Here is a 121896-nt window from a genome sequence, read left to right on the forward strand (position 1 = left end):
TATATACATTTAAAAAAATCTTGAATTTCAATCTTGAGTATTTTATTAAGGAATAATAAGCTCATAATTTCTCCATTTAAAGACAGACATATCTAATAAATTCTGATTTATTCTTTTTTGCATTGTTGTTTAAGGAGATCTATAATAGTTCAGAAACATACAAGAGAAAATTAAGTTTATGAAATGTTTGACTACGGCATTTCTGAGAATATCCAAACAACATAATGGCTTATGTTGGACTCTGAGATGATGAATCTGGTATGAACATAAAAATACATACAGGAAATAAGGAGCATTTGTGAGAGACTAATTTATAACTCATTTTAAAATTTACCTATTACCAGTTTAGGCCATTACACTTTCACTTATAAGTGTATCTTAACAGACTTCAAAATGAAAGAGAATTTATGAAGTGTTTAGCTCGGAGCATAAAGCTGCTGGACTTGACAAGTTCATTTTCAATATTTGATTTGAAAATCTTGGTCACAGCAGTAACAAGTTAAGATGCAAATTAAATTCGTCAGGAAACAGGAGAGATGCACATTTTAGTTCGATTTCCTATGAATAAAGGGTTATAAAGCTCCCCACTGGAGAGGAAGAAGCGTCATTGTTTCACAGCCTGAATTTCACTTTGGATGGTTTGGGAGGAAGTCTTAATGTTCTTCTCTTTTTTCTTATTTTGTTCTCCAGTTTGCATTAATGGTCTCCCCTACTGCATCGGGGTATTGTCAGGAAGGACTATACGGAAATAAGCTTTTTAAAAGCAGTCACTTCCTTACAAATGAGACCAGCTGAATGGGTTCCATGTGATTAGCAGAAGCGACTGCTTTGATAAAAGCACTTCCCTGAAGGACCCCTGCCCAGGTAACATTGAGCTTGGGTTTGCATTTAAATGCAATCTACAAATGTTTCCCGTTAAGAGATCTCAATGAGCCTCAACTAAAAATTAAATCCCTTGTCCCTTGACCAACCAAGGGTAACCAACTTTTCTCCTGATGAATATTTAGCTCTTCACAGCTTCATGTTCAACTCTTAAGACACATAAAGGGGGTTTTAAAAAATGCTATTACCAACTGTATTAATGTTGTAATGAATTACCATATTCTCTCCCTGGGAGACCCAGAGGCTCACAGATGATAGGCTCCCATCTGGTGTCTGATGCTTTCACCATAACACAATAGTTATGCAGATGCATATGAGTTTGCTAAGAAAAGATCAGTACAAGAGAAAAATGGTATCTGAGATTAAAGTATGAAAGGGAAAAGATTATCTTGTTCCTTTAATGATGACAGTGATGAGATTTCAGAGTTAAAGTCCCCAAACCACAGGATGCAGGTGAGAATATGTGGCTCGGGCCACAGGAGGTCAAGTTAGAAAAGACAATAACCTCTCTGAGCAAGAGGGACATGGAATTTTATAGAAGGGGTAAACGAGGCTGTTCCTCTTTAACGCTTCAGGGGCTTTTTGTGGTTTTGTTCATTGCAACTGAGGGTTTCTCGAGGTGTGACCAAGAACTCTTGCTGCATATCTTGGTTCCCATGCCATTGTCCAGGAATGTTCAGGTCCGTTGATCATGGGCTACTGTGAGAAAAATACACAAGCCAGCAGGTACAAGCAAGCAGGGAGCAAGACAAGATGGCTTCTAAGATAAGATAGTTTCTGTTCTGTATGTTCCTGGCAGTTTCTCCAGGCCTCAGGCGGTTTCTGCTCCTGGCCTAATAGTCACCATAATGGTAGCTGAGACAAAAGACAAGTGAGGCTGAGAAGCTCCAAAGCACTACAAAAAAGTTGTCTGATATATAGTGATTGATAATAAACTTTGATCCAAATCTGTAAACAATGAGTGCAGAAAATTTATGCCATGCATTTTGTATATTAACTCCATTTGTTTTTAATTTAATTTTTTGGACCTTTCTCTACACTTACTCAATGTTTTTTTCCTTTTTTGGAAGCAAGCAGGACTCTGTAATGATGACCAAATTTATAATCCCCCCACCCCCCCGAATAAAAGAAAAGAAAAAAAAACACTATTGATAAATGTTATGTACAGTACATAAAGGGCAGGCAAAATTCATTGTTGCATATGATGAGCAAAAAGAAAATTTTACATTTTGATAATGTTTGAGATGGTTGAAATTTTACCACTACAAATCTCTAGCATCAGGAGTTTCCTTCCCCTCTTGTGATCAGACATTTAGTAAATTGAAAATATCGTTTAGCTTTTACCTTTTATCTCATTTCTATTTTAGATCACCTTAACTCAATATTCATTTTACTATTTCTGAAATGTTTATAATGAAATATTTTATATGTGTGTAGGACATTTAGAGTATGTCTGTGTATGTACATATAACTTACGAATAGAAATATGCAGGGAGAATTGATGTAAACTTTATAATTTACTGCTCTGATGAAAACATGAAGCTGATGTTTGTATCAATTATTCTAATTAGCTTAATGCTTATCTTAACATATTACATTAAATGGAAAGTCAGTTCCACTTTAAAAATGGCACCATTCTCATTAACAATGATCCGGAGAAGAAATGGCATTTTATCAATTTAGTCTGCAGCTATTCCTAGGAAATGTAAGCCATTACTGTGTGGAATTTTTGCATAGTCAAATATTTATGATTGGCTTATAAATATTTATACTTTAATAGTGCTGTAGATTAAAAGTGAATGAAAACCTGCTATAAGTGTATACTCAAATTGAACAATTAAGTGAATGGATGGTGGGTGGTAGGTGACTGTTTCTCACTGTTGTAATGGGAAGTTATAGATAAGCAAGGGGAAGGAGCTAGAATGATCCATGTGATAGTGGATTACAGTTGGAAACATTAGTATGAACTCATTTAGCTTAAGATAGATTCAAATAGTTGTACATGAAGATATATAGATAGATAGATAGATAGATAGATAGATAGATAGATAGATAGATATAGATAGACATAGATATGTGTATATACTACTTATGTATATACACATATATCTATCTTATATACTTGTATTTACATATACACCATCTTATGTATATGTGTATACACATACATCTCCTTACTTTGTCAGCTGAGAGGATCTAGGAATAACTCAGTAGCAATGAGCACATCTAGTGCCCTAACCTTAGTTGGTAATGCCATTCTCCAGTGAAAGGAACCAGGGATCCTTGGATTGTTAGAGAAAGAGTTGATCCTAATACTGGGGCAGCAATTGTACAAGATGAGGCTAGAGCATTTTGTGGTGACAAAAAATATGAAAGTGCTAAAACATTTTCTTAAATAAAAACTATGCTGATGGTAATATGTTGAAAGAGCGTGGGAACCAAATGAAAGAGTTTCAAATGATCAAAGCTAAACAACAAAATAAAGTAGCATTGGATTATAACCCAAAGCATAAAATAAGTACCAGTGAGTTTGTATTGTTATAAATAAACCAGGTAGACTATAACTCCCCACTCTTTATGTGTATATTGCACGTAGCAACTGTTAGGGGTTTAATTGTATCTCCCCAAACTTCATATGTTGAAGTCCTAGCTCCCAGTACTTCAGAGTTTGACTTTATTTAGGAGGGTCATTGCAGATGTAATTAGATAGGATGAGGCCGCACTAGAGTAAGGTGGGCCCCTAATTCCATAGAACTAGAGTTCTTATAAAATGGGGGCATTTGGACCCAGATACGAGCCCAGGGAGAACACCAAGTAAGCATGAAAGTGGAGATCCAGGTGATGCGTGTACAAACCAAAGCACTCCAATGAGGTCAGAAAACCACCAAAAGCTAGGAGAGAGGCATGGAACCGATTCTCTCTCACCGCCCTCAGAAGGAGCCAGCCCTGCCACCGCCTTGATCTTGGACTTTCTTGCTCAGAACTATGAGACAGGAAATTTCTGATGGTTTAGCCAGCCGGTTAGTGGTACTTTGTGATGGCAGCCCTAGGAAATTAATACAGCAACTTCCTTTCAAAGAGTAGAATACAGAAAGAGAAAATCGTGTTTCCCCGAAAATAAGACCTAGCCAGACAATCAGCTCTAATGAGTCTTTTGGGGCAAAAATTAATATAAGTCCCCATCTTATTTTACTATACGACAGGGAATTATATAATTAATATAATATAATTAATATAATATAATATAATATAAAATACCCGGGAAAATATAATACTGGGTCTTATACTAATTTTTGCTCCAAAAGGCGCATCAGAGCTGATTGTCCGGCTAGGTCTTATTTCCAGGGAAACACAGAAGAAGAGTAACTTTACAGTGGAGAAGGCTGATAAACGCTGTCTCAGTCAGGTGATTAGGGTTAACATTCAAAAAAATGTTTTTAATTTAAAAAATTAAGTAAATAAATAAATAAGATTTAAAAGAATGGGGGGAAAATAAAAAACAGTGGTGAGTGGCATTGATAATACTTACCCCCTAATAGGATATACTGAAAAGGGCACTTTACCTCTATGGTCTTCCTCATAAAAACCCATAACCCCAGTCTCGTCATAAGAAAAATATCAGACAAATTCCAACTGAGGGGCATGCTACAAAATACCGAGTACTCCTCCAAACTGTCAAGATCACCCAAATCAATGAAAGTCTGAAGGACTGTCACAGCCCAGAGGGGCCTCAGGGGACATGACGACTAAACCCCATGTTATTCTGGATGAAAGCCAAGTACACAAAAAGGTTAAAAGTCAGGAAACCTAGATAAATTACAGACTTTAGCTAATAATATTTCAATATTGGTTAATTAATTATGATAAACATATCATATAGTATGTCAATAATGGGAAACACTGACCCTGGATTACATAAGAATTCTCTGTATTTTCAACTTTTATGTAAATCCAAATCTGTTCAAACATGCAAAGTTTATTTTTAAAAATATGAAAAAAAACAATCAGCTGTACAGCTGGTAATGTACTTAAAAAGCATAAAACAAAATCCTGTGAAATATAGGTATATTTTATATGAAACTTAGTTCGCAATAATTCCCCACATGCTCATAAAAGCTAATGTGCAACTTCAATAAAAACCAGTACCATCATAAATTATTGATATAAATTATGCAGTTCCATGAGGCAGGATGTATATTTTAAACATGATCTCAAACAGTTTTTTTCATCCTTTCAAAACTATAGCTAATAAGTTGTTCTTCCCTGTCAGTTTACTAGTTCATTAGGAATCATAATATTCTTTGATGTATTATCCTCGAACAGTTGCATAAACAACTGTGGTTCATTTCATTTTAGTTGAACAACTTTTTATGTTCTTCAGTAATGCCTTAAGAGAAAATAAAGGAGCAGAGTCAAAGATTCATCAGTAATTTTTATTCTTTATATTACATGCAAAATACAGCTCGTCAGGGGTTGTGGGGCAGGCTTGTTCTGTCATTTCTGCCTTGTTAACTTCAGGCTATTGCTTCTTAAAATCAACAGAAGATAAGATAGACCATTTGAAAAAAAATCTGAGTCACTAAAATACCGAGTCACGTGTGGTATATTAACTTTCCCAATAAGACAAAACTTTTTGTTTTCATAATTACATTATAATGACATTTAAGATCTACTCTCTTAGCAACTTTCCAGTATACAATACAGTATTGGTAACTGTAGTCATTATGATGTACATGAGATGCCCAGAACTTATTCATGTTATAACTAGAAGTCTGTACCTTTTGACCAGTATCTCCCCATGTCCCCCACCCCTCCACCCCTGGCAATCACCATTCAGCTCTGTTTCTATGAGTTCAGCTCTTTTATTCCAAGTATAAGTGAGATGGTTGAATATTTGTGTTTGTCTTTCAGGCTCATGTCACTTAGCATAATACCCTCAGGTTCATCCATTTTGTCACAGCTGGCACTTATTCCTCTTTTTACTGATGAACAGTATTCCATTATGTATACATACCACAATTTCTTTATCCATTTATCTATTAATGGACACATGTTTTGGCTCTTCCAAATAATGGTGCAATGAACATGGCAGGGGTGGTGTGCAGATATCTCTAAGATAGGAACAACACTTCCTAAGAAGTGATTAGAAATATTTTTACTGAGAATTCCATATCTGGAAATAAATAATGTCGTCTTGCTTTCTGTTGCACTAATGATTAACATTCATTTTTTTTTTGTTGCTGAATTAACCTATTAGGTTGGTGCAAAAGTAATTGCAGTTTAAAAGGTTAAAAATATTTGGCAAAACCGCAGTTACTTTTGCACCAACCTAATAGGTTAAATCAGTGAAGAAGTGTCAGTCTGAGAATTTTGGAATAAGGGAGTTACCATGGGAAGTAGAGCTTACATAATTTTTGGAAAAGACAGGTCCAGAGGCGGGGGTTGGATAGGTCACCAAGCAGGCAATCAGAGAATGTGATATGAGCCATAGATGTAGAACCATGGAAGGCGAGTTTCTGGAGAAGCCTATGAGTAGCTACTGAATCAGTGAGTCCACAGCCAAGTGTCTGGGGAGAGCCTGAGGTCACTGTTTGTCAGGAGAAATAACTAGATGCAGAGCAAGCACCTCTGTGTGTCTGTCACCATATATGGCTGGGAAAAGTCCTTCAGAGAATAATGGCCCCTGCTTGATTTCAGCATTTCAAATGCACACAAGTCCTTTTGACCAACTCTAATTGAGAAGTATCTAGGGAAATGTAGCTCTCAGCCTAATCGATTTCCGCACATTGAATGTCCTACGTAAGCTCCCTTCTTACAAAAATGAGATAAAAGATATGAAATGTGTGCTTGAAGTCTTAGTCTACTTCTATGCAGGACTTGATTAGAAGTCACCTTTGGCCATTTGAGTACTAGAATATATCCTTTATTAGACAACCGAATAGACGTAGATACTGATATTTTAGTGAGGTTCCTGCAAATGTAGGTTTCATAAAAGCTCTCATCAGAAATGTAAGACAGAAAATAAGAAGCACTAATGGCGCCACTAGGATTATGTGGACATTTGGGTGGAATCAGCAAATGTATTATACCTGTCGGCAGAAATCTATTATGAAGTGGAAATATCCATGGATAGAGCCGACGAGACAAGGTTAGTGGTAGAGGACTAAGGAATTCACAGAACACAAACGGGTATAGTAGGAGACAGCATAAACAGTGCTTACAAGTATTAGACCTCTAGATTATGCAGTCAGGCAGGCCTGGGTCTGCAACTGGCTCCCCGGTTACTGGTTATTGTACCCTGATCAGTTACCTAGTCCATCTAAGACTCATTCTTTTCATTCTATAATTGTAGAATACTTTCCAAAATAAAAACGACCTCAACAGTTGTTACAAGGACTAACAACTATTAATGTCTATAAAATTCAGTACTACACAGTGTCATAAACATAAACTCCATGAAGTCGGGGATTTTTAGCTGCATTGTTCATTGCTAAATCCTCAGCTCCTGGCACCGCTTGGTAACCTTTTATGTGATTAATTAACGGCAACTACTTGTGTTGCTGTTCTTGCATTTGTTGTTATTGTAAGGTCCAGAGGTGTACAATATTCATAAAGAGGGAGATGATTTTTCTTTTAAATCCGCAAACCACTTACGTATGTACCACCCTCACAATGCTTAGGGAAGACAGGTTTGCTGCTGGGTTTCCAGTATCCCCGGGGTCGCTACATTCTGAGTTTAGCCATGAGAATCCGTCTGTACGAACATCCTTATTGCTCAACAGCATTTCCTCCCCCTTGTCCCCCAATTCTTCCCGAGTGCTAAAGGCTTGTGGTGATCACTTTTGACTTTTACTTCTGCCCTTGGGCATTGTGGCATATCTTCGCTGAACAAAATGCTATTATTTCCCAGTTTTCGGAGGCTACTTTGTAACAATTAAAGTCATGTGTCATGCTGTCTCCTTTTTTTCCTGGTAGCTCCTAGGAGTAGCACATGCCGTTGTTGTTTCATGTAACCCTTGCATGAAAAAGTGGGGACAAAAGTGTGCCATTTCTAAATTCTAAAATGAATACCAACATCCTCCCTTTGCTCTTACAAGGCCCTGTTTCATGGCCCTTTTAGCCATGCGTGTATAACACAGTGGAGAAATGAAAATCCAAGTGCTTCAGACCAAGCTGTTGTTAATATTTAATCATATAAAAGGCTCTGTTTATTTTGAGTTGAGTTAGTCTTTGCAGAGATTATTATGTTAAGATATATTGATTTTCTCTGGCTGAGGGTAGGCAGTGAGGGTAGATAAAAAGCTGAGAAAAGATGATTTCATCCCAAAGAAAGAGAATTAAGTCCTAATAATATAGAACTAAGCCAGCAGGTGAGAAAGATGTGTCTAGTGGGAGAACTCAAAGAGAATGGCCAATACATAAAAGGAAGATGGTTATCAAATAGCCAGTTTTAACCTTTCCTTTTCTACATTGTAAGTCCTTTCCTTTTAAGCAAATGAGTTCTACAGCCAAACTGCTGGGGTTAAATCTTGGGGTAAACATTTATTAGTTACATGTCTTTGAGAAATTCTATAGCCTTAGTACTTCAATGTCTTATTTAGAAAATGGAGGTAGTAATATCCTATATTATAGAATTGGTGACAAAAAATGTATACAAGTGGGCACTTTGGTCAACGTTTTTCAAGCAGTAGTTCACCATAATCAGAAGTGTCTGGACACTGATGGTAACCACTTTGAGCACCTCTTGTAACTGCAGAAGTCAAACATGACTTGTATTCATCTTCTATTATCAGTATATATTGAGTATTACAATTTTAATACAGTTTTCCTTTCTTAAAATGTATATACATTTTTTTTTTAAGATTTTATTGGGGAAGAGGAACAGGACTTTATTGTGTGTACTTCCAGGACTTTTTTTTTCCAAGTCAAGTTGTTGTCCTTCCAATCTTAGTTGTGGAGGGCGCAGCTCAGCTCCAGGTCCAGTTGCCATTGCTAGTTGCAGGGGGTGCAGCCCACCACCCCTTGCAGGAGTCGAACCAGCAACCTTGTGGTTGAGAGGATGTGCTCCAATGAGTGCTCCAATCAACTGAGCCGTTCCGGAGGCAGCTTAGCTCAAGGTGCTGTGTTCAACCTTAGTTGCAGGGGCCAGAGCTCACCACCCCTTGCGGGACTCGAGGAGTTGTACCGGCAACCTTGTTAAAATGTATATACATTTTTTGGCACTCTGTGTGTATGTGTGTGTGTGTGTGTTCATTTATTTATAAAATTTTATATATATATAACTATGTATAAAATCTAGTTCTAGCAAGTGCTGACCATGTGATTGTTATTACCAATGCTATGATTATCCCACCCCAAGAGTTAGTAAAATCCTAAACATGAGAGCATTGCTGTAGCTGTGTTTGGGGGCCAAGTCTCATGTTTTAGAATGAAGTATGCTCAGGAATGAGAGTGATAATGGGAAAGCTGGAGGTAAATCAGTGAGGGAGAAAAAGAAGTGACAAGCAAAACGGTGGATTTCTAGGACACGTAAGGAGTGATCACAGAAATATTTGGAAAGAGAATTAGACCTCCCACAATTATCCAGGATAGGAGTTCAGATCATCGTTGCATGTGTATGAAAAGTAATAAACACCCTAGAGGTCTAGAGAACTTTGGGATTCTGCGGTTTTAATTATTAATGTATTAACGATTTATTTGTGTCACAGACATAATGTGCTGATCACCTGTGTGAGCCTGACACTTTACTCAGTGTTGGAGATATAGCTGGAACTTACATTTTGGTTGGGGGCAAAGATCATAAGCAAGTAAACAAAATAATTACAAATTGTGATAAGTGCCATTAAACAGGGCATAATAATATAGAGTAATTTCAGACCACATGCTTTATATAAGGTTATCAGGAATGGATTCTCTGAAAAAGAAGTATTTAGGTTGCAACCTAAAATACATGAAAGAGAAAGTCAGTAAAAAGCCAAGATGAACTTGGCCATAATTTACCAGGCAGAGGGAATAGCAAGTACAAAGGTCCTGAGGCCAGAAAAAGCTTTATGTGTTCAAGACACAAAAAGGAGGTCAGTCTGGCTGGACTTCAGTGTGGCAGAGAGAGTGGTAAGAGATGATGCAGGTAAGAAAGACAGAATCCGGGTCATGCTCAACTCTGAAGGCAAAGATAAAATTTGTAGATTTTCTTCTAAAACAAGGAGAAATCATTTACAGGTTTTAATGGGGGGTAAAGAAACAATATGTTTTATGACTTAAAAATTGACCTTCTTGTTGCTAAAGCCACTTTATCTGTTCTGTCTCTACCTCAGTTGACCTACCAACAACCTCTGCCACAGTTTATGCTATCTCCTCCTGGAAACCTTTTCGTCATTGCTTCCAGGATACTACATTCACCTTGTACCCTTCCTACTTTGCTGGATCCTCGGTCACTTTGGATGGTTCCTTCTCATCTCCTCAATCTTTAAATGTTGCCATCTCTGTACCTCGACTCTCTATACTCCCTAGAATATTTTACCCAGTCTCAGAGCTTTTAAATATCACCTGTATTCTGAGGATTCTCACATTTGTATCTCCATCTTGGGCTTCTACCCTGAACTTCAGACCCACATATACAACTGTCTATTTAACACCTTGCATGTCTAATAAACATCGGATATTTCAGACAGCTCCTGCTGTTCATCTTCCACCCCAACCATGTCTGTTAATGGTCGCTTCATTATTCCAGTTGCATAGGCCAAAACCTTGAGGTCATTTTTGATGCCTTTTCTCTTCATTCATTCAATTTGTTGGCAAAGCTGGTTGATTCTGCCATCAAAATATAGTCATAGTCTTACTAGTTATTATTACCTCCACTGCTACTTCCCTGAAAAAATCACTACTATCTCTTGCTTGGATGTTTACAATAGGCTCCTAACTGATATCTCTTTTTTGTTTTGTTTTTGTCCCCCTAAATATAGTCTAAATATAGCAGCCACAGTGATACTTTTCACATGAAATTCTCATTAGATCTTTCCATCCTTAAAGAAGAGTGATTTTAATGGCTTCCCTCAGCACTCAAAATAAAAGCCAAAGTGGTGTGTTTTTGTTGGTTTGTTTGTTTGTTTTCTATAAGTTTTAAGGCCATGCATGATCTGGCCTTTGTTGATAGCTCTAAATACTTGCTTCTCACTCACTTTGGTCCAATCATAGTGGGTTATTTGCTGTTTCTGAAACATTCCAGGCATGTTTCTACTTTAAGGGCTTTGTACCCGCTCTTTACACTGGCTGGACAGTTCTTCACATAGACATTCACATGGACAATTTACTAACTTGCTGCGGGTAGTTAACAGTCAGGGAACACAAACTGCATTCAGTCCTTCAGAGAAGATTTGGTGTGAAACTGGTGAAGCAGGTGTTGAAGGAAAAGAGCAGTCAAAGTCAAGGTTAAGTTTAACACTAAGTGGTAAAGGCAGGAAGCAGCTACCATCTCTACCACTAGGAGAAACAAATGGAAGGGTCTGGGGTGATTGGAACCCAGCAGCTCAGAGAAGCAGCCACGGAGTGTGGTGCACTGATCGTCCAGTTGTGGGACCTCAGGAGCTCAGAGGAGGAATCCCATAAAGTGTTGGTCCCATATCTCAGAGGAAGGACCATTGCCCATCTGCACTGATGCCTAAGAGGACCTAGTGAGGAGCCTGGAGAACTGGGACCCAGAACTCTCAGATGGAGGCTCTCAGGAGGCAGCATGAGACTGGTTCTGAAATTGCCAATAGAAATGGAAAGCTAGAGTCAACTGTGTCTTCTGGGATTAAAGGGTAATGCAACAGGAACAGAAAGCAAATAGGAAAGAAGAATTTCTTTCTTTCCTCCTCTTGCATTCCAGTTTCCTTCTAGTGAACTCTATTGGAAGAATTGATAAGAAACCAGCTGATGATGGAGAAATATAGTGTGCAGAGTCCCACCATCGATATACAGGATATGGAATCAGAGCGACTTTGTTCCTGGGCCCTGTTCACAGAGTGAAAGTCTGATTCAGTATATATGAAGAAAGCACCAAAAAAACCCCATGGTTTTAGGGTATCCAGATAATTCTGAAGTTCAGCCTGATTTGAAAACCACGGATCTAGAAAAAACCCTTCATTCTATAAAGAAGAAACTGAGCAAAGGGCTGTGACGTGTGTATGGTCTCTTAACACCATAATTTTATTTTATGTGTCAACTTGATTGGGCCGTGGGGTGCCCAGCTATTTGCTCAAACATTATTCTGGATGTTTTGGAATGATTTTAATATTAAAATTGGTAGACCGAGTAAAGCCCTTAAATATGTGGACATACCACATCCAAACAGGCTGATCCCTCCTCAAATAAGAGGAGATTTCTCCTCCCACCTGAATGCCTTCAAGCTGGGACATCGGCTTTTTCCCGCCTTCAGACTGGAACTGAAACACCAGCTTCTCCTGACCGTCAGGCCTGAAGGACTTCGGACTACATCTATTCCATGGGCTCTCCTGGTTGTCAGCCCTTTGTGCTTGGACGGGAACCACACCATCGCTCTCCTGGATCTCCTGCTAGCTGGATGTAGTTATTGGAATTTGTCGGCCTCCATAAATGCATGATCCAATTCTTATTATAAGTCTCTATATACATCCTATTGGTTCTGTTTCTCTGCAGAATCCTGACTCATAAATGGTCTGTAACTCTGAAGTTCTGGCTGCATGTAAGAAAAACATTAAAACATATTCTGAACATTTGCCCTCAGGAAGCTCTGCGTGCTTTGCTTAGATCAATGGTTCTTCCATAATGGGTTGACTGACCCACTGGGTATAAACTGTGTGTTTTACATTACCATGTGCGAAAATACAATCACATATAGTAGGGTGTAGTGATACATTGTGTTTTTTCCAAATAATTAGGAGATGGACAGTAGGGTACCACAAACCCAGTACTTAACCCGATGATGTTTACCAAATTGTTAGGGATCTGGAAGAGAAAGATGATAATAAATTGATAAAATACATGGGTGATGCAAAGCTTGTGAAGGATACAGCTGACAGCAAAGGGAAGAAATGGATGAAGCATACCTGCTGGGGTTGAATTTATCCAGATTGAACAAAGCATGTTTCAGTATGAAACAATTCCCATATTGATGTAGTATGAAATGAAAAAAAAAAAAAAAAAACAACAACAAACAAAAAAAGTATCCCAGTAAGATATAAGCAAGCTTCAGCCAGGATGTGACTGTCTTTTCTGTGTGACGGTGGGAAAGCTCCTTTTTTCCCTTGTTGTTTAACAAGATTTGGTGGGGAATAATAGCATTTCTTCAGTCTAGAACACTGTGTCAGAAATCTATATGATTTAGCTTTAGAAACACCCCAAGCCATTGATCAAAGTAACAAAAGAAATGCCAATGAAAGGCACTATGAATTTACCCTTTCATGCATTATGAAACAGAAAAATCACTAGCCGGTGAGGGCTGGAATACTAGTGGAGAATAATTAGAACAATTGTGTTTTATGATTAAGGTACACATCTGAGAATATCTGATTACTATTCTTCCTGATTGCTTCTTTTCTCCCTAAATGTATGAAATATCTGATTGTTTCTCTTCCCCTCAAACATATTAAAACATAAGCTATTTTTTTTTAATTAAATTTGCTATTTCTTCTCAAAGAGGACAGAGAGCGTTCTTGGTGTTACAAGAACTTTTTTCTTGAACTTCATACACCGTTGTTCTTCTACTGATAACAAGCAGAAAAAGCACATGCATAGGACTTTGCATGACATCTGCTGGTTGAAGGGATGCAGGATGCAAACACTTGTTTCTCTTTGTTCTGAATACGTCAGTGGGTAACTGCACCCAGGCTACCCAGGTAAGGACAATATGCACAGGACTAGAAGGCTTCCTGTCACCCAAAGTGTCCCATAGATCTACTCTTTAAATCATAGGGTTTCCTTTGACATAAATAAGCACTAATAAATTAGAGGAGAAAAGATAGTCTCATTGGGACATCCTAACCTCCTTATCTTCTATATCTGATTTTTTTCTTGAACACTATAGCGTTTCCTCTGAAACACATTCATTCAGTAAACTAGCAAATGGAGCCAACGTGAAAGTTAGAGAATGGCTGGAAGCAACCATGAGTTCTAGTGTCCCACGAGGTCGGTGGTAGGGTTGGCCCCATGTAAGAAGAGATCAATAGTGATCTATAGATCAGGAGGTAGCCCTTATTAGCCATTTCTTAACATTACCTTAAATTTTACTATTAGAAGATTATATCTTTCACTTAAGGTATATCCCTTCATTAATATGCATAGGTCTTGTCTAGGGACTCTTCCTTCAGGTTCAGGAACTTTTCATCATCAGTTTCTGAGTGCCCCAACCATCCTTTGTCATTCCCATAGCTTTCATCATGACTCTAAATAGTAGCTTCAATAATGGCTCTTTATTTGAACCCTATCTTTCATTGCCAGGATTAATGATAACTTTCTCAAGGAGACCCATTGTATATAAAGAGGAACAGACAAAAGAAGGGGAGGAATAGCATAAGAAGAAAGAGGGTAATGAGAGGCTAGGAGGCTGAAGGGTGGCACCTACTGTGTTGTCTGGCCATGGACTTTCCCACAATGGCAATATCTGCTTACGTGGAAGTCCCTACCTTCCAAATTCATATCTTGTGCCTGGAAGTAATTTTTTATGTATTGCTCTATTAGAACTAAAGCTCTAATGTTGCTTTGGGATTTTTGTTTCTTGCTTTTTGATTGCTTTTTGACTGTTTTGACCACTAATAACCAAATACGTAGAACTGAATATACAGTAGCTCATCAACAAGGATTTATCATGTTGGAGAAGTAACTGGATTATTGTTTGAAAGCATAAATGAATGGATGGATAAATAATCATTGATTGATTCTCTATTTCCTTTTAAAAGCCTGCATATTCTTAGATTTCTATCCTGACTATTGCTCAGAGACACAGTGATAGGCACTAAGGTGCAGTCAGGAATACTAGGGGTCCCTAACGAGATGAGCTGTGATAGAGAAGGGTTCTACTTAGATATATTTAACCTAAATATTTATTTCTTTATTGTACAACAATTAATTAATGAATTAATTAAACTTCCTGGTTATCACAAAGATTTAAAACAGGCTTATATATTAATTACAGCCAACATTTTTATAAAGACAATTAAATCTTTGTCCTAGCTTTTTCAGATAAGTTACTTAACCTCTCTCTGTTTCTGTTTCTTCATCTATTTAATAGGATACAGCATAATATAGTGGTTAAAAGCAGTGATGTGTTAGTGTTTCAAAACTGTCTCTCCAGGAAAAAAACATAAAAGTCAATTTATACCATGTGCTGATTTCTGTATAAAGTCTCCCAGTAAACTCCTTCGTTTTTCTATTGTGCCCATAGCAATTTCTTTCTCACACTGCATCTCTCTGACCCTGCTTCTGTTTTTATACCCATTTCTCTGATTACTGGTGGGGAAGATTCTTCACTTTTAAGGATTCATGTGATTAGATTGACCTGCCTGGGTAATCCAGGGTGATCTCCCCAGGGTCCTCAACCTTCATGTCTACAAAATGGCTTTTGCCATGTAAACTAACATATTTACAGGTTTCAGGGATTAGAACATTGACAACTTTGGGAGCCCATTATTCTACCTACAAACACCGACCATGCCCAATTTCAAGCTAATAGTATGACACAAATTGGCTTATAAAATTCCTGAGAATTTAGCAATCAGCTCTTATGAGCTGAGGGACTAATTCCTGGGACCAGAATTTAGAACGTGAGTTCCAGAGTCAGAATTCCTGGACTCTGCAATATACCATGTAACTTTGAGCAAGTTACTTAGGTTCTATATATTTCAATCCTTACCTTAGGTTCTATATATTTCAATACAATGGCAATAAAAAGTAGTAATTCACTGGGTATTTGCAAGAATTTACAAAAGAGGTAATACATGTAAAGTAATTATAAAATGCAAGTACTTGATGCATGTTAACTATTATTTTTATGTTTGTATTGTCTTTTCTATTGATATTAGAATAAATGTTACTTATACGTGTATATAATGCTAAGTATATATATAAACTATAAAATGCTCATGTATACAATGATCAAGTAAATAGAAGGCTTAAAGCACTTGTTTTCTTCCCAAGGCATATGTAGTTTATGTTCATAATATTTATTTTAAAATACGATTTAAAAGGTCTGAGAGGCTCATGGACCTTCTGAAATTTTAAAAGGTGATGTGATCAATTTGGCGATGTTTGTGGTATTTTATACTAACTATGTTCTTGGATATACTGTTCTTAGAATTTTCTAGTAACTAAAATATCAAGGCTTGAGAAATAAAAAGGACCTCAAAGTAGACAGTAAAGCTGGAGTACATGGTTGTACAGTATAGCCTTGAAAGGGAGAAAAAGTTAATTCATTCAGAGTATACTCCTCTCAGTAAAGATAAGGGTGAAAAAGGAGGGAGGGCTGAAGGAACCAGAAAAGAATACTCTTCTAAGTTGTATAGAATTCTGACAAGGCATTATCTTGAGCAAGGACTAAGTCACAACATTTTGTGTATATTATAAATAAGAGGCTCAAAAAAAAAATTGAGAATTGAGAAATTATGTCTCTCTCAAGCCTTCTGAACAAACGAAAAATTTCTCTAATATTTTTCTCATCTCAAGCATCCAAAATATTCCATATCTTTGGAGCCATAACAAGACTTTCAGATGGAACACAGTTCACTCATTCATTTATTTAAATTTTCAGTGGATATTTATTAGGAAGATCCTGAAATGATTCATAAAATAAGCCAAAATAGCACAGAAGATGTACGAGTATGAGACCCAGATGGGATCAGCAAGTTTGCTTGCTGGCTCCTAAATCCACTTGATCTAACTGTAGGAGTAATTCCTGAGTTACCTAAGGTCGTAGAGTGCTTCAGATATTGATTATCTGCGTAGTCCCTGTGATGGCCACAGAAATATGTGGAAGAAGCTTCCCTGATCCTGAAATTTTTCTGAATAAAGTAGGGAAAATATGAGATATGTACATCTGGAAGAGCTAAGTAATGTTAAAGGAAATGCCCAACCATCATAAAATTTAAGAAGATCTGGTTGGTTATTCAATGATTCATTAATCAGGAAGCATCCAGTATAGAAAATAAAAAAAAAAAAAAACTTCAAAGAGTTGTACAAAGCGAAAGAAGTTTATAGACCAAAGTGAGCAGGAACAAGGAGTTTGTATTGGGCATTTGCTGGTTGGTTAAAGATGGGTGACTTTTGTTACGTGGAGCAAAGAGAAGTTTTGGAACCGAATCAGATAACTTGTGCTGAGCAGGCAAATGCTGATAGTTAGGCCACGTCTTCCTCTGCTGGGAGAGCCAAACATAGAAACTTTGTTAAGGTCCATTTTAAGTTTTGTGGGGCTTAGCATAAGTGACTCCATCTTGGGCCTTAGGCTGGCCATTTTAACAGTAACAACAAATGAGTGACCTAAAAAAAAAAAAAAAAAACCACAAAGCAGCATATGATTCAACAGAAAAATGTGTGCTAGAGACTGGGATAGTGAGTTCAGAGGAGATCACGGTGGTTAGACAAGCCATGAAGGAGGGAAGATTTGAGAAATCATTTGGCTAGAGGTCTGAAGGGAAGGGTTTATTCCAGGTACAGATAATTAGGCTGTGTGACAGGCCAGTGCTGTATGTGATGCTTGTGGGATAGTAAGGAGACTGACCTGATGCTTGGACTGACCTTTCCTCCTATTTAGAATATTCCCCTTTCAACCCTATATGTTAGATTTTCATTTCAGTCATCTCACACGTTTCCCAACTTTTCTTATGAAAAAAATCAGAAATAGTCATAAAAACCAACCATAGTTTTATTTTCCTCATGTCACATTCTTGATGTGGCCTCTATTAAAATCTATTAAAAATTTTCTTTTTAAATCTCTGTCCTCTACTAGCAGTATATGGTAAAGGAAACCTAAATTCTAACTGATTTTCAGGAATGCCAAATGTCAGAGAACAAGACAGGTTTCCAGGTCAAAAAAAAAACAAAAACAAAAAAACAAAACAAAACACACAGCTGTGTCACTATTCTATTTCCCATTTGTCTTTTATTATACTGTTTCATGTCATTTCAATGTGAAAAGCAGCGTCCTGAAAGAAATGTGACAAAAAGGGTAAAATATTTATTACTGTTTCTCTATTATTTTCATCAGTTTTATATCTGTAATTGTACTTTCCAAAATTCATTTTGCATTGGACCTAATATATGTTTCAGCATAGCATGCTGATATGGTAAATATATATCAAATTAATCAGTTTATTTATCAGCCTTCATTTCCAAGGCAAAGATTAACTGTCACTCCTTTTCCATGTATTAAAGAGAATTCTCTCTTCTTTCTCATTCTTTAGTTTGAAAAGAATAGGTTGCCCTGCTGGGAGCATTTAGCCTGCTCCCTGACACACAAGCCACAGACAGAAAACTCAGTATGATTTGATTAGTATTCTCAGAAAAGTATTAAAAAATAAATAAATAAACTCCAAAATAATGAGGGCCGAGTCCTGTCCATGCCCGGCTTTGTTTACTCTTATATCCTTAAAACCTAACGTAGTATAGAGCACATGATAGACCCTCAAATAATATATGCTAAATGAAAGAATTAATGAATGAAAGCTTCTCAAGAAAAGGAACTTTTTCACTTGTTGAAGTCACAGAATCTAGCACTATATCTGACTCTGAACTCTTTTATTCGATAGTTAATTTAATTGAAAGCATTCATGAGTAACTGAAATGATCTCCATTGAAAAAATATACAAGTGTTCAAAAGGGAAGGATACTATCTCACATTATCTGCTGAGGTTTTCTCAGATAGAAAAGATGTCCAACAATGTTAATCTATCCACTGACTCTATCACCCTAATACATCCAAATGAGTACATCCCCAGTTTGCCTGGTGAGCAAAGCACTATGGATGCCCCAGTCTGCAAACTGATGAATGGAGAAGTACATTCTCATTGACACTTCCAAACTGAACATGGCAGCCTTGGCTCTGCATCTCTTACTGTTGCCAATGGTGCCAGTGTCACCACAGGTACAATTGCTGACTTTTCAGCTGCCAGGGAAAGTCTCTTTGCAGAGTCTAGGGAGAGAAGGATGTGTATTCAAGTATGTCTCTGGTGTTCAACTGTCAGATTAATGAATGGAACAGATATTTCTGCTAAGAAAAAAAAAAAGATAAAATGGCTGTCCTTCTCCAAAGCGAGAACCACATCCATCAGTCTCATGCTGAGGCCGGAGCTCAGGGCACGCACACTCCTTTTCTTACCTGCTTGGCCTCATCATTGATCCAGGTGCTTCCTATTGGATAGAAATCATCATTCAATTGTAATGCCGTTTAGAGTCAGCCATAAGTTCCGTGTAGTTTGATTCCTAATTCACAAGAAAAGCCTCCTCAGAAATTATTTAAAAAAAAAAAATTAACATTTAGATTTTTTACTCTTTAAAAAAAAAAGTCACAGAGATGTATAGTACAGCATAGGGAATATAGTCAATAATGTTGTAATAACTATGTATGGGGACAGAAGGGTATTAAATTTATCGGTGTGATCACTTTATAAGTTATGTAAATGTCTAATCACTATGCTGTACACCTGAAATTAATACAATAATGTATGTCAACTATATTTCAAAAATAAATATAAAAAAAGAAAGTAAAAAATAAATTCAAAAGATATACTAAATTCAGAAATGCTGAAATGTGAGTCCTAGAATCAGATAAATACATTATTTTTAAAACTGAAAAAAAAATTTTCCCTGAACCCTGGACAAAACTAATTGCACTTCTCATCTATCTATAGAAAACTGGAATAGAGGTATTATATTATAATCCTACCACACTACAGTGTGATCTTCTTGAGGACAAAAATTGATGCATTCATCCCTTTAAGCCTGATAATAGTAGATGCTTAATAAATGTTGGTTGGTTAGTGTGGTGGAGGGATGGCGAGAGATGGGCAGATGGGAGGGACCTGCATGTACCACAGCCAAGCAGCCCTCAACATGGAGACAGTGTGAGTAACAGCAATCTCGTCTATTGACCTAAGTCCCAGGGATGCAAAGATAAATACAACATATCTCCAGTTCTCAAAGAGCTTGTGATGTAGCTGATAAATGATGCAATGGAGAGTTTGCTCCTTTAAATTAGGCTTCTGGAAACACTTCCTATAAGTGGAACTTCTAAAAACCTTTGGGAGAAGTTGTACCTGGTTGGTGATCACAGCAGCATCTTTCTCAGCCAGGAATGAGCAGGGTGGCAGGCGAGGTGATATGGGAGGTAATTGACTGCCTTTGGCTCGGTTGGGCTGAACCAGACTTAAATGGCTTATATGATAAGTCAGAGGTGATTCAGGGCTTCCCCAGAAATCAGGCCTGGGATAATTGCCAGGATACCTGAGAAACACTTTTTAAAGTTGATAGATTTCCTTTGGTCTCTATTCCAACAGTAACAAGAAAAAACCCTATGCTGTAAAATGGAACTTTTCTCCTCTCTGTGTTCATCTGAATTTATTGTCTTTTTCCATCAGTAATCATAATCATGGTAATATATTCTACTCACAATTTTTGTCTAAAAATTGAGTTTCATGTTATTTTATAAAAGATTTTGATGAATACATATGAACAAATGCCAAACAGAACAGCCTCACACATAGGCAAATTTAGTAACCTTCTTTGTGGCAAGAACTGAAAGAAGCCAGGAAAGCTGCTACCTGCCAAAATGTCTGAATTTGCACATAGAAACCTATGTACTTTAATATAACTTTTTCAGGCCGTCAGAGGCTCCTAATGAGTGGTAACACATATTAGTGTCAAGTAGTCTTCAAATTGAACTTGCCAGATGTGTGGCACATGCGTGACCATGGCATAATGATTCTCTGTCCTTCACCCTTAAATTAGTCACAGCACACATGGCCTCAGAATCCTCAGGACAGATTCTGGGCAGCCGTCACCAAGGGATTGGAATTGGTCTGCAAAATGATACCTGTTTGCTCTCCAGCTCTAAGCAGATTTACTGAAAACTGGCACAGATCAAGAGATTCACCTACATTGATCTCAATGTAAGGTAATGCAAGTGATCACAGAAAAACATCCCTGAGGCAATTTTGGGGTTACCAATGATTGACATGTTAGAGTCACTCTAAGGAAAATATAGCAACAATCTAGGCTTCTCCACACTTGAGAGAAATTAGTGACATAAAATTAATGAAAAACACAAAGAAGCATTCATCTTCGTACGAGTTGATTTTGTGAATAAATGCTCCATATCCATGTTGGACATTGTCATACATGACCCCAAAGGAATTGAAAAAAGACCTGCCGTGCCCTACTGAAGCTTCCAATTGGAAGGAAAGTTATGTTGTTGAACTATGGAACCATAAAAAAAATGAGGGAATTGAGCAAAAATGTAGACCCAGGACAAAGAAATTCAGAATTTTAAAAAATAAATTAGAAAACAGCATGGCATAGTATAATCACGTCACTGTTTTAATGCAGTTTCCAAACCTCAATTATTCCCACACCACCTTCACAATTTTTTATCATTTCTTTATACTACTTGTATAATTATTTAAGTGACATTTAAAGTCAGATTTTTTTTTGTTTTTAAATAAACATTTTATTTTAGAGCAGCTTTAGATTTATTAGAAAATTGTAAAGATGGTACCGCTAGTTCCCATGCACCGCACACCTGATTTCCTCTCTTATTAACATGCTACAGTAATATGATGTATTTGTTAAATTAATGAACCAGTGCTGATATATTATTATTAGCTGAAGGCCATCATTTATTTGAATTTGTTTAGTTTTTACTTTATGACTTTTTTATGTTCCAAGACCCCATTACATTTAGTCATCATATCGCCTTAGGCCCTTGTTGGCTGTGACAATTTCTCAGACTTTCTTTGTTTTTGATGACATTGACTTTTGGGGAAAGTATGGGTCAGGTATTTTGGAGTGTCTCTCAGTTGGGGTTCGTTTGATGTTTTTCTCCAGATTAGACTGGGGTTATAGGTTTTTGTGAGGAAGCCCACAGAGGTAAAGCGGCCATTCTCATCACATCATATCAAGATCACATATGTTCGTACTGTCAATATGACTTATTGTTACCATGTTTTCCAGTTCAACTTCAAATAACTGGTAGAATTCACATCATACTTTTGGTGGGCTGTTTGTATTTTACTAATTCATTTTTTACTTTTTTTTTTTTTATCTTAGTGTTTCACTTTGGGCATTTTCTACTGACCTTTTTCCAAGTTCACTGATTCTTTTCTTAGTTGTGTTGGGTCCACTGATGAACCCATGGAAGACAGTCTTACTCTCTATTACTGTAATTTTATTTCTGGCATTTCCATTTGATTCCTTCCCATTGTATCTATCTCTCTGGTGAAATTCTCCATCTATTCATCAATATTGTTCAACTTTTCCACTAGAGCCTTTAACATATTAATTGTGGAATTGTTCTCTGATAGTTCTAACATCTGGGTTGCATGTGAATATGATTTTATTCATTGCTTCGTCAATTGACAGAATATTGCTTTTTGTTGCTAATAACTGGACATAAGCAGCTGCTTCTTTGGGGATGAAGCTGCTATAGTGTTTGCACCTGGCCAATAAGTCTAGTTGTTTGATTAATGTGACCATTTATTCAATAATGATTTATGGGAATCTTATGAACAAATCATCTTCATTGATCCATATTAACATAGTTTTGAGGTGATATTTTCCTTTTCTCAGATAGTAAACTATTATAACTCAGTTTAAATTCCTCTGACTATAGGACAAAGAGTTTGACTTCCTACAGGAGAATGCCTGCTATGTGTAAAAAAGGACAGACATTATATTCACCCTTAGTCATGATTGAGATTTACCAGTGTTTATCCAAACCATTATTTTGAAGTGGATAAAGGTTGTATTGGCTGGCATTTCCTTCAGACCATCTCCCTCCCCACTCTCTATCAAAGCTTCCTCCAAGAGAATTAGAAATATACATTGCCCAGTGGGACGACTGTAGCCAGGGCCTCTGTTACGTGGTCAACATCTGGGTGAAGTCCAGCCTAGCTCACAATCCCATATTGTCCATCACCATGGGGCCTCAACTTTCCTTTCCAGGGTTCTCAGCTGTTTCAGTCTCCTCGGCCTCGAGATAATGATGTAATAACAATTATTCATACTTTGGTGAGAATTTTAACCAGTGTGTTTCCTGTCAGGAATATTTATACTTTGTCTACTTGTAATAAAAATGGCAAACAGCTAAAGGAGACTTGGGAGGAAGGAAAGCATCCTGGCATGCTGTCACATGCCACAGGTGTGGCCACCAGCTCAACCTGTATGTTCCAATCCTGTTTCCATTTCACCCTGTCATTCCTTATTGGACCTTTTTTTTTTTTTTTTCCCTTTAAAATTACTCGTGTTCCCTGTTTGATCTCTTCTCTTTGTTTTGAGTATTACTTTCTGCTAATGAAGATGGTCTTAGCAAATTCCCAAGGAAGAGCCCATTTTTATGTGCTTGGTTCAAGACCTAACAAGGGTACACAGTCACTAATAGAATTTTTTATATTTTAATAATTATATTCTTTGGGCTGTAAATTCTCTAAGGAAAACCTTTTAAGTACAATACCCTTTTCCACTGTTGAAAATGGAAGACCTCAAAGTGCTTTTGTTTATGTTGGTTATATCTTGCTATATTTATCCTATTATAAATTAAAACAGAAATACTTACTGATTAATTTATTTAAAAATAACAATTATAAATCCATTATATCTCAACATAAATAACACATTTTCATTAAAAATGACTATGTTCAAAAAAGAGAAGAGCGACATTGTTTAAATTTTTGCACATGTCTTTATCATCTGGTTTGATAAAGAGAGCTGGAGTCTCATTCTACTTTTACATTTAATTATCACACATCATGTAGCCTCTGGAAAGCTCCACTGCTTACTAAGAGAATGAGAATGAAAAGGGAAAATAATATGTTAGCTATATTGCAAAGAGTTTTTACCTCATCTTCTCAAATACCCTGGAAGAGTTTCAGGGATCCCACTTCTACCACCACTTTTTGAGAACCATTGCACTGATAGTTAAAATAAAAGAAATATCGGTGGTATCTCACTGTAATGCCACCTAGAATGACAAAACGACATGAAAAAGTAAAATTTAACATATAGTTTCATTGGTCCAATCATGTAGCTTGATGTTTATCTGCTCAGGTACAAAGATGAATAGAAATAAATGTCACCCAGCACCTGCCATTCTGTTGCTACCAGACTCTTGACAGTGTTCATATAACCCAAATGGTCCTGGTAAGTAGAATACAACTTGATCTTAAAGTCTTTATTTTGCTCTTCCTTCAGGAAGGTAGTTCATGTCTCCTGCCATGAACCCTTCAGGTAGATAAAGGAAGCCTATAAATTCTATTCAGAATGATGTTTTCTGTGTTCAGAATAAAATACAGAACATTACAAAGGAGAAATTTTATTAAAATACAGGCAACAATATATTTTAATTCAGATACAATCATTGTTTTTTAATTACTCATAAATTTAAACAATCTAATGAGAGGAAAATAACCAATATTATGTCAAAGTAGTCATGTATATACACCATGTTTCAAGATATCTGAAACATGTAAGGTGATATGAAAACATCTCTGGTTTTTACTGTGACAAAAGTCAGGTACTACTTATCATTCTGTTGTTTGTTGCCTACATTCAGAGTAAAAATAGGGTGTAATTTTTTAACCCATCTGTTTTTTATAAACTCTGAATTCTCTCCATAGATGCCATTGAGGTCTATGAACTCTAGGTCAAGTAATGTTCTAGAGAGCAATGGTTCTCAAAATGTGTCTCTTAGACCAGCAATATCGCTGTTACCTGGGAACTTGTCAGAAGGCAAATTTGCAGGTCCTACCTAAACCTACTGAATCAGTAACTGGAGGTGGGCTCCAGCAATCAGTATTTCAACAAATGCTGTTGCACATTCATGTTTGGGAACCACTGTCCAGCAGTCCATTCTACTCAGGAACAAAGTACTTCCTGTATTAAGGAAAGGGCAGGTAGGCAAGCAAGACTCATAGCCAAGAATTGGAGCAAAATGGAGACTTCTTAGAAGCCATGCAAAATACCTTGTAGGGGAAGATCATGCAAAAATTATAGAGCACTAGAAAAGTATAAGAGGAATTGGAGACCATGTATTTCAGGAGTGGTGTATTGTTTCATGTTAAACAATAACTCAGCCACGTTAATAAGTATGTTGAAAACTGCTGAGTTTAAGAATGAATGTTTTGATTGAATTTGAACAAATGAATGAATGAATGGTGTCATGATCAACTGTATTATGGATATACGTAGGGAAGAAAGAAGAATAACAAGCAGTATATATGCTATCCCAGATGTATCCAATTCTTCATCTTTAAATGAAAATTTCATTTGAGATAGAGATATTAAGGCACTTGCTGAAAGTCAACAGTTGAGTTAGCTTTAAGACATCTGACCCATAATTTAATACTGGTACTTCCATGAATGTCACAGGGAAGAGCTTTACATACCGCCCATAGTATGCAATTTTTATGTACTCAAACCCAGACTCTTTTCCAAAAGGCAGAGTCGTTATTCTGCAAGATTTTACAAACTAGTAAATAGCTCCCTTAGAGCTGACTACAGTATTCTATTCAATGACTAGGAGTGGTAATTTAACTTCTTGACATTCAAAACAGTACAAGCCGAAACAGACAAGACATGAACAATTCTCTTCTAGAAACACAATTTGAGACATTAATTGAAATGATGTTACTGAATCCAAATGTTATTACATTCCCAAATACATAAGAAGAAAAAAGAAGAAGGGGATTGTTTTCTTGAACGGAGACATAATTCAATGTTAGAAGTTAAAATGAAAGAAAAGGAAATTGAACCTCGAGGCAGGGCTTCCTGAGAGTAAATATTAATGAATAATGCAGCACACTTCAAGTGAGACACTAGAAGAAGATCCATTACTTAGGAAGCTTAGAATAATTTCTCATGGCAAGATTTGGTGACCAGTTTGCTGCTTTTGTTACTAATGTTCGTATTTGTGAACTTAGCAAACTTTCAAGATCATGTTGTTTAAACCCTTTTACATAGCAGGTTGTTCAAACCACTCTGATAATACCAGGTAACATTTCACATAGATCGTGAAATAGGGAACAAATTCTCTTAAAATCAAGGTTATTTTTTCTCTACATATTTTATTTAATGGCCTTTTATTATAGATACATATTATGAATAGCAAAAATTAAAATTATTCATGAAGTCTTTGCTATAGCAGAATATTAAGGTTAAATAAAAAAGGATCTTGCACAAAAACTGTGAGGACTTGTCAAAAATATGTTAAATGATCAAAGAATATTTAACCCATACTATATAAATAAGAACTGAGGAAAAGCATAAGTGAGGAGAGGTCAAGATTATTGTAGGAAATATGTGCATTGAAATAAAAAACTATAGTAACAAAAGTGACTGTGAATAAACTTATGAGTTTTGCATGAAGGAAAGAATGAACAAGTCCAGTCTGACTGCTGCAGACAACTGTGTAGTCATAACAAGTTTTTAAAAATGGAAATGTTTAAATGACTCATGGTCCTGAAAATATTTTGTGTTCAATGTCATATATTATGGGTGGATCACTACTGCCACAAACCTTCACCCACATTCAACAAATAACTCAATTAATGTATCTAGCAAAATTAATAAAATCCATAAAATAACTTTGAAAAGAAGGTAACTTTGAGAGGTCATGAAATGATAGAAAATACAATCATAAGCTCTGGATTTAGAAGAAAGTTTAGCAATCCTGTATTATAATTATTTCTCATCACTTTATCTTTTCCTTTTTTTTTTTAAACTCTGCTGTCATACTCTGCTACTTTCTCAAGCAAATACTTCTGAACATAAATTATACTTCTATTAATGACTCAAAGTTTTCAACCTGAAGGAGAATGTGTTAGTTTTCTATTGCTGTATAACAAATAATCACATACTCAGTGACTTGAAAAACAACTATTTATATGCACATTGTGTCCATGGGTCAGGAGTCTGACATTTTTTAGTTAGTCTTTTGCTCAAGCTTGGTCTCAGAAGGCTGAATTCAAGGTGTTGGGCAGCTAAGTTCACACCTGGATGTGTGACTAGAGACACTCTTCCAAGCTCCATTAGACTGTCGGCAGAATTCATTTCCTTGTGGGTATAGGACTGATGTCCCCATTGTCTTGCTAGCTGTTTCCAGGGACTGCTTTCTTTTCCTAGAGGCTGCACTTAGATCCTTGCTATGTAGCCCTTTCTATCTCAGGAACTGAGAAAATTTCTCATTTCAAATCTCTTTCATGCTCCAATTCTTTCTAAATTCTTCTGAGACCAGTTTATAAGATTAGCTCAAGTCCACTTGAATATTCTCTTTATTTTTAAGTAAATGTGTCCAGTAACATAACCTAATCCTGGGAGTTAGACTCATTATATTCACAGTCCTGGGGATTAATTATTCCAAGTGTGTATGACAGACAGTGGAAAGTCTTTGAGGTCATCTTAGAATTCTGCCTATCACAGAGATTGATAGAATGGGGAGAACAGAGACATTGGAATCACTTAGGGTTTTAAAAACCTGACTTCACCACATGGTTTATAATATGTGCTTAATAATTACTCATTGATTGGGTTGTGAATAAGTGAACAAGTAAACAAATGAACAAGGGGATATATAAATGAATGAAGTTATTCAAAATCCTGTGGCATCATCATCAAGGAAAGAAAAATAATAACATCATGTGAAGGATACTTATGAGAATAAAATGAAATTATACATAAAAAGTTCTTGGTACATAGTTGGCACTCAATAAATCAGTATCTATTATTAATCTTTCTATAGTGGCATGATATTTGGGCTTATCATTCTTATAATGACTTCTGATTTCTTTCATTTGCTATAGTAGTCTCCTGTTAACAACAACAATTCTGATCTTTGTGTTTTGGTTGCCCTTCTCATTACTTTTTCTTCTTTTTTGCCTTGTTCATAGCTGATGGCTTTACTGCTTTTATTAAAGTATGATAGCACTGATAACCAATCATAGTGTTTTCTTCCTTATAATTAGTAGATTTTATCAATCAGAAAAAATAGAGAGTTACAGCAACAAAAGTATATTTTTTTTACTTGTATTTTTCATGCTTTGTGTGAAAAGTAGACTGTGGATCTCTTCCATGTTCTAGGATCCATCCATGCTGATGGAATAGCCTTCACTGGGACATTGCTGGTCTCAAGGTAGAAAGAAAAGAAACATGGTGGAACTACTCAATGGCTCATAAAGCTTCTGCTCACACATAGCACTCATATTTTCTTGGTACCCTAAATCATTTGAACAAGGGTAACATCAATGTGATAAGAATGTATAATCCTCCAACAAATAGGAACAGCAAATATTTAATACACTCAATCACATTTTAGTGGTCATCCTTGCATAGTCTACTCTTTTCAGCTCTGCTGCTAATTTTTTGCTTTATGTTTAGGGTTGTTCTATTGTCATCACAATGTTGTTGGTTTGTGTTTTGTGATGCTTTGTGAAAGGAGTAATATTCAGCTTCTTTTAGAATTTATCTCAGGAAATATTTTTGTAAAATCACAATTAAAAATGATATTCTGAAAAATACGATTTGACAATTTTTAAATAATCTTAATTCAGAGATCCATTTTTAGTGTATGTTAGCCATTTTTATTTAGTGATAAACCATAGTAATACTTCATTCAGAGCCTTTCAAATTTAGAAAGTAATTCATGAGAAATCACATCAGCCAATAGCATTTTTTGGAAAGTGAAGTGAGTCAGAAGTACATTTATTCCATAGTACTGTCAAGAGTTTATACACTCAATTTCTATTTCCAATTTCAAAGAAATTACACACATCAGTTCCGATGAACAATAATGGATTGCATTATATCTATTGTTTTGACTGAAGGAATAGAAGGCATAATGTAATATAAAGACTTGGTTAAATGCAGCAGTTTCTGTATACTTTGTTTCTTCATGTCAAATAGGAACTAGACATTTCAGAATATTAGAGCAGAACTCAGCTGCAAAATCATGTACTACCGTATTCCCCCAAAATAAGACCTAGCAGGACAATCAGCTTTCATGTGTATTTTGGAGCAAAATTAATATAAGACCCAGTCTTATTTTACTATAACATAAGACCGGGTCTATAATATAATATAATATAATATAATATAATATAACATAACATAACATAATATAATATAATACAGTGTAATATAATACAATATATAATATAATAATATAATATAACACCGGGTCTCATATTAATTTTTGCTCCAAAAGATTCATTAGAGCTGATTGTCCAGCTAGGTCTTATTTTCGGGGAAACACGGTATTACATTAATAACCTATTAACTATATGCCAAATCATGCCTTCCACCCTAAAATAACTTCATAATTTAAATTAGAAATAAAAGAATCATGCCAAACAGTTCTTTGACAACACAAAGGAATTTCTCTGTATTGAATGTTTCCGTAATTTTATCTGAGACACAGATGCCCTCTTGTGGTGGCATATAGGCATTTGCAGGGACTATTTTTTTAAAAAAATGTCAGCTTATCTTCATATATAAAAATAACCAAAAATAAGTCTAAAAAGAATAGAACATAATACAGTGCATTTTAATTTTTTTAGCACACAAAAAATACCATAGAACATAATTGTGCTCTTTAAAATTCGAGAAAAAAATCAAAAATATTAATTTAGAGTGTATGATTGGGTATGTACTTTACTAATGGGACCAGATTTAAAAATATGCAATAATTAGCTTCCAGGAAAGTCAGTCCATCTTTATGATTGTGCCACGGCTATTCTCGTTAGGAGAGATTAATAAAATCTATTTGGTTCCTCTGTCTACAAGGCCTGGGTCATATGTTCCTTCTTCGTAACAATTTGGCCTCAGCTCCCAACTCCACCCTGCTTAGGCCTGTGAACAGATAATTTGTCTCAAAAGACAACTATACACTGGGAGAAAAGGTCTTTTGTATTCAATATAGCACAAAGCCTGCTCTGTTTCCATCTGTTTCTCTCCTGTGTTCCTCCTGGTTCTGTGCTAACCATGAAAAATAAAAATCGAGAGAGTGCTTTGCGCAGGAAGTAAACACCATGGGCAATGACATTACCCTTCCATGGGCATAAACATTCCCTGAGGTAGTCACTAAAAATACAGATTCCTCAGGCCTGTCGCCAGAGGTTCTGATTTAGAGGGCTGAGTTGTGGTCTTATAAAACTGGATTTTAACACCCACTTCAGGGTTTTCCTGGGTCCATTTTGGCTACAGAAATGATTCTTAGATCTGGCTGCAGAACCAACTTTCAAATCTGGTTCCCAGGACACACCTTAGAATACTTCAATCGGCCCTTGTCAGGGTGGGTGCAGGTACCCCCTGCTGATTCTAACCTGCAGCCCATCTGGGAACATGGGGCTAGAGCACAGAAGCACAGGTGTCCCAGCCCAGTCTGCCTAAGGCTACTAGGAACATACCTAAAGTTCAACAAGGTCAGGTTTATTGACTCAACAATGTGGGAGCTTGCCTGCCAAAGAACAGTGGAGTGTCACTAAACAAAGGCAAAGACAGTTATTTTAGGACATAGGAGTTGGGTGGAGTTGAATGATTTAATGGGCTTAAAAGAAAGCAGAGCTTGTGTAAAGGGATCAAATGAGGTCTGCAAAACTGGACCCAGAGTTCTGTTTCTTTGGAAACATCAGTGTGTGGACCATGTGCAGAAACCTGTTATCAGAAGTTCTGCAGGTGGGTTGTTAATCGAGACTGCTTCTGTGTCCACATGACTTGGACAAGGGACATATACTGTTTTTTTACTGGTATGATTTCAAACAACAAAGTTTATGAGTTTCTCAGTGTGTAAAAAAAGCAGCAGTCACTCAAAGAAGGGGACACTGTACAGCTGCAGTGTGTTTGGGGAAGAAATACTGAGTCCTGTTAACTTTGCAGCTGGCTTCATCTGTGTGTGTTATTCCAGTCTGATAAATGGCAAGGTAGATGTTTACAGTTCAAGCTACTTTTTACCTTTTCAGACATAACATCCGCCCCCATAGGTTTGCTTCCAGAAGAAAGATGGAACAGGGAGAGGGGATCCTAGGATATAAGCGTATAGATGTTATTCATGCATTAATTCAACAAAGACTTAATGGAGTGCCTACGATGATAAGTCCTGTGTAGGGTACAGAAAATTTAGTGATAAACAAAATTCAGTCTCTGCCCTCAAGAAACTTACACACTGGTTGGAGAAAACACAGATAAACAGACAATTACAACAGGGTAGAGGTGTGCTGTAACTAGACATAAGGATAAGTACCATGGGAAAATAACCCAGCCGTGGGTATTCAGGGAACAGGAAAAATATGACCCACGGTTATGGAAGAGAGAGAACCATTGGAAGACGTGGGGTGGGGAGGCAGGGGCCAAGAAGCCAGGGGCAGAAATTCCAAAGTAGAGGAAGAAGAACTTTAAAAACAGAATCACCTGGGTTCTAACCCAAACTTTACCAGTGGGTGGGTATTACTGTAACTTTGAGTTTTCTGATTTGTAAAGTAAGAATAACAAAACAGAAACATTCGTTGAGTACCAGACAGAGTTCTAAGCAATAGAATTACATCAATGAACAAAAGACACAAGTTCCCTGACCCTCACATAGCATGCACTAAAGTGGGGAGGTTACAAAAAAATAAATAATAAACATAATTAAAATGCATTTACTGTGTTATGTAATAAATGCAGAGTGAGGGAAATTGGACATGCCGGTGGAAGAAACCTGGGAGAAGTGGCAAGTTGAGGATTAAATGACGTAATGTCTGTCAAAATGCCTAGACATAGCACAGGTACATCTGATGAGGTCAGATCACAAAAGCCATGCTCAGCTAAACCATGGGGAAACATGGGACCTGCATCAATCACTATTTTGACCTCATTCAGTATATCCCTTCACTTCTACCTACAGGGAGCCTGCTCTGGACTTTAGACAAACTTCTTGTTCTACACCACAGCTCTGGATTACAATTCAGAGGGGGTTCCTCATTGAGAATATTTCTGGGCAAGTCATCAGATAGCAGTTGACTTTTCTTGAAAGCCATGACAGCAGTTGGAGAGTTTAATGTAAGGCTCTCTTTTGCTTATAATGTTCTAAATTTCTCTTAACTTATTCTGCCCTCTTTCTTTTATGCCCTGCTTCAAACCCAGAGTTGATTAGAACAGTGGTTCTCAACACCCTCCCTTAAGGTCCATGGCACCCTATTCTTAAGTCCAGTTATAGCATTTCCATACCCTCCCATTCCACCCCTCTCATAACTAGAACTTTGTGGAAGGAATTTTGCTTCTCACACTTATGATAGTGATGGGATTCTCTGTGTGTCTGGTGGACAGAAGTCAGGGATGCTGAATGGCCTGCAATGCAGGCACCAGTTCAGTTTACTTTAATAAATAAATAAATAAATAAAAATGCCAATAACACCCGCACTGAGAAACAGTGGGTTAGAAAAATACAACTTTCTCCACAAATGTTAGCAGTCTTGAAAATTGGATTATATTGCTATCAAAGTCTACCTAACTTATTTGTTAAGGTGCTTCTATTTTACTCTAAAATACTTTGGAATATACAATGTGATACTGGGTATGTGCTTATTTAAGCTACGTTTTAAAGGAATAATTAATTGCTCTAATCATAAATTTATACTCCAGATATGGTAGGTATTTGGTCAAGATAACTATGGTTTAACATCATAAGTTTTGTTAATTAGGATAATAAATGTTAGAATTTATTTATTTGTAAAATTTGGTGTTTAGTAATTAGCAAATTGGTGGTTGTAAAGGTATTTCATTAATGAAATTGTTATTCAAGGTATGTAGATTGGCTCTACATATGGAGACTGGTTGGAGGGGCAGAGACATGGAATGGTCTGGTCCCACACTTGCATGTGACAGTTAAAAATCAGGAGGGATATCTCAGCTTTGGAAGTCTCCCTTGAGGAGTGAGGGGTCCCAGCCCCAGAGCGAGCTCCCCAGCCCAGGTTCCGGTGAGGGAAAAGAAGTCCCCACAACTTCTATCTGAGATTGTGGCTGAGTGAAATGGAGGGCTGCTGAAGTCCCAGGTGCTCCTCTTAAAGGTCCCACACACAGGTATACTTACTGATGGACACACTGGCTCTGAGCTCCAGCACTGGGGCATCAGCGTGAAAGGTGCCGGGGACATATGGGAGGAACTGAATTGTCTGGCTTCAGGGTAAGGTCTGGAGGGGCACCTTTCTCCCAGACAGAAGTGCTGGCAGAAGCCATTGTTCCTTTGTTGAGCCCTCCCTTTACCCAGCATGCAGACTTAGGTGAGTGCCACATGAGTCTCCATCAACTTGGCTAACACCGGTTGCCCAGCCCTGGTGATTTCCTGAGACGCCACCCCACTAAACTTGCAAGCCCACCCAAGCCACTTCCAGGGGCTTTCCCATACAAGTGGCCTGTCTTGGCTCATGTTGTGGACGTTCTTAAAATCTCTCAAAGGTTCACAAAACTCAAACAAGCAGCATCTTGCCTCAGCATGTCCAATACCTCTTACTGAGGAGTCCCAAGCCGGGCACTAGAGGCAGCAAGCCTCGGGTTACACCTTAGCCTCTCCCAGATTCTTCCAAGCCCAGTGTGGATAGTGGCCATCTGCAGATTGCTTTGTGGCTCATTCCACATGGCCCTGGGTAGGGCACAGGCTGCAGTTGAACCTGGCCTGCAAAGCGCCAAGCCAAAACACCACCCAGTGGCCTCCATCAATGACACACCCAAAAAGCAAACACAGCAGGCACCAGAGCCCTGCTAAAGCTAATCCTGCTTCATAGTGTCAGCCTCTGCATCACAGCTCCTCCACTGTAGTCATGGCCAGTCCTCACAACAAATCATCCCAAAGGTTAGCTCCTCCCATTGACATGTAAACAGGAACCAAGGCTCAATTACAAAAGGAGGGCACACACAACCCATGCAAGGGACACACCTGGAGCACCTGGCACAGGTGACTAGGAAGACTGCACTACTGGGTCCTACAGGACACCTATTACATAAGGTCACTCCACTAAGACTGGAAGACAACAGCCTTACCTAATACATAAAACAAACACAGGCAGGCAGCCAAAGTAGGGAGACAAAAAAACATGTCCCAAATGGAAGAACAGACAAAACTCCAGAAAAAGAACTAAAGAAAATGAAGACAAGCAATTTATCAGGTACAGAGTTCAAAACATCGGGTATCAGGATGCTCAATGATCTCAGGAAGAACTTCAGAAAGAGATATAAAACATAAAAATGGAAATAGAAAATATAAAAAAGAACCAGTCAGGAATGAAGAATATAGTAACTGAAATAAAGAACACATTAGAGGGAATCAACAGTAGATTAGATGAAGCACAGGACTGAGTCAGCAATTTAGAAGGCAAGATAGCAGAAAACACCCAATCAGAACAGCAAAAAGAAAAAAAGATTTTTTTTTTTTTAAAAATGAGGATAGTTTAAAGGGCCTCTGGGACAAGATTAAATGTACCAACATTCACGTCTACCTTAAAGAGAAGAGAAAGGGCAAGGAATTGAAACCTATTTGAAGAAATAATGACAGGAAACTTTCCTAGCCTGATAAAAGAAATAGACATAAAAGCCCAAGCACAGAAAGTCCCAAACAAGATGAACCCAAAGAATACATCATAATTAAAACGCCAAAAATTTAAAGACAAAGAAAGAATCCTAAAAGCAGCAAGAGGAAAACACTTAGTTCCCTACAAAGGAGCTCGTATTAGACTGTCAGGTGACATCTCAACAGGAACTTCACAGGCCAGAAGGGATTGGCACAAAATATTCAAAGTGATGAAAATCAGTGATCTACAAAGAATTCTCTACCCAGCAATGCTGTCATTTAAAATGGAAGGGCAGATAATGAGCTTCCCAGACAGGAAAAAGCTAAAGTTCATCACCACCAAACCAGTATTACAAGAAATTTTAAAGGGTGTTCTTGAAGAAGGAAAAGGAGAAGGAGAAAAGAAGAAGATCAAAAATATGAATAATAAAATGGCAATAACTACATATCTATTAACAATTCCTTTAAATAAAAATGAATTAAATGCTTCGATAAAAAAACAGGGTGGCTGAATGTATAAGAAAATAAGACCCTTACAACTGCCTACAAGAGACTCACTTCAGATTGAAAGACATACACAGACTGAAAGTAATGGGATAGAAAAGGATAGTTCATGAAAATGGAAAGAAACAAACAAAAGACAAAATAAACTTTAAAACAAAGGCTATATAACAAGAGACAAAGAAGGACCCAGTAATCTCACTTCTGTGTATTTATCCGAAGAAATCCAAAAAACTACTTCAAAGGGACATGTGCATCCGTATGTTCCTTGCAGCATTATTTACTATAGCCAAGACACGGAGGCAGCCTGGTTGTCTATCAATGGATGAATGGATAAATAAGAGGTTGAACATATACACAATAGAATATTACTCAGCCGTAAAAAAGAAGGAAATTTGCCATCTGCAACAACAGATGGACCTAGAGGGTATTATGCTGAGTGCAGTAAGTCAGACAGAAAAAGACAAATACCATATAATTTCACTTATATGTGGAATCTAAAAGAATAAAATAAATGAACAAATAGAACAGAAACAAACTCATAGATACAGGGAATATTTTGTGGGTTCCCAGATGGGAGGGGTATTGAGGGATGGGTGAAAAAGGGAAGGGATTAAGACGTATAAATTTGTTGTTACAAAATAGTCGTGTGGATATAAAATATAGCATAAAGAATATAGTCAGTAATATTGTAATAACTATGTATGATGTCACATGGGTACTAGATTTATCAGGGTGAGCACCTCGTAAGTTATATAAATGTCTAATCACTGTTGTACACCTGAAACTAATATAATGTTGCATGCCAACTGTAATTGAAAAAAAAGGACAGACATAAAAGATTATATTGCATCATTCCATTTTTTATTTTTTAATTTGAAAAAAAGGTAATACTATAATTATGGCGTGGCTATGAATGGGATTTAATGCAGCTATCAAAACATTTAAAGACATTGGAAAATACTCATAATTTAATAAAAGACAGTAATATTTTTAACTGTGTATATATGACCCCATTTTAGAAAAAAAAGAAGTGTGTAAGTTGCTATGAGAAGTATCAATCAGGGTCTCAAATATAAGCACTCAAACTAAGCACTCAAATTAAGACAAATATAAGCACTCAAATATAAGCACTCAAATTAAGACAATTAGAAGAGTCTGTGTCTTAAAAGGGTAGGCAGATTTGTAGGGGAACCACAAAAGCTAGTGCGGTAATAGAGCTGTTACTACCCCAGACCTGAAGCAACAAGAGGCGGAGCAGTTCCCAACACTCAGGAGAAAGCTGTGAGAGAGGACAGGAGCAGTGGCCTTTGGGTGAGGGATACAGCCTGGCCATGGTGAACTTGAAGGCAGGAAGAAAGGGGAATAATCTGACTCACTCCCCTGCCTCCTTCCAGTCTCCTGCTGGGGCTCCATTACTCAAACCCAGCCTGAAACCAGAGGCATTGCTGATGTGGTCCATACAGGTCAGGCCACCAGACTGAGAACGAGGCACAAAGGTGGGGTGTGGGTGTGGCACACTGGACACACGAGGCATATGCCACATTTAGGAGTGAGTCCTCTGATTAGCTAAGGGAGAGGAGGCACTGAAGAGATGATCCATTTTTTTTTCTTTATATACCTTTATATATATATTTTTAATGTTGCAATAATATATATATAATTTTTTTTTTAATTCTGGGAAAAATATGCTCGACAGAGTGTGTGTGTGAAGGGATGTGTGCCTGTGAGAGTATGTATGTAAATGAGCGTGTGTGTGTGTGTGTGTGAGAGAGAGAGAGAGAGAGAGAGAGACAGAGAGAGAAAGAGAGAGAGGTGGGAGTGGGGTGTGAGAGATGGAGTGTGTTTGTGAGTGTGCATGTATGTAAAGGTATACAGGTAAAATAATATGGTGTGTTTGTGTGTCTGTGGAATGGGTATGTTAATGAGTATTTGTGCATATGAGATGTGTTGAGAGAGTTTGTGGAAGCATATATGAGAATGTATGAAGTGTGATCAAAAATTATGGTGAATGTTTAAATTTAAAAAAAAAATGTTACAGTAAAAGACACATTGCCATTAACTCCCCTCCAAATACTGCCCTTTGCTTTGAACACATGTGTCCCATCGTTCTTGCCATTTTCTGAAGCAGATCTGGAAGTCCTCTTTCGTGAGTGTCTTTAGTTGTGCTGTTGTGGCTGCCTCGATGTCCTGCATCATTTTGACTTTGGTGAAGAGCCAAAAGTCCCATAGTGTCAGATCCGGTGAATAGGGTGGATATTGACACATGGTAATGTTTTTATTCAACAGAAATTGCCATACCACAGTGATGTGTGACATGGAGCCTTTTGTTGTGATCACAAAATATGGTGAATGCTGCTGCCGAGTTCATGCAACGGAAAGGCAGGGATCTTCCATACCATAAGTGGCCCGTCGAACCTTACCAGTGTGTGACTAGTAACGGTGTGTAACTATTTTCGGTGCAGTCAGTCGGGTATGAGCTATGGTTGAGAGAAGGTGTGTTTTAAAGTGTGCCATAAATCATACTCCATCATGACAAGGCTCCGTATCACACATCACTTCTTATATATGGCAATTTCTGTCAAATAAAAGCATTACAGTGTGTCCTCATCCACCTTATTCACTGGATCTGGCACCATGTAACTGACTTCTGGCTCTTCCCCAAAGTCAAAATCATTCCAAACATGGAGGCAGCCATGACAGCACAACTAAAGACACTCACGAAAGAGGATTTCCTTAACTGCTTCAGAAAGTGGCAAGAATGATGGGATAAGTGTGTTAGAGGCAAAGGGGGGCGGGATATTTTGACAGGGATTAATGGTAGTGTGTCTTTTAATGTAATAAATTTGTTTTTATTTAAACATTCACTGTATTGTTTGATTACACCTCGTACAAGTGGATCTGAGACTGTGTGTAAGGGATGTGTGTGGGGTTGTATGTAAATAAGTGTGTTTGTATGAGAGATGGGAGTTAGTGACAGCAGATGTGTGCATATGGAGATGCACAGGTGAATGTGAGTCTGTGTTTGTGTGTGTAAAGGGTATACATGGATATGTATTCAAGGATGTACTTGTTAGAAGTGTTTGGGGGGTGTGTGGGTATGAGGGAGGGCTTCTGGGTGTATGAGGACATGGAGAGGCGGTGTGAGATGTGTGTAAATGAGTGAGAAGGAGATGAATGAGGTGACGTGTGAATGGATTTATATGTATTAGTACATGTGTACATGAGAGCACATAGGTGAGTGTGTTTGCATATGGCTATGTACATAGAACTAGAAATACTGCTTCCAGGAGAAAAGAAAAACTGGAAGAACATACACTAAAATGTTTATAATATTAATCTCTAGTGTTGGGATAAGAGGCAAATTTTATTTTCTTTACTGTTTTGTTATTTTGTAGTCAGAAAAACAATGAAGATTTCAGTCTGTTTTCTCTATTCCAAAAACACATGACAAATATTGTACCTTTCTGGAAACGTAAAAATAATAAAAGTCTTGACTAATAAATGTTTCTTAATAAGAAGGTGTTTGAAAATTGGAATCCCCCTTTTCAATATATATAACCAAATAGATATCTAAATAAGTCCCTGGTTAATTTGTGGAAGGAAATCTTGACTTAAATTTCAGAACTATACAGATGTTTAATTTTTCATAGAATTTCATTAATTTCCTGGTGTTCAATAACTGAAACTAATTGCTACAGTTGTTTGTAAGCCAAGGCCCCGATGGTTTTGCATTAATGAATTGGTAAAACTAATGTAATGTCCTATTCATATCACGTGGCTTTAGGTTTTACAAAGTCTCAGAGCTTATACACTAGATATTAACAGGAATTATCGATGATGGACAGGCCTTGGTAATTACTTTTTTTCTTTTAGTTTTGTGGGATTTTTTACTTTTTTAGAAAACAATGAGCATATAGGGCTTATGTGATAAGCTTTCTGTGAAACTGATTTAAAAATAGTTTGTTTTTTTTCTTGAGTAGGTAAAAGGGCCCTGAATTATTTCACTGATATTTCATTTCCTCTGCACTTGCCTCATTCCACTAATAATAAAATATGAGGCTTTTCCTTTTCCAGGCTACATTTCAATGAAAGAAATGTTTGTAGCAGTAAATGGCTGAAGTAGTACTCTATTTTTAACTCATTTAGAGCTTGTCTGTTTTCTTAAAATAATTTGCTATCATCAGCATCAGGTCCCTGCAGCCCAGTTTATGTGGCATTGTTACCTGTGGGCTCCACTGGATGCACACAATGAGAATTAGTTGCTTGGCATCCTGTTTTATTTTTATGTAAATAAAAGTAAACAACAAAAACAAAACAACAACATTGTTGGTGTAGATAATAATAAAAAAGGGGATTCTGTATATCATATCTTTGCTTTACACTTAGAAAACAACTTCAGCTGTTAAAATGTGAGCAGAGCACATTCCATGACAGACGCTATTAAGTTTGGCTGGACCCAAGACCATCATGTTTGCAGAATATGGCACTGAACCACGAAGGAACACTCAGACCTAGAAATGCTTTCTGTTGTCGGATTGGTGCCTCACCACTTGTCTCAAAAGCACTTCAAACAACATTGCTTGGAACCTGCTAGTACAATGTTGACAATCATAAAATCAACTCTGGCTCCTGGACCTGCATGGTGGAAAGCACTCGGGTCTCCAAGGAGAGGTAGCTGAGCAGAGGTTGCCATGGCTACAAAGGCGGTGGTGACGTCAGAGCCTGCGGTTCTCTGGGTTAGGGATAGTTACTTCCCTCACTGGTACAAAGTGGATGTCAAAAGGAAACCCTGTGAGGAACACTGTCTACTGCAGCACTCTAACAGAATATGTGTCATCACAGTGGCAGGGTTTCATCCAGTTCTTCAAAGTGGAAAAACAATTAGAAGGGTTTCCTATCAAATCAGTAAACTGTAGCAGACTTTAGAACAAGGTCTCTGGGAAATTACATGGGAGGGTATAGTTTCTAAGAGAACTTCTACCTCTGTGTAATATTTACTGCTCGGATGGAGGAGAACACACCATATCAAGCTACGTTAGAAGACGGTTGATGGAAGTAAATGAAAGCATTCTCCAGAAGCCCTCTATTCTTCAAGAGAAGCCGTCCACTGAAAGCTACACAGCAGCTGTGTTGCCCAAGTTTGGGAAAAAAGTAAAAGCACAACAGAAGGGTTACTGACACCAAAACAATATGAAAAAGTCATGGTAAAACTCGTTAATGCCACAATAGCTACATCATGAGGGTTGAGACAGCATAAAAAGCCTCATTCGATCAGTGCACTAAGAAGAACCAGCATATGTGAAGAAGAATACTTCACAGCCAGCCAGCCACAGGGAGGCCTAGTTTTCTTTCCTTCTCTTGTATAACAAGTCTCGGTTCCCATTTTATCTTCAACCTCCCAGATCTGCCCTGCCATGTACTCACTCTGGTCTTCTTTTGCTTTTCTCTAACAACTGGCAAATGAAGGATGTTTTTCTTATTGAAAACAAAAAAGCACTTTGAGGAAAAACTGGAAAAGACAAAAGTTGTAAGTAGCAAAGTGAAAACAATTTACCCATCATCCTGTAATCCACTAGTAAATACTAAATTTTGACAAACACCTGGTTGCTTTTGCCTCAGTGTTCCATCAGTTTGGACATCAACAACTGGCCTTTCTTGCTTGGTCAGCTTCATGGTGACACTACCAAAAGGGTAGTGCCACCCCTTCTGCTCTAATTCCTCTCCCATTAGATTGTAGGGGACAAGCAGAGTGCAGAGTGTACCTTCTCTAGTCCTCATACCTCTGGGATGGCCTTGCACTCTGAAATGAAGTAGAACTGTAACACTATGGCTTCTTAAATGAGGGACACATGAAATGGCTTTGAAAAATACAAAGGGCTTTCCCAACATATGGAAATATTTATAATGCAGTGCAGACATTGTAGTCGTTCTGTCTCATACTCTAGTTACACAATAACCAGCAAAGAAGTTACTGTATAGAACAAAACATTCCCATCATTCAAACTAAAAACAAACCAACAAACTGAATTTATGATTTAAGACTGGATACTTATTTACACTGAGTTCTAAATAAAAGGACTTTAAAATTGTTATTCTTTAAGGGCTGCAACACATGTACATTTCAATACCTCGGTTTTTAATTAGAACAATTATTTAATACAGAAGAAATTAAACAACAGAAACACCAACCCAACAAACAAACAAAAAAAACTGATGACCCTTTTTCTAGGGCCAAAAAAAAAGAGCAACCAGGCTTTACTCTGCCTTATCGAACCACTGCTGTCGTTCGGTGAACACTTTATTTTCCCACTTGAATTTGAGCTCTTCAGAAAGATCACTCCTGCCGATCTTGCGGAGATGACGAGCCAGAAGGCAAAGTTTATCCATGGAATTTGGGAGTGATTTTTTCCAGAAGCAAAGAAGTTCATGGATCTGTTCTGTGAGGTCATCTGGGTTCTTCAGTTTGATGAGCTGAATGGTGCTCCGGCGAAGAGGGAGGGATGAGTAGAGACATGTGGCGTTTTCTTCCGAGAGCTCCTCTGCCAGCCAGTAGAGCAGGTTATCCCACAGGGCTTCTGTCAGTCACACATGGAATACTCAGTGTCAGGACTCTGTCTTGGGGGCTGTGCTTACCTAACCCTCCACCCCTGTTCAGGAAATCTAAGTGCTCTCTGGTTTGGCCTCTGAGCAGGAGGAAGATTTGGGACCACCCAGCTGGACAGTTGAGAGCCTTTGAATTTCTGGGTCTTCAGAGGAAGCCACCTATGGCTGAGGGTTAGAAATGCTTCTCAAATCTTAACTTCCCTGAGATATGGAGGGCTTATTAAAAATAGTTTTTAGGCTATGTCCCTCATAGTTTAAGTAGAACTAGGATAGGGGTAAAACTTAGCATTTTTAAAAGCTCCCAGGTGATGCTGACATGGAGGTCCCCAACCATACTTTGAGTAGCACTATGTTAAAAGATATGTTTCTGTTCAAAATATACTTCTCTTAACTCGCCCTAATCTGATGCATACATTGTACCAGCAGCTATACAGTCCTCACACACACCTCCACCTACAGACACACAGAAACCAACTCACTAAATCCAGTACCCGAAGAGCAGTTCTGTGGAAGGTCCTTTACACCAACATTTCCGCTGGTGTCTGGACTATTTAGAACCACAGATAGCTCCTCTGAATGTACCCTGTATGTTCAGCATACATATCCCTCACCCTGTGACTTTTGTCTACCACTAAACTCATGATTCCATTTTTTTCTGTTATTATTTTCATCGTGTAACTCGGACCCATCACTCAGTTAACCCCTAAGCCCTAATACACCTCTCCTTCCATAGGCCAGCACTAGCCTGCCTCACCGTCACTTTCTCACCCCCGCACAAGTTCCCCTGGTCTGGTATGAACTAAGAATTCTGTGTCTGCCACTGTTTGCTCGACTGTGCTTTCCATCTACCTACTCACGCAAATTGCACCTGATATTTTACACTATGATATTACACTTTTTCTCTGGAGGCTACTCAGGAAATGGAGCCAACACACCCTTGCTCTCCATTGTCTCATGCAAACCAACATTCTGCTTCCATCATGTAGTATATTCATTTTGATGTCCACGCAACATGGGTAGGCCGTCCTCTCCCTATCTCCACCATCTATCTCTTGCCATCAGCAGGTAGCATTATCAGCAACCTGTTGATAATCAGTCATGCTACTGTCCCCATGGTCCCTTAATCTTGTCAACATCAATGACCTGTGCATGCCTCCATAATAGAAACAGACTCTTATAGCCAATTCTCATGTTTCATCATCAACTGGCATCATTCCATCTCCATGGCCTCGGGTTCTCAATATTACTGCCACCACTACCTCCTAAGCTTCCACAGCCTTTGTCCCATTGCTCCTGCTTACCATGCTTCTTGTCCCCTTCGATGCGCACAGCCATTCAGTCATCCCTACCGGGTTTCGCGTACCTCTGTACCCACGCTGCTCCTAATGACCAGCACTAGTGATGGTCTCCCGTCTCCCTTAAACTCTGTCGTCCTCTTAAGCTTTCATTGTTGTCAATTTGTCAATCCCCAATCCTACTTTACTCATGCTTCATTTAACTACTGGGCTGCCCAGGGTTATGAAACTATGCTAAATGTGATCCACAAACTCTGTCCTCATACACCATTTGAGCCCTTTAGCAGCTTACAAATCACTAAAAAATTGTTTTCTTAAATTCAATTAAAAATTTTCCACAGCAATGACCCAAATCTCTCCCACCATCATTAAGCCCCAGTCTCATGCTCATTCTGTTTCACTCAGCCCATGTCTGTTTCTCCTACTTTACCCAACGGCACTTGACCTGAGTTCTGTAACCTTGTTTTCATTCCAAAATTATTTTCTTACAAAATCTCGCTGCTCTGCCTTTACCACATTCCATCCCCCACAGTGTTTTTCATCAAGTAATTTCCCTTCACACCTGTTCCTTAATCTCCTCCTCACAACAGGTTCTTGCCACCTTCTTACATTCTCAAACCTCATTTTTCTTTGCTTCTGCTACTCTTTCAAGCTACTGGGCTATCTCTTCCCTTCCCTTACCATAATTTTTTTTTCGTTAAAGTTTATTGGGGTGACAATTGTTTGTAAAGTTACCATAAAATCTTTAATGCCTAATGTAAACTTGATGCCTCAAGTTCATCACTGCCAACTCACTCCTTAAACCCCTGTTTTGGGGTTTTGTATCCTCTTTTAAAACTCTGTTGAAGCCTTCCTTTCCAACTGTCCTGGAGCCCTCCTAATTACTACTTGTAACAACTAATTCCCAGTCTGCATCTTCTCTGATTTCACAAAGCATTGTATTCCTTCCCTTGGGTGCCATGGCCTGCCCAGATTCTCCTCTTGCCTCTCCTCCCACAAATCTCTTTCCCCTTTGCTGACTCTCTTCCTCCTGATACTGCCGAATTACTACTTCCTGTCTCAGGCATCTGCTATTTCTGTCCTCTCCCCTCAGTGAGTTCATTAACTCTTACTGCCTTAACCATCTCCTCTTTGTAAACTAGCCCTGCTCTACTATATTTTCATCCTTGGCTCTGTTTTCCTAAATTTTGGCATAGCATTTGCAATATTCATCTCTTAATTATCTTTCAGTGTATACCAAAGCCAATTCAAAATCCGTATTTCTCAATTCGAAATCAACTTTGGCCTTTCCCTGGCTCCACCTGATCCTTCATGCTCTTCACTTTCTTAGTAAATGTGACCACGCAACTGCGTAGGCTAAAACGTGTACTATTATTCAAATTTCTCAAAGCCTATTTCTTATCCCATGTACCCAAGTCCTATTCGTCCTAACTCTAAACTTATCTCAGATATTCCCCCACTTTCCAGCCTTACTGACTCCATCTTAATTGTCACCCGCCTCTCTTTTCTGGAGTATGGCAGGAACCAGGCGTCTAACTCGTATCCATGCTATCAGTCTGGACCACCTTTGTGTTCCACACGGGTGACAAAGAGAAGTCTTCAGTCTAATCTGGTCTTATTTGTTTATAAATGTCTCATAAACTATTGTCTAAACTTTTTAACTTAGCATTGAAAACTTTTGATAGTTTTCTCCTGCTCTGACCTCACCTACTATCTCCTTCCTGCAGCAGCTCAGGTGGCATTGGTCGCACAAGATCACATTGCGTAACCACCTGGGACTTCTTGGTACACGTGGGAAAGATCAGGATCCCCTGAGGTCTCTGGTGGTTGTGGCAATAATGAGAATGCTATTTTTTCAACATTAAGTTCTTCACACATTAAGAGACTTGCTGGGCTTTCATTAACTGCTGTTGTTTTGATTGGGTTTGACTTTTGGGGCAATTTTTGGGGAAGGTAGGCAGGGTGACTGGTGCTTTTTGTTTTGTTTTTGCTGTATCACCTGCTCTCTCTTTGAAAACTGTTTTATTGCCTCTGAGAGGGTATATAAGACTAAGGGTTAGTCTCTTCTAATGTGATTCAGTAAAGCCTGCACATTTCCTGTACAAATCCATAAAGGTAAGCCCTGAATGGAATGCTACGTCATGGGGCGGGGGGATCTGACACAGTAGTAGAACACACACACTTACATCTTTTGAAGACCAATAACTTGCTGCAGTAGTAACTATTAACACCACAAAATGAATTGTTTCAAAGGCTAAAATTTTTTTAAAAGTGTCAAATTCTACCCTGAAACCTGCGTCATTGTTATATAGCTGATTTATGCATAACTATAATCAAATATCACAGGTTTCCTTTGTGGTTTCATACCAATATGCCTCCATTTAAAGTCTGTTGCCCTCAAGTATAGATTCGAACTGACCACACTTTAAGATTTACAATTTAGGAGTCAACATTTCAGAACAAACTGTAGTGGCCTATTTACCAAACTGAGCAATTACTAATTATCTTAGCAAAATAACACTTAGTAGGGTTCATAGTTCTTGTAGGTTTTAACAGAATTATGTGTACATTCGAGTATGTTTTGGTCTATACGTGCATGACTTCCAAAGGAAAACTCATTTATTAGGCTGGATAAATCTAATGGTTGTTTAATTGTAAAATTCTCTATTTTTTTTCTTTTTTATAAAGAGGATTCACATAAAATATAAGAGGAAAAAAGTTCTGTTGTAATGAGGACACGGTAAATGTTTGTTACCTCGAGGGTCTGCAGAAATTCTTTTGGTACTCTGTGGACGGTGGATTAATTTTTCATGCTGTTGAGAAAAAGAATATAGAATAAATAAAAGAAATCATTAATTTGCCAACAAACTACAAAGGAAAATCTATTTGAACCTAACCCTGATTTGAAAGAAGTACTGAATTACATACCTGGCAAAAATTAGATTGCACATTTGTGCATGCGTGCTCAACAATTGCTTTCCTAAGAAAACGCAAAATATATTAACCCAAATCTTTCAGAAAACTTAAATTTAAGAATACACATTTAAATATTATCATAGCAGTCACATTATCTGTGAGTAAACATGCTTCCAACTGAAATTTAAAACTATTATAACCAGCAAAAACAGAGCAAGCTCCGCTGATGCTACAAACATAGTTTTTAGAAAAGCCCTCAAGGGGAAAGTACTTGCTTCTACACTCAGCAGGAAACTGGGCACCTAAGGGGCCCCAAAACATTAGTTTTTGTGAATAAATGAATGCATCCATGTGCATGCATGATGCTGAAAATAATCAAGTCTTTGAGCATATATTATTCTAACACCAGTATTTTTATCAAGACGTAATCAAATATATAATCATAATTTTTCTGCACTGTCTGCAGAACAATTTGTTTTCAGTTAATATGGGGCCATTGGAAAGAATACAGGAGATGAAGTAAAAACATCTGGGTTTGGAAACTTGTTCAGTGCTCTGGACAATTTATTTATCTTCTCCATTTCAGCTTTTATTAAGCACACACACACACACACACACACACACACACACAACAAAAACCTGTACACAACTGTTCATAGCAGCTTTACATGTAATAGCCAAAAATGTAAACAACTAAAATGTTCTGCAATAGGTGAACAAAGTATTCTATATCCACACTGTGGGAAACTATTCTGTAGCAAAAAGCAAAAATCATTAATACCTGCAACAACTTGCATGGACCTCAGGGAATTATGGGGAGTGAAAACTTACAGTTTCAAAAGGCGTATGTAGTGGATTGAGCCTGGGACGAGGGCTACACATTGCATCTTTTCTTTATATAAGTAATGCACCCGCCCCCACCCCGTCATTCTTTGTTCAGAGGTATCTCATAGCATATGGAGGTATTAAAAATGATTAAAGTGTTTAAATATATGTATTTTCTTCACATGCATGAAAATGCAAGCCAAGTCCTTTGTCTGGTAGCATAACCATAGAAGCGGGGGATATGGCAGCAACAGCATGGGGAAATTTCTGGTTCCTTCAGTCTCCCAGGCACCATGCCGGTCTCCCACAGGGCCTCTTCATCTGGGATTATCAATGACCCCTTCTCTTTCCCTTCCTTTTTCTTTTATTGCATGATTTTTGCCTTTCACGCTCCCTTTTACGTCTCACTGATGCTCAGGTTCAGCTCCAAGCCAAACAGGGAAGCTTTTGCCTGTCCTGTGTAGTGTCCCCTCCCACAGATTCCCTGTGTCTACATGACGTTTCCTGGGTGCCTTCCTCGGTGGGACGGGCTCTAATTATTCCCTACTATTCTCTTGTCCTTCTTCCAATCAAAAGGTGCTATCCTGTTGTATCTTCTCAGATTCTACTATTTGCTAAAGGAAGATTTGTTATTTCTCTCAGGTAACCTGCTTTTATGTTAATCCCATGATTTCACACACGTTTTGAAATGCTAAGTGGAAATGATGACACAAAGTTATAATATCTTTCAATCCTGTAGTAGGGTTTCCAGGTGGGAATTCCCGCCCATTCTCACGAATTCTTTTCACTTTTCCGTTCCCGAATCCCGAGAAAAGTTGGTCTGGTCGGGAAATCAGGAAAATTGGCTCCTTGAACCCAGTGATACCCACAATAGGACATAAATGTACTACTCACAATGTATCTCTTAGACATTTTTCCTATTTATCGCTATGGTTTCCAGGCAGGAATGGATGTGAATTTTTTTTTGCTTTTCCATTCCCAAAACCCGAGAAAACGTGGTCAGGAAATCGGGAAAATTGGCTCCTTGAAGCTAGGTGGTTGGTAGTATCGGCCGTCACTTGGTGGAAACGATTCATCGTGGAGAACAGAAAACAGTTTATATCTTGGGACTCGAGAACAGGAAAGAAAAAAAATAATTCCTGACAACGGGCAGGAATTCCCACCCAGAAACCCTATCCTGTAGCTGTATCCTATTTTAAATTGTAACTTGGGTGCTCCCTAATTTCAAGGGCACCCACAATAAAACTATTGCCATTTAGCAGACATAGAAATAATAAGTGGTAGAGTTTTCCTCCTTAATTTCTACTTGCCTGCTCCTTTTTTGGTGTCTACTGTAGAACGGGTTGCTGTGTAGTCACATGCTAAGGACCTTCTGACACTTGAAACACCATCTAACCTGGGTGCCACGTAGCATTACAGTGAAACGTCAGTGCAGTACAACCACCACCAGCAAAATATGTCATGCTGATGTTATTATTTTTTTCATCATTTACCCTAAGGCACTTCTGCATGAAGAGAATTTCACAAGTAACCATTATAATATCATGTAGCAACAACTCCCTCATGCAGCCATAACCCCCACATTCTTCCTACCCCCACACACTCACTGTAGATGTGTCTGGTAAACAGATCATCTATTTTGTAGTTAGAAGGTATACAAGTGAAATGGTATGAATAATAATACATAAAGGAAGGATATACAGTCAGTACATTTCTGTGTATCTTTAGCATGGATTTTACCAGATGCTATGACTCAGTACCGGTTTGCACTGCTTACTCTACTCTTATTTGTTTTGCATGGAGGCCTCTTCAGCTAAACAATAGTTGCCGTTTGCTTAATTCGAGTTCATTTATTGCATCATAATAGTAAACTATATATTTTCAGTCTTTATAATGTACAATGCCTATAGAAGTCTTACTGGCTTTAGAGATCAAAATCACTGTAACAGATATGTCGTATGCCTCTGATGGACTTGGCTGAAGAAAGAATTTCTGAACTTGAAGATATCTCAATAGAAACCTCAAATCTGAAAAGCAAAGAAAAAACAAGAGAAAAACAGAACACACAAGAACTGTGGAAATACTACATATGTGTAATAGGAGTTCCAGCAAGAGAAGAAACAGAAGAAAAATTGAAGTAATGAGTGAGAATTTCCCAAAATTAATGTCAGATGTTAAACCACAGATCCAGGAAGCTCAGACTATATAGCAGAATAAATGCCACGAATTGGGCTAGACGTGTAACTATATTACTGTATTTTGCCATGTGTAATGCACTCCTATGTATACTGCACACCCACAGTTTGTCCCAAACTTTCAGGGGGAAAAATATTTTGTTTTAATTTTTTAATTCAAAATTTTATTTGATTACATTTAGGTTCTTGTTTTTTTTTGTATTATAAAGGAATTTTAGCATTTATCTTTTTAACATATTATGGTACAAGAAATTTTATGTAACAAATAATTACAAAACACAAGAACAGATACAAGGTACAAGAAATTTTATGTACCGGTAACAAATTTACTATATTTACTCATCATCGAAGACCAAGAACTCTTCGTTGTTGCAAGTTTGTCATTAAGTTCAACAAAACCAGTTATTGTGTTTCAGGGTATTATTTTGCTATGGGTATCATTATTGATTTCTAGAGTTACACGTTTAACTCATAACTATAAATAAAAGAATTAAAAACATATGTATATACAGATGTGGAATTAGTACTACCCATGTATAATGCACATCCTTATTTTTCCCTCACAAATTTGGGCAAAAAATGCACATTATACACAGCAAAGTATGGTGTTTCATTTCAACCCCCTACCAGTAGTTTGAAGTATGGTCATCTCCTTTTCACAGAAGTAACTTCTCCAATGTAACATGGAACTAATCTTGAAACTCAGTTCTGCCTAAAGCCCTAACTTAAATAATAAATAATCTTGCCTTCAGGTAATATTAGATACTAGTTTTTTTATTATTTACCACATACCACTAATTACTCTAACAACTTAAAGTATATTATATAACCTTGGGGGAGTCTAGTATATCTACAGCCTTATGAGGTAGTTGTTATGCCTACTTTACAAGTGAGAAAACTGAAATTTAAAGAGGTAAGATAATTTGACCAAAAATACACACTAATAACAGATATAACATTTAAATTAACACTTATAAGACTACAAATCCCTTATTTATAACCTCTAAGTTAAAACGTGTATGTAAAATGAAGGTCGTAAAGCAAGACTTTCACTCAGCCATTTCAGTACCTCTTGTACTATATTCACCATTCACATATGTCAACTTTACTGCTCCAAACTTGGAGCCAGTATTATACGAAGGAAAAGAGCTCAACTTCTAACCATATTACTTATTAACCTTGTGATCTTAAAGTGTTCCCTTTATGCCTTGCTTCCTCATTTATAAAATGGGCATCATAGCAGTAGCTGCTTCACAGTGCCATTGAAGGAAGCGTTGTAACATAGAGAAGGGTATTTTATGTCGCAAGTCTGTATTTACGAATCCTGCATCCACAGATTTAACCAACCGAGTGTCAAAAATATATTTTTTTAAAATGTTACATCATTGCTGACCTGGACCATGTAGTTAGGCCTATGATGGTTGTGTTTGTACTGAACATGTACAGTCTGGTTTTTTTTTCTCATCATTTGTCCCTAAAGAATACAGTATAACAACTATTTATATTGCAGTTACATTGTATTAGGTGTAATATGATGATTTAACCTACAGGCAAGGGAGGGTGTAAGTAAGTTATATGCAAATACTACATCATTTTACAGAAGGGACTTGAGCATTCTGGGATTTTGGTATCCACAGGGGTTCTGGAAACAATCCCCCAGGATACCCAGGGATAACTGTAATAGGGCTCAAAATAACAGCTATTATTAGTTAATGTTTTTCTTTAAAATGTCTTATTTTATCTACACAAATATATATTTTTAAAAGAAACTCCTATTTCAGTCATTAATGGAAATACAATTTATCTTGCATAAACACATGGGGACTTTAAAAATAAATACAATTAAAACAATATTTTTAAATTCTGCCAAGTAAAGGACTATGAGCCCGAGAGCTGTTTTTGCTTGTTAACAGGGGAGCTTTGCAAGTGTTAGAAAGATGTGAAAACATGCTTACACTAAACTGAGATCTACTCAAAGGATCAGAGAAAGGATTAAAAAGATAACTTCCTCCATTTTATTTAAAGCAGGTATGTTATTGCCCAAAACAAAAACAAAAAACCACTTGCAATTCCAAAATATGGGAAAAATATAATTGAACAGCTACTTTTACTTGATGAGAATCCTATCTTTTACTATCTTTTACTGCATGGACAGTATTTTTGTTTGTTTTCCTATGTGCTTGTGGCTGTAGTTTATTTTTATTCTTTTAAAACCACAGAGAACACTTTCAGGGCATGTGAGTAATAAGTCATCAACAAACAGCAAGGTACAAGAACTCATAACCTAAGCCAGAGAAAGCTGGACTTCTATCACGTTAAAGGGATGGCTGTCATCTTTGCTGTGAAAATGAGCAGCTATGAGTGATGTCACTATGTGGACAGAACAGAGGAACTTCTTAGGTTGTTCAAAAGTGACTATGCATTTAAAACCAAGATGATAGAGAAAGTCTGCTTCTGCCCCAGGAGCTGAAAGATACCGGGTAACAAAGGAAACCACTATCCACGGCTCTGGCAGGTCTATTCCAAAGCTCAGTTTCAGCAAAAGGTATAACCACTCTGACTCTCTGAATGATCTAGATTTGCCAAACACTCTGAAGGGACAAAGGATACGAGAAGCAATAAGACACGGTGTAAAAGGTGGCAGACATAAGTAAGGATCTGACTTGCTCAAGGGATAGGAGGAGGAGGAACTTTGCCCTGTGAAGTCATGCAGGTTGAGGCAAGCTATCTAAACTCTCTTACTAAACTATCTACCTTGTGAAACAGAGATGATAGTTCGTACCTTTGAAGTATGCTATGAGGGTAGATTGAGATAATGTCTGTAAAGGATTCAACCTACACTGAGAATTCAACAAATGGTGGCAGAGACACACAAACCAAATGCAATGTGTGGGCATTTTTAGGACCTTGTTTTTGAACAAATGAACCATTAAAAAATAAAAAAAAACAAGTATGTGGTATACAACATGTCTGGGTAGTAGATACCATTAAGTAATAACTGCTAATTTTATTGGCTGTAGTAATGGTGTTGTGGGTGTGTTTTTTGTTTGTTTAAGTTCTTACCTCTTCAAGAATTATTTATAAGTACAGTGATATAATAGCTATGATTTGCTTTAAAATACTCAAACAAACAAAACCCAGGGTTATTAGATTGAAACAAGAATGGCAGAAAATGGAGGTGATTGGTCTGTGTAGGTTCATTGTATATTTTCTCTATATTTTGTGCCTTTGAATATTTATACACACACACACACACACACACACACACACATACACATGCTTTTAAAATAAATAAAATAGACCAGGATCAGTCAATAAATATCCTGTTGTTGTTTTCATCATGGGTATTATTATAATTGCACACTCGGTATAGAACTTCCTGACGACTTAGACAGAAATGCTTGGCCCACACAATAAAAGGAAGTGCTTCTACACAGAAAGATGAGAAAACCAGCATAAACCTTCAGAGAAGTTAGATTACTGTGGGATAAAATAAGAACCAAGTTTAGAACAAGAAGAACTGACCCGCAGTCATCTCACTTGGAGATAAATCTGGAAATTAAGTTTTTTGGAAATGAAATCAGGCGGCTACCAATTCCTGGAATAATGAAGATCTACATCTTTGTTTAGCTCGGATCTTTCTTGGTTTTAAACCCATACAGAAAAACTGACATTTTGATTCTTCAATATTTTTTCAGTTGCTTCTTTTATGATCTTTTTGAAACCTTCACTCTGATTATGGCTTTGTCAAGCGAAAGGGATTAAATATCTCTCAGCCTTTGAAGAAGTTTGTCACAAAAGGAGAAAATTTTAGGTCTCTGGTAACCAGATAGAAGAATTCAAGAAACTTCAACTGCTCTAAAGAGCTGGGCCAGATAGAAGAAAGGGGCTGTGAGGGATGGCTGCGGATATTAAGTGAGCAAGAATCTGGATAATTCAGGACATATACGAGCATGGAGTCAGTAAAGACAATTTGTCAAAAGCAGTCTGGAATGGATAAATCTAAGTTCTAAATTCATGTCTCCAGTTTCATTTCTTATCTAACAAACGGGAAAGCAGTAGATATACTACATGAGGTTGCAGTAAGGAGATTAAGTGACATAAACTATAGACAGTACTTAAGCATGTCTGGAATTTAAGAAGCAGTCCTTAGTGCTAACTACCGTTAATATGCTTAAAATTTTGCTCATTATGCCAAGCAACTCTGGCAAAGGCAGATGCCTTTGATCCATAAATGTAGCTATGTGGGCGATACTATTGATTTTAAAAGCAGCTCAACAAATCAAAAATACAACACTGTTAGAACTTGCATAAATGTCCACATCCTCTCTTTATTGTTCCACTTTTAAATTATAATCCCAACAAGTTTTTGTGAATCCTGAAGACCTGTCAAGGTACCTATTCAACTCGGAATATACTCTTTCTAGAATATTCAAACTTTTTTTTTTTTTTTTAATTTCCTGAGGTTCTGTTTTATTTTGCTTTATTTTTTTGGCTTATAGGCAAGCATAGGCTTTTGAACAGAAGCAGTGTGACATGAATGTTGCTCGGAAAGGACTGGACTGCCACTTCTTCCTCCCAGGTCTTACCACAGTGTGTGTGATCCCCATGTGAGTCATTCCTTTGAAGGCATGAAAAGCTTCCGATAAATGTAGCTGTTAGTTGGGGAAGGATACAGGTAAAGCTTGTGTCGGCTGTTGTCTCCACCTTCAACTGCTTTATCAATTTCCCCAGCATGCATTCATTTATTAATTAAATCATCCAAACAATTATTGAATGCATACTAGGAGATGGGATTATACAAATCAGCTGCACTCCCAGCCCTGAGGAACTCAGTCACAAAAGGGGACAGTAGGTATAACAGTTCGGAGCGCCTCCATTGGAATCAGTCAAACCTGGGTTCACACGGCAGCTTTACCATTCTCTCGCCCGTTCCCCTTGAGCAAACCTCTCCTCTCTGTGCCTCAATTTCTTTAACCGTCTACCTTTTCAGTAAATAGTTAATATGTGGAAATGCTTTATCGAGTTACGAGCAGGGAATCACTTAATGAATATTAGTTATGATTATCATGACCATGATTATATAAATAAAAATTATTATAACAGACCCTACAATAATATATAGTCAAAGTGCTGTGACTGTAGTTATAGTGTAATACCTAATTCTGCCTGAATACTTCAAAGTATTCTTTACTGAATACTACATACTAAAAAGATGACATAGACCTAAGTGTGGTGTCAATGCTGTCACAAGAGCAGTTGTGGAGTCTCTGAGGCAGATAAGACCATAACGTGTAAAAGAAGTGAGACCTTACGTGGAACTGGAGCAAAGATGCTAGTCCAGTAAATGTAACATGAAGGGGTTGTGGGTGTAAAATATGGGGGTTTGTGAAGGACCTTATCACAGGTAAATGGCTTGGACTGTGATCAATTGTGCGAATTGAGAAGTCTTAGAAGAGTGATAAAATCCTATTTGTTTCAGACAAAACCACCCTGTCAGTTGTGTGGCCTAGACTTAAAAGGGAGCTGGTGATGGGCCTTCAACAAGAATGTAGAAGTCATCCATTTAGGGGGAGAGAGATGAAATGCAAGTTTAAACACAACTGCAAAGTAAATTCCATGCAGCACAATGTATCCAAGGACCGTAGCTCAAACCGGTGTGCAGGGAGCCACCCTAAGATGCGCCCTCTCCACGTCGTCTATCTCCCAATGTCCTCCGAACCCCTGTACACAGTTACCCTACCACCAAGTCCAGTTGGCCCCAAGTCCTAAATCTCTCACCAACACTGTTCTCCACTTGCTGTTCTTTCTGCCTTGGTCTTACACCAGGCCATCACCATTCCTTCCATGGACTACTTTATTAGACCTTTATTCTACTGTTCTTAAGCTCATCTCTCTCTAATTTTTCCTTATAGGCTGTCACAATGATGTTGCTAACAAAATTTGACCATGTTACCTTCCTGGTCAAAATTTTCCAATGGCTTGCCATTAATGATAGGATAAAATGTAAGCTTAATTATAAACTAACTAGATACCTACTTTTCCAGCCTCAGTTATGGTCATATTCATTCCAAGAATACCAGTGGCCGAGAGAATTTTTTGTTTGTTTACTCATATGCTAAGTAAGGATCTCTGGTTTGAATCTCTACCTTGCACATGATCTCTGTCTCATGATATCAGTCACATTCTTTCGACAAATTTTGACAGAAAGCCCCACCTGTAACAATTTCACAGAGACATTTGGTTGATCTAAACAAGACATTCAAAGCCCTCCATAATCTTTTCCTATCGTATTTTCAATATGATTTGTTCCAAATCTACTCAAGCCATACAGGTCTATTCATTGTCCTTTCTTGAAACAGCTGTACTTTGCTACCTCAAAGTTTCAACTCATGCCATCCCTTTTGTGTGGAATACACCGCTTCTTTCTCTCTTCCTCTCCAGAACTTAAATATTCTCTACACCTATCTTGTTCTGTGACATGTCCCAAGGTCATCTCAGCCCACAGGAATCACTCCCTTCTCTGTAATGGACTAGCACTTACCATCTCGGTCATCCATTTGCAATTAATCATCAGGTTCTGTCTTGCTATATTACTGTATTATTGTATTATCTTTTGCATTGTTTCATAACTTTTAAAATGTTTATGCTTTATTTCCTGAAATGGATTGTAATTTCCTTGAAAGTTAAGACTTTGACCTATAATACTATATTTTTTAGGACCTGCATCATATCTCATATATAGTAGGCATTTAATTAGGATTTGTTAATTGACATGTTGACAGATCAATCTACCAAAAAAAAAAAAAAAAGGTGGTTGGAATTCATGAACTAGAACATTTTTTGAATTAATGAATATCATTTTTCTTTAAATGTTGTAGGTTTAAGAGAATAAAAGTTATTGCCAACTACTTTTTTACTGTTTTCTCAGACAGAATATATGTACTTCCTTTGTAAAAGAATTACTGAAAGCCACGTGACAATAGTGCCCAATTCCTGGTTTAGTTATACTGCTCACGGAGCAGAAAAAAAGTTCCCTTTTATGGATAGAGGGTAAAGGAGGGAGAAGAAGAAGGAGGAAGAGGTGAAGGGAGGGGAAGGGGAAGAGATGGTGGGGAGAAGATGAGGGGAGGGGAGAGGGGAAAGGGAAGGGGAGGGAGAAGATAACCGGGAACGAGGGGTGAAAAGAGAAGGGAAAGATTCTCTTCTGATTAAACTGATGGGTGAAACACTTCCTAAAAAAGAATAAGGATCCTATTTCTAACTAAACCAGTTTGGCTCATTTTCTCCCTTTCACATCTCCTGTACAATATAAAGTTGATATTTCAGTGACATGTTCAAAACTGTGTTTTTGAAGGTCATTCTGACAGCTTAGAGGAAGATTAGACTGCAGAAATAGAGGGCTTCGAGTTAGAGCCAAGGAGAGCCAGAATTGAAACACTGGAAAGGGTGATAAGGCTTTTAAAACTTTCACAGTTTAAAGAAAAAAAAATGACATTCTAACTCTACTTACCAAGATTCTTGTGACTTTCCTCTATAATTGGTAGGGGGTGAAGCATGAAGCAGCATAAATTATTGGAATTAACTCTAGTGTACAAAACATGAAACTAAGTCACAGAAAAGTTTAAAATCACCATTAAGTTCACTATTCCCCCTACACACACACGCGCGCGCACACACACACACACACACACACACACACAATTCCTCTTACAGGCTTTTTTTAAGTATATGGTTTTTCTAATCTGCTTTCTTAATAACTAGCAACAGGGTAATAAATCCCATTTTATTCCTGAAACTTAAGATAATTTTGTAAATTGTTACAACTGAAAACTCTAAGTAGAATTGAAGTGCCTGCAAATGTTAAAAAAAAAAAAATCATTAGCTTGGAATCTTCTCGTTAATTTATTCAAGATTGTTTTTTAGTATTTCATATAATTAAGAAAAAAAGATCACATAGAAGAAAAAGTCACCCCTGGATGGGCAGGGAGACGGCAATGCAAGTCCCGAAGTGGTGAGAAAGTAGCGATTGTGACTAACTGAATGTTTCACCAACCTCTGCATACTTCCTTCCTTTAATGCGACAACCTATTTAATGTGGTGAAAAAGTAAGTGTTGATGCAGTATCATTATTTACTAGAAATCACATGTCATGAGTTCAGTTTAAACAAACAAAAAAAAAAAGAGGAAGTTCAGGCAAAGCAAAACTTGGGTCAACGGATGGCTTACGTAAATATGTAGGTTAGGTATGACTGGGAAAGTGCAGCCTCAAGCAGACTCCTGTAGACACAGCCACCAGAACTGGAGGCCTCGTCTCCTTCAAAGCAAAGCCTCAAAGCAGACAGGAAGCGTAAAAGACAGTCACACTCAAGGGCAAATGACCAAATGGCATAAAGAGTTCCCTATGTGACGTTATTTCAGAAGCATACACACACACCACTTCCTTTCACCTAAATAAAAGCTTTCAGAGTTTGGAAACTTGCTTTGTTTCAGTCAAAGCACAAATAGACATAATGTGAACTGAGGTTACTTAAATATTTGGCAAAAAGAGGACATTAGAAGCACAACTTAGAAAAATTTAGAGACAACTCATGTTTCTTTTCAGCCGTACATTTTCACATATATTGGTGATGTGACCGTTTTCAGAAGATCCTATGGAGATGTGAACTACCACCAGGGCGCTCTATCTTTCCAGTCTCCTCATCTTTCTCTGCCCCCACATGTGCACTTTCCATGATGGTCTCTGACACCCTCATTAGAAGCTTACACCTCTCACGATGTCTGTGTTTGCTGTTCCCTCATTGCAGTGCTCTCCTGGTCACACAGATTCCTTGTCACTGTTTATATTCAGCCCAGAAGTCACCTCCACAATGAAGCCTTCACTGGCCATTCCATTTATACGTGTACACTGCCAATTCTGTCAGCCCTCTGATGCTAATTTATTTTCCTCTTCACGCTTCTGCTATTTAAAATGCAAGCTCTTTATGAATTCTCTCATTCAACAAACATTTGCTAAGCACCTAACATATGCCAGGAACTCATCTAGGTCCTGTGATTCAACATCAAACAACAACAACAACAAAAAATAAAGGCCCCTGCCCTCAAGGAGCATATTTATATCCTAGCTGTAGCGTGGAGGATTTTTTAATAAACATAGTAAATGAGAAAATACATGTTAGAAAAAAAAAAAAGAAAATACATGTTAGAAGGTAAGAATGCTTTAGAGCAGGGGTGTCCAAACTGCGGTCCGCAATCCATTTTTTATTGGCCCGCAGCAAATTCCAAAAATATATTTAGTTTACTTAAATAAACCAGGTGAGGCAATACGAACTTCACCTCGAGTGAGTGGCCAGGCTCTTTGTGTATTTTACCACATATGGCCCATGGTAAAAAAACGTTGAAAAAAGATTGGACACGCGTGATTTAGAGGAAAAAAAAATCAGAGCAAGTTAAGGAGATTCAGGAGTGTCAGGTTGTATGGGTAGGAGTAGTTTGCAATAAGACATAGAATCAGGGATGGCCTCAGAGGGAAGGTGAAATCCAAGCAGAGAGGTGAAGGAGGTGATAGTGTTCGCCATGCAGGTGGTATCTGATGGACATGAGAACATTCCAGGCAGGGGAACCACTAATGCAAAGACCCAAAGCAGATGCATATGTGGCAAATTCCAAGAACAGTAAGAGAGTCACTGATGTTAGAGTTAAATAAGAGGAGAAGAAAGGAGAGGAGAGAGGAGAGAGGAGAGAGGAGAGGAGAGGAGAGGAGAGGAGAGGAGAGGAGAGGAGAGGAGAGGAGAGGAGAGGAGAAGAAAAAAGGTCCTAGAGTAGGCGGGGGCCATGTTCATCTAGAGTCTTTGAGTGAAATCAGGAACCACTGCAGGGTTTGGGGCAGAGGTAAGAGATGATTTGACTGATAGAAAGTTCACTCGGCCCTCTGAGATGAGAATAGTGGGTAGAGAGGCACTATTCTCAGAGGGAAGCATGAGAGTATACATAGAAGAACACCACGTATGTCTGGCCCATGGGATACAAGAAGTTTTTGTCAAATGAATTAATGTATGCGTGACTGGATTATGGAGGCTGATGGATAAGATACACAGAGATCCTCACAAGCATGAAGTACTGGGAGGTATGTTTTCACATCTTTGGGAATCAGATGTAGTACATTAAGATCACACCTGTGTGATCTTAAGATATTTCTGTGTGTGTTAATATGTGTGAGTTTAGATCCATATTCATACATATTTACTGCTTGTCTTCTGTATGGAAAGCACTTTTAATTTTGACCAATGCCTTCACCTAATGTATGCTACATGTATAAATGAATACATAATGTAATATTCATTAATGCCGACCTATAAAATAAGGCTACTTCCATTTCCTCAAAAAGAGCACATTCTAATACGGACGAGCTGGGGTGGTTTTTTTTGTCTGTGTGTGTGTGTGTGTGTGTGTGTGTGTGTGTTTCGTTTTTTATTCTGAACTTTATGAAAGAATCCTTGTCTCACAAAAATAAAGGTCAGAGTTTCATTTCCTATTGATGTATGTTAGTTTGAAAACGGGGGAAAGGTTTCTGTAGCCACAGATTCTTTCTTAATTCCAACAAACTTCCTTGTAAAGACTTCGTTTAGGGCCAACAGAGTGAATCTGGAAAGCTCTATACAAACCCATCTGGGAGAAGATAGGAAAGGTGGCACGTTGGCAGTAGATTTATAGATGAAAGGCAGCCGACATTTAAAATGTACTATTTTTAACAGGCCACTATAGTTTCAAGATGATCAGTGTCCAGGTTGGACAATGTTAAGGGTTGAAGAAACTGCCTCATTCATCTGATCACTCACAAATTATCATCAAGCCCATACTGTATGTATGGTGCTGACAGTCCAAACTGAACAGGACAGTGATGACCCTGCATAATCCGTTGTACATATTCCCATGTGGGTAACTTTACTCTCACGGAGAGAAAATTTGCCCTTAGGCAAAATGAAGAAAAAAAAAGCTTATACTTTTAATGTATAAAATATAAATATATATACAGTATATAAATATACAGAATATCTAAGATATTAAAATTTAATGGGGAAGGGTGGTTAGGGAAAAAGGTGTCTGAAAAGACTCCTTCAGAGGGCAAAGAGAAACAGAAAAGATTAAGCAACCTTTGTGTATTGGGAAGCAAGTGATTATAATAAAATATGGCAACTATAGTAATAAGGAAAGGACAGGATGTTGTGGAAACACACACTTGGTATGGAAGAGGAGGTTAGGGAAGGCTTCCTGGAAGAAGTCACACCTCAGCAAAGCTGAGAGAGGACCACGGGGAATTACTCTGGCCAGCGGGTGGGGAATGGTGGGAGAGAATCAAGGCAGAAGAAGTCCTCATGCAAAAGACCTGGGCAATCACTAACACAGACTTTTACTGAAACAAATCTGTATAAATCCCTGAATTTCCTAGCTGGGCTAATTAATCCATGAAGTCAGATAGGCCACAAAGAAAACTTTGCAAACAAACAACTGGGTCTTTGTCACTGTTTGGACCTCAAGTCTGTCCTCTCTTACATAACGGCCTTTCTTTCCAAGGTGTGTCATCATCACAGTGAGGCCCTCACTGCCTCCTGTCAGAGAATTCCAGCAGCCCCCTGATTTGTCTCCCTCAAGTCACTCCGCAGCAGGAGGAGACCGCAGAGATCTTAGGAAGTAATGTGCTAAATCGAGCTACTGGAAGAGCAGCCCTCATATACCTTCTCTCTGCTCTCAAATCTTCTATTGATCCAAATCAACTCCTTAGTCTGCCAGGAAAGCGTTTGGACAGTCACGCTCCAAACCACTCATCTAAGAGAGTTCAAGTATTCCTTTAAGTCAATAGTTCTTAAACGTTTAGAATCTAATGAACGCTGCAGGCATTCCCTCATTCATCCAGTCACAAATATTTGGCAGGCCAGACAGTGTCCTGGTTGCTGATGATAGAGATGGGACAGAGTCCACAATGTCCTTCATTCATGAAGCTTGCCTTCTCCAGGAGCAAAGGCACATAGAAAAGGAATGAACACAAATAAACATGTCTAATAATTTCAGTTAATGGTAAGTGTTGTGAAGTAAGTTTTTAAAGGGTAATGGGTGAAAGAGTGACTTCAGATAAGGAGATGGGGCCATAAGGATAAGGAGATGCCCTCTGAGCTGAGGACGGAATGATAACCAGCTTTGTGACGGACGGAACACAGCCCCAAACGGGGCACAGCAAGTGCAAAGGCCCTAAGACGGAAATGAAAATGAACAGAAGAAAAACTGAAAGTGGGTACACAGCTACATGGCTATACTGTTCTTAAAATATAATTTGCAGTATCCGTGGCTTACTAGACTCTGCCACCCTACATGCCTCCCAGGAGCCCCAGGATTTCCCCAAAACCAGTAAGTACAGAGTTCATGTCTCTAAGGACCTGCCTTTCTACTCAAATGACTATTTTCAGTTTGCATGACCAGCACCCACGTCATGTCGTTTGTTAAATAAATCACAGTATACCTGGAATTGTCATACAACTTCAACGGTGAACCTGGAGGTCCTAAAATCCATCCTGTATTTCTAAGAAGCCTTATTTTATCTTTTAAAGAGGCAACAGCACGCAATGATCGCATAAGTGGGAAGCAGATTTTCTGGGTTTGAATCCTAGCTCTAACGCTTACTCAGCTATGGGACCATGGAGAAGTTGCCTAAAATTTCCTAATAAAATGAGAACAATGATAATGCCTTAAGATTTTTCTGAGGATTTAATGACATAATGCACATAAAGCTATTAAAAGACTTTTGGTGCCTTAGAAATTATTACAAATAATTACAAATTCCTGCTAAGCTATGCCTACCCACTTAAATTCATTTCATTTTCTCACCCTAACATACTTTTTTCTTCATTTTCAATGGCCAAATTTCTACCAACTGACAAGCTCAGATAAAATGCCACAACCACCATGGAGTGTCTACTGATTTCAGCCTCCAGAAAAGCCTGTTCCCTCCTCTGGACAACTATTAGTATCACTGTTTATACCATTAGTTTAATCAGTTACTGTCTTACAAGGTGATTTTGTGTACTTGTTTTGCAAACTTTGCTAGGTTGTAAATCATTTAAAGCAGCGCTGTCCCATAGAAGTATAGTTTGAGACATACAAGTAATTTTATTTATTTTACTTTATTTTAGCCACATATTTTTTTAAAACAGGTGAGATTAACTTTAACAATATATTTTATTTAACCCCATGAGCAAAATATTATAAGTTACTATACAATCAATATAAACAAATTTTGAAGGAAATATTTTATATTGTTTGTGCTGAGTCTTTGAAATACAGTGTGTATTTTACACAAACAGCACATCTCAATTCAGACGAGCTATATTTCAGGTGTATCACACACACAGGTGGATGGTGGCCCCCGCTCAGGACAATGCTGCTTTTTGGCCTGGATTATCCTCTACAGCTCTGTATTTATCATAATGCCTAGCACGGTACATTTCCTACTGCAGAAGTTCAGTTACTATTTGTCAAATTAATTCTCACTTTATTTAAAATCAATACAAAATCTAAACCCATGGAAAAAAAAATCGAAAAATAATTTTGGCATCTTTAAAGAATAAGTTTGTTCTTTCCCTGGAGTGGGGAAGACTGAAAAGACAAAGTTTTCAGTCTTTTTCTCATTAAGAATATACCTTAGAAGTAGTAAGTCATGGATCACTAAAAGAAATATTACACACAGCAATAAAATTATTTAGTTTGACATGTTTGGAGAAACAATTCAATCCTACTTTCCAGATAAGAATAAGAATTTTAGACAAGAGTAATTAACTGGTAAAACAGATGTACAGTATTTGGTAAATCTTGGTGAAAATATTTTGATGTCATTTTCCTGTTCACCACATAAAATATACTCATTGTTTTCATAAGTGATTTCCCAGTTACTCAGAGGCAGTTACAGAAAATGAGTGACATAATTTCCATTGTCATTAACAACATACTTTCAGAATTAAATGAACTTGAATTATTCCTGTTAGAAAGTTGATATGAAAGTGAAAATCCTGATATGTAATCTACCAGCTAAAATTGTGGCTACCCCCTCCTTCTTTGTCAACTTCATTCCTACCTTTCCTTTTAACTTTAAGTATCCATATGTCTGAAGTTTTGATTATGATAGAGAATTATAAAGAATTAGCAAAATATGGTAATTAGGGAAGTAAAAGAACTCACCTTTGGCAATCTCAATGGTAATTTGCAAACTGGAAACTGATCATGGTTTTCATTAAGTATAAGAGATTGATCCAAGTTGTGGGCTATCTTTTCTTTAGGTACTTTATAAACTACGATGGTGCCCTTATAATGAGGGCAGCTATAGTTTCCAAATTCATCCACCTCTTTGATTTGGAGTTCCAGCCTGGGTTTTCTTTGTAAATGAAAAATAATTTTGTAGTCTTTTCCATAATCCTTCCCATTGCCTAAAGAGAAGTAAAAATGCATTTGTTACTATTAAGATCTGCCACTTTGTTTCAATTTTTAAAAATCCAAATAATCATATCATTTTTTAAATAAAATTAAAGATTTTTTGGTGTCATTGCCTTTTATCAAAATATATCCTGACAAAGCAGTAATAGGCTTAGACTGTGTAGATTAATAAAAAGATATCTCATCTGTAAATGGACCAGGGAGTCTCTGGCTGTTTCTAAATCTAGCAGTTTTTTATTTCTTTGTTCTATTCCACATTGCTATAGCAAGAAACAACTGGAAATATTCAGCTCTTTCTGTATTTAAAAAATTATTTTCATTTTTCAAGAATTATCTTTTTTCCTTTCCCCTGACTGTATCTTATTGTACACTATCATGACCTCATAATAGACATCCTAGAACTCTACTCTCCTATGTGGTAGCCACTAGCAACATATGGCTTTCTAAATTTAAAATTAATTAAAATGCAATTCCTTAGTCACGCCAACCACATTCAAATGTTCAATAGCCACGTTTGCCTTGTAGCTACCTTATTGGATGGACAGTGCAGATATAAAACATTTCCACCATCACGAAACTACGCAGTGCTGTTCTAGAACTTCCAAATGAAATAGTTACTAGATTCGTGTTACTGAAATTTCTATGAAAATCTAGTGAACTGTTCCAAAACAATGATATGTGAAAGTCTTCTCGATGGCTCACTGAAAATAATACAGCTTCAGTGAACAGAACCTTTCACCCATGGAGGGTGTTGACCATAATGATGTTATCTATGGTAAAACAGACCCTGCAATGTTTTCTAAGGCACATTTGCACTACATTAGCAACATTTAAAAGTAAGTAGAGCATAATGTAGCCGTTATGTTTCTGACATAGAGATAGGATCCAAGTTTAGCCTCTACTATTTATTGACACTGTGATATTTATCCAGTTCTTTCACGTCTCTGACCTTCTTAGAGTCTTAACTTCCTTATCTTTAAAACAGGAGAAATAAAACTTAGACCTCCCAGGATTGTTCTGGGAATGAAATGAGATAACATGGATATAACAATTGGCACAGCGCCGTGTATGTAAGTGCTCCATAAGTGATAGCAATGATAACAAATTATCAGAAGCAGAATTCTTCCACTGATTTGAATTTGTATGATGAAAACCACCTGTTTACATTTTTAAAAGAAGTTTAAGAAGTTAAATATTCCATACGAAGTTTCTCTATTTAAGATCCTTCTGCCCTTAGATGCCTGAAAGTTGACTGCCCAGTTTGTCTAGTGAAATAGGAGTTCGATGAGAGATGGAAATAACACCAGTACTCTTCTCCCTATTGTTACTGCTCAAAGATCATTTTGGTGAGTTTCTAAGTTACAGTAAAATCTAGATTAGAATAACTCCAGGTCATGAGAGGTACAGGAGTACGTCACTTTGCATAAATCTACATTTTAGAAAGAACCTAGCTATTTGAACAAAACAGATTCCTAGGATATCCTAGGACAGGCATGACTAGCCAGGAATCCACTTCTTAAAAATAAATAAATAAATAAATAAATAAATAAATAAATAAATAAATAATAAATTAGAGTTATTGAAATGTCTTTCGGTAAATAGTAAATTAGGTAAATTAGAATTTCTAGATCACTGGAGTAACACACACCTGGCAAACTTCTACTTGCATATCACTATATTATTATAAAAAAAAAAATTGCTATTTTGGTCCCAGTAGAATACAATTTAGTAATTTCTCCCTCCCTCCCTTGAAAGATTCTCCCTCCCAAGTACACAATTACTCATAAGGAATAATTTATATACAAGATATAAAAATTGAGGGTGAGGCATAGCTACATTGGTTCAATATAGATCTAAAACTTATCTACCTCTTATTGGCAGTTAATTTTTAAAAATAAAAGTGTGTAATGCAAATATCTAAGACACATTTATAGGTGAAAATACCGAGTATTTACTAGTAATAAATATCGTGATCTTAGTGTTATAAGTAGAAAACATTACATAGATTTTAAGTTGGAATTTCATTGTTGCCAAGATATAACACTGTTTTGAAGACTCCCTTACCACAGAAAAAATAACCAAAAAAAAGAAAAAAAAAAGAAAAGTATTGCAAGTGTTGTAGCACAAAGAAATTGCAGTATTTTGGTTTTTTTTTTCTCCCACACTGGTATATTTAGAGGAAAAATAAAAGCAAAAGCCATTCATTGCATACCAAAATTATGAATTCAACCATCAGTTGACCTTTTGAGAACCTCCATGTCTTCAATATATTATGTATATAGTTCCTAGTAAACACTTGAGATCAAAAATACTTGTCATATAATGAAATACAGAATTTACTGAAAATTTATAGGTTACTAGATGTTCCTTATAGCGATATATTTTCTCAACAGTGGGTATTGGAATATTTCTTATTGACGACATAGAAAGTAGAAATACAGACATACGAGTATATCTTCTGTTTAGAAAAGTCAGAGAGATGGTGAAAGGCTAGCAATATGAGGAACCAGAAGAATCCTATGAGAACCCCAGGCTCAGAGTATTTCTGTATTCTCACACATCTCCACCACCTCTGCCTCTAAGCCTCCATCATCCCTTGCTTGCTTTATTTCAATGACTCATTGGTTGGCTTTCCTGCTCCTTTCTTTACCTTACATTATCTATTCTCAGCACACTTATATTCTAACTCGGATCACGTGATTCCTCTGTAAACACCTTTCATGGCTCCTCATGTCACTTAGAATAAAAGGCATAATCCTTGTAATCAACTTCAAGGCATGATCAGTACTCACCTCATCTCCAACTTTCCTCTCACTGCCTCTCATCCACCTACCCCAGCCTCACTGCTCTTCCTCAGACATACCAGGCACACTTCTGCCTCAGTTATTTTACACTTGTAACCCCCCTGCCCAAGACAACGCCCCTGAGATGAATTATGACTTACTCTCTTACCTCTTCTTAAATGTCTGCTTCTGAAAAAGGTTTTCCCTGATGAGTCCACAAAGGTCTGACACACACAGATTAAGTTCGTGAACTTGTTGCAATGATGTTGCTAACCTTTTTTGATATCAGAGGGATTATTCATTATGAATTTGTACCAACTGGACAGTTAACCAAGTTTACTACTTGGAAGTGCTGAAAAGATTGCATAAAAAAGATAAAAACAATCTGAACTTTTTGCCAACAATTCACGACACTTACATCATGACAATGCACCAGCTCCCACGGCACTGTCTGTGAGGGAGTTTTTAACCAATAAACAAATAACTGTATTGGAACACCCTCCCTACTCACCTTATCTGGGCCCCAATGACTTCTTTCTTTACCCAAAGATAAAGGAAATATTGAAAGGAAGACATTTTAATGACATTCAGGACATCAAGAGTAATACAACAGCTCTGATGGCCATTCCAGAAAAAGAGTTCGAAAATTACTTTGAAGGGCGGTCTAGGCACTGGCGTTGGTGCATAGCTTCCCAAGGGGAGTAATTTGAAGGTGACCATAGTGATATTCAGCAATGAGGTACGTAGCACATTTTCTAGGATGAGTTCTCGAACTTAATTGTCAGAACTTCATATTTAACATTGGAACTCTGACACTCCTTCTGAGGCTCTCTCTATCTTTTCCCTGCTTTATTCTTCTATAAAGTACTCCTCATTCCATTAAGCTGTATATTTCATTTATTCATTTGCTTCTTCTTTGTTCCTCCCCACTGGAATATAATATACAAGTACATAATGGCAGGACATTTTTGTTGAATGAATAAGAGCATGGTCATTCTAACATTCTACATATTTATCTGGGAAAATCACTTCCCTAGGCAAAAGGCCATTTGGGGCAACTTTGACATACACAGACCTCTTTAGGGCATTACTAGGTATTATGCGTGATGCTTAAGTATCGTTATATAAGATGTTGCCCATTTCCCAGCACTTTCTGTATTTTGTAAGCACTGGGGGCTCAGATGTCATTCAATAAAAAGCCTAAGTGCTGACATCTCTGACCTAGAGAATGAAAACATACTCTAGCTTATGTCCAGAAGAATGCCAAAGGTCAATATGAAAACCAAGGGGAACACCTATCTGTCTTATATTCCATTACAAGTAGAAATAAAGTCTATGTTCCATGGTCCTCACTCAAAAGAATCATCTCAATTCTGTATAATGAATACAGAGATTCTGACAGTTCTCAAAAGGCAGTCATCTAAATTTATTAAAGTTTTAAATACTTAATTGTACAATACTACTACAGAGTTAAGTCCTTTCTCAAGCCTTTGTCTTCATTCTTCCAACAAATACTCAATAAACTCCTAGCTGTCAGGCACCATCCTAGGTACTGGGGATTAAATGGTGCTTACCAACAGAACAGACCCTCCCTTCATGGGGCAGTAGTCTGAGAAACTGTCATTGATTAATAAAGAGAAGATTACATCTATGGCAAGAGCCACAAAAGAGAAGTATGTAAGGCTCTAAAGAATTAAAATAAGGACTAATATAACCAGGAAAGATAGGGAAGGTTTCTCTGAACATAATTATCAAAAAGAGATATGAAGATACCAGAGAAGATAACTGCAGGTGGGGATAGAGATGGGTGGGGAGGAGAACCTTCCAGGCAGACAACCTCTGACTTCAGGTCTGAGATTCACAGAGACAGATGACACAGGCCCTGGTGGAAGGATAAGTATCAATTCTTTACTGAGGATCTTGTTCCTTTTAAATGGAGAAAAATCCAGATCTGAGCATAGGTTTCTAGGAAACGCAAAGAAGAAATGATTCTGGCAACTTGCCTGACTCATTTTTTTTTGAGTGAAGATGAGTTCTTCTCTGTTCCTTATTTGGAAGAATTGCACAGACGCTGGCTATCTTCAGGAACTCTATTTTTAGTATATGCTCCCCACTCCCTGTTACAAGCAACAGGACACTCAGTATCACGGCCTATGAGAAACGCAGTAACTCACTCCTGTTTAGGGCACGAGGTAAACACAGCTGCTGCCCCAAGTATTACAGGAAAATCATTTGCATTGTTTGGGTGGGACGCTTCCAGTTTTTGACTGTCTCTTCTTAGAGAGATTGTCCCAGGGTGGACACCGTGGTTTCTGCTCCGGAAACCAAGTGGGAAGGGATCTTGTCCACCCTTCCTTCCTCCCCCTCCTCTCCCTTCCCTTTCCCTTTTTCTGACATCTTGGTCGCTCGCTCACTAAGTCCTGTCAGCTAACTCACGAGGCCGAGACTGCAGGTGAAAGTGAAAGAGACACTTTAAATTGGGCTAATTTGGGTCTCACTGCAGAGATACCAGAAAAATGGCAGCCTCAGTGTCAAGCTGCCTCATTTTTGAAGCAATAAAGAGCCAAATGGGGCTTGGAGTAATTTCCAGAATCGGAGAGAAAATAGGTATCATTAAAAATCAATGAGGTTTATATTAATTTATAAATTAACAGAGAATATTACTTCAAGTCTATCGCAGGATTCCTAGACCAGAAATCCCCATAAACCTATCCCTGCATTCCTGTCCACCCCATACCTTATCTTCATTTGCAGACCTGTTAGATTCTATTCCACCTCAAGGAAAGGAGTTAGAGAGGGGAAGGGGTTGAATTAATAAAAAATAAATTGCTGTGATGGCAATTCCCTCAAAGATCTTTTCCTCTCTCCTCTCACATAAGTGTTTTCTCTCAGGGTTCTCTTTTTTTTTTTTTTTTGATTTATCTCCTTTTATCTTTTCTTTCTCATCCATTCCCTCCCTTCTCTTACCTCTCCTACCCCTTCTCTGATTCACTCACCCTGTTTGTTTTTCTCAGTATTGTCATATATTCATTCATTTACTACACATTTATTGAAAGCCTTCCATGTACTGGACACTATTCTAGCCTCAGGAATAAACAGCAAGAAAAACACCATCATTGCCCTTATGAAATTTACATTCCAGTGAAGAACGTAACATGAGCATGTGGGTGAAAAGTAAGTAAGTAACAGTTTCAGATTGTGGTAAGATTTGTAATGGAAACAATAAGGCAATGGATAAATATGAGGATGAGAGGTAAGCAGGAGTGTGTCATTTAGAACAGAGGTTCTTAACCATTTCTGTGCCATGGACCATTTTGGAGTTTGATTCCTTCTCAGAGTAGTCTTTTAAGTATATAAAATAAATGGAATTATAAATAAGACAATTGTACTGGAATATAACTCTATCCACACATCTCTTGGGAGTCCACTGACCCCAAGTTAGATTCTTTGTAGGACATCGTAAAGAGTTTGGATGTTATTTTAAGTAGAATAGGAGGTAGTTATAAAGTTTTAATCAGGAGACTAATAAGGTCTTATTTATATTTTAAAATATCACTGTTGTTCCTATATGGAAATAGATTTCATGTGGCCAGTAGCTGAAGTAGAGGAGTATTTAGGAGGCAACTGTTATTGTATAAGAAAGAGATGATCCTAGCTTGGATTCAGATAGTGATCATGGAGAAGACTGTCTCTAAAAAGAGTGTGTCAGTCAGAGTCTACCCATAAGGGAATATGCATCCCCCTAAAAGAAAAGAAAGAGACAAGAAAGAAAGAAAGAAAGAAAGAAAGAAAGAAACAAAGAAAGGAAGGAAGGAAGGAAGGAAGGAAGGAAGGAAGGAAGGAAGGAAGGAAGGAAGGAAGTAGGTAGGGAGGGAAAGAAGGAAGGCAGGAAGGCAGGAAGGCAGGAAGAAAGAAAGAAGGAAGGAAGGAAGGAAGGAAGGAAGGAAGGAAGGAAGGAAGGAAGGAAGGAAGGAAGGAAGGAAGGAAGGAAAGAGGGAAAGAGGGAAAGAGGGAAAGAGGGAAAGAGGGAAAGGGAAGGAGAGAAAGAAAGGGAAAGGAAAGGAAGGAAGGAAGGAAGCGGGGTGGGAGGGAGGAAGGAAGGAAGAAAGAAATCTTTTTGTCTTCCTGCTATTTCAAAACCTTCCTTAGTCCTCTGACATTTTCCTTAGTAATACAAGTTTAGCAAAATCCTTCTGAAGTTTGTGACTGATAACTCAAAGAATATAAAGAAAGACTTCTTTATACCTACTTGAGGCAAATATGTTTCCAGTAAACTTTAAAAGTAGTTGTTCTCCTTCTTTTACTTGGAAGTGGCGAGATGACTCTAGAAGACCACTGAAAGCTTCCAAACGCAGGTTCCTAAGCACCTGGTTTAAATCTTTAGAAGGCACCACTAAAATAACGACTCTATGTGGACTGTCTTTCTGGTGATACAGGACAACACAGGCAGTGGTGCTGAGCATGGCTTCCTCTAAAGATTTCACAAAGGAAACCAAATGACTGTTGTCCACAATGGAAGACAGGTGCAACACAATAAACCTACATGGAGAAAAAGAGGCATGACCGAAGGGGAACATACAGTCTCAAGAATATCTCTGTTAACTAATAACACCCAAAAAAGAAGCCACTATCATCCAAACTTCCTTTAAAATCAAGCATTCTGATGACCAACTGGCTAGATGGGTTAGATGCAGGAATGACTTTAATGAAACTCTTGGCAATCAGCAAACCAGCTCAAATCAAACCAAATTCTGAAACAGATGTTCTTCAACAAAGAAATTGTCTAGTCTCAGCCCACTTCTAAATATGGATTGTATTTTCAATTGTATTTTAATTAGCATGACTAAAGAGTATTACTTCAAAATGTGGAAGAGAAAGGTGATCCGAATAATCCGTTTACTCTCAGTAAGATGCAGAATATGTATCATAATTAACTGGGGATTGAAATATTCTTCCTTGTCATGTGTGGTAAGGGTTGTTATGATGGACCCTCTTATGGGTTGAGTTGTGTCCCCTCCTCCCACATCCACATCCCAGTACCTCAGAGTGTGACCTTATTTGAAGGCAGTGTCTTTACAGAGAAGTTAATGTGAGTTCATTAGGGTGAACCCTAATCCAATATGGCTGGTGTCATAAAAATGGGAAATTTGGAGAGAGATATATAAAGAGGGTGCCAAAAAAATGTATACACATTTTGAGAAAGGAAAAAAACTGTATTAAAATCATAATACTCAATATATACCAATAACAAAAGATGACTACAAGTCATATGTATACATTTTTTTTTGGCACCCCCAGTATATACGGAGAGAATGCCAGGTGAACATGAGAAGGGCCATCCACAAGCCAAAGAGAAAGCCCTGGAACAGATTCCTCTTTCACAGTCCTCAGAAGAAATGAGCCTTGCTAACAATACCTTGATTTTGGATTTCCAACCTCCAGAACTGAGACAGTAAATTTCTGTTGTTTGTATCACTTCATTTGTGGTTCTTTCTTATGGCAGTCTAGCAAACTAATACAGACCTCTCCCGTGAGCTGGACTACTCACCACCCAACTCTTTGCCAGCAAAGTGCCCTCCCAGAGCCCTCAATCCAGAGCAGCACCACACCTATAGATGAGGACTGGCTGAAGCAGGGGTATAAAGCCAGATGCCTTGGTACTCCCACTGCAGAGCTCCCCTGAGGTATCAGGCTGAGGTAAAACTTTAGCTGGAAACCTAGATGTCCCAATCTTCTTCCATTGCCCTCCCTGCTTCTTTCATTCCCTTTCAGGACTCACCTGAAGGCCCTCTTTCAATCAATCACTTAGATTTTCAGCTTAGAATCTTTTTCTAGGGAACTTGACCCAAGATAATCATTGATAAAGGTTGTTCTTTTATGAAATAAAGGCTATCTTTAGACATAGGTTTGCCCTGTCTTTGTGAATCTCTATTCCGCCTGAACCTTAAAACCGTCTAAAACTCTTTTCATAATGAGCTGTCTAGAAAACATGGAAATGAGAAAGCAAAATGAGGACACTGAAATAACAAAGTCAGTTTATATATACATAGTTATGAGATGAGCATAATATGAATTTAATTACTATCTTCATGGAATTTCAGAAATGAAGGTGCTATTTTAAAACTATTTTGTAGTTAGAAGAAACCTGTAAAAATGAATCTAAGTTATGAGTGGTTTCCAAAAGCACTTATTAAGCTATCATGAATGGCATTACAGATAACATATTCATGTCAGATCTGGTTTGCATTTTAAGCACACCCTAAGGGACTATTCATATTCCTATTTGAAGAATAAAAATTTAATCCTCTGATTCCGTTTCTGTAAACATCAGTAATAAATCATCAGGATAGAATGTCGTCACCTTTTGTTGTTTACTGTTGTATTACCTTTCTAAATGTGCACACAATTCAAATGATATCAGGCCACTCTGTGTGGTTCTCACCAGCACATCATCAAGCCCAAACCAACCACTGTCTCGGCTTCTGAATCCCAGTAATTTCAAAGATTCACAGGCATTGTTCCTAGGTTTTCTTATGGAAGCACTTTTTGTCCTGTAATGGGAGCAGAAGAGAAGTTGGTATAATTTATATAGCATAAATCACATTCAACGCAATCACATTTTTCATTTGGTGAATAACCCAGTAACGCTTCATTAAGTATATACTCTGTGCCAGTGATTATGCCATCTGCACCAGGAATACAAAGATAAGGACTATATCGCTCTTGCTCTACAGAAGCTCACAGAATCACAATATTTTCCAATTACAGGACAAAGTGATGTGAGGTCATTAAGGGAATGAGCAGGGTGGTTTAGCAGCAGAAGGAAGGTGCTCAGAGAACCTGCAAAGTGGAAATACTGATATTTGAGATGAGCTTTGGAGAATGAGAAGCGTGTCACTACTGACCAAGAAGTTATGGGAACACCCTGAAACATTAAGAAACTCACTGGTGTAAACTCGGATGCCTTAGGAGAGCCAAGAGTAGCGGTACGGCCTAATAGGTAAGACACACACTCTGGAACAAGACTGACCACTTTCAAATCTTTGGTGACTCTCCCTCTATTAACTGTATGACCATGGGTGAGTTTTTTTTTTTAATCTCTCTGTATCTCAGTTTTCTTATCTATGAGATCAATAGTAGTATCTGTATCATAGTATTAAACAAGTTAATATTTGTAAAACACATAATTATAATAAGCATAAATGGTATTAATATTCTCATCCTAATTTCTACAGCAGACGTAGCCAATTAGCTTTTTTGTGCAATTCTTCTTGCTTAACATGCCCAATCCAAAAGCCCTGAAAGTGACAGTTGTATATTATCACGTGATACTTTCCCCCAACCAGAGATGATTTGACTAACCGTAGACCAATTTACAACACCCAATGAATTTGATTCTTTTTCTTCGGAATTGGCTAAGTAAGAGGCCCAGAGATTATAACTTGTCATTGTCCTTTGGTTGCTGTGCCCTGGGCTATGAAAGTGAGTAAACAGAGAGATTATTAAGAAAAAAGAAAATGAGCAGATGCTAAGGGAAACAGGAAGAAAAATGAAGACCAAAAAAGTCAGTATCGTGTTAGAGATGGAGAAAGCAGAGCTTGCCTGTTGTAGCCTTCTAATAGACACTTCTTGTCTTGAATTCACTTAAATGGATATCTGTTCCTCACAATTAAAGAAAGAAAACTCTTTGATACTGAACACCTTATAAGGAATCAAGCAAACAAATGTACAAACAAACAGAAACCCTGGTTCCAATGATGCTACAACCCACAAGGGAACAGAACCATTCTAGCTAGGCACGAAAAATGAAAATCCAAGTGTGAATCACACATCTTTATTCGCGAATAGAATTAGTTATGGGTTTCAAACCACCATAGTTCCACAGGTTGAGCTATCCTATGACCTCTAAATTAGGAACTGAACTAGATTTTAAATGTCTACTCAGAAAACTTTAGACCTTGCTGTTCCCTTCAGGCCATCAACCAGATTAAAATCAGGATGACACGGGAAAAATGACACTTCGTTTTTCGCTTTTGGTTTATAACCACAAATATGGTAAATTTTGTAACCGTTGAAGTGAATAGTTTGTTAACACGGGAAGATACATTCATACTGAATCCAAAACGTTGGTCATTTCCTAGAAACTGAGCTAATTAAATGAAATGCTAAATTTTTTTTTCTAATGCCAACTCTTACTTTTTTCTACCAATAGCCAAAATTTTCTGGGGGATCTTATAGGTTCTCAATGATAGTAGGGCTGATCCTACTCCCAGGTCTAGGTGGGACAAATAGTGCATTTGGCATTTATTAATCCTGTTTGCCAAAAAATCCAGTTTCTCCTCCATTCTGAGTGCGTGATAGGATTGCACCTCCTTGTCTCTGATAATGGAGTGGGGCTGTGTGACTAGTTCTGGCTAATGAATAGTGAATAAAGGAAATATATGTCACTGTGAGTTAAAGCATTAAATTACTAATGTGGGCCTATCCAAACTTTCTTCTGCGACCTCGACAGTAAGCAAACAGTGGTGGCACTTTCACCTAAGTTTGGGCGTGAGGACCACCAATAGGCAGCCTGCCTTTGATGGCCACACAGCATGTGGGGAACAAGATTGTTATAAGCCCTTCGGATTTCAGACTTTTGTCAGCATGCCATAACCTAGGCTAACCTACCCTGTATGTTACGCCTTTCTTCTGGTCCCAGGGATCTGCTCAGTGATGGGTTTGTGACAAATTTGGAGTCTGAATAAGACTCAGTATCTTTATGTATATTCATGGGGAAAAGAGCTTCCTCTTTTCCGCTGAACTTGGACTTAATAAAGATATAACCATATTGCAGCATGAGGGACAAGCATGCCAGAGAATGGAATTGGCACAGAGAAAGACAGGAAAAGAAGAAGAAGTGAGAGACTGGGTACTTTCCGGTCTAAAAAATATGTAAAGATAAATATATCCCCAGACTTTTAAATTACCAAAGAATGCACCAAAGCATTCCATTAAAACAAACAAACAAACAAAAAAAACCTTTGGGTTTGCTTTTCTGAAAAGATTCCTTAATGATATAAAGATCAAATTTAGACTTCATCTTTTCCAGCTTTATTAAAATATAATGGACATATAACATCGTGTAAGTTTCGGTTATACGATGTGGTGATTTGATACATGTATATATTGTGAAATGACTACCTCAGTAAAGTTAGTTAACAATCTGTCACCTCAAATTTGGACTTTATTATCATAATAGGTACAATTCATATCAAAATTAAAGTATTTGGTGGCATCCTTATTTATCCCAGCTGTTCTTCACAACTCTGCAAATAAATGCTTCCTTTTATATATGCTATTAGCAAACTTTGATAACTACTATTGCCTCGCAGGGAGCAGCACTTGATCATACTCCACAAAAGAGAGCATTCTGATGTTCTGAGTTCCATAAAATGTAACCAACCCGTATTAAATCAATTTGTTTAATCAAGAATAACTGACCTTGCTATTTCCTGAGTACAAAACTCTTCCCACGTCCTAAATTCCAGGCATTCAGGGAATTATAATTGGCCTATTTGGGGTCAAGTGTTCAATGACAGTGAACAGGGACATTGAAGAACTTGGAAGATCCCATTAAATCCACTAGAGAGAAAGGACAATTTCTAGAATTTGTGGTATAATTCCCCCAAAATAAAGTGGACAGGTGTCTACTCTAGGTTGCCTTTCTCAGACCCAACAGCTCCCTGATACAACTGTCCCAGATAAGTGCCTTAATGCCACACAATTAAAAGACACTCCGATTTTTCCCCCAAATGAAAAAAGATCTGCTCCAAAGTACCTCAGTATTTTGTCTCCACTAGTAGAAATAGACATTACTAGGAACTTTTCAATGACGGTTTTTTTTCCCTTCTTTCCTTTTTTCCTTCCTTCCTTCCTTCCTTCCTTCCTTCCTTCCTTCCTTCCTTCCTTCCTTCCTTCCTTCCTTCCTTCCTTTTCTCCTTTCTCTCTTTCTTTCTTGACTTTATTTTTAAAAACAGTTTTAGGTTCACAGCAAAATCAAAAGAAAGGTACAGAGATTCCCCTGCTATATATTTCCTCCCCCTACATATACATCGCCTCCTCCGTCATCAATCTCTCCCACCACACTGGTATATTTGTTACAACTGGTGAACCTACACTGACACATCTCAATCACACAAAGTGCGTAGTTTGCATTAGCATTCACTCTTGTGCATACTATGGTTTTGACAAACGTATAATGACTTGTATACATCATTCTAGTATCATACAGAATATTTTTACCACCCTAGAAATTATCTGTGCCCTGCCTATTCATCCCTCCCCCACCTCAACAACGCCTGGCAACCATGGATCATTTTACTGTCTCTATAGTTTTGCCTTTCCAAAATGTCATACAGTATGTATCATATAATATAAAGCATTTTCAGATTGATTTCTTTCATGTAGTGATACGCATTTACAATTCCTCTGTGTCTTTCTTGAGCTTGATAGCTCATTTCTTTTTGGCACCAAATAATGTTCTATTGTAGGGATGTTATTTATCCATTAACCTACTGAAGGACATCGTGGTTACTTCCAAGTTTTGGTAATTAACAAATAAAGCTAATAAAACATCTGCATGCAAGTTTTCATGTGGACATAGTTTTCAGCTCCTTTGGGTAAATAACAAGGAGTGCTATCACTGGATTTTATGGTAAGAGTATGTTTAGTTTTGTAAGAAACCAACAAATTGTCTTCCAAAGTGGTTGCACAATTTTGCATTCCCACAAGCAACAGATGAGAATTCCTGCTGTTTCACATCCACATCAGCATTTGGTGTTGTCAGTGTTCTGGATTTTGGCCACTGTAGTAGGTTTATAGTACTAGTATCTCATTGTTGTTTTAATTTGCATCTCACTGATGACTTTTGGTGTGGAGTACCTTTCCATATACTTATTTGCCAATTATATGTCTTCTTTGGTGAGGTGTCTGTTAAGGTCTTTGGTCCATTTTAATCAGGCTTTTTGCTTTCTTATTGTTGAGTTTTAAGTGTTCTTTGTATATTTTGGATAACAGTCCTTACCAGATGTGTCTTTTTCAAATTTTTTCTCCCAGTCTGTGGCTCATCTTCTCATTCTGTTCACATTGTCTTTCCTAGAGCATATGTTTCTAATTTTATAAAATCCAGTGCATCAATTGTTTCTTTCATGGATTGTATCTTTAGTGTTGTATCAAAAAAGTCATTGCCATACCCTAAATCATCTACATTTTCACCTGCTGTCTTCTAGGAGTTTTATAGTTTTGTATTTTATGCTTACGTCTATAATCCATTTTGAGTTAATTTTTTTGTGAAGGCTATAAGGCCTGTGTCTAGATTAATATTTTTGCACATGTACATCCACTTGTTTTAGCATCATTTGTTGAAAAGACTCTTTATTGTGTTGCCTTTTCTCCTTTATCAAAGATCAGTTGACTATATTTAAATGGATCTATTTCTGGTCTCTATATTCTGTTTCATTGATTATTTCCTATTCTTTCTTTAATAACACACTGTCTTGATTATTGTAGCTTTATAGTAAGTCTTGAATTCAGGTAGTGTCAGTCCTCCAGCTTTGTTCTTCTCCTTCAATATTGTGTTAGCTATTGTGAGTGACTGTTCCTTTTTTATTTGAAAAACAAAGTTGAATTCTTCCTCATCTGGCTTTCCAATCCACATGTAATATCACATGCTTTCAAGTAAAATGAAAATTAAAAATAGTTCTAGTACACTACCTCCAAGTTTAATAAATGTGAAAAATCGTATTTGCTCAGTAAGCATTTTCTTCAAAATTTTGCTGAAACCATTCCACTCTATTTAATGAGGTTAACTTGTGTTGACAATATAGTACTGGCAACTGAGTACAAAGGAAAATATGGCATGTGTGATCTTACTATTTATAGAATTACCATTTCTTAATGTAAAACATGATGACTGTAGTTGATAACAATGTATTATAAAACTGAAATTTGCTAAGAGAGTAGAATTTAAATGTTCTCACCAAAAAATAAAAAACAAAAGACATAAATATGTTAGGTAATGGATGTGTTAACTAACTAGATGGGAGGAATCCTTCCACAATGTATACATATATAAAATCACCATGAGGTATGCATTAAATATCTTACAATTTTATTTATCAATTATACCTCAACAAAAACTGAAATTAATAAACAAAGCAATCCTTTCTTTTTAGGTTGAATCTCTAATATACTATGAATTTAAAATACAAAACCCAAGTTTATAAATAACAAATCGAGAATATGTCATCTATGGCCGCTTCCTCCCTAATGCTTAACAACTAGATACTGATAAACCCACTTCTAATACATTGCTTGGCTTGTATAAACAGGAGAAATCTTAAAGGAATGTTCCAAATTCCTCTTCAAAAAATGTGTGAAGCCAGGGTTGAAATGAGGAAGTGACCAGACAGGAATGAGGGGCTTGCTATTCAGATGAATTCCTTTCCAATAATTTAGATATGGGAGGAGAAATCTGTAAGTGATCAATCAAGTGAGCAGAGCAAGGCGCTCATCCTTGGGCTGTCATCCATAAAAGGTGAACTTGAGGCCTCCAAGATTCTCAAGGAGGCTAACATCGTCCCAAGTAAGTAGTAGCACCTAGTTCTTAGCAAAGGCAGACACAAATGCCATTTGGAGGACAGTAGCTCCATTTATTCCTGCAGAATTGTCATACATATATGCTAACAAACGAAAGTCCCCAAACACATAAGGAGGTAAATACCATGAATGACAGTCAGCAGAAGCAACAGACAACATCCTAAAAGGCTACAGGTATCAGAATTAGTAGATACAGAATGAAAACAACTACAGAGGGTGCCCCCCAAAATGTATACACTTTAAGAAAGGAGAACTCTATTAAAATTGTAATACTCAATATATACCGATGCCAAAAGATGAATACAAGTCACGTTTCACTTCTGCAATTACAAGTGGTGTCTAGACACTTCTGATTACGGCAAACTACTGCTTGAGCAACGTTGACCAAAGTGTCCACTTGTTTAAATTTTTTTGGCACCCCCGGTATGTATGAGAAGCTTAATAAGATAAAGCACAGTATCATAAAAATAGCAGGTATCAAGTGACTATCAAGAATGATTGGAGAGATTTGAATAAGAGCTAAATAGAACTTTAGCTCCATTTTATATATTATATCTGTCGGGAGTTATAAAAATGTAATTGCTGGAAACAATAACTAAATGATAGATTAAAAGTAGATTTTAAAAGTATGCCACACTTGTGGCATTTGAACTGGAATGTGAAAAAATTACACAGAATATGGCACACAGAGACAGGAAGATGGAAAATATAAAAGAGAAGAAAAGAAATATGGAATTTAGAAAGAGATGGTCTATCCTCCTTCATGCCTCACTTATTGTCACCTTGTAATATTCAGAGATCACTTGGATCATGGGTCTACATAAAGAAATGCTTTCAGAGAATCATCAGTCCACATGCCAGTAATTCAAAGATGGGATGGAGTTGTAAAGTGCTTTTACAATACAATATTATTGTAAAAGGCAAGGGTCGGCTCTTTTGTTTTATTTTAACATGGCATGTCCTGAAATACATATCAATTCAGAAAAAAAGAAGAGATGGTCTAATATGTATCTAATTGGACCTCCAGACAGATAGAATATATAAAATGGAGGAGTGGCAATATTTGATTAGAAAATATATAAGGGTTTTTAAGAAATGGGAAAAGACAGAAATTCACCATTCAGGAAGCCCAATGTATTGCATCCAGAAAAAGATTTTTAAATTAACATCTAGATACATCATGGAAAAATGCAGAATATCAATTACCAAACAAAGATCTTAAAAGCAGCCAGCAAGATAAAGCAGATCATCCATAAAGTTATGAAAATCAAATTCACTTCAGCCTTCACAACACTGATAATAAAATCCATAAACAGTGGCATAATATCCCCAAAGAAATGAAGGGGAAAAAAATCAATGTAAATCTAGAATCTTAGGCCTTAGCTGGTCTCCAAAGATGCTAAGCATACGTCTCAGTATTAATGCCCTTGGGTAGCACTCTGTGACAATGAACCAGAGTCCCCTCTGTGACTGACTTTAACCAATAGAATGGTACAGAAGTGATGATCTGATAAATCCAGAGTTAAGAATTAAGAAAACCTGGCAGCACCTGCTTTTGTACTTTTGGAAGTCCTGATCCTCCATGTAAATAGTCCAGCTATTCTCCTGGAGAGACCACACGATAGAAAGAAGCCATATGGAGAAGTCAGATGGAAAGAAAGAGGCCTGGGGACTACATGGATGCAGAAGGAGGCCCAAACATTTCTGCATACCAGCTGAGCCCGGGCTTCCAGCTATTACTGCCATGGCTCCAGCCATATGAATAAAGCCATGTTAGACTTCCCAACCTCAGACACCATCTTACTAAAATGCATCACAGACCTCAGGCAAGATGATCAAAAGAATCATCCAGTTGATGGAAGGGGGTTGGAAAGCTGGGTGAAAAAGGTTGAGGGATTAAGAAGTACAAATTGGCAGTTACAAAATAGTCACAGGGATGTATAGTATAGAAAATATAATCAATAATATTATAATAACTAGTAAGGTACCAGGTGGGTACTATATTTATCAGGGGGATCACTTCATGAGTTATATCAATGTGTAACCACTATGCTGTACACCTTAAACTAATATAATATTGAATGTCAACTGTAATTGAAAACTTAAAAAATGAAAAGATAAACTATAGATTGGGAGAAAACACATTTTGATAAAGGACTTGTATCTAGAGTATATAAAGAATGCTCAAAAGTCAACAAGAAGAAAAGCTACCCAATTAAAAAATGGGTAAAAGACTTCAAAGACACTTATCTAAAGAAGATATACACATTAAGAGAAAATTTTCCATAGGTGTCTCACATTTTGGTACAATAGGCCTTTGCAATAGATTATCTCTTCAAGGATATTTGAATATCTAACATCCTTAGAAGAAACACATGATTATCTCCCCCCAGAGCAGAGGGCAAGTTTGTTTACTGTCCAGTACAATAGATATAATGCTTCCCTCCAGGTCAAAGTTCAGGCAGGTCATTTGCTGCCCATTATAAAAGATTCAGTTTCCCTAAAATTGGGTTCCTCAGCCATGACATTGCCCCCATGGGACTTAGAGGCAAGGGTAGCCATGTGAAAATGAAGCTTATTTTGGTGATGTTCTGTGAATAATAAAGTCCTTTGTCTACACACTCACATACACACACACACACACACACACACACACACACACACACACAATAAGAACCACTAGTTGAAACCCCGAACAACCTACAGAATCATGAGAAATAATAAAATTACTGTTGTTTAGAGTAGTTAGATGTGCAGGAATAGGTAACTGAAACACCCAGCAAAATTCTATTTCAAGAAAAAGGATACACAGACAAATGGAAATATATCCCATATTCATGATTGGAAAAAATTAATATGAATATGATACGATTTACCAATAAGATATCAATTTATTATAAGGCTAGAATTATTGATACAGTATTAGATTAGATCAAAACTAGATAAAAAGACTGCCCAGTGGAACAGCCCAGAATAAGGAAATTTTTTACACGACAGGAGGCATTACAGATTGGTGGGGAAAGAAAGAAGAAAGAACTATTCAATAAGCAGTGATGAGAGAATATGTTATCCATATGGAAAAAAATAAAATAAATTCCTACATCATACTGTTTACAAAATTCAATTTTAGATGGATCGAAGACTTACATAAAATTTAAACCTTTAAAAGTATAAAATAATAAAGAAGAATATTTTTATAATTTCAGGAGATAGTAGTATTTTAGGGCCAGGACAAAAAGCACTAATCATAAAAGTAAAATATGATAAATTTGGCACAGAAATATGAAAATACAGTCCAAAAGCTGACAAAAGATTAACATTGAGAATGTGATAAGAAATCCTACAAATCAATGTAAAAAATTTTAAATGAGTCAAGAAAGTAAGAGATATTTCACACATAGGAAAACAAATGTCTAACAAGACATTATGAAATATAATCAGAACACTGAAGATTAAAACCACATGAAATGCATTTTACACCTATTAGATTTTCAAAATTTCAAAATCTGACAATATGCAAAGCTGGAGAAGATGAGGAGCAATGGTAAGAGACTGTAATTTAGTTCTATTTTGTAAAACTTGTAAAATTGTATATGTGAATATCCTGTGACTCAACAATTAGATTTCTAAGTATGACTAAAAAAGTATTTGCACAAATATACTTTGAGTCCAAGATAGTCATGATAATACCTTTTTTATTATTTTTTTTCAGTGACAGTTGACATTCAATGGTTGATATTAGCTGCCATTCAATATTGGATATTAGGTGTACAGCATAGTGGTTAGACAAAATAATATTATTTGAATTAGCGGAAAAAAAAAAATGGAAACAACCCAAGTGTCCATCAATAGTAAAGTGGATAAATAAAATATGTAATTATTCAATAGAATATTATATAGAAGTGAAAGCGAACATACACAACTATAAATAAAAATGCAAGACTGTGCACAGTAGAATACCATTTTTATTTTTGTCAAGCAGAGACAAAACCAAACAAGGCCTTGTATAGGAAAGAATAAAAGTATATGTGATAAAACTAAAATAAATATAAGCTAAGAATGATTCCAAATTTCCAAACGATTAACTTTGGTATGAGTGAGCAGTGATTATGGTAAGGAGGCTGGGATAGGAGAGGGACGGGGCAAGTAAGGAGATGTAATTGTATTAATAATATCGAATTTCTTAAGTTATGTGTTTGCTTTTACAGTTTGTACAGTTTATTATTTTGTGATATAACACATACATTTTATAAATATTCTTGTGTATGACTCACATATTACACTTGACTAAGAATCTTAAAACCAATAGCATTATGTAGAAGTGGCCATTTGTTTCATGAGCTACTCTTTCCATCTAACTGTAAATATTTCTTGTATAACATAGAATGTTTCTATTTAATATCCCCTTTCATTACTGTCAAGAAATCTTTTCTGGTTCATAATTAAATGACTTTCATTTTCCCCCCAGAAGTCATTCAGACATGCAGGAATGTAATGCATTAAAGACCTTTTATTTTCATGTTCAGACTAGGTTTGGGCCTCAATTAATTTTTATCTTTTTTTTTTTTTTTTTTTTTTTTTTTTTACTTTTATGAGACATGAATTGCTTCACCGTGTTTGTATCTCTGTAGAAAATGTTCAACTGGCTTTCACCCTTTGATGAAAGAATGTAAAATAAACAGTGATATGTGTTTTCATTTGATTGTTTTATGCTCCCATGGATGGAGAAAATGCACCTATCACATCTAGCACTAATGATAACAGAGCATATTATAACATATCAATTTAGCATTTTCAAGAAAAATAGAGGAATTAGTAATATAATTTACATTCCCACAAATTTACTCATTAATTTCTGTAATCCACCTAACATTTTTTGAGTACCTACTATGTTGTACTTGTGCTGAGTGATGAAAAATGGAAAAAAGAACTTAATATTACAGTATGATATAGGGTACGCACAAAGAGTGGGGCTGACACAAAGAGACGGGCTATCAGTCCCTCTGGGAGATCTTATAATGTCTTGACAGATAAGGAAAAGAGTTGAGCTGCCACTTACAGAATGAACGAGAGTTCTCTAGCTAAACATGGAACAAAAATAATTTCCTAGCAGGAAGTTCATGTACTAAGGTGCACAGCATAGTGGTTAGACAAAATAGTACTAAAAAAATCTCCTTTGTTGGGTAATAACCATAATTCTACAACAAGGCAAAGAAATGGAGAGGAAAAAAGAAATTGGCACGTTTTGACCAAGTGAAGTGGTGACAAATGACCACCTTCTCACCACATAGGAACGCGAGACAAAATGTCACACACACACACACACACACACACGCACACTCATTAGAGGAACTCAAAAGCTGGGGGGGAAATCCTCTAAATCTGGAAAAGAAAAAAAATCTCAAAAACTAGAATGCTTTTCTCTCCCTAGGGAACAAGAGGAACTGATTCTATGGCTATTCCTACCCTCTGTCAGCCTCCACTGCCCCACCAACCATGCACATACACCTGGTATGTGGGGGCTGGAGCTTAACATATATTCAGGCATATTAGATACAGTCATAAAACTGGAATCCCAAAAGGGCATCATTGTCCACGAAATGCGAAATCACAAAAACCAATCTAAATCTCTTTGAACATCAGCTCAAGAAAACAAGAAAGAAGCACACAACAGCTGCTCTAGGTTGGAGGGAAAGGGAGAAGAAAAATTGATCTGATCAAACATTATAATCAGTACTTAGAAGTTAATTTCTAAGGGTAAAATTCATAGAACAGAATTAGCATGGTAAACAATGTACTAGATTATACCATGCTAATAGACATGATTGTAAACATCGTGTTCATACATGATAGAATAATCTGCATGAGACCATAAAATGAGTATGTTTGCAATGATTATAGGAATAAAAGAAGACATAGAAAGCATAATGGAAACACTGAGGGACTTGGAAAAGAGATTTTAAAAATATAGCAATAGCCTTTTAGAAATGAGAAATACAGTGATTCAAATGAACAGTTTAAACAACTAATGTGAAAATTGGTAACATACATGATAAATCTAAAAAAATTACGCCAAATACAGCATATAAAATATTTAAAATTTATGAAGATTAAGATTAAGGTGGACAACAGTGTAAGTTATGTTTAACCCACATGTATTTAATATAATTGATGATTTATATCATCTTTATTTATATCATCTTTTTTTAAATGTCATCCTTCTGTTTTCTTTCTGTTATCTCTTTGCCATATAAACCTTTTCTTTTTGCTTTTATATTATTTATGATACCCGATTTTTAAAAAATTTCTTAAATTTTAGTTTTTCAGTGCAGCTCATTAATTTTATCTATTTATTTATTTTGTTAAGAACATGTAAATAGTACATTTTTATAAGCACTTGTATTTAAAAAAAAAAGTTTCCTTCTTTGGGTAATAACCATAATTCTACAACATCTTCCCTTCAAAACTTTGAAGGTTTTAGTACATTTTCCCCCCCGATATTTAGTGCTGCGAAGAATGAGACTGAGGCTAGACTGATTTTATTCCTTTTTAGTTAATCTGTTTCTCCTAAATGGATGTTTATAGAATTATGTTTTATTTAAACATACATTTTGATTTTCTATATTATGTCTAAATATGTTTTTTCATATATTTTGTCTCGTAACCATTTAGCACTTTCTAACTCAAGGTTTTAATCAACATCAGAAAATTAAGTTCAACTGTACCTTTGATTAATCCTTTTACGGTTGTTTTGATTTCTTCTTTGATGACACCTATAATTATTAGGTGATATCACTTCAAATGATTTCTTATCAGACCTTGGTCCCTCTTCATCTTAGCTTATCTTTGTATCTCATCCTGTTGTCCTTTCATCTTTTCCTAGTCAATTCTGATGGCTTTCTGTTTCTGGAAATTTTACTTACTTGATACTTCTAAACTTGCAAAATAGATTTCTATAATATTTTCCAGGTAATTATTCTTCTCATTATTCAGATTGCTGTGAAATATCAGGATAATGCTGTCTTTCTTTATTTGCTTTCTTTATTTGTGTAGTTTGTTTTTTGTTGTTTTTGTTCTTCTTTTAAAATCTTAGTATTGATAGTTTTGTTTTTGTTTTATTTCCTTAAGACACCAAGTAGAATTTTGGCTTTTTCTTATCCTTAAATGCATATTTATTTGTTTATCTACTTTTAGTTCAGTAGCCATTTGAATTTCTCAGGTTTGGAGAGCAGATCCATGTATAGAATAATTTCTAAACCAATTTTTAGTTGTCAGCCATCTCTGGACTGAGGTAACCTTCTCCGACCTGTGCTGACTGGATTTCCAGTGCTTGGAATCAACTGAGGGTATGAAAATGTGTATGCATTTCTATTAGGACTCTTATTGCCTCTACCTTTATCCTTATACTTGTGGAAATTTCATTTTTAAAAATGCCGTATGCTGCCTCCAGTTTCTCTCTACTTTCTGCTCTGTTGTTTATGAGGGTTGTGGAAATATAACAAAGGAGAGACAAAGGAACACTGATATGATCACTTCCAAAAACCGTTATCTGTATATTACAGAGATAAATTTATATTCTCATTGGCATATATAGACTATGGGATCAAGTAATAGGGGCACGCAAATTGTTACTTCTATCATCTTTTTGGCAAATGAAGCTGCTTTGTTTTAAGATGTAAAGTACATGTCAGTCACATATTACTTTTATTAATCCTTTACTATCCACCCTACAGACCGTAAAAAATACTAGCAACAGGCTACCAGTCAGAATCAATTTTTAGGGTTAAGTTCTTATCTTTAAAATACATACAGAGGATGACCAAAACATGTATACACATTTTAAGAAAGAAAAACTATATTAAAATTGTAATACTCGATATATATACCAATAACAAAAGATGATTACAAGTCACGTTTGATTTCTGCAATTACAAGAGGTGCTCAAAATGGTTACCATCAGCGTCCAGACACTTCTGATTACAGCGAACTACTGCTTGAGCAACGCCGACCAAAGTATCCAATTGTATACATTTCTTGGCACCTCCGGTGTATGTATGTGTATGTATGTGTGTGTGTGTATATATCTATATATATGTATATAGATATATATATATTTCTATATATATGTGGAGAGAGAGAGAGATGTATATGTATTTTAGAAGATATTTAAAAGATAATATCTTAATCTATTAGACTGATACATTTTATTTTTTTAAATTTATTGGGGTGACATTGGTTAGTTAAATTATATAGGTTTCAAGTGTACCTTTCTGTACTATTGCATTACATTTTAAACTGGAACCTCCAGGATATGTCTGGTTTGAAATCTTATTTTACCATGATATACAGGTACATGGGTTAACTAAGTTGCTACTTGGGGATATAATATATATATTATATACATATATATATATATTATATTATATCTCACAAGTAGCAGCACTATATATAACTGGATCATGTCTATATTTCTGTGTTCTCTCTCACTTAATCAAACACTAGGGAAAGGTTGATTTCTTCTCTCAGCCACAACCCAACGTTCCACTATTGCCAGCGTTCTAAATTACAAACAGTGCAAAAGAACAAGTGATCCACTTCTCAATCTCTAGCCTTATAGCCTCAAACTAAATAAATGATGGCTACACAGAGTCAGGATTAGAAATAGGACTGTATGAGTCCACACCAAGGTTGTACCCCTTGGTAGGTATCGGTGGTTGTACAAGTTGTCAATTTCAGTGAATTTCAGTCTTCTCACTGATTAAATGAAGATGGGGTGGTAGGGAGACTGGACGAGATTATATACATAAGGAAGCTGGTATATAGTAGCTTCACAACTAACAGTAGTTATTTCAATTAAGTTGTTTTTCCCTCTTCTGGTTTTTCAAAGAAAAAAACGTTCCCTTTAGAATCAGAGGATAGAAGAATTCCCTTTTACTTTTTTCATTAGGAAAATAAAATAAGTATTAAATGAAAGGTCAGGAATTAAGATCAGGATTACTATTATTTGGTGTACCCCATTTGTCATTAGCATTTCATTTCTGGATGGCAATTCAATATATATGTATATATATATATATATATATATATATATATATATATATATGTTTGTTTTATTGGTGGGGATTTTGTTTAATTATAAACATTAGAAGAGGAAGGAATCTACCTATATGGAAAATATAGACTCAAATTTAATTTGTTTGGGAAAAGATAAGGTTAATCTTTTTCCTACATTAACAGAACACTCTTAAATATAGCAATTAAAATCACAATACCACATCTTTGTAATTAATCATACCATAAATTCTTTGAAAACAAGGATTAATTTTGCTTCTTTTGTATCAATTTTATTACAAAGCATACTTTTGGACCTATTATAGCAAAAATCATTACCTTTTGTGGATCTGCAATATTTTATTTTGATATTAAAATATTTCACAATACTTTAATATTGATATTTAAGTACAAGACGTCTGATTACATTTTTTAATCATTTAAGTTTCTTTGTATACCATCAATTCATTTAGAGGTATTAGGGTCTAACTCACCGGTTGAGGTATAAAGGTACAATCCTATTTGCTGTGACACTAGCTGTTCTTTTATGATCTATCTCAGACCCCAGATTCTTTTTATCCAGGTGAGGAGAACAAGGTAGGAATACAGTGACTGGCTTCTGGAAAGGATGTGTTGATGGGTGCTGAACATGAACCAAAGGGCTGGTGGATAGTACGGAGTAGGAAGTATCTAGCTGTGTTTTTAAATATGCCACCAGAGATGGGTCAACAGGTAGGACCTAAACAAAGAAAAAAGATACATATTCCTTTATTTTAATAGTGAAAGAGGCCAAGTATTAGCACATTTCTAAACAAATTTACTGAAAATTTGATAGAACATAGTTTTAATACATTTCCCTATACACATTGTTGGCTGGAATCAACACTGCATTAATTTATAAAAGAGCACAGCATTTGGTCGCTTGTTACAAAGTCCTTCTGAAATCTAGGTTCCCTATCCTTTGTTATAAATAACTGAGAAACACTCTTAATTATAGGCAACAAAATGACCTAGGAAACAAAATAGACGTTTTGCATAATTCTAATTAGAACTATTGTTATATCAAGTGATCTTTAGAAATTAGAAAAACAAGACTATATTACTTAAGTGCTTCCTCTCACATAAGAATGGATAATAATAATAAAAAAAAAGCTAGCATAATTCCTAAGTTTCAAAGTTTCTGAAAAATATTTATAAAATTTAATTATTCATTATATGTTTTCCCAACTTTCCTTCTTTGCTTACCATTTAAAGTAACAACTAGGAGAAACACGAGAGAGCACAGGCGCGAGTTGAGGCTGGAAGGATGGGGTTTGTTGAGGAAATATATCTTCTAAAACGTACATTGATACATCATTATATACCTTTCAAATAGTGTTTGTATATATTAAATTCTTTTAAAACAAATCCTTCCCATAAAGGGCTATTCTATAAACAAATATAACCAAATACTCAAAAGTATAAATATTTTAATACATTAGCCTCTTTTTGCCATCCTCTCAGATGGAAATCTTGAATCATCTGAACGTCCAATGCTTGGCATCAATTCTATCATAGATACTCAACATATGTTTTTGTTAATAAATATCATAAACAAAACAACACAAAACTTAGCTAGGAAACCTTTCAAATAAAGCAGAAACTTACATTAAAGGAGACTCAATATGCTCCAAATCTTCACTTTTTCACTGATAATTCTGTATGTTAGGTTGTTAAAAGTATAAGAAAGTAATTTGTTTATTATTGTATTAAATATTTGTATCTTCTTCATCTTTTAGGACCATATGTGATGACTCACAAAATTTATAAGGGACTCACCAGGTTTTCACACTTACCTTTAATTGTACAAGCACTGGTGAGCTGAAAACTCCTGGAGGGTAATTTAAGGATATTCGAGAATCCATGCTTGGCTTCAGAGCAAGGCCTTTCTTTGTTACTGTGAAGGACTCTTTCTTTAAACAAGACACAACAGAAAAGATCCCCAACTTGTAAACTTTCACTTCAGCACAGGTCCCCTGTGTGGATGGAAAGATATTCAAACAAGGATATTAATACACTCTTCTGGAAGTATATACTGTACATACTTGTGGCTGTGAAAAAAAAAAATCTGTGTGCCATCCCTGGAATCTCCCACAACTGAGAATGAGTCCATTAACCCCAAATGGATGTTCCTTTCATGAGATGAAGTAGAAGCAGGTAATTAGGAGTTTCTCAATTTTGGACTACATGACAGAAAAGAGAGAAATCTATTTAGCTTTGAATTTAAGTGGAATTCCCAAAAAGACAATGTATGTGTATAACAGGCAATTACATTCAGTGTTTTTAACAATTAACAAATATTAATGACTTCTGGAACCCTATCGTCCTTTAAACATTACTCTTTATCCAGAAGATTCAACACTGTTTTAGGAATTCCGAAGACTGACATTTCATCATTTGGGTAGTTTATGTAAATGCTATCGCACCTGACTGTCAGCTAATTCTTCCTTCTGACAATTCACAATCACTTAGTAAAGTCATTGTCTCTATTTCTCTCCTCCATGCCTTGGGAGCAGTTGACTACAAAGAGACACCTTTGTGTTTCTTTTTTATAGAATGACATTTAAATTTGTAATGCATATATGCAGGCACATATCCAAGCTTTTTTTATTACACAAAAAGGAACTGAGTACATAAATGAAAATAAAATTATCTACTCATATAATCACCAAAGCTTAAAATGAGAAGGGAGATTTAGAAGTAATTTGATCTATGCATGCTTTCCGGAACAGCAGCTGGGCTCCGCCCTGGCATGAGTGGATAATCATGCAGACACACACACAAACATTTCAGGGACAAGCACAATGCAAAATAATCTCTCATTTGAAAACTGACTGATGAAAAGATTTCACAATATCACTGCATGAATCTGTCACTGGGAAATTCAGGGCATGATGAGTGTTCTTAATTGGCTAGAGGGAAAATAGTGAGAGGTAAGAAAGGAACGTCTTCTGGGAACCTGTAGTAGTTGCCCCGCACTTCCAGCACTTTTGGCAGATGCTTCTGAACTAGAAGGTTTTTTAAGCAGGGCAGTGTCATGAACAGAGCTCTGATGGTGGTTTATCTGACTCCAGAATTACAATTCTTAAATGTCGTATGAACCACATAAAAATTTGGAAGGAATCCAGCATTTAAATTTTCTTGAGCTAAGTAAAAATAGGGATAACTACCATTAGAATATAAAGAGAAAAGTATATGCTTTTAGTTTTTTCTAGTAAATGGATGGTTCTCTCTTTTTGGTTGTTTTGTTTTCTGTTTTTGTTTGTTTTTGCTTTGATTATCTTGTGTATCCATTTTGTGAGAAGCACATGTGCTAAGAGCAGTGTTTGCCTTTATGACAGTCACACAGACTTGCCAAGATTAAAAAGCCCCAATCAACGGCTGTTATACTTACAGGCTTCCTAGACTAAATAGAAAATATATTAGTTGCATGACTTGGAGTAAATAATTAGAACAGCCTTAGCTTTCATATTCAACTGTATAACTTTATTTGTAACTCAGAAAAGACCCAAACCAGAACAGGAAGAGATGTATTGTACAGAATTTCTTGTAAGCATGGACATTTTTTACATTTATTCCCTGTCCTCCTCTTCAAATAATGACAACTTACATAAAGTTGACAAGACAAATAGTTCAGTTATTTCAAAATAATTTCAGTGGCTTACAGAAGAACCTTAAAACTTAATCCCCATCAACTCTATGCTAAGTTTAATAATTGTGTATATTCTCTCTTCCAAACATATGAATTTGTGACCATAGAGGACCTCAGAGTTATTACAATAAAGTCTACCGTGAAAAATAATTTATTAGCTCCTCACATGTGTTTTTAGGCTTTCTTCTACCTTCTTAAAGATTGAGTCATACCAAGGTTACATAATTTACCCAGGTTCCCATAGCAAGAAAGTACAGGAACCAGATTTCAAACCCAGCCAGTCTTCCTTTATAACGCACATCCTAACGACTACGTATACTGTCTTCCATATGCAGGTTAAACACAATTTGTAGCCTTAATAACTACCTTAAGCTTTACACACACAGACATATACACACACACAAACACACAGTTATGTAATTGTTTGTTTTTAACGTATGTTCTCTACCCAAGAATGATAAAAATTAAGGCTCTTATCAGATGTGGATTCTAATATTCTTAAATTTAGGTCCATCACAATAGAAATGTTAGTATAAAGCTAGTCTAAGATGTGCAGCTAATTAAACCATGACAGTGGATTTGTTTCCCAGGTGAAAATATGGCATTTGCTGGGACCTACACCCAAGTTCTCCATCCCTAACTTTGGCCAATAATTTCTGTTCTTTGATCTTTGTGGATGGCAATAAAGTGTTGAATGCACTGGCATAAATCTATCAACCTTCCATTCCCTACACTACAATCTGGTAGTCTAAGTAATATTTAGAAGAGGAGTCAAACAGCAAACGTAGATGTAGCCAATGATGTACCAACCTTGTAACTTCCTCTCATTCCTTCCAGTGAACTTGGGGTTAGGTAACTTGACTGAAGGTTGATGTCAGACACTTTCACCATGATGTCTCTGTAATTTCCCCTGTAACGTGCAGTAAATGGAATGGCAATGCATATTGGAAATGGAATTCTCTTTTCCATATTGGAGCACTCTACAGTGATGACATTGCTGACCAACTCTTCATATTCACTCACTATGAAAGAACTCATGCTGTTAATTATTCGGCATTCTAGGTGTTGTAGAACGTGTGGTGGTGCCGTGATATAACCACACACCTGGGGGCCAGTATCATCACTTAGCACATCAAGATACCTGCAAGGGAAAAAAAGGATGTCATTTTTACAGTTATTTTATTTATGTATCATATAGCTAAATATATAAGAACCTAAGCTCTAGGGTCACATAGACTTCGTGTGAATCCCAGTTCTCCCTCTTACTGACTCTGCGACGTTGGGCTATATCTTCAACCTCTCTGTGCCTCAGTTTCTTCAACTATAACATGGAGATAAAAATAATAACCAATCTCATGAGAAGGAAATGAATTATTATATGTTAAGTAATTTAAAATCTGCCTGGAACATCATGGGTGTTACATATTAGGTATTATTATTAATATTGTTATTACCAGTATTATTTAAGTAGTTGATTCATTCCTCAGTTTTGTTCACTTCACAATATTAACCTGAAGATTGCTGATAAATCAAGTATTAATGCCTGACTAGTTTCTTAAGTTTTGAGAAGAGTAAATATATATTTGGTATTGGAATTGTCTAAACACATTAGATCAAATGATGATGTTTAGGTCATCATTTAGAAAAACTGAGAAAGGTACAAAAGTACTGTGAACTTACGACTAATCAAGGTAATTAGAAACAAAATATTTACAATTCTCAAAGAATCAATCCAAAAGATTGTTTTGACCATTTATGTTACTCTTGCTTTTTACAATCTTATAGATTGAATTCAAATTTTAAATCAGTCACTTGCTATTTGTTTGACCTTAAACATCAATGATTAACATTGAAATTGCTAATATTTTAGCTCTTTCTATGGATCAGGTTTTATGCTATACATTATTTCATTTAATCCTCACACTATGGGGTCAGGCAGTTATTTCATCACCATTTTACAGATAAGGAAACTTAGATTTAAAAAATTTAATTTGCTGAAAGTTAATTAAACTTTCTTAATGGTAAGTTGGAAGTATCAATAATTGAATCCATCTACCTTTTAACACAAAGCCCAGACATTATAATATAATATCATACTTTCTCAAATCATTCTAAAGCCCTCGTTTCTTTATCCATTACATGCTGAAACTTATATCTAATACACAATAGAGTGACGGTTGAATGAGATAAAATATTTAAATTTCTTATAAAATGTGTTAGCATAAAGTGAGTGCTCAATATCTGTTAGCTCTTTACAGTAAAAATACCAGCTTGAGTTTCCCCTCTTCTTACTACTGCTCATTTAATACCAGTGAAATGACTGAAATATAGACAATGACAGAGAGAAATAAGATCTATATAAAACACAGCATTAATACTCAGTTTTAGAATAATCAGATTTTAACTAGTTTTCAATTATTAGTAACTTGAATTTTATAGTGCACTTTAATATGGAAATCTAAAAAAATGTAGATGTATTTATTTATATTTACAATTCTGAACTCATAAATTTAGAAGGAATAGAAAATTACCCAGCCCAATGGTCTGTGTGAGTATTCTCTGATGATGGTGATTATGGTAATTTAGAAAATGAGAAACATTGGTTTAGTAGAGGATACAGTGACCCAACCTTTCAGAATGACTAGAAGAATGAATGACTTGACTTCTGAAGAATGACTCTTCTTCTATGCCTTGGAACCAGCCCGACACTCTCTGGGAAAAGACTGACCAATGAAGTAGGGTGAGGAGACCTGTAAATGCTTTCATTTCCCGCTAACCCTGAGCAAATACATCAGATCCAGCCACTGAAAAAGTCACGTGAGTTTATTCTAGTTTTGTTTCCTTCTGAGTCTGGGCACACTGGGACAATTACACCAGAAAAGATAGGCTTTTATTTTTTTTTCAAAAAGTTATTCAGGGAGGAATCACAACAGATTCTGGGCTAGGTTTTGTTTATGACACTCATGTTTTATGTGGCATGATGGCCTCCTAGCCTGAGGGATTACACTGAATAGTCATCTTCTTAAATATGCAAGCCAAGCACAATTGGTTTGGAGGCCACAAAGAGGAAACCAGTAACTCAGAAACACCTAAAGGAGGTGTGAGAGGGCGTGGCTCAGCAATGACTTATTAGCTGCAGCTTTGAGTCATTTCTGAATATGAGAATCTGATGCATTAATATGTTTCTCAAATGAAATGAACAACCACATACTGACTGTTTTAATAGTTGTTTTGCAGGAGCAGTAATTTCTTTGAATCCAGAGGTTCAAAGTTCATAGTACTTTCGCACCTTTCTCAGTTTTTCTAAATGATGAACTAAACACCATCCTTTGATCTAAAGTGTTTAGACAATTCCAATACCAAATATATATATGTACTCTCCTCAAAACTTAAGAGAAACTATTCAGGTTTTAATACTTGGTTTATCCGCAATCTTCAGGTTAATATTGTGAATTGAACAAAACTGAGGAATGAATCAACTACTTAAATAATAATGGTAATAAAAATATTGACTGTATTCGTAGGACACCTACAGAATTCATTAGATTTTTCAGACCTTTAGGGATCTCCCAGTTAAACTAGCTCAACCTCTTTGTTTCATAGATGAGATAACTAAGGTCAAAGTGAGCCGAATGACTTGCCTGCCATCAAAGACTCATTTGTGGTGTTGTCCTGAAATGGCATAGTACATCTGAAAAAGCATCACACATCATGGCAGAGAGGGGAGAAGTGAGGGTTGGTGATATGTGGGAGATGGTGGGAGGTGGAGAAAGTGAGGGTGGTTGGCGGTGAAATAAATTAACGTACTAACATTTAGCAGAATGTAAACATCTGCAAAGTGGCATGGTGCTAGGACCTTTACATGACTTTCTCGTTTGGCCTTACCAAGTAATCCCAGGAAGTATAAAATGAAAAAACAGTGATTTTAAAGTGTCCCCGTTCTGGACAATTATACATTTTAACTGCTTTCTCATATAGTCAATTCCTTCCTACTTTAAAGAAACATTTAATATGTTTGTTTCCTAAAGCTATAGGAAACAAACAGTATTAGTAATAGCAGCCCTATAAATTCTTATGGGAGTAATTTAAACTGAATTATTGATTTACAATATCTTTTGGAGATATGAAATGGAAATATAAAACAACTTTATTCATGTATAAATATTATGTACACTAACTACAGAAACACACATATAAATAGGCATGTATAAGTATCTCTCACATTGCGTTTACTTACTCCTTTTCCATTATGTTCTCTTTTGGCTTTAGACTCTCTGAATCATTGGGAAGAAGACTATTCACATATTTATTCGCGATGTCACATGTTACTGAGGATGTGGTAATCTCTTCTCTTTGGTTTTCTGAAGTCTCTTGAATTTCTCTCTCTGTTGTCTGGATTATGTCATGCATCTCTTCCCTGTTGCCATTTATGTTCTCAACACTCACGTGCTCTATTTGTTTATCATCTCCATTTTCTGCATTATTTAGGAGCATTTTGTCCTGTGACTCTTCTTGCCCTGTTACAGTACCACTCAATGCTGTATTGTTTTCTTTTTCCACTAATTCCAAACTCATATGTGTTTTATCTTTCTTTAAATGGACCTGGTTTGTGTAATGACTTTCCTCTGCATTTGTGGGAGAAGCAGTAGCTGTTTCTATGACACTTTGTTCCCTTCTTGCAGCACTGTCTGTTGCTTTGGTATCTTGAATAGCAGACATTGTCCTCAGTGGAGTACATTCATCATGCGTGCTGCATAAATTACACATCTTCTTTTCTTCTTTTTTTAGAAGTATAGCAGTGCTCCCCAAATATTCATTTATTTTCATGAGGCAGTCTATGAAAGAAACGATTTCTACACATACAGACACATAGAAAGAATAAATACAAAATTAAACCAAATCATCTTTCTCTGCTGACATGTAATGAGGTGTGGCAAGATGCTCTTAGAAGCTTAGAAAGATTCTTACTGGGCATTTAAGCACCTGTCCCGCCTGAAGAAGAAGTCATTTATACAACTGCCATTCTTTTAACACATCTAGGAATAGGGGACAAATTGCTCTTTAATATATTAAAAAAGAGTAAATATAATCCCTCTTGCTTGTGAAAATTGTTTGAATATTTGAAGACAGACATTACGACATCCCCATAAGACTGTTCAGTTGATGTCAACATCTCCCTCAGCCATTTCTCGTTTGGTACAACTTTGAGAATTGTTCTTTCTCCTTTGAATATACTGTAGTTTATCAATTATCCATTATAATTATTTGCCTAAAATTTAGCAAAACACTCCAGATGAGACTTGGATAGAGACATACCACAGCTCCGTTATTTCTGCTGCTGTGGACGATATTTTGAGTAGTTTGTGTGCTGTTATGAGAATTGGGTTAGGTTTACACTATTCCTCCTGTTGAGCTTGTGATCGTTGCGAATTGTCAAAGTAGTCTTTCAAAGAATAGCTCTAATTATACTGGTGCTCTGATTAGAAACTGCAGTGGCTACTCAAGGACTACAAAACCAAGTCCAGCCTCTTTACTCTGGTGTAAATTCTCCCCGTGATCTGATCTGATATAATCTCTCACTCCACCCCCATTCTTACTGTTCTCCTGTTTGTTCCTTTCTCCTCAGCACAGCTGGGATTACCTGATGGTTTCCTGCAGGCTTAGCAACTCTCCAATCTTTATAATTCAATTCTAAACTATGGAAGATGAAACTTAAGGCCCCATGACTCTGTGTTTTTAGAACAGTCACTAAATTATTTTTTGCACTAGTCTGGACTTATCTCTGGTTTCGAGTTCTGACAACTTTCTTTTTTTGTCTTGTACCTGAGGCCCTGTCTTTATTTTGAACTTCTGTTCTGGTAGCTGAATCCATATCATTTTTCTATGAATAGATATCCTATGAATAACTAGTTTTCTATGAATAACTATTCATAGAAAATGATGTGTTGTCTAGGGCCACATTTAATTCTCTGCAGAGACTAGAATTTTGGCTCTGAGCTCCAGCTGATGGTCTCTGGGTCATTCTGCCTTTGGACAGATTTCTATCTGCCCTCTAGACTGAATTTCTCAACATTATCTGCCCTGGATTCCTGATTGATGAGACCTGCCCACTTGCCTTGACACTATATTATTTAGAATTGGATTTCAAGATGCCACCCATTGTTTTATCTAGAGTAATTGTTGTTGTCTGAGCTCATATTCATCAGATACCACATTCTTCCTGCCGAACTGTACTTCTCTGCATCCAAAACTGGGCCTATTCTCAAGAACCTGAAATTCGTAGTGTGTGTGTGGAGGGTGGGGGTCCAATTTCACATCCCATCTCACCCTAGTCTTTCCAGTGTTTTTGCAACTAATAGGTTCAAACTCAAATGAGTCTAAAAATAGAATATCATATTCCAACATAAAGACACTGCTTGTTCTGCCTCCAAGTAGGCCTACATTTTCTCCAAGTTTTGGATCCTTCCAAAAATATCTCTGCCTAGAATGCTCTTTCAAATTTCCCAATTTCTGGCTCATACCTCCAATTCACTCCTTAAGCTTCAGTTTAAATACCACATTTATTCTAGCAAAACTCCCCAATCTCCACTCTAAAAATGGGCTCATGCCTGCTTCTGAAGACTTAACATACTTTATTTGGATGTTTCTAATGCAACTGGCCTCAAAGTTCCTTGCATTATTGTGTGTTTACCTTACCTTATTTCCCCTATTATATTGTTAGTCCGTGGTGCACAGAGACTCTATCTTAGCCTTCTTTGTATGCTTCTAACCCCTCTTAAAGTGGCTACCCGATCAATATTTTTTAGAGGAAGAATAAATAAAATACTTGCCTTGTGTCCAAGTGCATTGATTCTCCTTGTCGAGCAGTCCATACAGCTGTTGACAGGTGGCGTGCAGGGTCCCTGCAGTATGCTCCAAGAGTTGACAAAGGGCCCCACTGAGCCCTTGACCCAGAAAGACCACTGTGGCTATCCAAGTGGCCCCACCAGCTCCTTGACAATGGTCAGCGCCCAGGAGTGCCTGCTTTAGCATCAGGTTTTGTCTCCAAATCTGCTTCAGCATTTGGCCTAGTTTACCTGAGCCCATGTCTTCTGGATCCATTTTATACTGTAAGAGTCGAATGCTTCTTTCCTGCCAGCAAAGCCTAAAAGTTTAGCAAATTCAAACTTGGCGATAGTTATTTCTCCTAACATCTAGGAGAGGATCCAATTCAGCTAGCCAAGTACTTTTCTACAACATAATAGTTTATTCAGCTTCTTGTTGACCAGTGAAAAGTTACTAGGTGACCAAAGGAGGGGCGTTCCTGCACCCTGGGTGCCATTGTGTACTGAATAGATTAATCACAGGGATAGAGCTAGTTCACACAATCCCATTCTCCATGTAAATTTTGCTCATTCAATATACTATGGAAACCCCATATGCTTTTCAAGTTTCAAGGCAACAAAGTACCGATTCCGTAGTAAGATGAGTTTATTAATCAAAGGTAAATTGTTTGAACAATGCTGTGAATAAGATTTTTATGTAATACTTAAAAATATATATGAATGCAATAATTTGATGTCTGAATTGCATCAAAATAATCTGGGATTGTGGGAGTGGTCTATAGCTGAAATAAAATTGGCTGTCAGTTAATAATTGTTGAACCTGGGTATGGTTACATGTGAGATCTTCACAATTCTCTCTAGTTAGCACACATTTATATATTTTTTAATAATAAAGCATTTAAAAATATTCCTTTGCTGGGGCACAGTCTATTATCATTGGTTAGGTAAGTGTGATTAGTACCTTCTTCCTATATGGCACATCTGCAGTGAGATTGAGATGGGTACATGGACTATTTACTCTTTGATAATTTCTCTCTAATTGGATAAAATGTCCCTTCACTAAAAGAAAGCAAACCTGAAAAGTGGCTTTCTCTGCTCTAACAAGGATTCTTCGCCATGTATAATTAAAATGTAGATACAGCAAGTTCTCACACAGTTGGCACATTATACATGAGGCCATTGCAATACAAGGCTTGATATTGGGGGACCCTGTGGCTGTGAAGAGGAACTCAGAACAGCCTGCTTCCTCTTCTCCAATACCCCTCTTCTAATAAGGAAGAACACAGAGCCAGAGGGCAGTGCATTCCAGACAGGCTCATGTTCTCTCAGGGTTACTGGAACAAAATGAAAGCTTTTCAAAGGGGAGCCAGAATGCTTCCCTGCCACAGGCATCACTTTATCTCATCTTAAGCACTGGGGTTCTTAGTGCTCCTGACACCTGCGAGACGAAACGGGGAAACACAAGCTAGTGAATACAGAATAAAGAACAAATGCCACAGGCCTAAATACTGTTCAAGCTGCTTGTGGTCTGAAGAATCTGAAAGAAAAGGAAAGGTGCAGTGGTGGCGAGGGTAGGGCTGAGAGTCGGGGCGCATTCTCTAGGAGAAATCTTATTTTTCAGGGAGTTCTCTGTTCACTGAAAGGGCAATCTTTTTGGAGATGCGAATCCATATCACATCCTAAAACACATTTTTTTGACACCTTTCACCCTCTTCTCAATACTAAGGACTTTCTAGTTCAATTTTATTTTATATTTTTCTTTAACTCCTGAAATATATGTGTAATTCTCAATAATAATGTAGACGTGGCCTTAATTCAATGCCAATCCTGAAAAGTTTCTATAGCATTTACTGCTTGGAATAAGAGCTGTTTAGGACTTTAGAGAGGCAGACACATGACCAAATTATTAAAATACAGCTTAGACTGTGTTGAAAACTAGAACAGAAATAAGAATAAACAATATCAGCAAAGCTCTGAGGAGGAAAAATTTCATTCTGATTAGAGGTTTAGGAGAGGTTTGAACTAGGAGCTAAAAGATGATCAGGATTTGAGCAGGCTAGACAATGAAGGGAAGAAACAGTCCAGCATAGGAAATAGTATGATCAAAGGCACGGAGGCACGAAATGACGCAGTGTGGTCAAAATGGGGAAGTATGGCTTTAGAGGACGGTTCAGTTAATGAGTCAGAGAAGTGGCAAGAGAAGAGTCTCATAATTATGGAGAGTCAGGAGAAGTTGGAATTTTGTTTTGCAGACAAAAAAAGAGAAAGTAAATAGTTTGGGGCCAAGTTAAAATATGCCATGCCCAATCTGTGCTGGAGGGATGCAGATGGGTTATATGGTAGAGACACATGAGATAAGAGCAGTGACAGTGCAGGCAAAGGAAAGGTATCCTTTGAGAGGGGATTTGAAGTAGACTGAATAGAGCCTGCTAAATCATCAGCTGGAGGGAGAGGAATAGAAAGCATTGAAAATCCTTCCACTTGTTTATTTCAGAAATATTTATTGGCCACTGGTACAAGAACTGTGCTCGGTGGTAGAATATGACTAAAAGTTTTAGTTTAGGTGATTGAACAGATGGTAAAACAATTAATTAAGAAATTTATGAAAAACATTAGGCTGAATAAGTAGATAATTTTATTAATTTTGAAGTTGTTGAATTTGAGATAGCTCAGGATGGTGTTTTGAAATGTGTTAGACATTTAGAAGAAAGGTCAGAATAACATTGGCATATTTCAATATCATCAGTAAGTCGGTGGTGAATGATTTCCTGGAAGTAGGAGAGATGAATGGAGAATGTACACTCTTTACATTTTAAGTATTGGATAAAACTGTTAGTGAAATGCTAAATCACTGGGCAATACACGGTTTTGTTTTTGTTTTTTTGTTTTGTTTTGTTTTTCCTTCTAGATATGTGGGAAAATTCTTTCTCAAGCCAGGGAAAAAAAACCTGAAACATTTCTCTTAGCCTCATTGACATTTGCTCTCCTCAAGTCTGAACTTGTTCTTTATCTGGCTCCCAAGAACATGTAATAATAATGGCAAAGTGAGACCTATCACAAGCCACAGTGCATTTACTTGTTAAAACAAGCATATGCATGTCCCTGCATCTTGTTTTCAATTAACTGATGTCACTAACCACAGAAAGAACCAGCATTTGCAGTTAAGGTTTGTGACACCCACAGAAGTTCACTGCAAAAATTCATCTTGGTGGGTTTAGCATTTGAATAGCATCTTCATCATGGCTGCTAGTTATTACAACTAGCAATACTTTCCTTTACCTTCTGCTCTTTTACTTCTTTACTGAGCTTCCACCGACATTAAGGGAATTGGCATGCAGTCTTGAATCCACACAATACACTATGTGGTTGAAAAGACAACAGTTCTTCACATTAAAAGTCACAAAATGAATAGAGAGAAAATTCAAGTAAGTAGGATAGTCACTTATTTAACCTGAAGAAATAAAACTCTGCAATAGACTGGACAATATACTGATGTTAGACAGGAGGTGAGGACAGTTTACAGTTTGGAAGTGTAGTAAAGTGTGCTATTTTCCATGGAATTCATGGTAAGGAGTGATGGATGTCAGATGTGATCAAAAAACATACGGATAAGTATGCTTGAGGGACTATGAGTCAATGTTTGTTTTGTTATCTGATTTTGTTATTTTCTCTGTGTTCCTGTGGTTGCCTACATCAGAGATTTGGGTACAGTCAGCTCAGTCAAATTTTGCACCATTGGAAAACTCTTATTGAATACCTGTTCACCTTTTATCTGTTTAGAATAACTGGATGATGAGTGGAAGAAGAAAAAGTAGTTGTTTTGTATGTGTTTTCCCCAATAATTTATTATACTGAAGAAGTACAAATTAAATATCAGAACTCTCGATGTGTTTCTCAATTTTAAAATGTTTTTAAAGAGCAAGTGGTAAAAATCAAAGCTAGAACTTCAAAAATCAAACCTCCTTAAACAGTGTAGTTTAGATACATATTCTATTTCTGCTTCCTCCTGAAATGCCATGGAAAAGGATAGAACAATATGTAAACCCCAAAGGACAGAGAGAATAAATGATATGGTGACAGACAAAAGATGTCAGCAATCATTTGGGAGACCGAAAGTAGATGGAAAACTGTAAATGATTTAATCAAACTAAGAAAGTAGGTAGAAAATAGACCAATTCTTGCTATAGAATTTCAGAAGGTACCAAAAATTAGAGACATCTAGTATCACTGAAAGTGAAAATAAAGTTCAGGTTGTTAGTAAGTTTTTGTTGAAACAGTTTTGGGAGCTGGTAGATTCCTATATCTTCCTCTCTGCCCCAAATAACCAGGCAACTGTCCCTTTCTCCCACCCATCAGAAGCTAGAGATTTTCTCTATGAAGAAAGTGTAAAAGAAAGGCACGTGGCCTGGGCTGAACAGAGAAATGGAAGGAGGTGACATGATCACAGAAAGGGTTAAGCGAAATTCACAATTTTAAATGGTGAGGTCCCATTCTATTTGTCTGTTTAGGTCCAAGAACAGAGTTCAACAAGCATAACCTCTCAGGCAGAAGATTAGAGGTTTCTTCTCTAGAGAAACCGGACACCGGCAGAGAAAACCCTATCAGTAGTGAGATGTTTAGTGTCCCTCCCCCAAAAGCTTGCCCTGCCCCTGCCAGATCATCGACAATGAAGCAACCTGTCATGAGCCTTATCTATTTACATGGAGCTTCCAAACCACGCCCCTAATACCTCACTTTTAAGTATAAAGTATCAGTCAAGGAGGGTAGGCATTGGAGGAAGCCTCTACTGTAATGCTAGAGAGGAAAGCAAACATGAATAAAGCACTTGGAAAAAAAATTAAGCCAACACAAGGAAGAAAAGAAAATATCAAATAAATCTATAATTAACATTCTTAGAGTCTGGGAGAAGAAGATCATGCACCTACAGAATAAGAAAAGATTTTCTGAAAAAGGAAGTATTCAGACAGTAAGAAAGAACTCACAGAAATGAAAATATGGTAACAGAAAGATTTTAAGTTTGTATATGGATATGAAGAAACAGTTAAGGAAATCTCCCAGAAAGTCAAACAAAAAGACAGGGAGACGATAGAGAAAAAAGGTTAAAAATACTAATGGTTTAATCCAGAAGGTCAATTAATATGAGTCCTAGAGAGAGAAGACAGAAGAAAAGACATTATCCAAGAAATAATATAAAAACATTTCCCAGAAAAGAGGACTTGAAATCCCAAATCGAAAGGGCCCAGAATAATACATGCAAAGAAAAAGAAATGTGTAATGGTCATATCATCATGAACATTCAAAACACCAAGGACAAAGATCCTAATAGCCTCCAAAGAGGGAAGCAAGGTCACCTTTAAATCAGAAGGTAATGGATTCTACAATACCAATACCTAGCAAAAAATAGAATTGTGACTTCAATATTCTGAGGGAAACATCTTTGTAGTTTAGAATTCTGGTTCCCCCAAACTACCATTAACTGCGGTAAGAGAAAAGGCATTTTCAGGTATGCAAATATATACATATATTTTTAAATTGCCTCCTGTGTATCTTTTCTTGGGAAGCTACTAAGAGATGTACTCTGACTAAATCAAAAGGGTAACACAAGGAAAAATGTCAGAAAAAACAGAAAATCCAGTAATGTAGAGAGGTAAATCAGATGCTTAAAATGAAGTTCCCGGGGCAAAGCAAAGCCATGGGCCTTGAGAGCTCTTGTCAAGACTGAAACAGTCATCTTAGTGCCCCGGAGGGCATCTACAAGGGGGAAAAAAAATGAAACTAAAGAACGAACTGATGTTTTAACCATTTTAAGAGAAGTTTTGTAATTCTGTCAGAGATTTGGGGGAAGAATTATTGATAACTGACCAAATGAAATAAAATGAGACAATTGATAAACACAATTCTTAAGGAAAGGACATAGAATCATAGTATACTGTATAGCCCTGCTATGAATAATATTTACATAGCTATAATAATAAAAATATCGATAATTACTTTAAAACTAGTGATATATGTACATTACCAGCATGGGTACAGGAGGCGTGCATGTGGAGAATGAATATAGGATAGATATGAAAGCAAAAGGCTTATTTCTATAGCAGGAAGTCAGATATTTAAAAATAAGTCAAATATTTAAAAATAAGGAGAAACTAATATTTAGGAATCTGGAGGTAACTACTAGAAGAAACTTCTGAAAAATTGCCTCTGGGGAAAGATGCAAGAGAGAGAAAAGTAACTCCTAACCTCTAGGAACTAGACCAGTAGCTCCTAGAGGCTATCAGCGAGGCCTTGGTGTTCTCCTGCTGAACATAAAGAATTTCACAGAACATCAATCTCAGACAAGGCCACTGTGTGACTATGATCGATCAAGGCAAAATGAAGGCCACTCTGTAATCATATCTAAACACAGGCAAGATACAAGCATTGTCCTAGCCACAAAATACCAAACGTCTCCATATTCTAGCTAATATGAGTGAGGGCTGCTTCTTACTAATTGCAACTTTAGCATCTTTTTAGTCTGCCCTTCCTACAGATACAATTTACTAAGATACCCAATCATAGAATTGTCCCCATTTTGGTGAAACAGAATCTAATCCAGAGCAGAAAACTTTCCCAAAATCATGCATCAAAAGTCCAATCCTATAAGTCTCTTTTAGTACTGTCTAACTGTGACACCCCATGGCTGTGAGTTTTCACTTACTGAAATGAGGGACAAGCAATTTTGGGAACGTAATCAATAATGTTGCAAAGATTTTGTAGGGTATCCAATGGACACTTGTCTCATTCGGGAGACCACCTCAGGGATGATGTAGATGCCTGATTACTGCACTGTACAGCTGAAGCTGAACAATAATGAATGTCAACTACAATTTTATATATATATAATTACAAGAAGTGGAATGCAGCATTAGGAATAGAGACAGTGGAAATGTAATGGCTGTGTGCGATGTCAGTGGGGTAGTAGATAGGGGAAGGGGGCTTATCACTGAGTAAGGGATATAAGTGATAAATATCTAACTATTACATTGTTTTGAACACCTGAAACTAAAAAAAAAAAAAAGAAAAAAAAGAAAAAAAAATAAGTGACAAGTCCTACCCGTTCCATTGCAAGTACATTCCTGGTGGTTTTTGGCTGGAGGGCATTGACAGGTACTTGGATCCTTGGCTTGGGAGGAGGGCAAAGAGCAAGTGCCTATCGCTTTTCTTCAGAGTTGTGCTATTTGATTCTTTAAAAACTACAGATGTGTGTTATTTTGATACCAACTGAAGGCACATATTAAAAAAGAATTATGGCCAAATGTTGTGTTAGCTACAAATCCCTTGGCGGTGATATTCAAATTGACATAACATATTCCCATCACAAGGATTATTTCAGAACAGCTAACACATACTCTATTAACTTTATAAAGAGCAATTTATCATTTGAAAATGCTTGGAATTCAGTGGCAAGTGTCCAAGAATGAACTTAAATTAAAAGCAGTCAAATAGGCTGGGCATGATCTTCAAAGAGAGGTGGATTAATTACCACCCAGTTATGGCCCAATATCAAATAATTCATCTGGAGCACAGAGGTCTAGATACAGCAGAAGGTCAACAAATGTCTGATGATTAAGATAAAAAATTAAATGAAATAAATAACCCACATGTTCTTTTAAGAAATAATCATACTGTTCTTCTAAAAGAGTAACTTAAAAAATTTCTTGCTATCACCAAATACTTGGGCAGGGTTCAAATTTCCAATTGTCTCATAAAAGTCACGAATGCCTTTCTTATTTCTTTTTTTTTTATACAAGTTTTAAAAATGAGGTTCTAAATAAGGTCCCACAGGCAACTAACTCCTAGTTAATGATTTTCATACAAATTAACACAACTGAAAAACTCATTTAAAAAATATATGCCAACAAAACTGGTGATGGAGCAGTTTAATTATAGATTTGAAACTTGTCTTTCATTTTTCATTTATGTGCTGATGAGAAGTGGAAGTCAAGGAGTTGATTCAGACTAAGTCCTCCGATTTGAAAAATATATAGCAGACATGTTTGCAGAGATAGTTTCATTCCTTTGTGTTTAAAAACATTCTTGAACCTTTACCGTTCAATTACAGTAAGTATTGGTTTTGAGTATTTTGTCATACCTCGGAGTTTAGTGTTGAAAGTTCTTATTGGCAAGTTCTGCAGTCACTCTGTAAAGAAAGTGGTTGTTCAGGGTGTTAGGAACGTATTGGAATTGAAAAGTAATTAAGGGTATTCCATTATTTGGTTAGCAAAAGCTCTTTTTTTTTTTTTAAAAGCATTAATGACCTCTGAAATTAAGATGTGTTTGGACTACAGCTTTGCAACCCTTCTCTGTTGAGTCATTATTGTGTTTGTAGAGATTATGCGTTGTTATACAGTCATGGGCCTATGATATGAAACCAATGACATACATTTTCATGTGAAATGAAAACCAGACAGTTTTCTTCTCTGCCAGACTTTCTGACGCATATTTTCAAATGGGGTTGTGCCAAGTGCATTGCCACAGCGTCCTGTATGATATCCCAGTATTTAGAATGTGTTCCTATACTTTCCTCACTGCTTGACTTTTACCAGGAATGATTAGAGATTTAGGGTATAGTTCTATCAAAGAGAAAGAAGAAAGAACTGAAAGAAGAAAAAGAGGTGTTTTGGGATTTTTTTGTATGGTTTATTTTTTTGTTTGTTTTTTGTTTTTTTCAAGGAGAAAAAGAAAGGGTCTGATATATTTTGACACTACATATTCCTCCAAGTTCACGTCCAAGTTCCCTCCTTTCCTCTGGGCAGACATAACTCCCGTGGAATTCTGTGCTATTCTAGATCTCACACCCACAGAATGCCCCTTCTACCTATACTCTATGACATCTCTTAGAAACTTTATGTCTAGACTTATCATACGAGGACTCATCTCTTTGAAAGCTGAATTGTCATCAGAAGTCTTATTCCTCACATTGCAAAAATAAATTTGCAAGAAACAAATTCTTCAGCATGAACTATACCCTCAGCATCACAGAAACTTTTTAAAAGTGGATAAAGGATGCTGAGGGACGCCCAGTTGGTGACTTTTCAGAAATAATTGAACATTTCCAACTAAATTTGAATGGGCTGAGACCACCTCAGGACCCCTCAATGTCATCATTACTAGGAAAACGATATTGTACACATTGACTCCTTAAGTGTCTTTGTTGCTCAGAAATAAACTTCACTATAAATAGAAAGTATTAAGTTCCTAAGAACTACAACTTTCTCCCTTCGTAGATCATTATTATCTTGATACATTTGATCTTTGGCTTATCAACTGCTGTCTTAAATTATTTATACCCACTATAGATATTAGTCATGTTCAGTATCAGGAAAAAAATACTATCCATCTTTCTTTTTTTGCTCGACTTTCCTTCTCATCACCGGGTTCAGGACCATCCTAGGACCTCAGCGAGTGGCAGTGGGTGGGAGGACGAGGCGTAGCTAGCCCTAGGCAAGCATTTTTATTATAAAAAGATCACTGGCATCTCCTTTCTGGCCCTGTTTGCCACCTGCCCCTCCTTTTCAGCATATCTTCCATGTTGCTCTTTCTCTCTTGCTGCCTTGAATCATCTGCCAAAAAAGTCACTTGGATAAACCCATTTGCACTAGAGTCTTGGCAGGTCTATGAGTTTCCTCACCAGTATTTCTTGAATTTTTAGAATGAGTCTGTAATGGGAAACTCAAAGTTTCTATGGGATGTCTTTCCAGGTATCTCTCAGTCTATGTGCTAGGTCTGCACAGTGAAATGATATCATTGGAAATATTTTTTCTTTCTATTATTTTGAGCACTGCCAGAAATGCATGATTTTTTTGCTGGTTTATTTCTTAATTCAGAATTGGCTATAAAATTTTAAGGAAAATTTATTTGCTTTTTCATTTTTTTAACTCTTTGTGATAAAAATGAGAACAAGAGTGAATTAATTTTTGTTCTCACAAAGAACTCAATCTTTGTTAGCACACAGATGATCCAAGATTGTTCCACTTTTTAAAAATGCTTTTACAGTTGCTGGTAGACCCAGATAACAGTGTAATCCCAGGTTCCCAAATTGAATTAAATCTGCTTTGGGTTATTTAGGTCACATACTGCATAAATGCCCTCTCTGTGTCATTTCTCTGTAAATAGTGAGTGTGCTTCAGTTTTTTTTTTTCTGTAATATACATTTATTTTTGGAGCTCATTAAACAGGTTAGAAAATTTAAATAGGTCTAGCCAGTAGACAGAAGCTAAACCTGAAGTTAGAAATACTCTCTGCGGTATTATCTAACATAAAATGAGGGTCGTTTTTAACTCTTGGCTGCTACCTACAAAGGAACTAAGAGCTATTTCAAAATCAGGTCTTAAATTCAGGTCCACACTTTAAAAAAACATATTGTTATTGCTTAAGAATATTAATTTTGTTTTAAAGCAAAAATTCTAAAATAATGAATGCTACGTATAAGCCATTTTGTTCAGGTGGGGGTGGGAGTAAGAAAACTGTAGTTTACATAGTATGGTTCAATTTGTCTTCCCCACCAACCCTCTCATACTCCCTTTTACGGCAAACACATGGTTGTAATCCCTACTTAATCTTAAATTAGTTTGTATTTTTCTAAACTCTAAGGTCACTCCTGGAAAATAAACTAGATACTTAGGGATTATTGATTTAATTGCATTTCAGTAAAGTTGCCCTATGAATTCATTTGATTACACAGGACAGAACAGTAAATCAGAGCCTCTAAATGAGAGTGGCTTCTTTATGTTTTGAAGGAGTTAATCCCCTAATGCCTTATTTATAGCCTGAGTGACTAATAGTACTAGGAGAAACAGGCCAGAATGTTCAATACCAGAGGATTCCCATATTTCAAATGTACAAAAGAAATAATGTAATCATTCATGGAAAAACTGATTCCTCTGTTTGGGAACTTTTGAAAACCATAATTTCATTCATTGAATCTTCAAAATTTTAATTATAGCTTAGAATAGTAAAAAGGAGCAGTTTCTAAGTGAAATAAATAAGTCAGACTGAGAAAGACAAATACCATATGATCTCACTCATATATGGAATCTAAAGAACAGAATAAACGAGCAAACAAAACAGAAATAGACTCAGAGATATAGAGAAAAAAACTGATGGTTGCTAGATGGGAAGGATTGGCGATGGGGGAGAAAGTGAAGGGATTAGGCAGTACAAACTGGTTGCTACAAAATAGTTATGGGGGTATGAAATACAGTATGAGGAATATAATCAATAATGTTGTAAAGATTATGTAAGGTGCCAGATGGGCACAGGACTTATCAGGGGGATCACTTCATAGCTTGTGCTCCACTGACCACTGTGCTGTACACCTGAAACTGAAGTAAAAATATTGAAGGTCAACTCTAATTAAATATATGAATATACTTATATATATTCATGGGATATAAAGTACAACATAGGGAATATAGTCAATGGTATTGTAACAGCTATACACAATGTCAGAGGGGTAGTAGATTGGGGGGTATCCATTTGTGAAGGGTGTAAATGTCTACTACATTACTTTGTACACCTTAAAAAAAAGGGGAGAGCAATTTCTCAACAATTCATAATTACTAATTCTATAGCTAGAAGTGCAAGGAGCCTTAACTTGTATGATAAACTATAAGATTTCAAATATATATTTTCCACATATCCAAAACATTCTCACTAAGGAATTCTAGACTTTTTAAAAGTACCTGGCTCTCAAATATTTTATTGTACTTCACTTGCTCTCATTTCAGCAACAAGCTCTAAACTTAATATCTGGAAAATAATCTCAACATTCTTAATAGCCCAGAAAGTGGAGCACTTCAAGGAAGGATGGCAGAGGACAATGCTAGGAATTTAAAAAAAAAAACAACAAGAAAATACTCTCAGTATGCTTTTTGAGAAGGAGAGGTGCGCCGCATGGGGGGGCTATTTATGAGTACATAGAGTGTTTTGAGGATTTTTAAAGTTGAAATTCCTTTTTTTTTAATTAAAGTTTATTGTGGTGACAATTGTTAGTAAAGTTATATAGATTTCAGGTGCACAATTCTGTAATACATCACCTATATATCATAAAGTGTGTTCACCAGCCAGAGTCAGTTCTCCTTCCATCACCACATATTTGATCCTCTTTACCCTCATCTATCACCCCCTCCCCCCTGACTCTCTGATAACCACTAAACTATTGTCTGTGTCTGTGAGTTTTTGTTTCTTTCTTTCTTTGTCCTGTTCTTTTGTTGTTTTCAGTTTTATCCTTGTCCAAAGGAGGAAATAGCACTGTATTTGCTTGACCTTGAAGATTGATATTTTGAGCCATTACTTAATTCAGCTGCTCTGGAAATGCCCTTTTGTATGATACAAAATAAACAAAGAAGCAGAAGATAATAAGGCAAGTGAATTCATGAAAAAGTTTGCTATGTGTTTACAGTTTCAGCGTCAATACAATATTAACTGTTTCATGTGATAGTGGGGATATCCTCCCTACAGTTTAGCTGTGAGAATTGGGCCAGCAACAGATGTTGCAACCCATTTGGGGACAACTTTAATCAGCATCACCTGTGAGCCATGCCTAGAACAAGCAGCAAGACAAGATCATCTCCAATGACCTACTCAGTGAAGCCAGGTGTTTATCACGAAGTCTCTGCTGGATAAAAGTGAGGACAACTGACCTGTATACCTACATATTACAGAGACAGGGGTCGTGAAGTGAGACATGTGCCCACCAGTCAGTATATGTTGTGGGTTTATTATATGCTAAGCATTGTCCTAACATGGCTTAAAAGAAATACTTCTGGACCTTGTGGATCTTGAACCAGTCATTGGTGCGACTAAACGTTGCATTTGGTAACAATCAAAGGAAACAAAACATTTACATCAAAAGAGCCAATCATCCATGTATTAAATGGGGTTTTAAAGAAAGAATGCTGTAGATTAGACAAGGAAAGCAAAAAATAGAAATACCAAGAAAGTGGAGTGGTAGATGTTAAATATCAATGACTTCAGACAGCCTCAAATGCAATTTCAAGTGTGTTGCAAAGTCCCAGTTTGTAGACAGAACAACACATGAACCATAAGTGCAGTAGTCAGGAGAACTTCATGGTGAGACCATCCCCAAGGGTGCAGCATGAAGGCTGTCGTTTCACTCATCACCCTGGTTATACCTAACACATCCTGTTGCCGTGGGGACAAGAAGTGCAAAGAAGCCAACATCTTGAACTTAAAGAAAAAAAAGACTCCTCTAGGTTATATACCAATTTATTTTTAACAATGACATTTTTCTGCTCAATACTGGAATCTCTCAGGCGGGTGTGTAATTGAATTTGCTTGACCCAGAGAAAAGTTTGTGGATTTGAGTTTGAATAGAAATTTAAGCTTTGTGTTTTTTTTTTTGCTTTTTTTTTTTCCTGACCTACAACTGTAAGGCTCTGAAAGAAATATTTTTACTCACACCTGCTTCCTCTCTAGGGGATCCTGGGATTTTTTACTACTACTCTATGTTAATTGCCAATCTGACTTTTTTCCCCGATGTTTACTCTCAAATGATTTTCTGGGATACAAAATGGTAAACCAATGGAAGTACATAATAGCAGGTAATTACTTTTAGCCCCTTTCAGCTGAAAATTGATATTCAAAGCCTTTGGATGTCTCATAAGCCTTCAGAAAAGTCTGTTTTTGTGCTATGGCTGATTGCCTCTACTACTTAAAATATAGTTCCCTTTGAGGTTTTGAAAGATACATCCTTTGGAAAGCCTCAATACCATGATAAAATTGAGCTTATAGCACTTTGTAAGCTCAGATTCAGAGATTTCCCACAAGTAGCAAGTGCATTTTCACTATTTTAGAAGAAAACCAACAGCAACCACCTCAAACAACTGTACACTACACCGGAAATATAAGTGGCATCTGAATATATATTTACACATACATTCTAAAGTGTGTTCCACATGTGGAGAAATAAAATCCATCCATTTTGCTGAGTGCTAATAACTTCAAGTTTAAATCCTAAAATGAGCAAGATAACTTACAAATATGTTCATCATTCCAAATGTTTACTAAGCACCTACTGTGTGCCAGGTACTCTTTAAGGCACTGAGGGTACAAGTCTCATTCTTCATATGGCTAATATTGAAGTGGGCGTCTTTTATCCTGCTGGTGTTTAGCCTACTAGGAGAGGCTAGCTAGCCAACTATTTCAGATAGACTTAAATAAATAATTTCTAATGCTATGTAATGTGCATTTATATCTTTTTGTTTACAGTTTCTCTTAGTGTTACAGATAAAAGAATAGCTCTCAACATGTTGCAGCATGTAAATATTATCTGATATTTCCTGAAGTTAAAACCAAATTCTTTCAGATCTGATTGTTGTGTTTATCTTGACTGCTAAAATAAAGTAATTGTTAACAGTTATGCTTGAAATAAAATTAATTGCTTTATTTCCAAATAGTTACTTAGACTGTTCCCCATTGTTGTCAAGCATACTATCTGCTTTATGTAATATGTAACAAAAAGTGTGTTTTTAAATTGGTTATAGTTTCACAAAACTATTATAATGATTGAGAAATTATAGATATTTTTAGATATTTTTTCCCCCTGTAAGGAATGAACTCGTTTGACTGGTTGAGGATCCATTTTCTTGAGGTCAGATCACTGGATGGAATTTTGAGTTCTTGGAACTTCAAAAGGCTAATTATGTGCTATACCATTCAAATTCAATTTAGAAGGAAATGCTTCACTTGAGTCCATTTCCTGATTATGTTTTTGTAAACAGATGTGAGTTTGAAAACTTCCTCTTGCCAATTCCATCTCTTTTTCTTATTCCTGCTTGTGTTCTCTTAGGAAAATTAGATATTTAAGTGTTGAAATTGATTAAGCTTAAAAGTTTAATGATCCTGTAGGTTCCCCTACTCCCACCTCCTTATTTTAAGATTGAGGACACTGAAGGAAGAACTAGCGGCAGTGTGTGAGGTTTTACTACAGAGCTGCATTCTGGTACCAGTTAGTTCCATGTTCCAATTCCAGTACCTGACTCAGGTGAAAAGGAAGTATTTATTCTTTTAAATAACAAAACTATATGAACACTTCATACATTCACCTGAATTGGAACTGTTAAACGATTTACAAACCACTTAACTATTATGCCTTTTTCTAGGACAGTAAAACGTTTTCATTTTTCTCTTCTTTCTATAGGGGAGGGAGCTGGGAGAGACTTGGTCTGACCTTGGGTGAAGAAGAGAGAGAAGAAAGGAAAGAAGGGAGGGAGGGAAGAAGAAAGGAACGGAAGGGTTTTTGATGGACCTTGCTCATCTAAGGAAAGTTCATCATGGCCACGTACAAGGTCTTGAGCCAAAGTCTGCTGCCAGAGGAATCCCTGGGTCTCTCAGGAGCAGACTTGCCTTAGTATCACTGCCACAGCCAGTCACTTGCTAGGATCCAAAGGGGAGATCAGGCCCTAGCAAACTGAGGTGATGGGATGGTTCCAGAACTTGGCAGGTGTGGCCATTAGTTAATTATACTCTCAGCAATCAAAGATCCAAGAGACACATTCTCAGCAATGTATATATTGTGGCTTTAATTTACCTTGAGCAGAGTTAATTATACTACTTTCCCTTCTTGTTTAATACATAAAAACAAAAATCGCTTTTTGAGTGTTCACCCTGTTGTACACACTGTTAAAATCTTTACATGCATTACGGCATGTCAACCTGACAAACACTCTGTTATTAGTCCCATTTTACAGAAGATTACTTAATATGTTTCATCCACGGGCAGGCTGTGATGGACTATTACATCATCTTGGTTAAACAGAGAACTATGTTTCCCAGAATCCTCTCACCTATATGATCCCCCTACTATAGAGTTAACCAAAATAACGTGCAAGACGTGCGAATGTTGGAAGCAATGCAGCAGACATGACTCTCTGAAAGTTGTGCTGCAGTCAGATAACGTGATGGACAGGAGATGACGGTGACGTGATGCTGATCAGTGGGTTCCAGTGTGTCTAAGTTCTCTGCTCTGCTAGTAGGTCTTCTTGCAGCCTGCTGGCCCTGCTGATCAACAGTGGCCTCTGTATACACCCAGGTGCTTGGCAGTGGACCCATTCAGCGGGGGCTTCACACAAAGAACAAATCTCCATAAAGCTCTCCGTGGAATCCCCTTTTATGGTACTCATTTAGTAATTGGATGTACTCGGTTTCTCATATTAACTGCTTGATAACTTCTCTGATCCTTTGAACTCTTCCTTCTAGACCTTCACTTCTCTGGCTCCTCCCACAATTATAAAGTCTAATTCCTATAAGTCCCTTTGCCCAGAACAGAGTGACTCTCCTCCCCTGCCTGAACCCCGCCTGACAGAGTAACAGTGCAATAAACACCTGTTGAATGAATGGGCAATTTAGACCTAGCCTATGGATTAAGATCTATGCAGTCAGGCTTCAGAGTCCAACATCCCATGCTTTGGATTAAATCAAGCACGATCCATTTACTTCAAATACCAAATTCACAAGAACAAAATTTGACCAGATGTTATTTAGATTAAATTACTTGTAGTTTTCCTGTAGAAGAATTCATCCACCTGTTTTACAATGTGTGATGTGTGGATCCACAATTTTGTAAAATAAGTACATAGATACATACATACACATATACACACATACATACATACATACATACATACAAATATACCTGATGACACCCCAGATTTTTGTGTCCTAGAGAGCAGGGCAAAGCATTTTAGTCAAGATAATTTTAAGAGCAGGCATCAACAGTCAAGCCTCTCATATTAAATAATTCCTAGTATGTCTAAAATTGCCTGCAAAATATATTGTCATGATGCTGGATGGAGTTATTTAATATTACTCTGTATAAAAGTGAGTGTTGAAAAATATCTTTCAAAAATAACAACTTTGCTACACTTTATATCAAACTTTTTATGAGAGGCACTTTACAAGACATCTCTTTTAAGCTTTTCAGTTTTGAATTTTGAACAATACGGAATCAAAATAAGAAAAAATAAGTATCACCGAAGGGGTTGTCCCACCAACCTAGGAGAACAAATGCAGGGCCATAATACCAGTCACACCACACAGCTCTTTTCTGTGTTTGCTCTATTGTGTCTCAGCCCTCACTCTATTCTTCTATATGCTTTGCGAGATACTTACTGCTTTGCAAGCTGACATTCCATTCTGTTCTGCCCATAGGAGTCACTAGAGGAGTCTGGGGTTGGGAAGGAGGAGCAGGAAGGGCAGAAAGGACCTCCCTCCTCTGTCTTGTTTTTTCTCTCAGCACTGCCTGGTAATTTTACCCTGAAAGTCACTGTTTGGCCCCACTCCTTTTGGCACTTCCAGAGAGGTCTTATCATATGCCTTGGAGAAAACAAACAGCACCCGCCAGGTAGAACCCACTTCAAAGGTGTGAGTCTCCACTCTGTAGGCCCCTCCTCTATGCTGCTTCTCCAGTAAATTCCATTTTTCCCTTGTGTTCTCCCAGCCCTTGGGGAAGTAGTTGCTTGCTTGCTCTTATTAGTTCTGGATTTACCCTAGCGTTTCCTTTATGCTCTCAGGGCCTCCAACACTTGAGTCACCATTTTGTATATTAAATCCTCTTTGTTGAAACACTCAGTGTGAAATCTGTTTTCCTGACTGACCCTGTTTGATAACCTTATTATCATGTGACTTCGAACAACAAAACAGAAAGAGGGTGTTTAGACTTCCTTCCCTGCCTCCTTCTTCCCCTCAACTATTTATGAGTGTTTCTAAGGTATGTCTTAAATGACCTCAAGAAACATCCTATCAGCTACTAGGAGGCATCTGCAGTTTTTTTTTCTTTTTTCCCAGTTCCTTGTGATGTGTGCTGCCATTCCTTGAAAGCTATAAAATTTAGGTTCTGTTGATAGGCATCAAAGGTGAGATCATCCCCAAAGGTCCAAATATGGACCTGCTCCTCATTCTGCTACTCAATCTGCTGTGCCCATTCTTTGCTCCAAAAATATCATCTCCCACTCTCCAGAGCTGCTTTCTTTGATGTCCTTTACTTATGACTTTTGTGTTGGGCTCTCAGTATCTTTTAGACATGTAGGCAACAGCTTTCACTTTTAAAGTCTATTTTATTACAAGTCCTACTCTCTGGCAAAGGTCTGAGTCATGGGGCCGAACTGAAAGGTAGTCTGTGTCACTGACAGAGTGAAGTACTTAGAATTACCCATGCTCCTGCAGAGGGGAAGAGGTCCCCCACCCCATATCTGCACTGTTTCAACCAGATTATCATCAATTTTATCTGTTTTATTTTCATTTCCTGGATTTCATTTGAACAAAGGAATCTTGTGCTACAAAAACATTTTCAAAACTACTAGCATAGAACTTCCAGATATGCCCAGACTTATCTAAATCCAACAATAAAAATACCCAAGTGTCAAGCTAAGGCCACCACTATAAATGTAAAGAATATTTATATGGCCCATGGTTCTTAGAATTCGATATACAAATTTCTCCCAACTTTTATACCATGGAATAAAGAATAAATTTTCCCTTTATTTACTTGTTGACAAATATTGCTGTATGTACATGATCTCCTAGGAAATTCAAATCTTACGTTCCTTGAAATGACATATGTGTGTCCAAAGAAGTTATTAGAAAAGTACACTTTCGTGCTTTATAATGTCCAGAGCACAAGAAAAACTCCCATCAATAAAGAAAATCATAAATCAGAACCCCTGGATTTCACTAGTTACACAAGAAAAAGTTAAGAAAGATATTGAGCTTCAGAAATGTCTAATAAGACATGGTACTTCACATTAATATGCATTAGTTCCAAGAAGTAAATTAAATTTGCGTTTTAGGGATTCGAAAGCTATAAAGTACTATCAAAAATGAGGTACAGATATTTGTAGTACTCTGTTCAATAAAAGTAAATACCTGGGTGAATATTTGAAAAGGTAAAAAAGAAAAGAAAGGGAAATGAAAATACAGCAATTTTGAAAGATGATAATGAGAGCCATATAATATATAGTGGAAGCCATATAAGAACAAGAAATTTTTAATTGATTTATTTTTGTAAATGTGGTAACATTATACATTAGTGTTTATTAGTTAAAATAGGCAAAATGTGAAAAAATATTAGTTGTCAAACATTGAACCATTTACTTGAGATATTTGCAATAATTTCTGTGTGATTCCATATATTTTTAACATTTTTTTCCAAAGGAAAATGGTTCTTAGTAGATATTTCTATAGAATTTTTTTGATGTATTCTATCCTGATGAACTTCGGAATGGATTGCGCTAATGTAGGCTTTTCTCTCACATGTTGTTCCAGCTAATCTCATAGATAGCTTAGTAGTTTTCACATGTGTAATTAGTTAGGTTAGATATTCTTCACTGCCTTTGATGTGACTTTTAATTAGTAAATAACACCTTATTCATGATTAGTTTTCTTATTTACGATCCACTTAATCCAGTAGGAATAAATAAGACCGTTAAAAGCTTTAGTGACTAATCCTTGACCCTTGTAGACTCCTGTCATTCATGGACTCATCCAAATGCACTCAATGTATCCTCTATGCCTTAACACAATTTACATCTTAATAGCATCATAGAGGCACTGCAAGTATTTCTGATCTCTAGATGGATCAGACAATAATTTCCAATGACTTTATAATTCTTTTGGAGAAGTTAGACGTATCTTCCATTAGAAGGATCAACACTCTCTTATCCTAATGAAGAAAAAAATTTTTTGTTGACTCAGACTTCAAACCATTCCAGCTAGCTGGCCCTGCTATTCAATTTCTAGCAGAGAATATTGCCTAATATAAAGTATTCTAAAGCTAAAAAACAATTTTTGGTGGGAATCTCTAACTAACTACCTTGTAGTTAATGACTCTGTGACAAAAACTGCTAGTTTTCCCCAGTAGACATTCTCCCCTTGTTCTTTTAGTATTAGAACCCTGGAATTTTAACCGAGCACATAGATGGCCAGAATAAAGATTTCATTTCTAAGCTTCTCTTGAAACTAGGAATAGCCATTTGATTATGTTCTAGCCCATAGGATATGGGAAAAAAAAGTAATGGGCAATTTCTATGTCTGGACTGTAAAAGAGTACCTGGTGCCCTTTTTTCTTTCTTTCCCACTAGCTGGGATGTGGGTGTGATGGTGAGAGCTACAGCAACCATATTGGTCCATGAGATATGTGCCATATGTTCATAACGGTGAGAAGAATGTGATACTGTTATGAACTACTTTTACATGAGTTAAGAGAGGGATCAACTTTTATCTCAGTTAGGTGACTGTTATATTGGGCTTTGTTACCACATCCAAACAAATATCCTAGCTCATAAAATCTGAATACATAAAAATCCTATATGGGGCTCTTGAATAGCTTGGATAATTCTGGCTCAACTACTTATTAGCACTATGAATTTGAGAAAATTACTTAAGGTTTCTTATCCTCAAATTCCCTTTCCTTCTAAAAAATGTGGGTTGCCGTGAGGATTAATATAGTTAATCCATATAAGTGCTTACCTTGGTACTTGCCCTAAAGTAAGCCTCAAAAATATTAGTTAGTATTATTATTAGAGCATTATGTCAACTCATTTAGTTCTATGGATGTATCTTTGGCAAATAACTATTTCAAAAGTTTCTTTGGAATTCATGTCACTAAACAAGTTAAACTAGTTTTTTGTTGTAAGGATACCTCAGTGACATCTTTTAGGGCTTACATCACTATTTGTTATCATCCACTCACAAATTGTCTAGGTTAAATTTTTCTTTCGTATGGAACTTAATGGTCTTTATTACTTTTTGGCTATCCCAAGTCTGCAAAGCAGCCCTTCCACTCCTTCATACATCTTCTGGCCTATCATATCAATAATACAGTCAAGAATGTCCTGACTTAAATTTCTTCTGACAGCTAATGAAATTTATAGTTGATTTAGTTAAGATTTCTAGGGGTCTAGCTATACATTTTGAATTCCAGCTTATGGGTTCCCAGTGGCATCTTTGAGCATTGAAAATAGTTTTATTACTCACAATAGCTTGTGAGGAAAAAATGGGTTCAGTCAATTACATTACCAGGCAGGTCGTCCACAAGTCACGTTAGTATCGTAATGAATTCAGAGCCAATGGATTTACTTTATAGGCAAGACGGTATTTCAAAGTCTTGAAAAAATTAAGGTTCTTGGCTATTAGGAACATCAGTGGCAGGGTTCAGTGGAGAAGAGAGAAAGCCAGATTTGGTCCTGAGGATAGGGACCAAATGGTCCCTGGGAATGATCATTATTTTAATGCATAATGTCCAAAGAGGTTTAAGGAGCAAGGGACAGATCTAATAAAGCATGTGATTAATGATTTAATCTGACGGGTAGTTATGCCAACAGAGAACCCATGGAGTTCTCCAGTGTCCCTGCTTAAACCAATTATAAAATGAGCATTTCCAAACTGGGGTTTCATATTAGGTCTATATAATGTTTTATAAAAACAAGAGCTACTTGATAAAGTAAGTTCTGAAAATGCATCAATATTCTCTCCTAGAGATTCATGGCATACATTATCATATTAAAGTTTTTACAGCAGTCCTGTAGAAAAGAAACCTGTTAAACCTTGTTTAATTTAGCATTTCCTAATGTTATTTGATCAGGAAACCATCTTTCTGTGCAACACCTCTAGTTTACTGAACCACATTTTCAGGTAAGCTGATTCAATGTAATTGGGGAACCCCATTTCCTCGAGGAAATGCTCAGAGAAGATTATTGACTATAATTTCTTACAGCAAAGCTATTGTGAATGTTTTGATATGCATGGTTTAAAAGAAGTAATCTTTAAAATGTTACCAGCCTGCAGATATTCTAGACATCAGTGCAAGGTGCATAGATATCAAACTGGAGATAGCGTTGACAAACTTGAACAAAAATTATAGAGCCTACATGATATGGGCCTCGATGGAACGTCAGTCCACCTCTTCATAGAAATGAAACAAGATACCCCTGTGGATAAAGTTAAGGTTTTTACTTAAAAATCAATCCTGGATACAATCCGACCCATAGTCTTGTTATCGTTTCTTATTATTTAATAGGAAGACTACAGTCTTGTATAGGCCTATACCTAGGACACACCTTGCTCAGTGAAAGATTTCTATCCATAGCACACAGAGATGAAAGCTGCCGGTTAATGTCTGTTATCTGGGCAAACCTTCAGTGACAGATGCAACAATCCATTTAAATAGCCTAGTTCCTGTCACTACTTATGCTAATAACACTTCGATCCCAAGGGGAGGTGACCTGATACAGTAATTATAGTGAGGTAGGCCTATGCATCCTACAGTGGTACTAAGGTTGAACTTGAGCTATACCATTTACAAGGTGTGTGATCCCGAGCAAGTTACTTAAACCTCTAAGTATCCCCATCTATTAAATGAGGCTAATAATAAAATCTAATTCATAGAGTTGCTCTGAAGATTCCGGGGGATCGTTTATGTACTGAGCTTTCATGTGGGTAGTTAATAAATATGACCTCAGTATTGATAAATATGGGTAGTGTTTAATAAATATGACCACCCCCACACATGTGTATGCAGGCACTCCTGCAAAAATGAAAAACTCCAGCCTTGTTGACATAGTGGCAGTGTCTTTTTATAATTTGTGTCTTACAAACGATATACTTGGCCGCAGGTTCTCATCTATTATTCTTAGTCATGTCAGATGTAGTTTATAAAACAGTTTGAGGTTCAGCTTTGAAGAAGGTAGGACAATGATTCACACATCTGAAGTAAATGCTGGCTGTCTATCTTGAACCTTGCTGGGGGCTGTGGAGCATATGAGAGAAGTTTGAGGTAGGCATTCAGTCTGTTGAAAGAAACTTAATATTCAAAGACAGGGCTGTGGACAGGTGTCAAAAGCTGCTGGCTGAGAGGAAGTATTCTCAGCATCTAAGGAAAAGCAGGTAGAGCCCAGACTCCAGCAGTGTTTGGCGGTGGTGGGCGGGGGCATGAAGTGGGGGCAGAGTTGGAGAGAACTCAGAGAGACAGAGCCAGAAAATTATAGCTGCACACCATTTAAGAGCTACCCTTTTTCTCAACCTTATTTTCCCACTGACCTGAGTCTTGAGGGATCTGATGCAGCACCTAGTGAATGAGGGAAGAGGTGAGCAAATGAGAGTAAAATGTTCAGCTCTCCGATTCCACTCGTCACTCCAAGGATGGCTTCCTGACCTGCCGCAAACAGGGTTGGTGCCAGAGGACAGTACATTTTATATTGAATGAATTCTACTGAAGTTAGTCTGTCGTATAAGTTAGATTGTTCTTGTCATTGACACAGATCAGAAAATCTAAGGGACCCACCCTATGTTTCATTCAGGGACAGGAGAACAATAAGTTCAAAAGCACAGTTTGGAGGTGACAACAGAAGAAAGACTAAAGATTTTTTTATATTTCATTGCTCCCTATTGAATTCAGCTGGTTCAATAAA

At 36.9% G+C, this 121896-nt stretch overlaps 1 protein-coding gene and 1 pseudogene across 1 annotated transcript; one reads left to right on the forward strand and one right to left on the reverse strand.

Annotated features, from left to right (window-relative positions):
- The first annotated feature begins 39789 nt into the window (after window positions 1–39789).
- LOC117021921 (protein Abitram-like) lies at window positions 39790–40371 on the forward strand (annotated as a pseudogene).
- DTHD1 (death domain containing 1) lies at window positions 39822–98831 on the reverse strand. Its single transcript, XM_033105312.1, has 10 exons — window positions 98438–98831; window positions 95845–96460; window positions 92418–92748; window positions 89752–89931; window positions 88411–88655; window positions 72613–72777; window positions 70476–70765; window positions 63192–63436; window positions 45785–45842; window positions 39822–41706 (listed from the first exon to the last, which is right to left on the reverse strand). The coding sequence occupies exons 1-10, from the start codon at window positions 98706–98708 to the stop codon at window positions 41387–41389; spliced, it is 2721 nt and encodes a 906-aa protein (XP_032961203.1). The 5' UTR covers window positions 98709–98831; the 3' UTR covers window positions 39822–41386.
- Window positions 98832–121896: the final 23065 nt, after the last annotated feature.

This window comes from Rhinolophus ferrumequinum, chromosome 5, assembly GCF_004115265.2.
Source record: "Rhinolophus ferrumequinum isolate MPI-CBG mRhiFer1 chromosome 5, mRhiFer1_v1.p, whole genome shotgun sequence".
Classification (NCBI taxonomy): Eukaryota; Metazoa; Chordata; class Mammalia; order Chiroptera; family Rhinolophidae; genus Rhinolophus; species Rhinolophus ferrumequinum.

What these genes read in the sequence shown, in the direction of transcription:
- DTHD1 (XM_033105312.1), bottom strand. Translation starts at nt 98,708, where the DNA reads ATGGATCCAGAAGACATGGGCTCAGGTAAACTAGGCCAAATGCTGAAG. An exon ending in CAGTGCTTGTACAATTAAAG is followed by an intron (nt 88,656 to 89,751) that starts GTAAGTGTGAAA and finishes TTCTTTGTTTAG; the next exon opens with GTCCTACCTGTTGACCCATC. An exon ending in AATTTCTGCAGACCCTCGAG is followed by an intron (nt 41,707 to 45,784) that starts GTAACAAACATT and finishes TGTGACTGACAG; the next exon opens with AAGCCCTGTGGGATAACCTG.